At 35.8% G+C, this 144179-nt stretch overlaps 9 protein-coding genes and 1 pseudogene across 11 annotated transcripts; 6 read left to right on the plus strand and 4 right to left on the minus strand.

The window, feature by feature from the left end:
- Window positions 1-10411: 10411 nt before the first annotated feature.
- On the minus strand, window positions 10412-13718 carry LOC143636928 (rac-like GTP-binding protein ARAC8). The gene is made up of 8 exons (XM_077104406.1): window positions 13522-13718; window positions 12710-12797; window positions 12490-12599; window positions 12349-12412; window positions 12196-12260; window positions 11434-11499; window positions 11245-11351; window positions 10412-10642 (listed from the first exon to the last, which is right to left on the minus strand). Exons 1-8 carry the CDS (start codon window positions 13624-13626, stop codon window positions 10603-10605), a joined length of 645 nt encoding a protein of 214 aa, XP_076960521.1. The 5' UTR covers window positions 13627-13718; the 3' UTR covers window positions 10412-10602.
- Window positions 13719-22521: 8803 nt separating this feature from the next.
- Window positions 22522-25340, plus strand: LOC143636929 (putative inactive receptor kinase At2g26730; annotated as a pseudogene). The gene is made up of 2 exons (XR_013154338.1): window positions 22522-23832; window positions 24654-25340. The product of XR_013154338.1 is annotated as a putative inactive receptor kinase At2g26730 (transcript).
- A 1726-nt stretch (window positions 25341-27066) lies between these two features.
- LOC143636909 (uncharacterized) lies at window positions 27067-27501 on the minus strand. The gene has a single exon (XM_077104390.1). It carries the CDS (start codon window positions 27499-27501, stop codon window positions 27067-27069), a length of 435 nt encoding a protein of 144 aa, XP_076960505.1.
- Window positions 27502-40024: 12523 nt separating this feature from the next.
- Window positions 40025-46607, plus strand: LOC143636910 (benzaldehyde dehydrogenase, mitochondrial-like). Its single transcript, XM_077104391.1, has 13 exons — window positions 40025-40202; window positions 40697-40812; window positions 40858-41012; window positions 44127-44371; window positions 44440-44582; window positions 44676-44829; window positions 44909-45138; window positions 45213-45302; window positions 45393-45566; window positions 45669-45806; window positions 45899-46036; window positions 46116-46177; window positions 46273-46607. Exons 1-13 carry the CDS (start codon window positions 40025-40027, stop codon window positions 46544-46546), a joined length of 2097 nt encoding a protein of 698 aa, XP_076960506.1. The 3' UTR covers window positions 46547-46607.
- A 1096-nt stretch (window positions 46608-47703) lies between these two features.
- LOC143636930 (bidirectional sugar transporter SWEET5-like) lies at window positions 47704-50497 on the plus strand. The gene is made up of 6 exons (XM_077104407.1): window positions 47704-47743; window positions 48192-48228; window positions 48553-48769; window positions 48849-49010; window positions 50036-50155; window positions 50254-50497. The coding sequence occupies exons 1-6, from the start codon at window positions 47704-47706 to the stop codon at window positions 50368-50370; spliced, it is 693 nt and encodes a 230-aa protein (XP_076960522.1). The 3' UTR covers window positions 50371-50497.
- A 4689-nt stretch (window positions 50498-55186) lies between these two features.
- Window positions 55187-57727, plus strand: LOC143636931 (E3 ubiquitin-protein ligase SIS3-like). Its single transcript, XM_077104408.1, has 10 exons — window positions 55187-55232; window positions 55307-55345; window positions 55429-55495; window positions 56084-56157; window positions 56281-56419; window positions 56517-56609; window positions 56705-56770; window positions 56849-56971; window positions 57054-57167; window positions 57236-57727. The coding sequence occupies exons 1-10, from the start codon at window positions 55204-55206 to the stop codon at window positions 57572-57574; spliced, it is 1083 nt and encodes a 360-aa protein (XP_076960523.1). The 5' UTR covers window positions 55187-55203; the 3' UTR covers window positions 57575-57727.
- An 11272-nt stretch (window positions 57728-68999) lies between these two features.
- On the plus strand, window positions 69000-70994 carry LOC143636932 (serine/threonine/tyrosine-protein kinase HT1-like). The gene is made up of 3 exons (XM_077104409.1): window positions 69000-69365; window positions 70104-70559; window positions 70634-70994. Exons 1-3 carry the CDS (start codon window positions 69000-69002, stop codon window positions 70874-70876), a joined length of 1065 nt encoding a protein of 354 aa, XP_076960524.1. The 3' UTR covers window positions 70877-70994.
- Window positions 70995-84237: 13243 nt separating this feature from the next.
- LOC143636911 (uncharacterized) lies at window positions 84238-84711 on the minus strand. The gene has a single exon (XM_077104392.1). The coding sequence runs from the start codon at window positions 84709-84711 to the stop codon at window positions 84238-84240; it is 474 nt and encodes a 157-aa protein (XP_076960507.1).
- A 1732-nt stretch (window positions 84712-86443) lies between these two features.
- On the minus strand, window positions 86444-88330 carry LOC143636933 (carbonic anhydrase 2-like). Its single transcript, XM_077104410.1, has 8 exons — window positions 88281-88330; window positions 88066-88188; window positions 87933-87981; window positions 87730-87846; window positions 87481-87534; window positions 87304-87386; window positions 86697-86802; window positions 86444-86611 (listed from the first exon to the last, which is right to left on the minus strand). The coding sequence occupies exons 1-8, from the start codon at window positions 88328-88330 to the stop codon at window positions 86444-86446; spliced, it is 750 nt and encodes a 249-aa protein (XP_076960525.1).
- An 18647-nt stretch (window positions 88331-106977) lies between these two features.
- On the plus strand, window positions 106978-111126 carry LOC143636946 (1-deoxy-D-xylulose 5-phosphate reductoisomerase, chloroplastic-like). 2 transcript variants are annotated; one of them, XM_077104423.1, is made up of 12 exons: window positions 106978-107123; window positions 107219-107385; window positions 109074-109160; window positions 109272-109460; window positions 109549-109698; window positions 109779-109846; window positions 109951-110062; window positions 110140-110244; window positions 110327-110448; window positions 110527-110673; window positions 110830-111029; window positions 111073-111126. In XM_077104423.1, the coding sequence occupies exons 1-11, from the start codon at window positions 107030-107032 to the stop codon at window positions 111002-111004; spliced, it is 1416 nt and encodes a 471-aa protein (XP_076960538.1). In that variant the 5' UTR covers window positions 106978-107029; the 3' UTR covers window positions 111005-111029; window positions 111073-111126. The 2 variants fall into 2 exon arrangements, with proteins under 2 accessions (XP_076960538.1, XP_076960537.1); XM_077104422.1 differs by having other exon boundaries at window positions 110830-111124.
- The last annotated feature ends 33053 nt before the right edge of the window (window positions 111127-144179 follow it).

Raw genomic sequence — 144179 nt, forward strand, 5'->3', positions numbered from 1 at the left:
TGATGTTGCATCCATGGCTCCACCACCTATTCATCCGAATCATGTACACTTATCTATGTCGATGTCAACTTCACATCCTTATGAATACACTCATAGGCAATGTCACACCCCGACCAAAGGCGACGGAACATGCCGAGGTGTAACGATTGTCCATAAGCACATAACACTAATTAAAGTGACAGTATTTAATAAACTCATTTCATTTCATAATATCGAAAATGTCACATAACAATTATCCATAAAATAACTATAAACAAGATATCACAAAATATGGCAAATTTGATGTTGTTCATTTTTACTAATATCCTAAGGTCTTTGATGTCGTTTTCTTTACAATCATAAATCAACCAAGATGCAAACCTGCAACATTTCATAAAATAAAGTTTGTCAACACAAAGGTTGGTGAGCAATTCATAAGTTTAATCATATTAGTATACAATAAAGATAGCCACAAAACTTGCATACGAAACGATAAATAAAAGTGGTAATTTGGATAAATAGATATCGCTAAACACATTAGCGACATCTAGCTATAAGGGGATGCCAAATAGTCTAGGATTTTATAGTTATCGTTAATTGCATTACGTTAACGACACCTTGCTATAAGGGGATGCTAAATAGTCTAGGATTTTATAGTTCCACCAACCAAAAGCGATAAACACATAGGCATATAAGCATTGAACACCAAATCGAGCAATTATTTAGGTAAAGTATACAACTATGTTTGTGGTTTAAGATTCATATAAAGCATTTTGTTGAATAAGTATGAATGTCACCCCCAAAATAAAAGATGGAAAATAGGGTATGAAGTACTCACCTTTAAGTAGTAAACTTGAAATATGATAATTTGGAGATTTGTCGGAACGACGAGTTTAACGCACAATGCCTAAAAAGAAAAGAAGTCTTGAATTTAGAAAGGTTGTCTTGAAGGTCTTTAAACAAAATAAATGTTGAGAAATGTAAATAATTAAAGTTCAAGGTTTTAAAATGTAACTATTTAATAATTTATAATAATAACCCTTTTAAAATGTAAGTTTGCTCGAAACCGGGTTAAAGTATCTAACCTTAATATTTACTCAACCTATGTTAAATAATAAGGTGGATAAAATGCAAGAATGAAAATCCCTTTGGAATAAAGATACTAAAACGTTTTTTTTATCGAGTGTTCGGGTTGTCGGTTCGGGTCTTGATAATTGGTCAAACCCAAAGTCAACTTTCCAAAATATTGAATTTTATGAGATAACTCAATAAAATTTAATAAGACTTAACCAAGTATGTAGTTCCATTGTTTTAGAACTAACAACGCACAAGCGAGTGTTCGGTTTTGTCGGTCCAAACTTTGTTATGAGATCAAGTTGGATCCAACATTTCCAAGTACTTAAGAAAATATTTAAAAATCAATTTGTAACTATTTTTAAAGAAATATACAAGTCTTGATGGCTAAAAAATCACACTTGTGTGTCTTAAGCGAGTAAGAATCGGTTTGGTTCGGTTTCCATCTCACAACAAGTTCATAGATGGTTTCCACATGTCCAAACACTAAAGAACTTATATAATAATGTACAAATAAAAAATACCAAAAGTTAACAATAAAGTCTTTAAACAAAAGTTCGGTTTTTGATTCGGATCGTGTTTCGGGTTAAGACCAAGGTAAGATTCTACAAACCCATAACCATAGAATTTGTAAAAATGATTTTAGAAACTTAGATATAACAATAAGTATGTTTAAACAATTATTTAACAAAACTAGTAACAAAGTTCGGTTTACGGTTTAGAGCTATTTACGGTTAAACCGAAGCATAGACTCTTGAAAACCCATAACCATGGAACTTGTAAACATGACCAACAAACTAAAATAAGCAAGATTAATATGTATGGACAAGTTATATAGATGTATATATATCAAGGACATGAAGTCCCCCATGAAGCCTTGACTTATGAGGTCCGAAACCTCACCGACCGGAATCGGAGAAGTAACTACCAAAGGTAAACACGGGGTGTATATTATATATATGTTGCACAACCATAAACAAGTATTAATAAGGCTACATAAACTAATTAAGATGAAAGACTAAAAACCTTCAATAACACTTAAGAAGATAACATTGAATCTTTGATGTTTGAGAGAGTTTTTTTTTTTTGGAGTTGTAGCAAGGGAAAATGAAGAGGAAAAGTGGTGTATATATAGGGTAATGTTGATGGTCAAATATGGGTGTGAGACACAAGAGTTTTCATGCAAAATGGATCAAGAGAAAAACACAAAACAACAAAAAAAAATAATAAAATAAATAAATAAATAAATAAAAATAAAAATAAAGGTAGAATGTTTTCAAGACCCAACAAGTGTGAAACAATATTATAACATAAATCCATCATTTTGATTATAACATAAGCTTCGGTTTACATAATAAACAAAAACGAATACAAACAAGACCCGAAATTGACGAATGTCACAGACAAAGTATAGAATGAAACCCACTTGAGTTGTGAAAACCTGTGAAAACCCTATGTAACATCGTTTTCTTTTTGTTACATGTAATATATGTTGTTACATTTAATACAAAACCTCGAAAACATAAAAAAAATGTTTTGCTATTTTTTTACATTTTTTACTAATTTTTATATATGTTTTCAGGAGAGAGAAAATATAAATTAACTTTTACATTTTTTATTAACTTTAATTGTGTACCACAAGATTTAATCTTTAATTAAAAACATGTGGCATGTGGTTGAGAATGATTTTCTAGAGTTTTCACAACTCAAGTGGGTTTTTATTCTAACCTAACCCTCATATATAATAAGGTTAAATATATAGCATTTATATTTTGAATTTAATCCCTTGCATACAATAATGTTAAATCAAAATGTATCTATCATCTATGTGCTGGAAACTTATTTTCTTGGCATAAAATTGCTCTCTTATATTTTGAGGTTATGAATGAACTTTAAAACCTTCAAAGGAGTCTTAACAAATAAAAAGTTTAAAACATAATACTGTTGAATAAATGATGCTGCATAAATGAGTGGTACTTATAAACACTGTTTACAGATGTAATATAATAAAAACTCGTGATGAAAAAATTTAATTGTCATAACCTAAGGATAACGACGTCATGAACATAAGCACATGCACTTGATGCACGGTGTAAAGGTAGTCACTACATAGATTACTAAGTAGAGAAAGAGAAGATCACTTTCTTAAAAATGAAAAGTTAGCTAGTAGTGTGAATTGAAAAATGGACAACGTTAATGTGTTGGGTTGAAATGGCAAACAAATGGACAAGGTTGAAATGGCAAAGTGTTAGCAATTTTAGCCAAATCCTAGGGACGAAAACAAAACAAAACTTAGCCCTATTTTATTTTATGTTGCGATGGATACAGAACACATATACGTGGAAAAGGGGTGTCGGTTTGGGGAGAATGAGGTTGTCAGTGATGTGCCCGTATTTGGTGTTTGAATCCTTTGATGATCTTTTTCACCTTTGTCTTTGGTTTTCCTATTTGTTTGTAGATCAAGGGTTTAATTGGCTAATATGCATGTTTAGAGGTTAGGGTTTAAAGGGGGATTTGATGGTTGGTTGAGGTAATGAGGGATGTGTTGCAATAGGGTGTGACATAAATTTCATTAAGATAGTGATTGAACGCCAATTATGTTGTGGACACTATGTCTGATTTGTATGAACGATGGTTTAAGATTGATTTGAGGAACGAGGAAGTGAAAATGATGATAACCTCAACTAGCATTTGTCATTTGTATCGTATGATTGTACAACACAAGATAATACCATGTACACTTTGATGATACAAATCCATGGCCTAGGGACAGCGAAATGAATTTAGGACTTTAGGCTCCTACTTTCTAAGGAATTCAATTTTCAAAACAATATTAATAATTAAATATTTGTAATTTGGGATTTGTATTAATATGTGTGATCAGGGCCGGCTCAACCACTTTGGTTAAGGGTGAGCAAGATAACGGCCGGACCTTTGAAACGGGTTACCCCACTCGCAAAACCCTTAGTTAGACCCGAGTATATAATATGGGTCAGGTTAAGGGTCTTTAAATTTCACCTCAAAGGGTAAACTAGGGTTTCAAGGGTTTAACACTTATTCAAACCCTTGACCCGTTTACTAGTTTCTAGATATACATCAGATTTGCGATTCATCTGAAATCTAGGAGCTAGAGATTTGTATTTTATATATAGTTCATCCGAATTTCCAAACTACTAAGAAAAATAAAAATAAAGGGCCATAAAACTGATCGGAAACAGATATATAGGAAACACTTAATTTTTATTCTACATATAACTTGTGAATGTGAATATTATATGCAGAAGTTCAAATGGTTGATAAACTTTCAAAGTTAGACTTTACTATTTATAAAATGAAAGTATAGTTGTTCTGGGATTCATATATTAAAGACCTAATTCAGTTTAAGAATCACACACATTAATCAAAATCCTGAATTATAAATGTAAAATTATTAATTGTGTCTTTGGAAATTGGAGGCATTAGAAAGTGGGGGCTTAAAGAGCTAACTTTATTCTGCTGCCCCCAGAGACGGCCTTGTGTGTGACTTAAACAACGTTTACACTGAACTAGATATGGAAAGGTGTAAGAAACTACGTTACTTATGTATTTGCAAAAAAATGATAACAAAATCTTGATTTATTTGGAGTGAAAACAAGAATTTTTTATTTTTTTTACAAGGCTTCGTTTTTAAAAATCGTTTTAGGTCACCAGAGTAGTTGAGGCGGCCCTATACAAATCTACAATAGATGTGTACAAATTAAAATTAAAGATGTGATCATAAAAAGATATACGTATAAAATAAGATAAATAATGGAGTATTCACAAGCAAACATAAAGCCATGCGTGTATAACTTATGTATAAGACGTGGTTTCCTAAAATAGAAACATGTATTTTGAGGTCTCCAAAATTTAATCATCAATATTGATATATTTTAGTAAGTGTTGAAATATTGTCGTTAAAATATTTAATTTTTTCCATTAATATCTGCAATTTTAACCCTCGATTTGATATATTTAATAAGTGTTGACCGTTCCTATGAATATTACTCATTATTTCCTTATCTAATAACATAATGTGTATTTGTTTATTTTTAGTCATGATTTTTAAGTTTTAGTTTGCAGACTTGTAAAAACAAAAATAACTAAACGCTCAAATGTGTTAATAACCCACTGTTGTATTTTATAGCACGTCAAAATTGTCAACAAAAACATCAATTTAAACTATTTGTTATCGAGATTTAAAACTTAAAAGGATTTTAATTTTGTGCGCCACTCCAAAGCATCTATTGATGAGAAAAATTCTTTTGATTCATTAGGAATCATGTTTTATTTGATGGCGATTACACCACATCAATGAGGTTGTGCATGGGTCGGTTTTAGATAAAAACCGAACCAAACTAACAACCAAAATATTTGTTTTTAATTGAGTTTTTAAAAACTGTTTGGTTTTGTTTTTTTCGACGAATGTTTCGCCATTTAGGTCTGAAATTTTTGGGTCGAGAAAAAATTGGCTCAAAACAATAAACTTCGCCCTAAATGTTTTTGTTAATTAATAGTTAATCGATTTTTATACATGGACAAAAATATGAGTTACACCATCTAATAAATTGTTATAAATTACTTATACATGCAAAGCCGAACCAGAACCGAATGTTTTGTTTTACGAAAACATAAAACCAAACCATCGGTTTTTGTTTGCATCAAATTTTTTCGATTTCATCCCACCCATAACCTATTCACAACTAAATAAAATAGTTTCTGACTATTTAGTGTGTGCATATATATAAATCAATTTATTACATTACATTATAATATAATATAATAATAGGCAGTGAAATGCCAATGAGTTTATGGTGGAGTCGTAAGAAAAACACTTGGTGTTTCTTGTGACCTAGATTAATTCATGCCCTCATCATTTAGTTTCAGTTGCAACAAGTGATGATGAGAGACTAGGCGAATATGTGTCGTTCACTAGTTGGATCCTTGAAATGAACGGATTTTATCCCATTGCACTATCATGCCTTCGGGCAAACGTTCACGAGCATTGGTGTTAGGTGAGGCTTTTCCCCAGATTGGAAGGCAAATGCATCCTAATGTGGTAAATTAAGCCAATAGCCCATTTAAATGTTTCGTTAGCCATTTAAAAAATAGGCAGACAAATAGCCAGCAAAAGTTCCATTGTTATTAGCATGTGTTCCTATGTGGAGGACCATGACCAGAAAGCATGCCAATGAGTTTCATTTCATGTAAATCCTAAATCCTTTCAGGGGCCTTGACCTATATTTCAGTGCCTTCCATGTGTTTATGTTCTTGACTCTGACCTTCGCCCTTCATGTGTTTCATGACCAAAATTCACATCATCAGTCTTTGCATTTTAAACTATGTTTTCATGTGGTTGCTAATTGCCTTTTAAACTATGTTTTCATGTGGTTACTATTATTAGCAACCCCTAGTGATGTTTGCTCATATGTATTTATAAACAAGTATTGTTCATAAAAGTTTGTATATTTTTGTGTATTTTAACCAACATTGAAATATAACTGATATAAATAGATTAGGTAACCATTGGTGGTTTCAGAACTTCTCGTTAACACAAGGTCCTTTTCTTTTTTGATTACAACTAAAGGGTCTAAACTCGTGTTTTTTTATTGAAAAAAAAAAAGAAAATTCGACTTTAACTTAATATATAAATGTTGACAAATTGTGGTGACTGAAGAGTCAATGGACCCTCTTGACCCTCCCCTGGTTCTCCCCATGAAGGTAACCCTGAGTGGTTAATATTGGTCAATTGTAATGATACATTGTTACGTGGTGGTTGTTATGATCGCTCGTCGAATATAACTTATCAAGAAGTACAAATGTTAAATACTTGAATACAAATGAGTCAAAACTGAAAAGCATGATAGACAAAACCAATTATAAAACGCTTGCAAGAAATATGCTAAAACTTTTAAATTTTTATGAGCGGTGAATTTCTATCATTTGCTAGTTTGAAACCAAAACTTCTAAATTTTGATGTCTTAAAGGTTTTTCCTTTACCAACGGTTTGCTATAACTATCAAATAAAGTTTAAAAAAAATGAAGAAGATATATGGTTTTTTATATATTTAAAAGAAGGGAATGTTATAATTACTTAGACTATTCTCATTCATAAACCAATCCAACCCAATCTTTATTATAAAACTAATTTCTCTCTCTTTCACCTACCAACCCAACCAAGCCCAACTTTTCACACTCATTAACAACTCAATCTTCATTATTTTCGATTAAATAAATATAATTTATAATTGTTTTTTATTATTAAAAGTGACTAGAAATTAAAAAAAATATATTTTTATAAAGAAAACAAACAAAATATTTAAATTAATAATATTCTTTTAAAATATTTATATTTGTCAAACGTATTTATCAAAGTAGTTAAACAAAATTAGCAATTATGAAATATAAAACTACACCTACAAATGATATATATATATATATTCAAAATAAACTATGTTTTTTAATAAAATTTATGTCGGCGTGTTAAAAAACACTTGAACAAGATACAATCGTAATATGAATTATAAACTACACTTACAAATGATAATTTCTTTTTTCAAAACAAACTATATTTTTAATAAAATTTATACCGGTATGTTCACAAAATAAACTGAACGAGATTGTGTTTTTAGATTTAAAAAAAAAAAATTTAGTTATTAAAAGTTATTAGAAAAAATAAAAAGGAAATTAAAATTACAATCATTCATTAGTTGACATGTGGCAAGAGAAGTGGTTTGCAACCCTTGCAACCTGGATTGCTTGGACGAACCGTTTGCTTGCAATTTGGGGTTTTTTAATTTTGTTTTTTATTAAATAGTGAACAACCCAAACATCAATTTGCTAATGGGAGTGGTCTTAATACTTAGTCATAGTCTATCACAAAAGACTGGTGATGATTGAGTCAACTTTCCACCTATGCATATAAGGTTTTTAAAAGGAAGTAATACCTTGACCAGTTGTTGACTTTTAAACTAATGGCAAAGCTGGGAAGCGATACTAAAAATTAAACATATTTAAACAAACTCATTATCGGTTTGCTTTTTCTAATGACACGCTTAAGTTAATAATAGCCTTTTAAGACTTAATGTTGGATTTGTTGCTTTCTAGACTAATCAAGTGCATTACTAACATGCTCATGTTCATGCTCATGCTCATGAGTTGACTAATTGATTGCCTGTTTTCTAGTTCTAAATGCATTTTATAACACTCATATTTCTTGATATAATATGGCTAACAATATCTTATAGGTTACTAATAATGATATGCAACATCTTCAGTTACAAGAAATTAAAATGTTATGGTGGCCTTTAGTTTTTCGGTAGCTTTCTGATTCATGCTAACGTGTTTGGATTCCATGTTGAAAACGCACACGCTCGCGATTGTAAACAATCAAATAACATAAGATTGAAACTTGAAATTGATAAAATGGATTAACATACTTGTTTGACTCATTCCAATCTACCGTATATAAACGAACTGCATAGACTCGACGTTTAGATGACAGTTGTGGAAAACCGTCACATAAGGTTAGGGGTAGTTACCGACAACAATTAATCCTACAGTCGTGGAGTTGAAAATCGTCTAAACCTTAAAACAGTTAAAACAGACCAAAAAGAAACCAAAAAACTTAAAACATAATATTCTAGAGCTTGACCCAACATAAACATTACATAAATAGAAACAAACGAGCCCAATGACTCTAACAAGTAGCAACCCATTAATGAATTAAACTGGTCAGAAAATGAAGGTGCCACTTGACCTCTAAGGTCAAAATGTCAAACTTAAGAAATTTCAAGTTCATAATTAATATTGGTTCGTTAAATCTATAGCAATCCAACAATTCGTTTATGGTGGTTTTCAGGATCGGCCCTGGGAGGGGCAGGGAGGCTGACCGTCCCCAGTCCAATCACCCAGGTAGACCCAAAACTTTTAAAATTATATGTTTCAAAAAACTTGTTATTCTTAATGTTTAAACCTAATTATCCAATTCATTTAAACTCATTTTATATAAAAAAAAAATTGCACAACCCAAACCATTACATAATAATCATATTTAAATATTAAATTTTAAACCAAATTAAGGCCCAAATTTCTTTCCCTTGGCCCAAATCTTTTTAACGATTCGCATGGACGGATCTGGTAGTTTTATAACGTTGTGAGGGGCATCCCATTTTCTCCGAATTGTGAATATTTTTCAATACGAAAAACCAGCACTCCATATAAATATGTTTGACCTCAAAAGTCAAAAAGTTGAACTGACGAAGCTTTTGGCTCACGTAGATAATGAAGATCAGTGGAGGATTTAGAAGCTTTCGTAAGAGGACGGGTCAGGTTAAAGAAAACAGTAAGCGGCATCAAAGTAGCATGAACCGATTTCGGTGATCACTTTAAATCACAGTTATCTTTACTTAAATGGGTAAGGCCAATTCCCTACAAAATAAAAACACTTACTTGAGTTTGTTTGGACATGTCGCGAGTCAATTAATACGCAATCTTGACTCTTGAGTATTTCAAGTGTAACAGATCATGTATTTTATTAAAACAGGTGACATATAACCGAAAATATTACTATTCCCATTCCCATTACAAATAAAATAAGAAGTGATAACGACCATTGACCAGCCAGCCCACAAGTAGTTCCACTTGCATACTTTGAAACCTATGAAGCCGCCAGTTGACTGATTATATTTTTGGTAGGTTTTGTATATTACACTTTCACATTAAATTATTTCGTATGTATATAAAATTACTAATCAAATAAAACATAAAGTGCCCTGTAAGAACAAAATGTTATGTTAAAAACAAAGGATTAATTTCAGGTGTATAAAATTGACCAAACAGTGTTTTTTTTATATAGGTGTCCAAGCATCACAACGTTTCAACTAGTAGTTAATAGTGACCAGCTATAACTGTTTGACAGTCATACAGTTATTGCAGCAGACACTAGTCAGTAGACAGCACTAGGCGCAAAGTTCCCCTAGCAGTACCCGACGGCTACTCACAATCAGTTTCTGTTGATGGTCATTTGTCGTTGCCATGTTATCGTTGATTATATGTTGCCGTACCAAGTAACCAGGTGGTGCCTTCTTGAGCCCCCAGGTATGTTGGTGCATGAAATAAGAACAGTCAAGAACGAGCGGGTACTTCGCACTTTCTAAGTCATCAATCTATATTCTCATTAGCCATTTAGTCTTATACTAGATTCACCAACAAAATCAAATACAAGTTGACGCATAAATTATTGTTTCAAGAATTAACATATGCCACCTAAATAAACATTTATTCAACATGTTTAAATTATATGATGTTTCAGAGCTCTAACAAAACAAATGCATAGGAACTGAATTACAAGTAGCTATTGATATTATACAAAAGGGTTATAGTTAAAACACGCACAAATCGAAATATTTATATATTTCAACAAATATACTTTCTCTGCTTGCCTATATACCAACACTTGCACCCGATTCTATCAAATCTTTAAGCGTTAAGTTACACCCGAACTCAATACAAACAAATCCCGTGTCGGTTTTATCCGAGGCAAGCGAGTTTCTTTGTGCATAACAAGTTCCTGCAATCCCATTAAAACTAGTCAGTTACCTACTAATTATAATTCTAACTGCAGCAAATAGAGGTGTAAACGAGCCAAGCCGCCATTGAGCTACTCGAGATTGGTTAGCTAAAGGTGACTCCTGTTTAAATATTTTTTTAATTTATTAAAGATATATTTCTATAATCACTGTTATTATATATATATATATATATATATATATATAAGATAACTAAAAATGTATATAGATTAATTAAAAATTGTAAACGAGCCAAGCCCGAGCCGAGCTTAAAAAACTACTCACGAGCTGAGCTCGAGCTTTAGAAATAGAGGTCGGAACAATCCGAGCTCGTGTTCAGGCTCTCATTAGCTAAACGGGCCGAGCTTGGCATAGTCTAGATTGTGCTCGGCTCGGAAGTCGGCTCATTTACACCCTTAGCAGCAAATTATAAAAATTATAAAAGGCTTCAATAATTTGCTTATTAATATGTACAAGTTTCTCATGGGTATATTTTTTTAGCTAAAAAAATTAATTTTTACAATTTCATAAAAAAAAATTACTCAGAGCTGTTATATATGGCAAATTATGATAAATTTGGCGGATAAAAGTTTAAGAAACTAACACAAAACATCCTTGGTTTTGCTTCTTTGTCTTCTTCTTCTTCTCTTTCGGTGGTTGTTGTGGTTTGATAACCACCCGAATTGCAGCATCAAAAACTGCTTTTACATTCTGTCATCAAGAAAAGATAAATTAAAAAGTTAATAAATAATTACTGAAATAAGAAACTTGATCAGATTAATAATATTCACACCTGTTGAGTTTTAGAGCTGCATTCAATGTAATATGCAGCGCCCATCTGTTTTCGTAGCTCCTCTCCCTAATAACATTGTTAACCAACATCCAAAATCTGAATATTAATTTGTAGAGGCGATGAGGTGGCAGGTCAAACTGGTTGATACAGGTCATTTTTATCTACTTTTTATTTTTATTTTTTTATAAATAATTATTGCATTGACTATGAATACAATATTAATATTATTACTATTAACAATCAAAATCTTGTATAAGCTGGAAATAAATCAATTGGCCCGTTCCCATTATAGTTAAATGTTGTTTGAGATAGAACACAACCCGTATAGATCCAGTCATGAGTAAACGGATCGGTATCCTTACAACTACAATTGGGGAGCGAAACAATAGGGGTTTGCATGGGTCGGTTTTGGGCTTAAACTGAACCAAAATCCGAAAAATCGGTTTCAGTTTTATCATTTGGGCTTGAAAATTTTGGGTCGAAAAAAGTGGTCTAAAATAATGAACTTGGGCCAGAGACTTTGGGTCTAATCTTTTTTAATTAATATTTATTTATTTGTACACATTTGGACCTAAATATTTGGGCTACGCCAATTATTAATTTCTAATAGATTACTTAAATTCGGTTTTTTCGATTATACCGAAACTGAAACTGAACCAAAAAATTTTTTTTTTTCAAAAGACATAAAACCAACCCGTCGATTTTTTTGGGTTCAGTTATCTCGGTTTCGTGCACACTCCTAAAAATCAGTAGAAAACCAACCTGTGCAGTGGTCACAGGTACTAGTCCTGGATGGTCAGCTAAGTAACGTTTATCCTCACGAAGATCTATACAATCAACCAATCATACATGAAGTCAGATTTCAGATAACGGGTCAAAATGGAGCATTCAACTTAATTTTTAAAAGCAACATACCAAGTTTGGTTCCAGCAAGAACAACCGGGACTCCAGGAGCAAAATGTTGAAGCTCAGGTATCCACTGCTCAAGTATTAATTAATTATCACACAACAAATATTAATAAATCATAAAACAATTATTTGTTTTTTATTTGTTACCTTTTTAAGTACATTTTCATAGCTAGCTCGACTAACCAACGAAAAAGCTAGAACAAACACATCAGCTCCCCGATAACTTAACGGTCTTAACCTGTTGTAATCTTCTTGCCCTTTAGCATTAACAAAATGTTACCAACAATTAGAACTGCCATAAATAGCAAGTACTGAATTTTTATTATAAATGGAAATATATGACTTGTGATTGTGGATAAGATCTTACCAGCAGTATCCCAGAGGCCTAAATTGACAGTGGTGCCTTCAACTACCACATTTGCACTGAAGTTATCAAATACAGTTGGTACATAGTCCTGGATTTAACAACATTATATTATTAAAATTACACCTCATAAACACATGAATGTGTGTCTTGAAATAAAACATCATTAACAAGTAGCAGCCTTTCTAAAAAAACATTTTTATTTTTTTTTTGAAAGGCGACTTTCTTTATGTGTTAAGCCACCGGCCACCGCACTCCCCAATTTTGGAGACCCCCCCCCCCGGTTGCCCCACTATAGCCAAATTATGTTGTTTTAACCGAGCCCACGCTAGCTTCAGAGTTTGGCTTGGGCGTGGGAAACCATGTTGTCACGTTGTGTCACCACAAGATAAGAACTCTCCAGCGTAACACACTGTGGGAGTAAATGAACATTTTAATTGGTTCCAATTCTGAACAATAGTATTCTTTGAACAAAAAAAATGCAAAATTGAAACATTATATATTTGGCAGAATTTGAAAGCTTTAAACCCATCTATAAGGTAATTTGTGCTAATTTAATAATAAACCAGTTAAGATTTAGTTGCAATAGCCTAGTCTATTAATTAATCTAGGTTCAAATCTGGATTAATAAGATAACATATACCATAAAATGGTGTCACGATTCAACCTTTTTAAAAAAGAAAGATGCCCAGATGACAAAATGGCCAATACACAAGATTTCAAAGATGAAACCAAAGAAGATAGACCCAGAACCCTAGGTCCAAGAATCTTGAAAACAACAATTATGAGAAACCCAGATGCAAAATGAGACTTACAGTAGGGAATTTGTTGCTGGTGTAACAAATAAGCATACAAGTCTTGCCAACAGCACCATCACCAACAGTGACACATTTGATGAACCTAGAGGCACTTGAAGCCATTGAACATGAACCAATCAAGAACACAGTATTATTATTATTATTGTAAAAATAAGAAAGGATCCTATGAGGGTAGGAGAATAAAGAAATGAATATACAGAGAAGGTTGTGTTTACTTTAATGGTGGACTGTATGTATGTGTTATATTTTTGGTGAGGTGAAAGAAAGACAAAAGATGGAGAGCCTAAATAGGATCACATGATTCCACACCGCTTTCCTCTCTAATTACAATTATAATAATAATAATAATTATTATTATTATATATAAACTAGACATATAAACTAAATGTTTTAAACCCGAGCGTTACGACGAGAATCTAATAGGAATTCGGTATCAGTTTCGATTTGAGACGTATGAGGTTATTGATTGTTTGTAACAGCTGGTAGATAAGGACGACTGTCACCTGGAGTGCAGTGTTGGCGTCCGCTGATTAGCCAATCGTGCATTTGTGGTCCTTTTTGTACTGGTTGTCGCTTAAAGGAATCTTGCAACATGATTGGCTTAGGGACCAGCCGTTTTGTACTGTTTGTTTCTCACGTGGGTGACAGATGTTGTGTCCACGGACGGTGCCCGTGAGTTTCTTGTGATGTGTTCAAGGATTGTTCCACGAATGGTGGGGGAAGACCCGCGTGTGACTAGGGTTGTCTCGCGCACCTTGTCCAGGACTAATGTTGTACTTTTCTTGGTGGTGCGAGCGGGTCCTATCTCTACATGTTTGTTATGATATCAGTTCGTATTAAAAACTTGCTAGGTGGTTTATGTAACTTTATGCAACTTGAGGGATACATATTAAAATGGCGTGGTGTTAATTGTATGACTATAAGAAAGTTATGGAATACTCTATGTGAATATGTATGTGAGGTTAATCGTGTGCCTAAATGAAAGTTGTAGGGTGCCATATATAAATTATGTGCATGGATTTCAAAACTAAGGATTTGATATACACTATATTAGGAAATATGTAAAAAAAAAATGTTATCGTAAGAAGCTATCAAAATGCAACGTATGTATTATAGTGCAAGTGATAGATGCGACCAACGTAAAATGTAAAAATCTGACAACGACAACACTTGATTTGCATGGTTCCTAACGAGCCATTTTATACACTGCTTCGGTCATATTTAAAGAAAAAATAGGCTATGGTTGAAAAAAATAAATCTTAATTAACAATGTATTATGTATTTAATGGTAATTAAACAGACTTTGGTGTGGTTATGGTTAAATAAGTTTTTTTTTATAAAGGTGGTTGTTATTTATTGTTTTTTTAGTTATATTTTAATGGTATAACTAAGACTTAAGTAAAAAGGCTAGTGTTTGTTAAGAACCAAAACAAAATGTTAGTGGACATATGACCCTTATCCATTTGACTTGTTGTCAAAACAGGTTCACATTCTTTTGTTCGTAAAGTAATACAAATAAAAAAATTTTAGTTTAAATACAATACATAATAAAAGGAAAGCAGTAAAATAATTCTATCATTTATGATAAAAGTATAACAAATAAAATGGAAAAAGAATATGAAAACAAAAGCTGATGGCTAAGGTTTCACACTCCTTTGTTGGTAAAATAATACAAATAAAAACATTATAGTTTAAATACAATACACCTGGTATCTTTTATTTAACGGCGAATTTCTTTTTACTTTTGTTCTCAATGAGCCTTGAATCCAGAACCTCCTAAACCAAAATGTTTAAATACTTTATCTTTGTCTATGAACCATCAACCTATTAGTAACACTTCATTTTTATTCAATCATAAAAATATATTAAAATTATTTATAGGTTTATACCATGACATCCTGATAAGAACGTTTAATATGTCATGTATGTGGGGACACAGATGACGTTGGACTTTTCATTAAACTATCATAAATTTACATCTCATTTTTTTACCCAAATTACTTGAAAGTTTACGAAATCATACCAAATTTATTGATTCACTTTGCCACAAAAATCAATAGTGTTCTAGCCTTTCACAATCGGGTTCGCATACCCGATTTCCTTCGTCAAATGAGTTTGGCAGTGTTGCAGTGTTGGACCGTCGGAGAACTATCAATGAACTGAATTGGGTTGCTTATGAGGCCCCTTACAACCTTATAAAAAAAGGATTTTTACATATTTTAATGCTTTTAAAATATATGCATCGGTTAGATTTATTTATTAACTGATAAAATGATGTCACATATTTGATTTTAGTAAGGAAAATAAGTGCATTTTAAATATTAGTAAAAACATAGTAAGATATTTTAAACACAAGCATATGTGATGGCATTTATTGCTTTAATTTATCGGTGTCTAGAGCCAGAATAGTATTTGACTAGCCAGCCAACTAACCATGGGACGGTTAACCCGTGACAAACACCGGTGAACCAACTCCAACTTTTATTTCTGGTAATTGTCTTTCAAAAATTTAATTCGTATTTCTTTTAAGAGTAACATTAGGATGGTAACGAGCCGAGTTGCTCTTGAATCGATATAAACCTCGAAATTAGCTATCCTTTTCTTTTCTTTTCTTTTCTTTTTTTTTTTGGCTTAAGCTCAAGCCCAGGCCTCAAAATAAACTTGTTTAGTTATCGAAGTCAATCTCAAGCTTTGTATGTGAAGTTCGTTTAGGCTTTACCTGTGTGTTTTTAAGTTTTACTTTTTTTTGGTTTCTATGTATTAATTTCACATTGCACAGTTGAGCTCAAGCTGAGCTTTGGCACGTTTAAGGTACTACATGAGCTCGAGCCAAGCTTATGCTCATTTAAGGTTGTTCTCAAAAAATATATAAATAGCTATAAACATATGTAAGTTATTAATAAATAGTAAACGAACCAAGCCCGAACTTGAAAAAACAATTCATGAGCCAATTAGTTCGAAATTTAGAAAAAAGAGGTTGAAACCAGCTGAGCTCATGCACTCATTAGGGGTGTTCTTCGGGTTAGTTTTTTGAGTTTTTCGGGTTCAAAGTTTTAAAACAAGACCCGAAACCCACATCTCTCACGGTTTCTTCGGGTTTGGATTTTTTCGGGTTGGGTTAATCGGGTTTCGAATATTCTAGGAAAAAAATACATTGCTAAATTTAAATGTAACATATTCTTCTTTACTCGTAAAGTAAATAAAGCAATAACAAAACAAAAATAAACCGATTAAACAACCTAAAAAGAGTAAAACTTAGCAAAGATCAACTATAATAAACAAGACTGACATAATCATCTTTAGTATGCCGTGACTAGGGTGTTGGATTATAGTCGCCTTTAGTCATAAACTGACAGATTAATAACAATAAACAATCGATTCATAATAGGTGGAATGAGAACAGTCGATTTGGACTACATTTAGATAACGTCAGCGGTTAAGGCTTGCATCTAATACCTAAAAATATATATGGTTTTAAAACTAAAAGGTTTATTTGGGTTTTTCAGGTTGACCCGAAACCTAGAATTCAGACCCAAGAACCAACCTAAATTACTTCGGTCCGGGTTCGTGTTTCTCAGGTCAGGTTAGTTCGGATACGGGTTTTCTCGGGTTGGGTTTCGAATAAAAGTGACAGCTCTAGCACTCATATATCAAACAAGCCAAGCTTGGGCTTAGTCGAGGTTGGGCTCGGCTCCGCTCATTTACACCCATGAGTAACATACATAAAGACATTTTAAGTATTCGGCCTTTTATGTTAAAATCATACATACATAAATAAAGTATAAGGGTCAAAAGAATTCAGCTAAAAAGAATTCGGTCTGGGTTTGGGTCCCTGTGGTTTGCTACTTTTGCCATTTCAGTCCAAAGTTTGAAATTTTGTCAATTTAGTCCTTATAGTTTTAAATATTAACCAATTACGTCCCCCGTCTAACGGCATCCAATTATGCCGTTAGTTTAAGGGGTATTTTTGTCTTTCTCCTGTTTATTTTAGTTAATGGTCATTTTCGTCCCTGTGATTTGATACTTTTGCTACTTAAGTCCAAAGTTTGAAATTTTGTGAATTTTATTTTTAATTTAATTCATTTTTTTGTCTATAACCCTAAGAGCATAATCCAAGCCCAAAACCATCTAGCATCGACCAAAATAGGTTTGCATTTTCTCTGTCGACAACAATAATCATAGTCCCCCCCCCCCCCCAATCGTATTTAGTTTCTAGATATTTTCTAAACTCTCCCCCATGGAGGAATTCATTGGTAAAATGGTCAAGGTAATTCCCTAAAACCATACTATACCGATAAAACTAAAATCGTTGTTTTTGTTAATGCATAATAGTTAAGGTTTAGAGATTAACATATCGTAGCTAATATCTTGGTCGAAATCAACATCAGGAGGTCGAATATCCCGCATTTTCATGTTTGCTAAAGAAATCGATACACTAGATCGCATATGTGTTCTTCAAATCGTGGTGTTGTTCTTGAATTCTTCAAATCGACAACTCTAGGGTTTAATTCGACAAATTAAAGAACAATACCACGATTTGAAGAACACCCATGTGATTTAGTGCATCGATTTCTTGAGCAAAAATGAAAATGCGAGATATTCGACCTCCCGATGTTGATTTCGACCCAGATGTTTGCTACGATATGTTAATCTCTAAACCCTAACTATTATGCATTAATCAAAGAAACGATTTTAGTTTTTTTGGTATAGTTTGGTTTTAGAGAATACCCTGACTACTTTACCAATGAATTCCATCATGGACTGAAGTGGCAAAAAAAAATTAAATTAAATTAAACATAAAATTGATAAAATTTCAAACTTTGGACTGAAGTAGCAAAAGTATCAAACCACAGGGACAAAAATGACCGTTAACTAAAAATAAACAGTAGAAAGACAAAAATACCCCTTAAACTAACGACACAGTTGGATGTCGTTAGATGGGGAGGGACGTAATTGGTTAATGTTTAAAACTATAAGGACTAAACTGACAAAATTTCAAACTTTGGACTGAAGTGGAGAAATTAGCAGACCACATGAACGAAAATAGCCATTAACTCAATACTTATTTAGTTGTAAATCGATAAAATGGTGGTTATTTGCTTTGTTTTTCTTAAATATGTTTAAAAGAGTGGACATAAAAAAATAAAACAATAATAAAAAAAAGAAATCATTTTTGGACATTTAATAAACATCACAAATGAAAAGAGTTTGTTGGGGCTTTTGGTATGACTTTGTTTTCAAAGTTCTAAACTAACACATTTTTTAAAACTAATTGCAATTTTCATAATACATTCAAACATCATGGATGACGTGTAAAGTGTAATAAGGGGAAATTACTTGTAAATTTCTATAAATTAAATAGAATATTGTTTAAGACGATTTCTATCTATTTCTAAGGAGAAGTGTGCAAAAATAACTCTTGGTTGAACATCAACAATGGATGTAAAGTTATATTCAACACTAGGATATAGCTCGTGTAATACATTGGTGGTTAAAAATATATAGCAAAAAAGTTAAATTTAATAATATACATAATAATATACCTTATGGATTCATATGATATAAATAATGATAAATAAAATTTTATAATTCAAAAATATTTTAAACACACATTTAATACAACATTTAAAGTTATATTTGTAATAGCACGGTTGGCTTCACCAGGGTGATCGGTGTGTATAACCCTACCAAGTAAAATATATTTGATATTAAAAACCTAGACAGGTAGGGCTTTCCGGACCACCTCTCGTTCCAAAATGTTTTTACTTTCTTTTAAAATGACTTAAACTACACATTATTTTGTCACACGTTATTTACATACCGTGACGTACATCATTAACTACTAATAAATAGTATTTATTGTTATTTATGGAGGAACATGGTTGTATAATAACTTACACTAAGTTGCCATAAAGCTATTTATTGTCACCTTATAATGCTAGATTAGTTCTTTATAAAATAAATAAATACAAATTTGTATAAAAGTTTCTTTACACTCTGCTATTGATAGCTAATAATACATACTTCAGGATTATCACTACCAAGTTGTGACTGATTTCAGTGATTTGCGAATAAATGTTTCATTAAATCACAAATTGTTGGACTTAATTCCAGTCCTTAAGTCAATGAGACGGGTGGGGCCGATCACGAGTAATGGGGTGGTTCAAGTTGAGCCGGTTTCAAGTTATGGAACTGGGCATTTAATTAAATTAACTATAGATGAATTGTATTTAATTATGATAGCTAACTAGATTAGTAGATAAATATAGAGGTTTTATTTATTATTTAATTAGAAGTTTGAGTCTTATCTTTAACTTTACCGATTCAATATAACTTAATCAAAGTTTTGATTATGGTTATGAGTTTGTTATAAGTTTCTTAGTTATATTTTTCTTCGTTTACGATTTGGTGAGCTCTCTCTCTCTCTCTCTCTCTCTCTCTCTCTCTCTCTCTATATATATATATATATATATATATATATATATATAAGGAGAGGGATATTTTAAAAACCATGTTGAGTTTTAAGAAATTAAGAACTCAATTCTTGGTCACATATTTAATTAAATGGATTGAAATATTTGGTTGAGACTAAATCTGATCAAAAAGTCAAAGTAGGAGAGAGAATAAATATGTAAGTGATTACATAAACTTTTACGTCCGTTACACATGTATAAAAAGTCGACTCGGTGCGTAAAAAATTATGTAATTTTTTTACGTATATGTAACCTACATATATTACGCATGTGTAAAAAAAATTTCGAAAAAAAAATCGTTACGTTGAGTTCTTTCGAGTTCTTAAAACTCAAAAGAGTTTTCATTTGAAATCTCCCATATATATATATATATATATATATATATATATATATATATATATATATATATATATATATATATCAATTCATTCTTGACAAATACCCTATACATCATGATTGATTTGGAATTAGAACTTCTTATAATATATAAAATCTTTTTAAAGAAAACAAGTTTTAAAACGTTTTTTTAGAACGACAAAATAACATAAAACTTTACATTTCATACTTTTGTTTCGCGTGAGTACGTGAGATTTATCCAACCACTTGATTGAAAGACGTATCTGATACAATTTAGGAGTATATATATGATCGCAAACTCGTTGGACACCTCCTCCAAACGATATGTGTAAATCGAGAATCCATGTAAAGCTCCATCTAGCTTCATGTAATAGTTTTTATATAAATTAAAGTTGTATTTACTTGAAAACATCTTATATAAACATAAATATATGTTTTAAACTTTCACACATATATCAACATCAAAATAACTTCATTGCATTATTGAATCAAATAATGTAATTTCTTAGTAGATGATAATATCATCACTATACCTATAAGGTCAAAAGTAGCTCTAAAGCAAAGAATAAAACCACGTACAATGATTTTGACACCTTGATTAAACATGAAGCATGCATAAATATTACACAAAATCAAATAAAATTAAACATAGTTTTTTTAATGTTTTTTTCTTATTTATTTGTATAATTTCCCTATGAATTTGATAAATCCAGATATTTGATGGTTAATCTTTTAAGTTTTAGTTCACAAAGGATGAAAATCATTTTAATAAAGAGTAGATGATGTATCAACTTTTAACAATGAAATAATCATGTCATGTTAATTACATTGTGTTCTTTCTTGGTGGATGGACCGCGCCAATAATTTCTATTATTGAGACGGAAGAGCGATCTATTTGGCAGGGTGATCCTGAGTGTCCAAGTCGTTGTTGTTCAAAAAAAATAAAATAGCATGCATCATGCATAATGTTTTTAAAACCGGTTTTTGACCATTACCAGATTGGACTTAGAAATTGTACAGTCGGTTGTATTAGGCAGTTCAACCGGGTTAGCTAGGTAATTCTATTATTCCATAAAAATACAGTTTCAACTCAAAAAATAATCCAAACATACATGATTTTATGGTATATAAAAAGGCTTCTTGGTTAAAAATGATCGATTCAATGGTATAGGAAAGGCCAACAGGTTAAAACTTTTGATCATATGTAACTATGGGCCGCCAAAAATATTAAACCTAAAGTCGACAATAAAATTTACTTTGGCCTTAAACCGGTATTGTGGTAAACCATTATTACCGGCTGTTAATTTACCTGGCTAAAATGTGCATGCCACTTGTTCGGCATCCGGTTTAACTTGTATAAACCAGTTTTTAAAACACTGATGGTGCATAAATTAGAGGTGCACAAACTTGGTATTCTCAGGAACCGGAACCGGGTATAGTCAACAAAGTCAAAATTGGGTCCGGGTAGGAACCGGTCCCGGGTATAGTCGGGTATTTGACTGGTTCCATCGGGTTTTTTTGGGTTTCGGGTAGGGTACGGTCGGGTTTTGACCGGGTATTGGCGGAACCGGTTCCACCGGGTCCGGGTCGGTTCCGGGTACAATTTTAGAGGAAAACCCAAAACGCGGTCCATACCCGCGGGTAGGGTAGGGTCGGGTCCGGTTCCGGGTAGGAACCGCCAGGTCGGGTCCGAAACCGGTTGTTTTGTGCACCAGTAGCATAAATTATGAAGAATTCATAACCAAACTTTTAACAAGAATTCATAACCAAACTTTTAACAAGACAGCCTTTGGGCTTACACCAGACAAAACCATAAGCCCAAAAGTCCACCTGTCCAAAGCCCAAACTCAAAAACCAGACGGCAATTACAAACGAAATATTTACTGCTAGATTAAACAGCATCAGTTAAAACTTAAAAGCCGGCAACAATAATACTATTGACCAATTTCAGCCGGCCCAACATTAACATATATATTTTGTACTTTCTGTTAGACTTTTATTTCAACGATCTTTAATCTTACTCCATTGGGCATTGTTCACAGCTTTTAGTTGTTAACATCTCATCTTTGTAAAATCAGCCAACTTTTATTTGCATAATATTATTAATATAACTTCATCAACTCAACCAATACAACATAATAATCTGTACACTACTAAGCTTGTACCCAGCTTCAAGATAAATTTTGTAATAATAATGGGTTGGATTAAACTTCAATCTGTTATTATGGTTTCTTTTGTTCTTGTTTCTCTTTTTCAAGTAGGAAAACCGGAGTCCGAAGATGTAATCGAAGCGTTAGTCGATTTCATGGACAAACTTGTACCCGGAACCATGCAAAACATACCAAACTGGGGTTGGAACATTTCATCTGATCCTTGCAAGAGTAGTGGTATGGAGTTTCTTGTGACACAAGCAACACGACCGTGAAGAACATCGTTCTCGAGCAGCTTAATTTGTCAGGAACCGTTGATTTCGAATCGGTTTGTGAAGAAACATCTCTTCTTTTATTGAGCTTGAAAAATAATAATCTTTCAGGAAGCTTACCACAAGAAATATCTAACTGCAAAGGTATTAGGCTTTTGTATCTAAATGGGAATCGTTTTTCAGGTAATTTGCCTGATTCGTTGAGCCAGTTGACGGATTTGGTGAGAATCGATATATCCAACAACGGGCTTAATGGCAGCTTGTTAGATATGTCGAGAAACACGGGTTTGTTAAGTTTTTTGGCTCAGAATAATCATTTCACTGGGGAGTTGCCTAACTTTAACTATGGGCTACTTGAAGACTTTGATGTGTCGAATAATGATTTGACCGGTCAAATCCCTGACGATACGGGTCGTTTTGGCGCTAGAAGCTTTGCGGGTAACCCTCATTTATGCGGGAAAGTGTTGCCAAATGCGTGCCCAGTGGAAAAGAAAAAGAAAAGGAAAAACTTGCATGATTATATTATTGTTGCGGGCTTTGCGGTTCTCGGGTTGATAGTTCTTGTGTTGGTTGGTCTTTTGATTCTCAAGAAAAAAGGGAATCTTGAAGATACCAATATTGCTGAAAGAGGAGTTGAAAGTGCAAAAGAAAGTGGTGTTTCAAGTGAGTCAAAGGCGGGCCAAACGAGGTCAGAGTTCTCGATAACTTCAGCTGAGAACGGCGGGGTGTCGGCTTCTCTTGTGGTTCTTTCGAGCCCGGTGGAGGCTGTTAACGGGCTGAGATTTGAAGACTTGCTTAGAGCACCGGCCGAGTTGATTGGGAGATGAAAACATGGAAGTCTTTATAAAGTGCTTCCGGATGGCGGGGTTCCACTCGTCGTTAAAAGGATTAAAGATTGGGAGATTTCACGAGTTGAGTTCAAGAAAAGAATGCAAAGAGTTGATGAAGTGAAACACCCTAAAGTGTTGCCAGTGGTTGCTTATTATTGTTCTAAGCAAGAAAAACTTTTAGTTTATGAGTTCCAACAGAATGGCAGTCTCTCCAAGCTTCTTCATGGTAACCTTTTTATTCATTTAATTATTTTACAATGATTTTGAGAATATCTTGCTACTTATTTGAAGGGGACAATTTCTGCCAATCTTTTGGGTTTGTTTGGGCCAAAAATGGGCCTAAATGTGTCCAAATGGTAACTAAAAAAAAAGCTTAACAATTTGCCCATGAACACCTTTTGTCTTAAGTTTCATAAATTATTATAGATTTAAATATATGATTGCAAACCTATGTTATGATAATAATTAATCTTATTGGCATAAAACTATTTTGGATGGCTGCATACAATTGACAGTCTTCCACCCATGAAGACATAAAGTCACTGGTAAGGCTATGTGTAGTGGACGGGCTACAAATTGGGAGGGATTTTTGACAGCGACCAAGGGGCAGTGTTGTAGCCCAAAAATCCCCCCCCCCCCCGCAGCGCTTGTCGCCCCTTTGTCGCGTAAGGTTGCTGTGTTTTCGCTCCTTGTCGCCCACTACACTTAGCCTAACATGTTTAATACTTATGAATTATGTTGCTATATTTTATCATTTGACTATTTCCTGTATATGAAGTGTTGCTATGAGTAAGATTTTACTAGGTACGCAGTATGTTCATTTTTTATGTTTTTGTATATAAATTATAAAGTTTTATTTAATATGCTGGTTATAATGAAACATATAAGATTATGGAAAATTAGTAGGTCAACTTGACTTGACCCGGGCCTGATTGACCTGTTTTGTTTTGTTTAAAATGGCCCATTTCGACCGGTTACCCGACATTGTCCATTTGACACAAATACTTATAATCATAAGTTAGTTATTAATATTTTGTTAGTTTACAGGTTCACAAAATGGACAAATTTTCGACTGGGGAAGCAGACTTAACATAGCATGTAACACAGCCGAGGCACTCGCGTTCATGCACAAGGAGCTTAAAGAAGATGGAATAGCTCATGGAAACTTAATATCATCAAACATTTTGCTAACAAAGGACATGGATTCTTGCGTGAGTGAATACGGGTTAATGGTGGTAGACAATGGTTCAAAGAATAGTGACGCCTTTAATATCGATGTGTATGGATTTGGCGTGGTTCTACTTGAGTTGGTGACAGGGAAGGCGGTTCAGAGCAACGGGTGCGATTTGGCCAAGTGGGTTAACTCAGTGGTCAAGGAAGAGTGGACCGGTGAGGTGTTTGATAAGGCGTTGGTGGTTGAAGGTGCAAGTGAAGAACGGACGGTGCGCTTGTTGCAAATAGCTTTGACGTGCATTAATGATGCACCTAGTATGGATGAAGTGGTTACAATGGTGGTTAGCTTGAAGGAAGAAGAGGAAAGATCAATGGCTTCTTCTGATCCATGATTTAATTTTTAAAAGTAAGTTACAAGAATCTTGGGATATAAGATGTTAATTTACATGGTGTAATACACTTAACACACACATAATATGTAACAATGGTGCATTGGATTTTTTATTATTTGTATTGGAGAATAAGGGCATGCATGGTGCTCATTAGTCATTAGTATTTTGAGCATTGACATAATTATTTTCAGATTATTCTTCTTGGTTATTTTATGCAATTTACTAGCAAAGGCCAACAGTTAAGTAACATAAAGGTTGATTAACACCAATTTCTTTTTATAGAAGTGTAAAATGACTGTTTTATATCAACTTAGCACTTGTTTTTAGCATTTGTTAGTGCATTAAAGTAATGGGCGTCTGGTTCGTTGAAATTTTATGAAATGGAAATATTAACAATAAAATAAATCTAGAATTGAATAATGCAAATTTATTTTCGGTCTAATATCCAAGCTCAATAAACATAGTGGGTTTAATGTCCAAGTAGAGTGAATATTACAGTGTGTCTGGACCAGCCCATAATTCTCAAACAAGCCCATTAGCTTTTAGTGCTCTACTCACTACACTCTCCTTGAAGGGACTCCACCCCATATCAAACAAGCCCATTAAGGTTCTAGACTTTTGAAACAAAGAACGCCCTTACAGTCCGGTTCCGATTCGGGTACACCTAGGTTAGGTTAGGTTGAAACCGAGTTTTATGCCCACCTCTAGTTTGCACATCTAATCTCTGAATAAACCATTTTCTCTCAGCCACCTACTTTCCAATTACTCATTTCACTAGCACGACCTAGTAAGACTATCCGGTATCCACAATGCTATGGAGCCTCTTAGGTTAGAGGTGTACAAAAAAACTGGTTTCACCAAACCGGTTTCTAAACCGACCCAAACCGCCAATTTCAGGACCGGTTCCCTTAAGATCTACCAAACCAGTTTTAAAACCTAACCGGTTAAACCGGACCGAACCGGCGTGACCAGGCCGATCTATCTTGCTTCGAAACCGGTTTATAAACCAAACCGGTTTGAGTCAAACTGATTTTGACCAAATGTTGACCAAACTAGTTCGGTTTGGGTTTAAAAACCAGTTTGGCAATTTTGTACACCTCTACCTTAGGTGCCACTTCATAACCTTATAAATCTTTAAAAACCTTCATTTCATCTCCCAATCCCATAAATATTCATATCATATTTAGTTTCCATCCTACCACTTACACACAATATTTAAATAAAACATTTTTTAACCTAATTTGGGCCTACCTCTATGCAAAAGTCAACAAAAACCAAGGCACTTGTGGAAGTGCTTGGACCTAGCTTGTCAAAACCCGACGGGTATTCTTAATAAACTAATGGGTATACCCGAAATCCGACGGGTTTCCTCGATACCCACTAAATGCCCGATTGGTTTGAGACGGGCTTTAAAAGATGGTATGGGTTTGGAAATACCTAAACTCGACCCGCTGCCATCCCTAAGATTATGATGTAAAAATCACTAATACGAGAATCAAGGGAACTTTTATCTTATATCATTATATGTTTGGTGATTACTTATATACTGAAATACTAAACACATGATTATCCTGTATAATTGTATAAATCACTAATACAAGAAATCAAGGGAACTTTTATCTTTATATATTTCACTAGGGTCGTTTATCGAATTGGATTTCTGGTTACTAAAATCAGGTTATTCTGGTTGGGCATTTTCGAGTCACATTCGAATCGTATTCTTCCCTGGAGAACGATTTCATCATCACACTTTCAAATAATGTAACACAATATATATTCAACAAATTAATTAAAAAAATAAAAATAAGTACATTTTGGCTTTAAAATCCAATAAAAACATAAAACAAGATTTAATTATAATCTGTAACAAACCCTATATCATATCAAATTATCAATCACACAAAACCCGGCCCATATTCATTTTTATAACCATCCACCGCCGGTTTACCATTACCACTAACCGGAACCACCGCCGGCGGCGGCAAAACGTACCGTGAAGAAAAATTCCGAACCATATATTCATTCTCCGATTCCGGATCTCCATTTTCCAACGGACCCTGATCGAAATTAAGCGCATAACTAATCGGGTCGTACTGAAACTTGGAGCTTTTGCTTCTATTGAACCGCCGGATGAACGTCTTCCACCGTGGACCGGCGACAATCTCCGACCACTCGCGAATCTTCTTCAAGACGGTGATTCCACGTGTCCACAGGCCTCCGGTTGGTGGGTCTTCGTCGGATTCTGATGTGGGTACTTTACGCCACCGGTGGGGTATGCAGAAACAGCAGTTCCGGTGGTTGGGGTAGAGTGTTTCCGATGATGACGTCATGTTTCCGTTGGAATGTGATGAGGGGTTTTGGGAATTGGGAGTGGGATTATTATTATGTTTATATAATGTGAAAATGAAAATAAAAAATTTTGTATAAAAATATTATTTAAGGAAGAAAACAAGGAAATTTGGTGGAATTAAAGGTAGTTATGTTGTTATCATAATAAGACAACTGTTACAGCGAAAAGGGTTGTTAATCTTTTTATGTGTGTTAAGATATTATTATTATTTGAACAGCAAGATATTATTTTTTTGAATGGAGTGTGATGATATTATTATTACTTAAGTCAATGTTCCTAAAATTTGGAATAGTTTTGTCGAAATTGCAAGTTTGCAATTGCAATTTGTATTTTGCAACAACTACGTTTCCTTGTTTTGAAACGCTAACAGCTAATATTGTTTGTTAATGATAAAAGTTTGTTTTTCTTTTTTTTTTGTTTAGTGGCAAACCAATATATTTATAAATTCTCTTTTAAATCACATATATGTCTCATCGTGCATGATTTGAATTCTTAATATATAAACTTTATTGAGATAGGTATGATCCACCTTCATTCGGTATACTCTAAAGACGCCCTCGGTACAATATTGACGATCTCACAAAGATTTTTTTTCAGTGAATTTCTAAATTAGAAAAGAACCGTTTACCATTACCCTATATCTATTAAGGACCTTAATGATAAAAGTTATTAGTTGTTTGCGTTTCTTAATGATAAAAGTGAATACTTAATACCTATTTACAAGTATTTTTCTTGTTATTTTATGTGAACATAACGGGGGTATATATTATTGAAATGGGTTGGTAAAATAATACATAGTTTGACTAAAACAAACGGTTTGCTATTCAATGCTATGATTGAAAAATCTCATAAAAATTCAATGTATTTTTTCAAAAGAAATATAATAATTATATTTGTTAATGACAATCAGGTGTCTAAAAGTCCATTTATAAAGAAATGTGGGAAAACGAACGATTGTGTAGTAGTCGCTTATCTATTACTATTCAAACAATATGTATTTTTTAAAAATGGTTAACTCACCCTTTTTAATACTACTTTTAAATATACATCTTTATGTCACTCACGAGACTTAACCTCATCATTTATAAATGACACCAGGGGCGGTTCTTTTCTTGGGCCAAACCGGGGGGTCATCTTTTTCATTTAGTAGTGTATTTTTACCGGAAAAATCCTAAAAAAAATATATTTATTAAGTCTGGCTTAACCATGTTATTTGAGTCCGGCCCATCCATGTTATTTGAGTTTGGCCCATCCATATTATTTGAGTCCGGGCCAGCCACGAAATGTTAAAAAATAAAGCCCGGTACAGAAAATAAGCCCAGATTTTGTTGGATGTAACCATCTTAATAGGCCTGTCACGTGTAGATGACTGGGTTGGACCTATTGGGCCCGTGAGATTCATTAATATGTAATTGGTTTATGAGGTTGTAATTGAAGTTTTATTATATTTGATAATGTCTTGGCTAGCAAGTTAGGTTAATATATATAAACCGAGTTGTGGTTAGACATTAGAAACACACACGAGATGCAACCGAGTTAGGATTCATCTAAAGAAACACGAGTTACGTGAAATAGGGGTTTTAGAATTTATTTTCTTTATATAATATTGAGAGTTATTCAATATTAGTTATTGTGTGTTTATATTTTGATGAGTTATATCAATTCGTCATTGAGATTTGAGTCCGGCCCATTCATATTATTTGTGTAAGAACGGTGGTAATTTGAATGATTGAATTTAAATTTAAATTATTGAATTAGTATTTACGTTGATTGATTGAATATAGTACGTTTTTATTGTTTGACTCAACCCGAAACACATGAGTAGGGGAAAACAAAATTTTTTTGGCTCTCGTGAATTTCAGGTCATCCATACTAAATGTTCAAAATCCGCGACACCTTTATCTAACATCTTGATGCTACTAGGCCAAAGACCATTTGGTATTACGTACCTTCAACTAATTCATTTAGCCTAAACCTTCAAAACTTTAAAGTTGAGTTATTATTCAATAAAGAAAATCAAGTTAAAGCGTTTAAAAGTAATAGCCATAATGAGTCAAAGTTTACGTTACTAAACATTTAAGGTGTATTTGTTTCGTATAAAAATATTATTTGATACATCAGTTGTGAAACATTTTGGACTAAAGCGGGTTGAAACAGCTAAGAACCTTCATTGACTTGGTCCACTGGACCTAACAACAAAATGATTGGGTGGCGTATAACGGTTGATACAACTTCCGGTCCCACACACCCTTTGCCAGCGATAATGTCATCAATTACCTTTAACAATTTTTTATTAATCTAATTTATATTCGTAACATATCATGTATAGTCACAATTAGGGCTGCAAACGGGACGAACAAACATGAACAACGCCTCTTCGTTCATTAAGAAAACAATGTGTTCGCGAACACTTACCAAACGACATTTTGTGCTCATGTTCGTTCATAAGGAAATTAATGTGTTCACGAATATAAACGGACACAAATAAAATTGGTAGGGTCTAGAGATTGAGACCGGTGTATTCATCAATGCGAATAGTTAAAACTTGTAAACAAATCGAATGAACATGAATAATGACATGTTCGTGTTCGTTCATTTAACCTTAAAAGAACACGAACACTTAATCGAACATAATTTATGTTCATGTTCGTTTATTTAAAAATGGACATTTGTGTTCGTTTTTTTTAAATCTAAACGAATATAACTGAACAAAGATAATCGAACATATATGAACAAATGTAAATGAACATAAACAAACATAAACGAACTTAAATGAACACGAATTAACAAATATAAAGGCTTTAAGCAGATGACATATCCAGATAATATTTAATTACTTTCTATTAATACATAAATGGACATAAATAAACAAACATAAATGAACATAAATAAACGAACATAAACAAACGTTCATGAATATAAAGCGCAACATGTGTTTATGTTCGTTCATTTAATTAAACGAACACAAATTTTTTATTTATGTTCGTTCGCTTATTAAATAGGGGCATTTACATATCTCCCCTTCCTAAACTTTGAAATTACATATTTCCCCAAACCATGCTTAAAGAGCATTGCACATTGTGCATTAAAAACTTGTATTTTGGGGAAATATGTAATTTCAAAGGTTTAGGAAGGGGAAATATGTAAAAATCCCTATTACATAAACAAACATAAACGAACTTCCCGCCGAACGGCTTACGAATAGTTTACCGAACGTTCGGTTCGTTTACAGGCCCAGTCACAATCATATGATAAACATCTTAGTGTTCGAGAGACTTCTCAAGATCTAGGCTCATATGACAAGTAACTCTGATGCTTTTGTAAGCATTTGTGTTAAGACTAGGAGTGGCAAATATGAACCATGGGTTATAATAAAATGTATATAATGGGTCAGAATAGATCAAACTAAAAAAAGAAAACGATTAAAGCGGGTCAAAATGGGTTGACATTTCTTGAGTTTTTTTTAATGGAATGAGAAAAACGGAGGAAACATTTTAGTTTTTTACTTTTTTAGTTTTTTATTAATATTTCAAGTTATTATTTTTGAATTTTTTAATGAGGGGTTTTTGAAATGGGTCAAAATTGGTTAAGATTTAAGAAACCTCTCACTAAAATATTCAAAAAAAATAATTAAAAAATCATAACTCGAAATATAAATCAAAAACTAAAAAAGTAAAAAAAAAAAACTAAAAAGTTTCCTCCATTTTCTCGTTCCATTAAAAAAAACTCAAGAAATGTCAACCCGTTTTGACACGTTTCAATCATTTTCTTTTTTTAGTTTGACCCATTCTGACCCATTATATACATTTTATACAACTCATTTAACCCATGAGTCACATTTGTCACTCCTAGTTAAGACTAATGAATTAGAACACGTGTAAACTTTCGTTGTCGATCGATGAAGTTAGTCAAAGTTAGCTTGTCATTATCAAAGACTAATAGTCTAATAGTAAAGATAACGTATTTATGGTGTTTAAAAGGGTTGCACCTAAAAAAGATCTTGTAACACTATTTCAAAATGGGATATTTTCGGTCAAAGGCTACTCTAACCAACAATGCTATATATAAATTCATAAATTACAGCATTTTTAAAAATGGATGTATTATACTTATCATGAGTGACCTAAAAATAGTAATAGAGGTTATACAAACTTTACCAGTCTAGAGCTTTACGAGCCCTGGCCTAAACTGGTCACGGGTTCTACAAGGATTTACAAGCATACAACTTTACAATGGTTTACTGCCTCAAGCTTTGCAGATTGTGTGAACCTAGGCTTTACAAGGATTTATTGTCCTAATGTTCTATTGTCTTGGCGTTTGTGGACTTTCCAGTCTTGATCTTTACAAGTCTTGGGTTTTACGAGGATTTACAAACCTCTTTACGAGGATTTGGGGGGGGGGGGGGGGGGGAGGGGCTAAAACTATACAGGTCTTAGGCTTTCCGGCCTGAGCATTTACATGAATTTACGTGCCTCAGACTATACAAAGATTTGTCTTTACGGGCCTCGGGCTTTACAAACTGGGAATTTTTCTTTACGATCATTATGAGTCTTGAGCTTTAGGGGCCTTCATCATCTTCAACCTTTACTATTTGCTTCTCATTTTATTCGGTGTTGATTCACATATAAATTTATATGTTTGAAAGCATTAGTTCACATGTGAACTAATGTTTGTTCACATTATGGCCCTTTTTGTTAAATTCAAAAATCAGTTTTGTAGTCACCAACAATGTAGCTAGCTTTTTTGTATTTCTATTTGCTTGTACTCAGTGAACATCTTGACTAATAGTTTATCATCATTTTAATCAATACTTATTTATATATGAAGCTATGTACTCAATGAACATTAGTCCATATGTAAACACTCTTAAAAGTCATTTTATCAAACGTTAAGCATGGGTGAATAAAATTAATTATTGTATCTTCATTAGAAATGCAACGAAATGTAAAACGAAATGAATTGTTGAATCATTTGAATAACAAAACTAAATTAAATCTAACCTAGATAAATATTACAACTAAAAGAAACCAAAGGAAAATCAAAATATGGCTATTGTATTTTATAAGAAATCAATATTAAGTGGGTATATAAATATCACTTGTGTGGTTTGCCTACATGTATTATGTATATGTATTAGAAATTTATAAGAATAGGGGGTATTGGGTAAGAAACCCTGAATTTAATGGATCGGGGTCTACCTAAGTTAATGGATCGGAGTCTGTGGCTGAAATGAAAACTGGGCCACGGTAGGCTCAAGACCTTTGTGGACTATGGTTGAGTGGCACAGAGGCTGTGGGCAAAAGCTTGGCCCACTCAGACTTGTAAGAGTCAAAAGTAGAGGTGCAAAATCGGGTATGGAATCAGGTTCAGGTATGACCGGGTATTGGAAAATCAGGTATTGCCAATACCCGGGTCCCGGGTCCAGGTATTGTCTCTAAAAATATACCCTATGTATCGGGTTCGGGTCGGGTATAGAACCGGGTATTCTAAAACCGGGTATTTAAATACCCTATTTCCAGGTATTGAAAAAACCTCATTTTTGGGTTTTTCAGGGTATTTTTCGAGTATAGATTGGATTTTTCAAGGGAGTTGCACTTTTTAGGGGTACTTATTAGGTATTTTTCGGGTATAGATCGGGTATTTGAAAAATCCGGTTTCGAGTATTGGAAATACCCGGCTCCGGTTTTCGGATATTACCAGGTACAAATCGGGTCCGGTTCAGGTACGGGTTTTGGTACTGAAATGCATACTCTATCCGTACCCTACTGGGACGGCTCGGGTACGGGTTCGAGTATTAAAAACCCGGGTATAAGAAAAACCGGTTCTGGGTTTTTTTTTTCAGGTCCGGTTCCGGGTTCAAGTTTTTTGTGCACCTCTGGTCAAAAGAATTGTGTGGAGGTGGAAAATCCCATTTTGAAATCCAACTCGATATTAGAAACCCTTTTGAAACCGAACCTAACCCCAAGTTTTGGGATCGGTTAAGATATTTTTTTTGTCCGGATTTAACTCACATTTTCTTCGGAACATTCAACATTTTCGTCCTAAACATCTTTATAACTTTGGATCGAACCTTTAGGAACATTTTTCTCGTAAAACACGAATTATTGAGGTCGCCGGAGTCCTAAAACCATCGTTGAAATCGGTTGGTCGTGCTTAGGTAGTGGTGGTTGGTTGGTGGCGAGTCAATTGGCGGTGGCAATGCTCAGATAGTGTTTTACGACAAAAAAATATAAGTTTTCGGCTAAAAGTGTTTTTCCGGTGACTTGCAATTAACATGTTAGGATTCTGTTAGTCGCCGACTGTTGGGAACATATACATTTAAAAAAGAGACTGTCAGCAAATAATTCGTTAGTTAAAACCAACAGTAATCAAAAAAAGATAATTAGGATTAATAAAATCAATATTATATCTTTTAAATTTGTATCCCATTACTCTTCTTCTTTGACTTCTAGCTCCTCGCGTTTAAAAAGATACACATAAAAATAAAAAAAAAATCAACAAAATTATATATTGATGTAAAAAACAAAATTATATATTATTGTTGACTATTATATTAAATATTAAATTATTAATACAAGTGGGCGAAACATCCCAATCCACTTTTACGTTGGGAAATTCGTGTAAAACAATCTTACTTATTTTGTTAACGTTTCCTCTTAAAGAATTTAATAAATAAATATAAAATAGTCAAGTAAAAAAATAATTTAAAAAAGTATGATATAAGAACTTTACGTGACGGTGAAGTACGGTCATGAGATCGGGGTTTGGTAAGGGTGACATCGAGTGATTTTCGCCGATCACATCTATATAGAACATGTGTGTTTTGTACAACGAAAATATCATCATGTCACTGTCATGTGACGAAGGACATTAACTAACCAACTAAAAAACAAGTGTTAGTAGAGGGTTAAGTTAATGAATGTATTAAAAGAAAAAAAAGCGACTGGTTGAAACAGGGGTGGACCTAACATCTTTGTGCCCTCTTGGGCGTGAATGAAGGCGAGAGAAAAAAAAAGGGGGGGGGGGGAGTGGCGCCATGCATGCATTGTTTACAAACCAATTTTGTCTTGAGATGGTAAATAGGTGGCGCTCCTATAACTCACAATGTGTATCAATATTGATAACTTAATAAGATCGTTGTTCTTCTACAATAGATAAAAACATATTTTCATACAGTTAAAATGGTATAGCAAAAGTTAGTATATTATTTATTTTCTATTATATCACGCATTTAATAACTTTTACGTATAAACAAAGAGAAAATGACTTATGCAGTTAAGTGTATGGAAAATGTACATCAAAGATAAAACAAAGGACTAAAAATATTAAAATAATTAAAAAGACTACATTTTTGTCACGTGATACATTGCATCATTATGAAAATCAGGCCCGACCCAAGGGAAGGGCGAGGAGGGTGACCGACTCAGGCTCACTCTTCCGAGAGGCCCATAATTATTAAAAAAATAAAATTTATATTTTATATATAATTTTATTTTAACACAAAAGATTGAAAAATGATTCTTTGTTTGAATTGAAAGTGTTTTATACTATGGAAACAAATGTCAAGTGTTCAATTCCCGCAATTAGTGTTTAATTTTTATAGAGAAAAACTTTCATTTATGTTTTATATGAGTCATTTTAGTAACATGTTTATCATTATTTGTTTCTTTTGAGCTTTTAAAAGACAACCTTATTAGTAAAATTGTCAAATTATCTATTACATAATTGAGAACGCAATTTTTGGGGCCTTTTTTTTACTCGTCACAGGCCTCAAAATTTTAAGGAATTCTCATAGACGATCCTAATAAAAGTAACAGCACACTAGTAAAAAGTTGACGTGGTTATAATATTTATATATCGCATGGCTTTAATCAAGCACAAATAGAGATATAAGACACTGCTATGATAAAACATGACCATAAGAAAAAAATCCGGCGCCCAGTCTCGTCACCGTTGCCATCCTTGATGCCCACTTACACTACAATAGCACATGGCCATAATCCCTTTGATTTATTTGATAATCCACAAGCATAGACGGATTCATGAATTATCGTTATCGTGGAGGGTTGCATAGAATTTTGAGTAAAAAAAAGGGGTTGGCTCAAAGAGGATAGGGCCAACCGCATCATTCTTGAGCTTGGGATTTTTTAGGCAAGCACTTGAACTAAAATAAGAAAATCGGGCATTCACTAAACTATGAATATGTGTTAGCCGCCAATGAAGTGTTGAACACTTGAACTGCAATAAAAAAAAATTTGGTCTTTTAGCATGGAGTTTTGTAGGGTGGACAGGGGACACTTGAACTAAAATAAAAGAATTAGACTTTTAACTACACTATGAATATGGGCTAGATGTCAGTAAACAGTGGGAATTAAAGCTACTCTTGAAAAATTCAGTTAAAACGAATCTTATTTGCTTAAAAATCTAAAGAAGTAATAGCTGACTTATCCACTTTGTATCAAAATTTAAATTTAAACATCTTTTTTTTTTCCGAAAAGTATACTTTTATAAACAACCGACAAGAACGCTGAACAAGCACCCTCCACAAGCCAGGGGACTGCCAGACTCAAGTAACAACACAACTACATGAAATAAAATTACATCAATTTGACCAAATGATTTGGTCCTTGTATGATCTATGGTTATACCAAAGAAATCCTAACGATTTAATCTCCCCAATTATCGATTCGATCTTGATCTCCTTATTTTCAAAAAGTTTTTCATTCCTTGCCTTACAAATGCTCCAACAAGCCATTAACACAATCCCGTAAAACACCTCATTCTCCTTATCCCGAAGCCCCACCGACTTGAACAACTCCAAGAAATCTCTAACCGAAAAACCAAAGATAGGCGAGACCTTACACCAACGAGTAGCATGATCCCACACCACCGTGGCCACCAGAGCCGGCCCATGGGTGTGGCTGGGTGGTCGACGACCACAAGCCCGACACCACGCTAGACCCGAAAAATTTTATCTGAAAAAAATTATATGTATTTTTATTAAAAACAATATGTATATTTAATTTCTAAGCACAATTACATAACCACTTGCTTGGTCTAGTGACAAATGGGTATTACTTATAATGAAGAGGTTGTTGGTTCTACCCCCACTTAAGACATGCTTAATCTTTCTTTTTATACAAAAGTTTTTTACATAACCCCAATTTTAACCAAGTAAACCCATATACAAATTAGACTGTTTAAACCCAACAAAATACTTCTTTTACTTAAGGCCCAAAAAAATTTTCACCTTTGCCCAAAAGTTTTTTTGCTTTCTCGGAGCCGGCCCTGGCGGCCACCATACAACCTGTCGTTATATGGTCAATTGTGTCTAGCCCAAACTCAAAAGGAGGACATAAACTCCTCACACCCTGGATTTTTTTCTGTTTAAGGTCTACCAAGTTGCGACTCGGTTCAGTTCCGCCATCCAAGTATTGATATTATATTTATCTGGGACCTACTTACACCATTTTATAACGTAATTATTGTTAAAATCTTTGTCTTTCACTAAAAGCTTCTTAACCGAATTAACCGTGAAATTTCCTGACTTATCTCCAAGCCACTCCCACGAGTCTACGCCCTCCGACTGGACAACAACAATCATAAGTTGAAAACACCGCTCCCATTAATTTTCATTACTCAACCCAACCAATTAATTAATTTTGGAAAATATATAATTAATGACAAAATATTTTTGTGCATCCCGGCTAACTGCCTAGCTCATGTAGTTGTCACAAGACTCACAACTCACAAGTGTGTAGTACGACTCACAACTCACAAGTGTGTAGTACTTGTTTGATCTATGGTTATACTAAAGAATTGTGGATTAAATAATCACCTTAAATACACCTAGTGACTGCTAATCCAAAGTAAACATATAAAATATGTTTCAAACTAGTAATCTCCGCGCATTAAAATATTTAAAGAGTAATAAATATAATGCCTTAAAATATGTATAAATAAAAGACAGAATTACAAAAATTGTCCTTTATCTTTCACCCAAATTTCACTCGTTGTCCATCATCTTCAAAATTGATTCTTTTTATCCTTTACGTTTCAAAATCCTTCAGTGTTTATCCTTTTCGCCTAACCTGGTTAGATTATCTCGTTAAGTCATGTCAGCTGCTACTCACGTGAGGGCAATAAGGTCTTTTCAGCTATACTTCAAATTTCCCCCTATATATACCCACCCTAACCCTCTGACCAGATCAATAATCCATCTTCTTCATCCTCGCTATTCGATAACTTAGGGTTCAGCCACAAAAAGACCTATCATCAACTCCGAAGATTATGACCTCGATGATCTATTCGGTAATGTTGCGTCTTTCGCTACAATTTGTAACCCTAGGTACGATTAACCGTTGATTAACTTAATTTTTTTTTGCAGGCTTATATCCTAGTTATTTCAGTTTGTGCTTGCATACTGGTGGTAGGTTAACAACACCTCCAAACCGTGCCTATGTTGGAGGTAAGGTAACGTTTGTGGACTTGATAGACATAGACAAGTTTTCAATTCATGAGCTTGATCTGATGTTGGAAATGTTAGGCTACAATGGGACAATGCCAATGTACTACCAGTTCTTGCATCCTGAAAAGAACTTAGACAATGGCCTTGAACACCTAAGTAGTGACAAAGATTGTTTGGAGTTAGCTAGACATGTGGAAGAGCATAAGCTCATCCATGTTTATACCACTCATGGTGTTAAAAACATAAAGGAATTGTTTACCTCACCAACTAAGTCTAAGTCCATCACTATTGAAGAGATTGATGAACCTGGACCATTTGCTATTGTGCCTTTAAAGTTAAATGAAGATGTTGGGCAATCTAGTGGGGCTGGGCTGGATGCTAGGCAATCTAGTGTGGGGTGGACATGATGTTGAGCAATCTAGTGGGGCTGACAATGAGGACATCGATGTTGGTCATTTTAGTGGGTTTGGAAATGACAATCAGGATATAGATATTGGTCATTCTAGTGGGTTTGGGAATTATCAAGAGGATGTAGACATTAGTGAGCAAAGTAGGCTTAGGAACGAGAAATAGGATATACAGGAGAATAGGGATGACAATGAGGATGATGATGATACGTATATTGTGGATGAGGAGAATAACATGACAGACCCTGAAGTGGACATGATGATGATACATATATTGTGGATGTAGAATGAATATTGATACAGATGTTGAAGATGGGGATGATTTAGAACAACTAGACTTTGGTGAGGATGTAATAGACAATGACAAGTTTCTTAGTGGGTCAGAATCAGATGAGAATGAGATCGGCAATAGGAAAAACATTCTTCATAGTATAAGAAGTTCGAATGAAAACATCTCAAACTTTTATCTTGGCTGGGTATTTGGAAGAAAAGAAGAGGCTAAGAAGTTGATTAGACAACATGCAGTTGAAAGCAGAAGGTTAATTAAAATTAAACAAAATGATCACATAAGAGTAAGGGCAGTTTGCACTGGTTCTAAGCCAGACTTTGAGGTTGATGACTGTGGGGTGCATGTTGCTAGCCAACAGAAATCAAATACAAAAAACACAAAGGCAAAGGAGCTGAAAAGGAAAAAAGGAAAAAAGTAAAGGGGCTAATGGGAACAAAAAGAGAAAGGGGAATGGGCTAGTGGGAACAAGAGCCGAACTAAATGATAGTGGTAGGGGCAAAAGGACAAATTCACATGCTTATCAATGTCCATGGGTCTTGTTTCTTTCCAAGGTAAAAGATTCTCAAAGTTGGGTTGTTAGGACATTAAATACCAACCACACATGCATTCAATCAAGGAATATATATGCTTACACATCTACTTTTCTATCTAAACAGATGTTAGAACAGATTGAAGAAAACCCTAACATCCCTGTTAAAGCAGTTCAAAATCAATTTAGAAGGAAGTATGGTGTTAGTGTTCATAAGATGAAAGCATACAGGGCCAAGATGAAAGCAAAGAAAAAAGTTGAAGGGGACTACAAGCAACAGTATTCTTTGCTTAGGGATTATACTGCTGAGTTGGTTGATAAAAATCTAGGTAGCACTGTTAAGATTGAGGTTGAAGTACCATCATCTCATGAAGCTACAACCAGACAGTTCAAAAGGATATATGTTTGTTTGGCTGCTTTAAAACAGGGGTTTAAAGCATTAGACAGGAATTTTATTGGTCTAGATGGTGATTTATGAAAGACATCTTTCCAGGTCAGATGCTTACTGCAGTGGGTCTTGATAGCAACAATGGAATCTACCCTGTTTGCTATGCAATTGTGGAGTCAGAAAGTTTTAGCTCATGGACTTGGTTCTTAGAGCTTATGGCAAAAGATCTGGAAATAGGAAGCAATTCAAGGTTTACTTTCATGAGTGACATGCAAAAAGTAAGGAATTAAAGGTTCACTTGCTATTTGTCATTATGTTCTTTGTTAACCTTTTTTTATGTTGAACAGGGGATTCTTTAAGCCATTCAAACTTTGTTTCCTTGTGCTGAGCACAGATACTGTCTTAGGCACATCCATGAGAATATGAAGCTTGCAGGATATAGAGGTGTGCTGTACAAAAACATGTTATACAAATATGCTACCTCAACAACCAAACCTGAGTTTCTTACTGCAATGAATGAGTTAAAGGAGTTCAACAAGGAAGCACACTTGTGGTTGTCAAAAATAGCACCTCAATCCTGGTCCAGGTCACACTACTCTGGTTAGTTTTTAAAGACTTTAGCAATAATTTGTATGCTTGTGATAACTTAGGAGACTGTCTGCTTATTATCTTGTGTAATCCTTTAACATGATTGGCAATTTCTGATGTAATGATTAACAACATGTGTGAGGTATACAATAGCAAGATTATGGAAGCCAGGGACAGACCCATCATATCTGCACTTGAGTATGTTAGGGAGTATTTAATGATTGTGACCGTGTTTGGGATTATTAATAAATATGAAGGCCTGCTTACACCTAGGGCCACACAACTATTTGAAGCAATCCAGAAACAAGCAAATCATTACAGTATGTAGTGGAATGGAGGGGATCTATATGAGGTGAGTGGAAAACCTACTGATCCACGTGTTGTCAATTTGGCAATGAGGACTTGTAGTTGCAGGGGCTGAGAAATTATAGGTATGTTGATTATATTTGGTTTGAATTAATTGTATCAAGTTACCTTGTTTATATGAAGACTTGTAATTGGTACAGGTATGCCCTGCAGACATGCTGTGGTTGCACTTTGGTTCATGGCTGCTAATGGAGGAAGGGTGGGCGCATTAGAAAATTGGGTTCACCCGGTGCACACAATGGATAGGTGGAAGTTGGTTTATTCCTTTAAAGTAAATCCAATAAATGGGATGACTTTGTAGACAAAATGTGAGGCTCCTATAACCATTGTAGCACCCAAGCATCATACCATGGCAGGCAGACCCAAGAAGGCAAGAAAGAGGCCAGTTGTGGAAAAGGATGATATACCAGCAACTGGCAAATTGATAAGGAAGAACACTTTTGGAGCATGTAGCAGGTGTGGGAGCATTGGCCATAATGTGAGGACTTGCACAGGCCCACTAAAAAAGAAGGAAAAGAAGGCAGCTTAATGAGATCCTGCTTCATTAAATCTTCATTTGGTTATGTTGCTTTAGTAATGTCTTTTGGTTATGTGCTTTGAACCCTCTAATGATTTTGTCCCTTTTGAACTTTGTGGGAGCACTTGACTTTATTAGGTATTGTAACTGGTTATGGTTATGTATTGTGAACAACTTATGTTATGTGAATTATGAAGTTTATGTTGATTTGGTTATGTTTGAGGTTGTGTTAAACACTTTGATCGACTTGATTAAGTTTGACATGAATAATTTTGACTTTTAAGTTTGTGTATTGCAATTGTGCACTAGAGACAAATGGTTGTGTAACAAAGTAGTTAAACACTTTGACTTGATTAAGTTTGACATGAATAATTTTGACTTTTGAGTTTGTGTATTGCAATTGTGCACCAGAGTATGCCAAATGGTTGTGTAACACAGTATGAGTGTCAGGTACAAACTTGTGCATTGTAGCACTTTCATTAAACTACAAACTGTACATCATGTTGCTTGGAGATACAAAAGAGTTACAAAAGACGTGCACTTTGCACCTAAAACCAACCTAAACCAACCCCAAAAGATGATAACATCCGAAAGACAACTTAAACCAACCCCAAATCCAAAATACTACCTATCAAAAGCCAAACCCACAACATTACTTGTCCGCACCTTGAACCAAAAGAAGATACAAAATAAACCCTATCCAGCTAACAATCAGGAACTTCTTCATCTTCTTTGCGTCGGATTCACTTGCTTTCAGTTTCTCGACAAGCCTTTCATATTCACAACTTCAAGGTTGTCCTTCACCCTAAGCAAGCCCGGAATGATGTTAGCACATCTTTGACACTTACGATCGTACCAACCAACGAAACCACATCTTGAATTCTGGATTTTCACATTAAAACAAGATTTTAGACAAAGAATGTAAAAAACGCTAATTATCGTCAATTACCTGGCCAGGACACGAATAGAAACGCCGACCAGGATTCCTGTTGGTCCATGATGTGAGGATGATCGCCGTTTTCCCACAATTGCAGAGAACCATGGTCGGAACGTTTCTGGATTGCAGAGAACCTAAAGATTGTTGAAGGTGAGTAAATGATTGGTCAGGGGGTTAGGGTGGGTATATATTGGGGGAAATTTAAAGGATAGCTGAAAAGACCTTATTGCCCTCACATGAGTAGCAGCTGACATCACTTAACGAGAAAATCTAATCAGGTTAGGCGAAAAGGACAAACACTGAAGGATTTTGAAACGTAAAGGACAAAAAGGATCAATTTTGAAGATGATGGACAACGAGTGAAATTTGGATGAAAGATAAAAGACAATTTCTGTAATTCTGTCTAAATAGAAACCAAGGTGTATAAATCAATCTACTCATAGAATATAAAATACAGTAGTAATAAATGTCATTATGATTAATATAAAAAAGCAACCTTGTTTCATTAGTTATATTACTTATACTTATTACGTGTTTGGATCAAATTCAAACGAATTTTATCGTATGAACATACATAGTGCAAAAAAGGACGCGATGGCATTTTTGTAGTTAGAGTACTCTTAATAGAGTAATTATGCTACAACCAAATACAAGTTAAGTATTAGTAATCCTTGTGATATTTGTAAACTGCAACGCAAGTATTATTATTATTATTATTATTATTATTATTATTATTCTATTTACATTTTGTTGTATCGTAACAATAATTACTCTATTTTTGTTGTAGCTTTATTATTCTATTTAGAGTAATTATGAATTTGCAACCGCACAACCTTTTCTTTTCACTTCATACGATTTATATATTAAATCTTATGTGTACTCGATCTGATCTCTCTTCTAAATTTCTTTTAAGAAAAACATAACTATGCTTTATATAATTATATAATGATATATTTAGTGTTTAGTAACATGTAAAACGATTTTTAAGTAGTTTTTAAATTTCCTTAAACATAACTATATTTTATATAATGATATATTTACTGTTTAGTAACGTGTAAAACAACTTTTAAGCAGTGTGATAGACTGAGTGTGATATTTAACCATTAACTAAAACTTTAAAAAACTAAAACTTTTTAAAGTCAAAATATATTAAAACATCAAACACCAATAAATCAATAATAACAAAGAGTAGACTAATGGTGTGACACACCAATATAAGGTGGTTGAGATTGAGGTAACGTTTCAACCATTTCCTAAAATATAAAATTCATGAAACAAAACAAAACTCATGCACATGATCATCTGTAGCTAATACATACATACACACACATATATATATATATAACCATAATAACAGAAGTGAAAGAAGCAAGTAATCCACAACAATGGCAGCTAGAAGAATCTCTGGCGTTATATCCCGTTCACTTTCGTCTACAATTGTTTCTGCTGGTTAAAACTCTTTGTTAATTCATTATTAATATCATGGTTTTAAGTTTGCAGTCCAAGTGTTTGATGAAATGCCTCAGAGAGAAGATTAGTTTGTATACGTTGTCGTTTTCGATGGTTTTAAATTATAATGTGTGGTCACATGTTGATAATGAAAGTTACAGGATGATTGATTGCTGACTTGTACATTGATGAGTTTGAAAAAAGATAAAAAAATTTATTGGTTTCTTGATGGGTTTGAAGAAAGATACAAACTTTTATTGGTTTCTTGATGATTTGTTTATGAGTTTGAAAGAATATGCATATTTTTATTGGTTTCTTGTTAATCTGTTGATGGGCTTGAAAGAAGATGAATATTTTTATTGGTTTCTTGATGATTTGTTGATGGGTTTGAAAGAAGATGCATATTTTTATTGGTTTCTTGATAATTTGTTGATGAGTTTGAAAATAAAATATAAATTTTTACTGGTTTCTTGTTAATTTATTGTTGGGCTTGAAAAAAGATACAAACTTTTATTGGTTTCTTGATGATTTGTTGATGGATTTGAAAAAAAGATGCATATTTTTATTGGTTTCTTGTTAGTTTGTTGATGGATTTGAAAAAAGATACAAACTTTTATTGGTGGGAACTATTTTGTTTTTTTGACTATGATTGTTTCCTAATTAAAAGGTTAAAAGTAGCTCTTTTAGTAACAGAATCTAGAATTTTGAATTTGGGATCATGCTTTTTTGTGTTGACTAATGACTATTTCCTAATTAATTGTTTTTTATTTTTTACAGGAAACAGGTTTAATTTGGGAAGAGAAGTTGGAAGATTCAGTACTGCTGCTGCACTTGAGGAACCGATCACTCCACCGGTTCGGATTAACTACACTCAGCTTCTAATTGATGGGAAATTTGTTGATTCAGCATCTGGTAAAACTTGATTTTCTTAGTTAATAATCTTGATAAAAAAAATTAATTTTTTTGTTTATTTATTTCAGGAAAGACATTTCCAACCTTGGATCCTCGTACAGGGGAAGTGATAGCCAATGTAGCTGAAGGTGATGCAGAGGATATCAACCGTGCGGTTTCTGCTGCTCGCACGGCGTTTGATGAAGGCCTGTGGCCTAAAATGACTGCTTATGTAAATAACATTTCACAATCTTGTTTTAGATTCTTTTAAGACTTAAAGTTGTAAGGTATTAATTTTATGTAACTTTCTTTCCAACTGTTGCAGGAGAGATCGCGTATATTATTAAGATTTGCTGATCTGATAGATAAGCACAATGATGACCTGGCAGCACTCGAGACATGGAACAACGGTAAGCCATATGAACAGGCTGCCAAAATCGAAGTACCATCTGTTTCACGACTATTTCGTTATTATGCTGGTAAGTAATCATTATACTGTTGACTAAATTGTATAATTTGTCATGCATAAGTTACATATTAGGTATTGTGAACTTGCAGGTTGGGCGGACAAGATCCACGGGCTAACGGTTCCTGCAGACGGGCCTTACCATCTGCAAACATTGCATGAGCCAATTGGGGTTGCGGGCCAGATCATTCCTTGGAACTTTCCTCTTATTATGTTTGCTTGGAAAGTCGGGCCCGCCCTTGCTACCGGCAATACTATTGTTTTGAAATCAGCTGAACAAACTCCATTAACCGCTATTTATGCTGCAAAATTGCTCCATGAGGTAATTAATACAAAATCCGTTTATTGACTTCAGGGTTAGATTTACTCATTATTACATATATGTTTTGTGGGTAGGCTGGTCTTCCTCCTGGTGTTCTTAATATAGTTTCGGGCTACGGGCCGACTGCTGGCGCAGCTCTTGCTAGTCATATGGATGTGGATAAGGTAAATAGTTAATATCTAATTCTCTTATTATTATACTTGATAGAATCTAATTTAGTAGTGGATTTGATGATTTAATGTTTAATTTTGCAGATAGCTTTTACAGGATCAACTGCAACTGGCAAAATTGTGCAAGAGTTGGCTGCAAAAAGCAATCTTAAACCTGTGACTTTAGAGCTCGGTGGGAAATCGCCTTTTATCGTGTGTGAAGATGCTAACATTGATAGAGCTGTAGAACAAGCACACTTTGCTCTCTTCTTCAATCAAGTGCGCATTTTATGTTTTACACTTTCACATATATTTGTGTTTTTTTTTTGCTCGCAAAATTTGTAAAACGCACACTAATTTAAAGTAATTGGACAACTCTAGGGTCAATGTTGTGCTGCGGGCTCTCGTACATTCGTTCATGAGCGTGTTTATGATGAGTTTTTGGAGAAAGCAAAAGCACGGGCTCAAAGACGAACCGTTGGTGATCCTTTCCGAAAGGGCATTGAACAAGGCCCTCAGGTACATGATCTACACGGGCTCGGGTCAACACACGTTTGACCTCTATTTATTTTTAAATTATATATGATTATGAACTTTGTAAAAAATTTCAGATCGACTCCGAGCAATTTGAGAAAATCCTACGGTACATAAAATCCGGAATTGAAAGCGATGCCACACTCGAATGTGGAGGTGACAAAATCGGGTCCAAAGGTTACTATATCCAACCGACAGTTTTCTCAAATGTTAAGGTACTAACAAACTATGGTTATCCATTTTATGGTCAAAATGTTAATATTGTTGTTGTTATTATTATTATTATTTAAACAGGATGATATGTTGATAGCTCAAGATGAGATATTCGGTCCTGTACAAACCATCTTGAAATTCAAGTAAATCCCACATAATCAATTAATCATCATAACATGTTATAACATTGCTAACAAACTCCAAGATTAATTATTTAATCTCATGATTTTGATGACAGGGAGATTGATGAAGTGATAAAACGGGCTAACACGACAAGATATGGACTTGCAGCTGGTGTTTTCACCAAAAACATTGATACTGCAAATAGGTTGACCCGTGGATTGAGGGCTGGGACCGTTTGGGTGAACTGTTATGATGTGTTTGATGCTGCAATCCCTTTTGGAGGGTATAAAATGAGTGGGATTGGAAGGGAAAAGGGTATATATGGTCTTCATAATTATTTACAGGTGAAGGCTGTTGTTACCGCGTTGAAAGATCCGGCTTGGTTGTAATTTGACCTGGTACTACATGTTATATTGGTACTTCTGGTATGTAGCCAGAACAAGAATAATGCAATTTCGACACGTCTTTATCTAAAGTCTTGGTGGATTTTCTTGTTTGATTGAAATGGGTTGGTTTCGCACTTCCGTTTTCTACTCTTTTAGTACTACTTTCATCAACTTAAAGGGTGTCTTGCCATGCGTTTTGACGATGATTATGTGATTCACAATAATCAGAACCAAGTGATCAATTGTAATAAAACAAGTATGAAATTAGGGTCGTTTAAAAAACTTGTAGCTCACATAAAACTGCTTTAGATTGGTTCGTTTGTAAACTAACCGAGCCGAACTCAATCCAAGGTAAGTTCACGTGTTTAAGTTAAACTTAAGTTTTAATATTTGTAAGTCACAACCCAACTCCTTTTGTAACAGGTACATATAATATGAACTTGTTAAGCGGACGTGCGTTTGGTGTGATTGATCCCCAACTATTAAGGATCGTCCATGGGTCTTACTGCTCGTCGCCGCTCGCCATTTTAGGGTCTTATACGAGACATTTGGTTATCACCTTTACATGTACATACGCTATTTTGTTGTATCTTGGGAGGCAATTACCCGATCGCTTAGCCCCGTTTATATTTGGTGCAAGAGCGCTTGATAGCTATGACACACTCTTTCAAGGGTGGGTGCTTCTAGGCAAACCTCTTGGCTGTCTCTGCACCCCTACCTCCTTTATCACCGAGTGGTCATTTAGGGGCCTTAGCTAGTGATCCGGGCTGTTTCCCTGCGACACGCTTGCCTTGAAACAATTTGTATCTATTATGCGCATGAGTAAGAAACATGAATGTAAATGCATAAATAGATGCAAATATTAATCTGTGAACAAAATTCAGCAAAGGGTTTTTTTTTTTTACTTTCTAATTCTAGACTCAAAATTTAATAACATATCATTATTATTATTATAATTTATAAGTACCAAGTGACCTATAATATATTCAACTTTTTTTCAAAGTTTTCTATATTCTTCTATAAATCATTTGTGGTTTCCGCATTGGGTTGCACATGTTTAGGATCTAATATTTTGAACATTTATTTGCCCAACTTGTTGATCATTAATCTTTTTTGCTCTTAGTGTTTTCTCTCCGTTTTGTTGCCTGAAACGCGATAAAATGGACGAGGAGGCTTTAAGAACCCTCGTTGGAATACTTGGTTCGTTTCGTCACTCTATTTTCAAAAACCTAGAGATTTCGATCATGTAATTAATTTTATGTTTATTTTGCGCGTCTATAGTACCATCATGCTTGAGATTTTTCAAATGTGGATAATTGATTTATAAAGAAAACTTATTGTTTGATGTGTGAAATTGTTTCAAGCTTTGATGGTTGTAGTTTGCCACCCAGTGAGTCACCGAGTCATTTATGACAAACTTGGAGTACCATTTCAAAAATCCTACTATAATACACTTGTTGTATAATACTTTGAATTCACAAAAAACTTTTAAATTTAGATTATAACTTTATGGTTCTTTTGTAGATTTTATAGTTATAACATTTTGTATAAATCCAAATACATTGTTATGTCTAATCTGTGTTTATCTATATTTCAATATAAATTTCCACTAGTTTTTCGTCTAACTTGTTTTATTTTGGACATGCAGGGAACATTATAGCGCTCATCCTCTTTCTATCGTCTGCGTAATTTCACTAATTTTTTTGTATTTTAGTTCAATTTCTTTGGTCATTGAGTTAGAGACCAAGAGTAATCAAAGAATCCACCAATTTAAGTTTTTATGATTCGAATTTCTTAAAAAAATTATATAAAAATTAAAACAGTACCATATATATTTGGATAATCCAATGGGCAATTTTTAACGAATTGACATACATGTCTAATATGAGACATGGTTTTACAATTAAATATGGGAGTGGAGTTGCAATGCCGGTCCCACTGATATCTCTACTCTTTTAATTATCTTACAATAAACATCTAGACGTTTATGAAGATTACGAAAACCGCAGGCCAACATTTATAAAGATCATGAAAGCTAAATCAGTTCAAGCTTTCAGGCCAGATCCATATGTTGCCACAATTCTAAATTGTGCAATGTGGATGTTCTATAGTCTTCCAACTGTACATCCAGATAGTCTTTTGCTTTTCACCATCAATTGTGCTGGATTCTCTATTGAAGTAGTCTTCATCATAATCTTCCTAGCCTATTCTACTTGGAGTGATCGCGTATGGTCCGGCCTCTATATCTTATACTAATGTGCTTTTTAATCATTTCGGTCTACACTAAAATGTTACGAAAATGCAGAAAAAGATCATTATTGTTCTGATTATCGAAGCCGTGTTCGTAGCTGTGGTTGTTGTAGTTACATTGATGTGCTTTCACACACATGCCTCAAGATCTATGATTGTTGGAATGATTTGCCTTGTCTTCAACACACTCATGTATGCCTCTCCATTGACAGTCATGGTAATTTACCTCTTTTTATAATTTATTGCTATTGTTTTATTAGGTTATAATATCATAATAAGGCAATAAGTTTTCTTATTTTCATGAGAAAAATAGTCAACCTAAGGTTAGATTATTAAAGTCACCCTATATGTAAAAAATACATCAAAGAGTCATAACTTTTATATTAAAGTTTTCTAAAATAACATGTTACTACAAGAAATTCAGGCAATAACGGGGACACAATTAGCAGCGACATGTTCATGAGCCAATGTTTCTAATTGTAGATCAAGTCTGGCCGTTGATTATCATTTTAGTCCAAGGGTTGGGGTTTTATAGGGAATAGCGGCGACAACTAAGGGTTGTCACCACTAAAGAGCCTATTCTTTGTCTATCTCGCTGAAAAATCTATACTTTGTCAATTTGATGAAACATCTCAAAAAAAAAAAATTATTATATTTCCTTATTTGACCAACTTGAAAAAACTAATTGAAAAAGAATCAAAAGTATTCGAATTTTGGACAAGTTCTCAAAGACTCTAAGAGCATTCACGTTTTACCTACCAAATTCTGTGTGTAAGGTTTTTATAATTTAGGGAGAGGTTTAGGGTGTTATGAGAGAAAGATAGAGAAAACGTAATGATTATTTTATATATTTGAAAAGTTCATGAAACACACTATAATTTTTTTTAATATATTTTTTAAAGTGGTTGTGAGTAGTGGAAAAAGAAAATATAATGACAAAAAAAAGTATAAAAAAATATTATTTAATTAAAAATGAAGAAAATTTAGTAATTTTTAATATAACTTTAGGTTTAGAGATAGAAAAATGAATGTGAATGCTCTAATACACATATTATTAAAGGGTCTATTATTAAATAACTTTTTAAGTTACGTACTTTACATTTCGAAGTACTTCCATATATTAAAACTAAGGAAGTTGTAATATGTTTTCATTACAATATTTAAGAAGCAAAGAACATATATTAATATTTTATTTTATTAAGTCCTTTTACTCTATATTAAGATTAATGAAATTGAAAACAGAAAATGGTGATAAAGACAAAAAGTGTTAAATACATGCCGCTTGCCTTATCAGTTGCTTCCTTTGCCTGTGGCATTGTATGGTCTCTTTATGCTCTCATGCCGTTTGATCCTTACTTATTCGTAAGTTGATCTTTTTGATAATGTTTTCAATACATAATAATATTATTTATTTATTTATGTTTGTTTGATTTTTCAACATTTTGTTGTATCATATTTAGGTTCCAAATGCTCTTGGAACATTATCAGCAATAGTTCAGCTAACATTGTATGCAACCTATTATGGTACCACCAATTGGGATGAGGATGACGGAAAAGGCGAGGTCCAAATGTCGTAAACATTAAACGCCTAAGCTTCGATCAAAGACGAATATTTTCTTAGTATGGCATGCCTAAGTGTTTGTGGATTTAAGTCATCAATACATGCATGCATGGGGTGGTACTGAGAGTTGTTGCAAGTGTTGTAACCATACAAGCTGGTGTACATGTATCTCTACATAGTGTTAGGAGGATTCTTTGAAACTATAGATCGACAAGTCGATTTCAAATACTATACAACAAATTTGAAATAAAGAATGTGTTATTTTTGTTACATAAACGGTGTTGGGATTCAAGTATATTCGTTTAAAAGTAACGCAACATAATAAAGACACGAGAACAATTCTTGATCATATCAAGAACTCCAACGGTTCTTGTTTAACATCTAGGAAAAACCCATATTTATTTTAGACTAAAGTTGTCAACTTTAAAAGTTGAAGGATTAAAATAATCTCAAAAACAAGTAATGGGAAAAATGAGATAAAGAAAAATTAAGCATTCTTATGTTAAGGAAATAAAAAAAAATCCCACATGAAAAGATGGAAGAAAATAGAAGCATTCCACATAGGTATAAATAAGGAAAAGATACTTTCATCCCACATGGAAACAAACAAAGAAATAGAAGCTCTTTATAAGAAAGCAAGTTTCCATATAAATGTTTTAATGTGGCTAACCACTCTCCATAGTCCTAGCGGAGGGTGCGAAGCACCCGACGCACACGGACTCGGGCGATGGGCGTAATGTGGCGTTTTGATGGCGCACTTGACACTGGACTGGAAATGAAAATATGAAAAGTTCATTCTTCGCGATACGCGAAGAATCAAGCCTCAACATCTTCGCGATACGCGAAGGACAAAAGACTTGGACCGACTTTGGAGCATCTTCGCGATATGCGAAGAAGCAAGACCAGACATATTCGCGATACGCGAAGTAGCATTTCTGCATGCGTGACACGTGGCGACACGTGGCAACCATACTGATGACTCAGCGAAGCCAGTGCACATTCGCGATACGCGAAGCAGCTTTGCGATACGCGAAGATGCACGATTTCAACTATAAATAGAGGGGTGTTCGGCACATTCCATCACACACCAACCACTTCACTTTTCACACGTTTTGCATCGTTTTGCGTGCCGACCTCGTGTAGCGTGCCAAGCTCCGAAGCTATGACGGTATAAGCTCTGTTACGCAATATAGAGTAGAAGTGCCGCTCGATCAATCATAAGCATTTAGCTCCAAATAACCGTGTGAGGTAGGGGTTCTGTTTAAATATTATTATATTATTATTATTATTATTATTATATAGCTTAGACCATAGTCGGGGGTATAGCCCGAACCTTGATTACTGATAAGCATAATATAACATTTCATAAGCAAGGGTTATAGTTAAATTATTGTTTCTTCACGATTAAGAAACGTAATCATTTACATGCAAAGGTTATAGTTAAATAGTATTTCTTACTGATTAAGAAATATACTATTCATACACGGGTTATAGACAAAGTAATGTTTCTTCTTGAAGAAGAAACCTGGTATAAATGTTTCTTCCTAAAGAAAAAACCTGATACATAATTAATAAATAAACAAAGGAACTAAAGGTTCACATGTTTTATACAAACAGATAATTTATCAAGGTTACAGCTATACAAAACAGACTACGAGGTCTGAAGCTAGATCATAGATCTAGATATTTATACAAATGTTACACTCGTACTATAGGTCCGAGATAACAGCCAATCAATCAATCTGAAAGCCGAAAACAGAAACAGGAATCAGTAACAGAAACTGATTTACATACAGGGGTCAGTACAGAAACTGATCAATATACATGAATCAGTGTCAGAAACTGATTACAATCATATAAGGTGAATACACCTTAAACTTTTACAACTCTTTTAGATTCTGAACTGTTTACATAGGATTTACGAATCCTTAAAACTTTGTGTTGCAATAATGAGAAACGGGCATACTCAAATTAAGAGTATACATGTGTCTGGATCCATACATACATGGTGACTCGGAGTTCCCCGAGGCCATGCATATCATCAAACATGCCTCTGGTAGTCTACAGGACTGATCAGAGAAATGATATTGTGTATATGATTAATTGTACATGTACTCAGGGTAATTATAACCCAATTGAGTTGGGTGCCTAATGAATATTGTCACAAAGGTATTATTATTGTTTACACACTGGTATTATTGAGTCAGCATCATTCACCGGTTGTGTGCTGACGTATTTTTCCCCCATATTTCAGGAAAAACTGTAAAGAATAGAACTGACAGGCAAGACTGATAGAAGATTGGAGACAAAGTCATTAGAGGTGATCTGATGGCTCAGATATTTTATTCAGAATATTATAAAGAATAATATTTTCAAAAGATATGTATTTAAATTATCAAACGAGTGTTAAACTCCCAAAATTTCAATATAATAATGTTTTTCCTGAAAAGACTTCCGCTGATATGATATTTTACAATATCCAAACGGGTATTCTAACCCGACATTTTATAAATGAATAATATATTTTAAAAGACTTCCGCTAATAACCCGCAACTCTGATATATTTTCAAAACAGATACCAACTAACGGGCGTCGCACCCAGGCCCTAAGTCGGGGTGTGACATCTTGACTATATCAAGAATAGTTCCTGGTGATGATGATGGTGGTGAAATTGTTGGTGATTCTGGACCATATTCACAAGTCGGTGAATATGAGATGACCTAAGTTGACAAGTTAATTAAGTTGGTTTAGTTTCATAATTTTATAGGATTATTATGGTAACTAGGATATAGCCCGTGTGATATATGAGTAGTTAAAAAAATACAACAAAAATGTTAAACTGAATAATATGTATAATAACATATATTATGAATTCATAAGATATAAATAATTTTCTAAAATACATAGATTAGTAAGAATAATTTGTATTTATATTAGAAAATAAAAATAAAAGGTTGTGAATCTTTACCAATTAAGAAAAAGAGAAGGTTACCATCAATTCATTTTAGTTGAGTTGGTAAGGCACAAACATTTTAAAAAGCAAGGTAATAAGTTCAATTCCCACCAACAACATATTTTTCATTTTATCATAAAGTGGAAATTGTAAAAATGAAAACTTGTACACTTGGCAGTCTATGTAGATGGTCTAGTTGAATGACATGTGGAAGGATTGTGTTGCTTTAATAATATAGGTAGATGTCTTGATTACTAAGTTAGGGTTAGATCTATAAATATAAGGCTTGAATAGTGGCTTTAGATGAGTGATATATAGAGAATTATTGTAACGAGTTTTGAGTATGTTTTTTCTTGCAATAATAAAGTATTTATCGATCCTATGTCTTGGAAAATCGACTAATGAAGTCTACGAGTCAATGAGTGTCACCTGTTGCTAGCTTGAATCATGCGAACTCCAAACCAAACAAGCTTCGGCGACCAGTATTCGAACCAAATTCATATCATATAAACATGTTATTATATCAAAATCGCATGATACTTGATAAACAAGTCACTTTTAGATCGTAAATAACAAAGACTTTACTATAGACCTCATTCTATATCAACGTGGTAGAACGGGATAACAACTTAGGAGTGTTCATCGAATCTCTTTTTGGGTTATTTGAGTTGGAAATTTTTTTAACTAGAATTCGGATCCAAATAAGTTCGAATTTCCTAACTATAATACTTGGTTTGACTATAAAGAAAGTATTTAAATTTGAGTATTCTTGTTGTTTAGGTCGCATTTGTAGCTTGCAAACACGTTACCTTTTAAAAGCAACCTTATGACTTTACGTTTCTTGTCTTTAAAAACCAATATAAACACAAGTTTTTTTATGAATCAAGTGCGTCGTTTGGATGGAGGAGAGATGACGTAGGCGTGTAAAATCATGATGACAATGGTCTTGGTATTTGTGGAACTTCAAATGATGGATTTTTTCTTATTTAAATTGTTACTAAGATATCATTTAGGAGACCAAACTTTTAGGAGTCTCGTTTGGTCGTGTTCGTAAACAATGCTTAAATCGAGTCGAAAGAGAAAGATGTGCACGCCCCCTTCAAGGGAACAACATACACATAAGAGAATAATAAGATCTTAATCATTCTATACGATCGTGATCTTAATAGATTAACTATGTTAAATTTATCTGAAAAAAAAAACCTTATAGAAAATCAATAAGAAATCATAATCAAAGATAAATAAGATAAATATACATCTTTTGTTGTTGTTGTTTTGTGTGTGTGTGTGTGTGGGGGGGGGGGGGGGTCAATGAAGGAAGACCGGGATTTTTGTGATGTCCATTCGATCCTGGGACGTCTGGATTACCACCAGTGGCCATTCGGACGGGTGGTTCCCACCGTATGACTAAGTTGTGCCTGCTGGTAGTGACCTTTTGTCATTGGGTCACCTCATACAAAATACATAGACAATTCTCGATTTGTTAGCCTTTAAAAAAAATACATCATAACATATCTTTGAACTCGAGTAATTAACTACAAACATCTAAACGGTCAACCAACATCAAAACACTAAGTCAATCAACTAAAAGTAACCAAACCGAATATAACCAATTAACCAAAACTAATCGGTTTTCAAAACCCTTCAACCAAAAGTTTCAATTTCGCTCAAACCTCCAAACCAAACCAAACCAAACCAAACCAAACCGATCCATGCAACACTAAACTAAACTTTACCATCTAAAATGGAATCCACAACATTTTATCAAACACATAAACTACGCAATGACTCCCCATTACTCCTCACTTTGCTTCACTCAATTCCTCAAAATTTAACCTTAATCATTACTCAATCAGTACTGGAGTGAAAGCAAGCTAGGGTTTTCTTGCTTAATTCATGCCGATCAAAGGCCTAGATTTTAAATGGTCTGCAGTTCATCACTCTTTATTCAATTCCCAATTATTATTATTATTATGGATTCTAACCCACAGTTTTGCAGGTACGATGGGTTTTTCCTCTCGATGCTTGCCACTAGCATGTATCCTTAGCTTTGTAATATTATTTCTTAATTTGAATAATAATCTTTTGAATTTGTTGATTCTTGACGAGGGTTTTTAATAGAATAATTATCGGGATTAACTGGAAGCATTACCGTCTCTGTGAGCACCCGTTGCATATATGGATCGTGGTGAGTCGAGTGATTAAGTTTTGAATTTTAGGCTCTGAGATGTTGCACACCAAGTGTTCGATGAAATGTTGGGCTTTTTAAATGTTATTAAACTGAATTTTCGTGAACTGTTTGGCGGGAAGTTCGTTTTTTTTAATAAACAAACGGACATGAACAATGTTTTTTTGTTGGTTTTTTGTCGGTTAAATTCTAATTAATATGTAAGTAGTTATATTTATATGAATATAAACATAAAAAAGGGGCTCGTTTAAATTATATGTATACATGTGTGTGTGTTTGTACATACTTGGTTATGTTTGGTCAATTATGTTAATTTGCGTTCGTTTATGTTTGTTCCATTATGTTCATTTAAGTTTGTTTGTTTCTGTTCGTGAACTGTTTGTTTAGGTTTTAAACGAACAAAAACGAACATGCTCGTTTTCTTAATGAACGAACATGAGCACAAATATTTGTTCGATTATATGTTCAGTTAAAGCTGAATGAACGTACACAAGCATGCCTCCACTCGTGTTCGTTTGGTTCGTTTACGGGTCTAATTCCTTGTGTTCTAAATACTCCACATAATTCTCGTTGTTCTTGAATAAATAGGTTGACTACGCGACGGTTTTCGTGTTCAGACTCTTGATGTTTTTGGACAATGGACTTGCTGCAGGAATGGGATTGTAAGTCCTCCATTCATTTATATTAGTAGTTGATTGCAACAACTTAGTGTTGTTCTTTTATTTGTTAATAAAGGTATTTGTAGTTCTCAAAGTCTTATTTATGAAGTTTCCTAATTGACATAGGGATTTTGGCCCGCAGCAGAGGCATGCTCGTTTTTGTGGAAGATTGGCGGTTTTAACAATCCTTTGTGTGTTTCTCTATCCTTTTCTATGGGCATGGACTGTTATTGGCTCATTATGGTTTATTAACTCAAGAGACTGTGTTCGTGCCACTCTTGTGTTCTTCATTTATTGGTGTATTTACAATTTGATTGTACATAATTTTATGATCAAGATATTAAAAACTTAAACCGTTGCAGTTACCTGAACAAGGTCAAAAATGGGGATTCCTTATATGGTTGCTTTTCAGCTACTGCGGACTCTTTTGCCTTGCTGGATGGTCTGTTAAAACAGTATGATATATATAGTACCTCAAAGCTTTTTACTTACGTAATTGTTAGGGATAATATTAAGTTATTAACATCGTGTTTTGACCTATCTTTTGCAGTGGTTAAGAAGACGACAAGCTCATTTACTACGCGCTCAACAAGGGATTCCTATTTCAGAATACGGGGTACTTTTGTAAATATTTCAATTTCATTTGCATATACGAATCAACCATATAAAGTTGAAAACTGGTTTATGTTTTCAGGTCTTGGTTGACATGATCCGTGTACCAGATTGGGCATTTGAAAATGCTGCTGGTCAAGAGATGAGAGGCATGGGCCAAGACGCTCATTCGTATCATCCGGGCCTTTATTTGACTGAAGCTGAGGTAATTACATAGCTTAGGTTACTATTGTTCTCTATTGTTTTATTTAAATATGGTTGTTAAAGGTTCTAATTTGTGACAATAGAGAGAAGCAGTGGAGGCGTTGATCCAAGAGCTTCCAAAGTTCATGTTGATTGCGGTTCCTACTGATTGTAGCGAGTGTCCAATTTGTTTGGAAGAATTCAATGTTGGAACTGAGGTATTGTGTTCTTATTTTAATATAATTAGTTAATGATCGTTTGTTGGTTAATTGAAGTGATATACCAGGTGCGTGGGCTTCCGTGTGCTCATAATTTCCACGTGGGATGCATCGATGAATGGCTTAAGTTGAATGTGAAATGCCCTAGATGCAGGTCGTCTGTGTTTCCAGATCTCGACCTTAGTGCACTTTCAACTATTCCTGCTGTTATTAACCAGTCAACTCTTGCAACGACTCGTTACGTGAGAAGTCAACCGTCTAGTCAAAGTTATCTGATGCGGATGCAGGGTTTTCTCCGTCCTGTTCAGACTGGTTCGGGGTCTGACAACAGTTTAGAAACTGCAGAAAACGGAGGTCAACCGTCTGAAAGTCAAAATAGGCACACGACTGCAGAGCCTGAACATTGAACATTAAGTCTTGAAATGTGAGTCACTAGTTCTTGCATAAAGCACTACTTTTAACCCACGGTGCGATATTAGAACTTGATAATCTTTATTATACTTTAATCCTCGATACACATAGCAAGAAATCAAGATTGCATGTAAAGAGTAACATCCTGTATGCTTTATATGTATGCATTTGCTTATAAGTCAAACCTACATGGCTACATTACTAGAGCAACCTTTCAAGATGTATACGGTTGACAACAAACAAGTCACATGATAACAAACAAGTCACATGATCAATATATCGATTGTTTTTTCATTCAAGCATTACCTCAAACATTGAACCATGGACGTCTCCGAGAATTGTTAAAAATTTTTGGGCTGAAGGCGAAAATTTTTTTGGGCAAGTAAAAGGTTTTTTTTTTTGTTAGATTTTAAATAATTAAAATTTTAAATTGGCTTACTTGGTTATGATTTGGATTGTGTAAAAAAACTTTGTTTATAATAATAGTCTTAAATAAGCTGAGTAATTAGATTTAAACATACATATTTTTTTTTTGAGAACTCATACATATATACTAATCCTATATATATATATATATATATATATATAGGGTTAGGTTAGAATAAAAACCCACTTGACTTGTGAAAACTCTAGAAATCCATTTTCAACAACATGTTTTTAATTAAAGATTAAATCTTGTGGTCCACAATTAAAGTTAATAAAAAAATGTAAACACTTTCTCTCTTTTAAAAACATATATAAAAATTAGTAAAAAATGTAAAAAAATAGTAAAACATTTTTTTTATGTTTTTGATATTTTGTATTAAATGTAACAACATATATTACATGTTACAAAAAAAAAAAAAACGATGTTACATAGGGTTTTCACAATTCAAGTGGGTTTTCATTCTATACTTTGCCTATATACATATATATAAAATATTTGGGCCTAGCGGGGTGATCAGGTCGAGGGTCATGGACCACCCTACCCCTCCTATCCAAGTTGGCCTTGCATTGAACATATGTTCGTCGTCAAACAAACATACCTTAAGGATTAACCATTGTATCAAGTGTCTCTAAGTCAACTTAAGAATATGATTTAAATCATCATAATCCTAAACAAAACAATCATAACACGTAAAAAAGTAGAAAATGCGAAGGTACAAAGCTAATGTTTGTGAAGTCTAATCAAACTGAATCGTCATCTTTACTAAATTTCTTTTCGCCCTTAACCTGATTTTGACAGAACTAGCAATCTTTAGATTCTAGGAATTCGGGGTCATTTATTTTACGAGCCTCCAGTCTTTGCTTCACTTGTTTTATGATAAAGCCACGTGGTGTAATTGTTGTCAAATGTCTTAAAACATTCATATCGTCACATTTACTTTAAAGTGACTTGGCACTATTTGAAGCAATGAGATATATTTACAATGATTCTTGCAATGGTTGATAAAAGAATGCCAATCATGTTATACAAAACTTTTTCAGTATTAAAAGAGGAAAACCAACGATGCATGGCGACCCCATCTCATCACTCATGTTTTTGCAATGAGCATCACTTGGCCATACTTGGAACAAATATTCATCGTTTTTTTTTAAATTTTAATTATTATTTTTTTAACTGAATATTTATCAAACTAATTTAATGGTTAACATTAATAAGGTGACAAATTCGTAATCAGTTGGAAGTTAGTAACGAAATAGACTTCTCTTTAATATGAATATGTTATAGTTATTTAAAAAAATTATATTTTTGATATGTGTATTGCATTGTACGATATAACTTTGCCGTTAAACCATTTACAAAATGTAATTATATCATTTTACACGATGTGATATATTGTAACAAATTTATACGGTGCATATGTGTGTCCAGGTCTAAAATATATTTTAGTTGCACAATAACAAGGTGCACTGTTGACTGTTGTACGTGGTGATGCTATGCGAGCAATAAAACCTTTGTAAGTAAATGAATGCAAGTATACCCTGGCCGTTAAATTCATCCATGTACACGGTCAGTCTCTCATTGTTTCCTATGCTTCTTTGGCAAGATACGTCTTTGATACATATTTTGGGCCACATCCCATCATTCATTTGGCAAAGATACCGGGCCTAAAACATATAGCATTGCTTAAGCGTTTTAACATTTTTTTTAATTTCTAAATTTTACATATAATTAAACAGATTTCATAGTATTTCGTATTTCCCTTATTATTATATATAATAAATATGAAGTTTGGTGTCGCTAAGTGCCGATTGGGTCACTTGACAGCACCATATTGGTTATTATCATTTTGTTCATTTAGTTTCGGCACTGTAACGAACATAACAGACCGAATTCGTGTAGACTCACAACTTTAACGACCGTGATCGACAACGTTCGGGTTTTACCGGCGTCCAAGTTTACCGACTGACCACCCATTGCTCCACCTCAATTTTTATATTTTTGCCGTTTTTAGCTTCGGTACCGTAACGAAAGTAACCCAAACCGACCGAATTCATGTCAAGTTACCGCCTCAAGACCCTGAACCGACAATGTTGGGTTTTACCCTTGCCCGGGTTTACCAACCAAATAAATATCGAATATATTTTTTTTTATAGGCTAATTTGACAAAATTATTTTTTGGGGTTAACGCTTAGGTTTTATCAACATTGTCTATACCTTAACGAGCATAACCGATAATATATGAATTCACGTCGACTTACCATCATAACACTAGGGGTATTACAACACCCAGGTTTCAACGCTAAGGTTTTACCAGCTGTCCCAAATAAACACTAGTTATTTATATTTTAAAAATAAAATATTGTAGTGGCCAATACTAAATAGGTTTTCTTATAGGTAATTTACAGAACCGTGGGTTTTATTTAATGTATTATTTAATAAGGGGTAGTGTTGATTCTAAATGCATCCAAAACTATTAAAGCGATTGGTTGTATTCGTGTGGGTCCTTTGTGTAGTCTTCTTTCGAAAACATTTATGCAAAGAAAGCCAAGGATGTGATGTTTTTTTTCAGTTTTCACTCCTAATTTGTAGTTCATATATTATTTTATTTTATTTTGATAAAGATAATAAGAATGGTGATAAACAATAGTTTATTAAAGATAATAACATATAGTAGAAGTTAAAATTAATCTAAAAAGAGTGGTGATAAAAATATATATCATTAATGGTACTCATAAGTTAAATGCTCGCTATGCAAATAATAAAATATAGTAGAAGTTAAAATTACGGGAAGGACTTCTTTGAAGTCACAAATAACTAGGTACCCGTAACGAATAAAAGAAGCAAGTCAACGCTATGATCATCTGGCTAACAGGTTACGAAAACAAGTTACGTTTAAGGAGAGGGTGATTAATTTGGTATAGGTTCATCTGAGCCGATGGTTCTTTCAAGTTCTATAGAAGATAAATGACAATGCATGTACATATACATTTTACATATAAGAAAAAATCTTAATCGTGATTTATTTAATAATAAAGCATTAAAATTTATCATCACGTGATAAATTGGTTAACTTGCTGATGGTCGTTTAATATTTTGTAACATAAAAAATGTGGATCATCATAATATGATCCTGCACAAATTAAATCCAATAGTTCATCCAACATAGGGTGGTCAACTACATGTGCTTGGTAGTGCATTGTTTGGCCTTCAATGCGTTTTCATTTTTGTAATTAATGCAGTTCTTTTACAATTATACAATACAGATATGATATATATCTGTTACTGTTGGCATGTTTTTTTAATGTTGTGGAATTGTGGAAACAAAAATGGTCTTTTATGTTTGCATTATTTGTATATTTAGTAGCATTTGTCAAGAGTTAAAAGAGTTAATCGCCTTTCTGTTATTGTTTTAGCACTACCTAGAGTTCATGGTTGTTTGTTTATTCCGTGAACCGAACACCCCCTTACTCATGGTAATGTTAAAGAGTTGAAAGTAGGTATCCATAGACAATAAACAAATATCGTTTGTTTGGATAACTCATAAACTATAGGTAAAATATATTATCTATAATAATAAAAATATTTCCGCAACACTTGTAAATGGGGGCACCAGGCCTCTTCTATGTTAATGTAACCTAATGTTTCAAATTTCAAGACCTGGGTTCGAGTCTATGCAACTGATACAATTTTTGATTTTGTATGTTTTTTGACACAAAATTTGACCGGGCAGAAAAAATCCAGGAGTATTTAACGGTCCAATGACACAACTTTGGTATGCGATAAAAAGATTGTCGAGTCGTCGGATATATATGAAAAATACATGATCTAGTGAAAATAGTTTGTTTTTTATGAAGTTGATGTGTGTGATTTTTTAAAGTGAAAAAAATGTTATACAAGTGTATACTTATAAAAAATTTAAAATTAATTATTTATGTCAAGCAATGATATAAGTATATAACTGCTGGTTTCAGTATTTAGCAAAAAAGAAACAATTTTCTATAAATTACGAGCAGTAACAATTTGATGACACGACAAGGTTAACATGGGGCGGTGTTTGCCGATTATGTCGTTGTCACCTCAGCGACAACGCGGTATCTATACCATAGTCTTATTATTGTACCGTATCGTACATCACGTAGTTGCATGTGATTTCAGTTATGGTTTTGACAGTTACTCCTACGATCCCATCCCCGGGCCCTTCTCTCTCGCTATCGCATAATGGCTATAGCTAATGTCTAATAGGTTAAAAACCGTCTATTCTCTCCAGATATGCAAATTTTCCTTTTACATGACTCATGAAAGATTTTACCGATCACCATTCACTTTTTATATTGTTATTTAATCACATGCTTCTTAATTTATTGTGTATATTGTACAAACTTTTTCATTCAAATACATAATTTGAGTATGTTTTAACGAACCAAAGATTATAACTTTAATTTTATACAACTTTATGAAATATATCTTATTTTATGTATATATGGGAACTATTACATATACCTTATTATTTTCTACCATCTGTTTATCAATTTACAACATAGAATGTAATCTCAGATTGTGTGAATGATATTCTTAATGCTTAAAAAAAAAAGGAAGTATCTATGAATTTCTTGACCCATATCCGTTGGCATAAGGATTTAACGCTCAGATCTTGACCCATATCCGTTGGCATAAGGATTTAACGCTCAGATCAGTTGACATTTAGTTTTTTGCATGTATAGGAGGCAAACAAACGTGTGTGAATCTAAAGGGTTTTCCGTCTTATGGGCATCATGAGTAGTGCTTTCACGAGGGTTCTGGCAATTTTAAAAGTTGCTTACTGCAAATTGTCTAAACATGAGAAAACGCGCTTTGATAACCAACACATGTTCATACCATTTGCATTTAATACTTTTGTTTTCGTCGGGTGTAAGGCCAACTTAAGTGACTTGCGATATCAAATGACAAAACCCGTTATATATTTATGGTCAAGATAATATTTTAATGTCGGTGAGCAAATCCGGACACGAGACGAGAACTTCGACACGCGTTTAAGTTTAACAGGAAAGCTTCTAGATTATGTTTTTTTGTTTAGCTATAAATAGGGACATATGTTGTATTTTATTTGTGTGTGTTTTCTATGGTGTAAGTCATCCACCCAAGGGGAGCTCACCTTGGGTGGGTCGGTTCGTGTTTAATATATTAAATCTTTCAAATCGATAACGAGATCGTTCCTATACTTTATATTATCTTTATATTATGTTCGGTCGTTTGATTTACCGCACCCATCTCGAGAGTTTATCAAGAACAAAGCCGTTCGTTGTCGGATCCATTTTCGGGACCTACATTGGGCCTAAGATTTTAGAACTACTTAGGCGAGCCTCACATGCATCCAAAAGGGGCTAGTTGCATAGCTTGCTGCCCGTTTGCCGTCTATTTCGATGTGAAATAAAATACTAATATATATGTTCTTCATGTTCCATTGCAGTTTGAAAATGATTCGAAACGAGTAGAAAGAACCAAAAATTATATTTGCGAGTTACCTACTACAACTGCCATCACTACCACCATTAGGTTGTATGCTATGGTGGGAGGGCATCGAAGCCGCTCCACCGTGCTACGTCAACGCCATGTCATCGCCTCGTAAAAAATGGGGCATCGAAACCCGCCCCATTATGGTTAATGCCCCTTGGGCGCCCCCAATATATATATATGCATATATATGTATGTGTGTATGTGAGAAATGAAGAAAGAGAGGGCCCACCCTTCTCCCTTCCGCGCCCATCATCCCCTCCACCGTTCCCTCCTCCGCGCCCCACCCATCAGCGCCCCTCGGCGGTGTTTGGAGCCCACCGCGCCCCTCTCCCTCTCCCTTCCGCGTCCATAGTGCATAGTCTTACCACTACCACTACGACTTCCACCATTACTACCAGTCTACCACAACCACTGTCACGCCTATATTAGTTTTTTTTTCTAAAATCTCTGATCTTTATAAATAATTAAGTTAAATCCTTAAACGGCATTCGTATGCACTATTGAAAGAAATAAAATGAAGAAATAATAGACGTGACGGTTTTAAAAAATGCAGTAAATATGTTGAATCGGTTGAAAACTTATTTCTAATGGTCCTTGCTACTTGACAACTCACAAATAGAGAAGAGAGATCGAGTCATAGACCGTATACGGAAGGTGTCCGACACACCCACGACTACAGGACACAATGCGGGTCCGAATGTTTCTGTCTTTTATTTCATTTTAATTTCTTTGTTGTCTAGTCAACATTGATTACCCTATCGATTATCATATCTAGGGTCCTAGTTTTATACTTTAAAATAGGGGTGTAGTGGTGTGTACGGTTTGACTTTGGGCTAAAACCAAACTAAAAACCAAAATTTTGGTTTATGATTTTTTTTAAACCGTTCAGTTTTGTTTTTTCGATTTTTTGATTTTGATGTATGAGCTTGAAAATTGTGTTCCGATAAGAAAATTTTAGCCCAAAACAATGACTTTATGTCTAAATCATTTGCTAATTAATAACTAACTGATTATCATATATTTGGGCAAACATATTTGAGTTATGTGTTTATTAAATTCATAAAAACTACTCAATACAAAAAATAAAAGTATGTAAATTTGGTTTGGTTTGGCTTTTTTAGTTTTATTAAATGCATGACCAAACAATGTGTTTCTGTTTCGGTTTGGTTCTTTCGGTATTGAGTCAGTTTTTTCAGTTTCATGCACTCATACTTTAAATTTTCGCTTAATTTCAGAAAACATGCAACTTGGAGCTTTTTTTTGGATCATATGCTTATTTAGATAATGTGCTAACAATAATATTTAGGGGTTACGTACAACTCCACATATAATTACAAGAAATATATGTCAATATATATCAACATTATAATTATCAATTACGAGAAGACATATAGGTCGATTTCAACTCAATATCGGTTTTTTGTTCTCTGATACATACTGTTACTAGAAAACACAAAGATTAATGTCAATGGCTATATCGCTACGTGTCAACAGCTCACAGTTTGAAGTAGTTACAATAAAAGTACTTTATATGTCACTTAAATATACGTTAATTAAACTTTGTTTATAGCAAACGTGCATGACATCATATGCCAAGAGTACAGATTTTTTAGATATGTAAAAGAAGTTAAAGCAGATCTCTAAATTTAGTGTACGTGGTAAACTTAAATGAATGTCACAGGTATTATATAATAATAATGATAACTAAAGCTATAACAAACAATTAATGCATGCTTCAGTAACATTATTTTGGAACCTAGTGACATGGAAATAGATGTTGCATTTCTTTTGTGAGGGCCAAGACTTAATTTTGAGCAGGAACAGACCTGCAATTGTTAGGTATGCTCCTAATCGAAACATACAATTGAGAATTATAAATTTACGTTTACAGCCGAATAAAATATTTATATCATTTATATAAAATCTAGATCGTTAAAAGCTTGAATCGAATCAAACTTAAAACGAGTTGAGTCTAAATTGAAACTCATGTAATAAACTAGCTAGCCTGATCGAGTTCAAGCTTCTTATACTTAGGTTTTAGTATATTTATGGTATACAAATATGACAACTTTATAGGGAAAATGATCACAAAAATGACCCGTATGATCACACAAATTCTTTGACTAACCCTTCAAACTAAATAATACTTAGAAAGGTCATTTTCTAAATGGAAAGATCAACCATAATTAGAACTGACACCCGACAGATCTATTTGACACCCTTCCGATTTTGAACCAACCACATCTTGACATGTATACACTTAAACGGTCGGGCCCGACCGTTTTTAAAAAAACCGACCGTTTAATTTTGGCTCCGACCGTTTATTAAACAGTCGGTCTGATGGTTTAATAAACGGTCACCCAGCGGATCTATTCCGTTAGGCCTTCTTATCTATTTCTTTAGGCCCTTATACATATTATGTCAGATATTCATATCTACTCTGTCGACCAACAGATCTATTCTGGCGGCTTTCGTATCTACTCCGTCGACCAACATATCTATTCTGCCAGCCTTCACATCTATTCCGTCGGGGCCAAAACTAAGCGGTCAGTTTTTTAAACGGTCGGCGCCAAAACTAAATGATCGGCACAAAAACTAAACAGTCGGTTTTTTGAAAAAAGGTCGAGCTCGACCGTTTAAGTGTATACGTGCCAAGATTTGGTTGGGTCAAAAACGGAAGAGTGCCAGATAGATATGTCAGATGTCAGTTCTATTATGGTGGATCCTTCCATTTATACAAAGGTCCATTTTAGGTATTATTTATTTTGGGGGGTTAGTTAAGGAATTTGTATAGTTAAATGGGTCATTTTAGTCATTTTCCCTTTTATTTAGTAGACAGAATTACAAATTTTGTCCTTTAAACATAGCTGATTTACGGATTAGGTCCTTTAAAAAGTTTACTTTCCGGCGGCGTCTTTTATATGATAAGTTGCATCATCTTTTGTCCTTTAACTTAACTCCATCCAAAAACTCAGTTAAATCCTAATACATGTGCTAGGCATTTGAGAGCAAAACAGTAATTTTCATGCACTTTGCTATTATAATACCAAAAATACCCTGAATACTAAAAAAATAACAAAAATTCTTATATATTAAAAATGAAATAAAAAAGGACCCACCACCCCTCCTCCATCTTCACCACCAGACCATCATCGTCTACGCCACCCAAAAATACCCTTCACTTCACCTTCATATTCAACTTCAATTCCTCTCCCAAATATAAAATAAAAAATAAAAAAATTCAAGAATCAATTTTGACCACAAATCCTTCAATCATGACTCACCAACCTTTATAACCCCAATTTTCGACCAGAATTCATCTGGGTTTTGTAAAATTAACATCAAGAACATGGCAGTGTGGCACCAAGCTCGGTGGTCGACACCATCGACAAAACAAGGAACATCCCATTACTAATGATTCCGGCATGTTTATAACGTTCGTCGATCTAAACCACAGATGGCATGAGTCGAGATATTGTGGCGTAAATTGAGATGTTGGCGGTGGCTAGCGGCGATGGCGACGGTTGCATATTCCCTTTTCCGGTTAGATCTGGCAAGTATGGTGGCTAGAGGCGGTGGTCAGCGATGTTTTTTGACTGCCTGTATCGTTTTCAAGAGCAATAACGGGGTGGGCGTGGTTGTTTACGGTGGTCAAAATGACCTTCCAGTGGCTAAATTTCATTTTTTAGTATTTTAATATTGAAGGTGTTAGAAATTACTTATGTGCCCCTCACATGCTACCACTTAACAAAAGAAATGGATGTTAGTTAACCTAAAGGACGAAAATGTTATAAATTATATCATATAAATGATACCGTCTGAAAGTAAACATTTTAAAGGACATAATTCATAAATTTATTATGTTTAAAAGACAAAATTTGTATTTCTATCTATTTAGTATAATGTATATGGCATAATGAATAATGTCATATACTTAGGTTAGTAGATTTATGGGATACAAATATGATATTTTTATTTAGTATAATGTATATGTTTCCTAACAAATATATTAGATAATGAACATGTTGTCATGTAGATAATTTATGCTACATAATTAACAAATATATTACATGCATAATTAATAGGAAAATTCCTAAAATAAGTATTTATAAAAACAAATTTCAAGTTTTAAGTATCATTTGTAAGCAATTTCAGAAATATGTATTACAAACTAGTCGTGCCGAGTAGTTTGTAAAACCAATTAAAACTTGTTGCGTGTCTTTAAACTAACCGTAACGAGCATGTTCACTAATCATTTACTCGTCACGACTAAATAAGTTTTATGCCTCGTAATCAACGCCCACGAGTAACTAGTAAGTCCTTTAGTCGCGACGAGTAGATTATAAGGTTAAACTAGTCACGACGAGTTAACTACTAATAAACTACTCGTGTAGAGAATGCAAACCAGGTAAACTAGTCGTCGCGACTAAAGGACTTACGAGTTACTCGTGGGCGTTGATTACGAGGCATAAAACTTATTTAGTCGTGACGAGCAAATGATTAGTGAACATGCTCATTACGGTTAGTTTAAGGACACGCAACAAGTTTTAATTGGTTCTACAAACTACCACCATGACTAGTTTATAATACCTATTTCTGAATTTTTTTGCAAATATACCTAAAACTTGAAATTTGTATTCATAAATACTTATTTTAGGAATTTTTTCTTAAATATTGTCATCTGAATACTATATTAGGCTGTATATGTAACATTATAATTATGAAATAAACTAGAAAATTATGAAATATTTTCAAATGAAAGATAAAACCCAATAACTTTAACAAAATACTATTAACTATTCAATAACCATATAATTTATTTGATCACTTTAAAGCTAAAATTTGTTATATCAAGAAAATGTTTAAATGGCAGCTTGAGTTGACATTTATTAATCCAGTTATCTTGTTAACATAACACATTGTAATAACTATAACATGATATAATGTAACAGGCCCTAATAGGGATGCAAAAATGGGACAGCGTCACTATCACCTCCAATACCCCTCTGGTCTCCTTTTAAGTGGTTCTTCGCACGTTACGGTTGTCCTAGGACAATACGTGTGGTATGTGTGGGTGAAAGCCTCCAGCTTCTCCTAGAGAGAGAAACAACCGCAACCGTATGTCACCACCGCCACCGGACGAACATCTCCGTTGTCTCATAACATTTTTTTAAGAGTATTCACATCTCACACTCTATATTACTCTTAAAGATATCTTTAAGATATGAAAACATATCGGTCTAGCTTCCCATCGGAGTGTGTGCATTCACCTTTTTTCAAAGTTCATGTTTTTTTTAACAGCTAATATTCTACTTTAAATCCATCTAACAAGTCTCCTGCAGTATTTGAACTCCCATTATACCACCGAATACAAAGTTTACGTGATTTTGTAGAAATTGATGGTTGTTCCTTTGGGAAGAATCAATCAAAGAATTTCTTTAAATCCCTTCTAAGCGTTCTATTTCGTATGGTATTTCACGATGATGAAATTAAACTGGTCTAAGCCAAATTCAAACAATGAGAGGATGGAGAGGAGGTTGTCACTCGGGGAGTACAAGAGATCGGTGTCGTGGTCGAAGTATTTGGTGTCGTCAGGAGGTGCGATAAAGTCAAACGGAGAAGAAGAGGAAGAATGGAGTGCGGATATGTCGCAGTTATACGTTGGTAATAAGTTTGCTAGTGGGAGACACAGTAGGGTTTACAGAGGGGTTTACAAAGAGAAAGTTGTTGCTATTAAGATCGTTAGTCAGCCTGAGGAAGATCGAGAACTGGCCGCAATGCTGGAACGACAGTTTACCTCCGAGGTTGTCTTGCTCTTTCGGCTTCAACATCCCAACATCATCAGTGTAAGTATTCATTCACATGTTCTGTGTTCAATAGTTGTTTATTATGAGTGTATGGATGATAATATTGGGAATATTAGAGGGTACTATAACTACAAGCAGTTGTTATTATTATTATTATTATTATTATTATTATAGTACTTGTACTTTTAGGTTAGTTTAGAAAAGCTTCGAAAACTCAAAGTTCGTTAGGCCTTAAGTGAATCCATGATTAGATTCGCTTGTATGAGAGCGAATCAAAAGAAAACAAAATTGTTACTTAAAATCGCAATGTTGAAATGATTTTTTTTTTCTTTTAAATTCGCTCACATGCAAGCAAATCGGGTGGATTCATTTGTCACTTAATCTTAAATTTTTTGTACGAAAAGTCATGAATTTGCTCCCCCCTTAGTGAATAGACTGTTTTTACAACCTTTTTTTGTAGCTTATCAAGAAGTATAATAGGTTAATTAATTTTTCTAATGTTTTCACCGCTATGAGTACTTCAAATGTTATGGTTTTTATAATGTGTACATAATCAATGTTAATGTGAAATTGCAATAAAAATATAAAATGCTACATAAGTTTTCACTTTTCAGACAATCCAGGCCTTATATTGTAAGAAAAAATGGACCACATTACATTTGTTTTATATCTAGCTTGGTATCATACATTACTTGTCATCTCTTGTTTTTGCTTTCAGAGGTATGGTTACATTTGATTTTCTGTTTATAACAAAAATCGTTTCTTGATTTCATACAGTTAGTCGCGGCTTGTAAAAAACCTCCGGTATTTTGTATAATCACCGAGTATTTGGCGGGTGGGTCTCTCAGGGCATATCTTCATCAACAGGAACCATATTCAGTGCCACCCAATCTAGTTTTAAAGTTGGCTCTTGACATTGCATGGGGAATGCAATATCTTCATTCTCAAGGCATACTTCACCGAGATCTAAAATCCGAAAATTTACTACTTGGTGAAAATATGTGTGTAAAAGTAGCGGATTTTGGTATCTCGTGTTTAGAGTCTCAATGTGGTAGTGCAAAAGGATTTACTGGTACTTATCGTTGGATGGCGCCCGAAATGATTAAAGAGAAAAAACACACTAAAAAAGTTGATGTTTACAGTTTTGCAATTGTTCTTTGGGAGCTTTTAACTGCCTTGATACCTTTTGAAAACATGACTCCGGAACAAGCAGCATTTGCTGTTTGTCAGAAGGTAAAATTTTAAGGTTTATATATATTATGTTATGATGTTTACTTACATATGTATAATTCTGTTTATATATGCAGAATGCTAGACCTCCCTTAGATGATTCATGTCCAATGGCGTTTCGCCACCTCATCAACCGATGTTGGTTAAGCAAACCGGAGAAACGACCAGGATTTGATGAAATTGTGAAGATACTTGAGGGATATGTAGCATGTGTGGAGGAAAATCCAGATTTCTTGACTACATATGAACCCGATAATGGTAGTTTATTCGGTTGTGATCGTGGATGTTTCGGTCCCTGTAAAACTGCTTACGGGAACTAATCATGGATTATGCCAAAAGTGTGTGATCCTGATGTACTTTCATTATAATAGGTATTGAAATATTTATATTGAATGATTATGAATTGTAATATTGTAACTCTGATTAACATTACTTTTAACCTTGCGATTATTGTTTGCTTTTACTCCTACCCCCCCCCCCCCCCCCCCAAAAAAAAAAAAACAAAAACACACACACACGCTTAATCTATTTCAAGTTCACACAAGATCATGGTGTCATGATATTTTTGTAAGTAAATACAAAGAAGTTTATGATATGTTTTACAATGAAATATTCATATGAAAATGATGCTTTTCTAATGATAATACCAACTCAAAATTAACCATACACATTTATTGTTTATGCAACTAAAAAACCTAAGTACAAAGTTGGCACAATCTTGCTGATTTGTATAATAAAATTGGCAAAATACGAGACTCAAAATCGTACCGATGCCCATGTGGTTTCCAACAATATTCTGATTTGATGACAGAGCGAACCAGAAAGACCGGATCAATAGTCACAACGGCCTGATGCTAGTATTATTGTTACTGTTACTGTTTAATGAAGATTAAGGTAATTATCTTACTATAAGAGTTTAATAAACACAATTACATATATATGAAAAAAAATCACAAAAACATTGGGAAAAGTTTATGAAATTGCATTGTACATTTTAAGTTATGTAAGTTTATTACTGTGGGACAATAATTCATTCTACATTATCATACTCAGGTGTCTCTTACAGCTTTTATTGGGGACCCTTCATTGAAATCATATTATCTGGATGTGGGTCTTTCTTACTTTGTAAATCACAACAATTCTAATTTTAGATATCTACTAAAGTTTCAATATTTCTTTGTTTTAGCTGAATCTTGGACCATTTTCGTATTGTTGCCGTTACCAATTCTCGTTAGTTGTTTTCTACTTAAACTGTTAGGTTTTTTGTGGTTGTTAAATTGAAAGGTATTTTAGATATATTAGAAGATTTCATTGTGGTGGTGGCCAACAGTACTTGGCAATCATTGATGGGTGGTGGTGGTTGTTTGGTACAGGGTTAGTTGTCTTGTGTACCATGTGTGTGTATTTCTTGTTAGTTATTACAAACAAGTTATTGCTTCTGTCTTTACACCATTTTATTATTTATTATTTTTGTTATTGTAAGTGAATGAAGATAAGATACTGATTTTGGACCATTATTTGATGGAAACTGGAGAGTAGTAGACAAGTATAGTTGCGTTCATATTCGGGCTCCACGATGCCGATGACGTTTGTACTCGTTTAAATGTATCACGATGCTGTTAGAAGTGTTAAATTTTGTAATGTAGTTTAGAAGATTTGATTGTGGTGGTGGCTGGACAATGATACTCGCCCGACAGCAGTTGATGGGTGACGATGACATGGTGCAGTTGATGCTAGTTGTCAGATTTGTGCATCATATGTATCAGTTTACAAGCAAATTATTAAATCTGTTAAATGTTTTTGATATATTCTATCAAGAGAAAAGTGTTAAAATCGGTCATGAGGTTTGGTCAAATATACGATTTTCGTCCAAAAAATTTTGTTTTTGCAACTAGACCATTGAAGTTTTTCATTTATTACCAATTACGTCCGAATCACCAACTCCGTTTATTTCTATCGTTAACTCATGGGCAATTCAGTAAATCTACCAACACATTTTAATTTAATCCAAACAAAAACAGATGTGGCCCCACAACCACCATCTTCCTTCATCCTCTTTCATAAAACCAAATTCAAACAATATAAGCAATCCCAAACATCCAATTAGTTTTTAAAAAGTTAATTAGTTATAAGTTGGTGAAAATAAGCAATCCCAAACACCATCTTAACCTCCATGCCTCATCTCGCTGCCACACTAAGTCGTCGGTATCTTTACATCGCCATGGTTTCCGACAACTCCATCGTCGCCCCTAGACCTTCCGTTTGGCCTTCTTGTTACTTTCATAGATCTCTAAAAAACCCATCGAAAATTTGAGATGCTTGTCAAGTCAAGGGAGAATGGTTGCCGGCAGTTATTGGACCATTAGGTTAAACGAAGAGACGAGGGGGATGGTGTTAACCTCTGAAATCCAGATGATGGTTGTCGGCCAGATCTGCATCTCCGGTGACCCTCATCACATTTAAATCTAGGTTTTAGTTCATGAACATAGATTTAGGGGTTTTATTGGGGTTTCATCTTCAGTTACGTTTGATCCATCTGCATCTTCGTTTTAATCTCCGGCCAAACCCTACCATGTTCGCTATGATTTTCAACTTGGTAGTTTGTTTGGTTTTCGTTAGTAAACATAAACGGGAGAGAGAGAGAGAGAGATGGAGTAGATGGAGATGCGTTCTTGCTCGTCACCGGCCGCCGCCAAAGTGAACGGAATTTCAAAGGTTCTGGATATTAGAGATGGAGAGTAAGGTTAAGTCGGTGAATAAAAATGTAAAGTTTGTTTTACTTTGTAATTTTATATTTTACCCTTTGAAAATTAAGAACATGTTGGGTATTAAATAATTGGATAAAATAATAAGTAAACAGAAAAGATCAAAATATCCTTGTCTTACCGTTTAAAAATTAACATAGTTAACGGTTTGGACGAAATTGGCAGTAAATGAAAAACCTTAAGGATCCAGTTGCAAAAAAGAAACTATTTGGACGAAAGTCGCACAATTAATCAAACCCCAGGGACGATTTTAGCACTTTACTCTTTTATCAATTATTTTTTTGTGGGTCTTTTTCTATATAAAAGTAAATGAACATAAGAATAATAGGTAAACTCTTATGCTCAAATTCATACTCCATGATGCAAAGTATGTTTGTACAATTATCATTGCGGCGTAACTGAGTTGAAATGCACGCATCCTATATATGCGCTATTTAATGATCTTCTATCGTGATGAATAAAGTCCGAAACACCTAATATGTACTCGTCAAAAGATCCTAATATATGTGTATATACTGTAGAATATGATAATCACTTTAATGGGATTCCTTGCCTCCTTCTCATTCATGAATCAATATATATAATTACAATGCAAGTCGTTAAGTATGGAAACCATATCAACTATAACTATTACAATATTTGCACAAATCAAATCAAATCAAATCAAATCAAATCAAATCATTGCTGTACATAGGCTCATGCCATTACACCCCCGCAGTCGAAGCAGGAGGTGACCGAATGCTTAGGCTGGATCGAAAGTCTTCAAAAAGAACACGAGGTAAACCTTTCGTGAATATGTACGGGATTTGGTGTCGAGTCGGCACGTGGAGAACTCGGATACGACCCCGCTGAACTTGTTCGCGCACAAAGTGTATATCGAGCTCAATGTGTTTTGTTATTTGATGCTGAACGGGGTTACCAGACAAGTAGATAGCGCTTACGTTGTCACAATAAACGAGGGTGGCCTGTGACATAGGGCGCCGAAGCTCGAGGAGGAGATTAAGCAACCAACATATTTCAGCTACGACATTGGCCACCCCACGATACTCTGCTTTGGCACTGGAGCGGGAGATTGTGGGTTGGCGCTTGGAGGACCAGGATAGAATATTATTCCCATAATATACACAATATCCTGAGGTGGAGCGGCGGGTGTTTGGACACCTGGCCCAGTCTGCATCCGTATAGGCAAGAAGGCTGAGATCCGCGCTATTGGATAGGGTGAGGCCATGATTTGTTGTACCCTGAATGTGAATCTTGTTTGTCATTCTTAAAGGTATGTTTTTTTAAAGATTTTTTGGCTTGAATGTCTTAAAGATTTATGCTTTGACAAAACAATTAAAGTTGAATTAAAATTGCTTAGTAGTTATTATTTGCTACAAAAATTTTTCTAGGAGTTTTGCAAAAAATTAAGTTTGGACAAACAAAATTCATAAAATTCCCTCCCCACACTTGAATTGTGCAACGCCCTCGTTGCACAACAAAAAACTATAAAAATGAAATGTATAAGAGAGAGAACAGAAAACTCCCCTGATCCAGAAAACTGCCAGAAGTGCCTCCAAAGACCTGACAACGCGTGAAAGCATCCAAAACCAAAGAAACCATAACATGCCACTGACATACTAACAAACACTTTATAAACCCATCATATATAATAAAAACATCCAACAAACATAATCCCAAAACCAACACAATCCAAACCATCAAAATATAGTTTGCAACAAAACAAAATACTTAAAAGAAACACACAAATGGGTTGCACCAACGAGGGAAAACGGTGCAACCCTACATACTATCATAGGCGAATACACTTATAAACGGGTGGCTCTATGATATTGAAAATTATTATACGACTCGTTTAGATAAAAAGTGTTTTGGAAAAAAAAATCAATAAACGGGTCATGCCACCAACACTTAAATTTTCCCGGACCAAACCTGATACAATTAATGTAGTGAAGAAGGCGATCATCTGGGCATTTTATTATACTTTTGATGTGTTCATATAACCATTGACACGCCTTGAACTTTGGTTGGTCCGGCTTTCTCCATGCCCTCTCCAGTGGTGTTTTTGATTTGGGTGGCGATCCACCATCATGCTCATCCATGGGCGGACATTCTTTGGTGCAAGGAAGTGAATCGGATGTCACCATAGTCATTGGTTTGTTGGTGAACCCATTCACTTGTAACTTTTCTTCTTGGTGCGGCTCTTTCATGACTTCCACGGTTGGTTTTCCAAATAATAAGGCTTCCAATTCATTAAGATCGCCAACCGGATCGAACTCTTCTTCATTCACTTCCATGAGTGGTATACCTAATAACTCATCCCCAAACTCGTCTTCCCACGATGGAATAATATGAACCGGATGTGGGACTTTTGCGGTACTTTGTGGGCTTGAGAATTGCACTTTGTCCATTATGGTCCCCGGTTCTTGAGTTTGCTCCAACACAACAATGGATAAGGGTTTTGGTGATTTAATTTCATCCTCATCATCCCAATATATGTTGTGATTCGTGTAGCAAGGCAAACTCTCCCGTCGATAGTTAGCACAAAGTTCATTGATCACAATACTTTGGGCCTCTATTCTACGGAGTTGTTCATCAGATTCACGAGTATCGATCATCGGTAGTGGTATCCCAACATCTTGTATCCCCTTGTCGAGCATCGCGTCCCAACATTTCATTCTTTGTTCCCAATACTCTAGAAATCCCGGGCTAAGCTCGAGTTGGAAAGGTGGTGTGTTGGGACCCTCAAATGGTTGTGAATAAGGGTAAGGTTCTTCATTTAAATATGTGGGGCACCCACTTGAATAATAACAATCATGTGTGTGATGGGGTTCTCCACATATCTCGCACCAAACCTCCATATGATAATTCCCGTTATCATAATGGTATCCTTCACAATAATCTCTATAGTAGTGCTGCTCCATAGGAATTACTGCAAGGAACACTCAAACAAAAGAATCACGGGCACCACATATACATGAAATGAAAATGAACTAAATAATGAATAAACCAAAAAATATAAAAAATAACACACATACACAAAGTGGCTACAAAAAAAATAACTAAACAAGTAAAAGACACTAAAAAATAAATAAAAATAAGATGAATAAAAATGAAATAAAGTAAAATAAAATAGATCGTAAATATAAACAAGGCTAAATCAAAGACTCGGATCGTCCTCGAAAAATCACCGTATCCCCGGCAACGGCGCCAAAAACTTGACGTGTGTGAATATATATATAAATTTGGATAAAAGTTCCACACAAATCGGGTTTTAAAAATAGGTTTTCACCTACAACTAAACCACACACGAAAGGCAAGTGTACCTATCGTTTGTAATAAAGTGTCGGCAAGAACCGAGTGTCAATCCATGGATACGGTAATTTTCTAGTACTAAATCTTTGTAAATGACTTACCGAACAAAGAAATCTTAATTTGAGTTTTTAACTAACTAAACTAGCATACAATGAAAACAAAGCAAGTAAAAATACAAGAAACAATCAATCCAACAAGACTACCTAGACACGCATCCACTCTACTAATGTGATAAAATAGCAATGATATGGTAAACATCATGAATCTAAACATAAATACTAGATTACAATCAAGCAACCTAATACTAACAAATAATCATCATGATGGGCTTCCAATCAAGAATTAAACATAGACTAACTTGTTTGTCAAAACAACAAAGTCTCATAATCAAAGGAAAGCTAGCATGAAAAACATTCTAACCACCTAAGATTACACTAAATTAGCTAAACTCATGAATTAAACATCAACTTATGACACTTTAACTAGCAAGTCATCACCAAGTCAAGAATCATAACAACACTCATCAATTTTCCAATATCAAGTGTAGGGTTTCATGCTCATCAATAATATTATAACTAAACTAATCTTTACTAGTCATTCCTAACCTAGCAATGTAAACAAAAAAAACATGAACATTCAAAGTTTACAAACAAACATCTAGAACATAGTTTTCCAACATGAATGCCTAAACATTTGTAAGACTAACAAGGTATGCAATTCTAACAAGCATGAACACCATCAATATCAACTCATAACTTCAACATTTCCTTGAAAGAAAACCAAATTACCATAACCATACATAGATAAAAATCACAATAGTAAAAACTTCAACAATGTCTAGATAGTAAAGGTCTTAGCCCATAAGGCTTAATACAACTACAATCAATCTAAAAATAAGCTTACAAAACATGCTCTTAACCATAGAAATGCAAACCAAAATCAAGAAAGGATTGAAGGATGGAATGATGAATCTTATGTTGGTGGAAGCCTCCAAGAATCCCCTAAAATTGCTGCACTTGATTGAGAGAAAATCCCCAAGACTCCACACCCAAAAATGAGGATAATGGATGTGTATATATGCTGTCTGGACGTCTGGCACGGGCACTTGCACGGGCTTGCACGACCGTGCCTATTTGTGGAAAGTTAACCATTGGCTTTAATCTGACCAAAAAGTCAGATTTCTCTGTTCTGGCACGGTCATCGGCACAGGCCCGCATGGCCGTGCAGGTCATGCACGGGCATCCGCACGACCATGCACGGCCGTGCACTTTTGAATTCTTGCGGCACTGGCTCCGGCACTGGCAAGCATGGTCGTGCGGGGTCGGCACTGGCTCCGGCACTGGAAAGCATGGTCGTGTAGGTCTGGCACTGGCAAGTGCACTGGCAAGCATGGTCATGCAGGTCTGGCAGAATGCTTATTTTGTCCCCGAAACGCCCCCTTTTCATGTTTTCTTTGTCGGGCGGGCAACCGGACCTGCAAATTCACAAATAACTCAAATAAGTACCTAAAACAATGAATTTGCATGAAGTTCGGGATAAATATGAAGGTAATTTGATGCAATAAGATATACACTTTGTGTTACATCACATACGCATGTTGAGATAAGAACATAGTGTCTCTAGATCGAGAGACATGAATACCTAGAAAGTAATTTACCGGACCGAGGTCTTTCATGGCAAATTCTTTTGCGAGACCCGCCATTAGGTGTTCCCGAAGACTATCAGTAGAGGTGACTAGGAGAATATCATCCACGTACAGGAGAAGATACGCCGTATGAGTGTGATGATGTTAGGTGAATACAGAGTTGTCACACTTGCTTTGAGTAAAACCCAAAGTTAGCACATAATCTGTGAACCATTGGTACCAAGCCCGCAGTGCCTATTTTAAGCCATATAATGATTTCTTTAGCCGACAAACGTGATTGGGAAAATTTTTGTTTCGAAACCCCATAGGTTGGTACATGTTAACAGTCTCATGAAGGTTGCTATGTAAAAATGCGTTGGTAACATTGTCACACCCCGACTAGCACAATGCGGAAGCGTAAAACGGGAATGTAACAGACACCTCTGGTATCAACACATTGTTTATAAAGAAACATTACACACTAATTTACAATATATTACATTTCTTTATTCTATTATTGTTTTACAGTCTAGGTGATACAAACAAAACTAGTTCGTTAACTATACATTCTTAGTACTAACGCCCTTGCTTCTATTCACATAGCATCAACCACACACCTTGGGAAAGTAACAGATCACCAAATCATTTCGATTTAGGTATACCTGAAAAGCAGTTTAAAACGGGTCAACTACTAGAGTTGGTGAGTTTCACGAATTTCAAGAAAACAGTAATGAGTATTCACAAGTCAACACTTGTAATCATGAAATAAGTATGTATGTATGTAAATGATGTATGTGATGTAATTATGCTAAGCTACAGTGAAGCCTGGACTGTTCGTGCTGCGTGCCTCCATTTCTCACGCTCAATCAACCACTATGGCCCCTTTTTGCCCACAACATGCCCCGGTAGCTATGTCTAACACTACATAGCTGGTTCGTAAAAAAAATATGGACATGTGCAAACGGGATAATGTCTCAGCAACTGTGCTGGCCCCGCCTGGGTTTGTCAAACCAATAGTACTATTCACAAGCCACCGGCTCGAAGTTAATCACTGTGTTAGTGGGGACTTTCATGTGTTAGCACTTAGATAATTCACATCATCACATGTTTCAGATAAGTATATAGATATAAGCAAACATGCTTTTCACCCCAAAAGTTCGTAAAACAGTTTAGAAGTGGGGTCATGAAACTCACGGTTTAGTAGATAATCAGTACTGTATCAGCTCGTGGTTTGTTCGGTCTGCTATCAGTAGTTCCTACAATCAATATTATAATAATATTAATATTTTAATATTATTATAATCTCAATACTAAACTGGGCTGTATAACTAATATGGGTGTAGCTGGAACGCCCAGAAAGTGGCAATAGGCTTAGGTTGTAATGTTGTTCAATGTCTAATACTTAAAACCGAACTTGGCTCAGATTCCCGTTTTCCCAGCTGGGCCAAGTTGTTCGTTTACGCGTTCAAAAAATAGTTATAGGAAAATAAGCTTGGGTAAATGTATTGGTTAGCCAACGGGCCCGTTTCCGTTTATTCAGTTTGATTTAAGAAGAAACGCGCACAATCCATCCGGGTTGTCCAGGTTTTTCATAGAAAAATTCATTTTCACTTAATTAGTCCAAAAATATGATTTTTGATCACTCTTGGTGTTTTGATATTCCCGCAGATTCACTAGTCGCGAACTTGCCGGTTTTTATAAAAATTGAATTTGTTTAATATTCAAATTAGCATAACTAATTAACCGTAAATCATTAAATTATGAAAATTTAAAAAATTATCAATTAAAATATGTAGATTTTTATAAAAAGATTTCTGGAATTAATTACTGATTTATTAATTTATAAAAATTCATTTTATCAGCTATATTTCGCCTGAAAATCGTCCGTTTACCCCAAACAATTTTCAAAACTTCCAAAAAAATTCCTGAATGCTCAAATCATATCCCAAATCAACCCGTATCAATTTCAAAATGTTAAAAGTTCGTGCGATATTCTTTTCAGCCCAAATTCGGCTATAAAAATTCACACGAACGCATGTAAAAAACACCTTTAAACTTCACCAAATGATCCCAAAATTCATATGTGTTCAAAGTACATCAAATCTGAGTTCCCAGAAAAATTTCATAATTTTTGAAGTATTTTAGCTATTTTTCCCAAATAAACGTCCCAATTTGGTAATAAATTCGCCAAATATTCTCGGATGGTCGAAAAATTACCAAATTTGAACAGGGACTCATTGACATGGTTCCTTGATGTTCCTGAAAAATTTCAAGTCCTAAAAATATGCACATCACAACCTTAACCTAAATAGCCCGTAAGCGAGTGTTTCGGCATTACCTTAGCAGGTTTGGCTCGTTTCCGACTTTTTAATCAAGTTTTCAGGTTCTTGTGCTTCTAAGAAAGCTAGGTACAAGTCCTATATCACAAACCAAGCAATTTTTCATCAACATAACAGCCCTTAACTTAGGGTTTCGGCTAGTGCACAAAAACGAACTTTCGAGCCGTAAAAACGTCGTTTCAACCCTTTAATCCGTGTTTATGGCCAAAAAAAACTATCAAAACAGGTTCCTTACCATGTGTATGATCAAAACATGTTTATGGACCATTTTTAGGATTTTTACACGGTTAGGAATGATTTTAGTAACCAAGACATGTTTTTATGGTATTAATCAAGGTTAAACAAGTACAAAAGCTACTTATTTAAGCTCCTTAACTTAGGGTTTGAAGGTTTTCTGGAAATCAGCTTGCAGCTGCTTGGACCTCAACTTTTATAAACCAAAATGAATAAACAAGCTTCCAAAACAAGTTTTATAAAAAGAATGGGGGGTGGGTTGGGCTGTCCGATCGGGATTCCTTAAGGGCCCCCTTTGGGCTGTTTTGGCCCAACATTCTGATTTCTTAAGCCCAAATATAAAAATCCCGGTCCAAATTTAGTTCGGGTTCGGTTTTTAGCGCGAAAAACTTATCGGGTGCGTTAAACAGCGTCAAAACGAGTGTTTTTCGGCTAGTTTTGTGTAAAATTATAAAAACATACTGTATGTTTGTAAAAATCAAAAATATTTTCACGGATCGCTTAAAACATTTCAAATAAGTGTTTGGTAAGTCTTTTTCGGCTTAACGGATGATACAATGCTTGGTTTGTAACTATCTTTCGCGTTTAAATCTATAGCGGGTAGTTAAACGAGCATATTTTCGTTTAACTTGTTTACTATCAAACTAAGACCATATTTCTAATATTTTAGCTTGTATAGATTGTATATAACTTATAGATGCCCCCCCCCCCCCCCGAGATATCTGGGTCATAACCCGACCCGTTCGGTTAATCGTGCGTTTGTTACGCAAAAGGCATTTTTTTGCTTAATCGGTAAATACGTACTAAGGTGTACCTTGTTTTGGCTCAAATGCCACAAAAATCCAACTGATGAATAGGCCAAGACTGTGCGAGTGCCAAAGTTAACACAGTTCGAATAGTAGCTGGCTTAACAACTGGACAGAATGTTTCGCCACATCCACACCGACCTGTTGTAATCGTCCATCACACACGAGACGAGCTTTATAGCGTTCTAGTGTACCGTCTGATTTAAATTTGTGCTTAAATAACCACATGCTTCGAATGACATTCATGGTCGGGTGTCTCGGAACTAATTCCCAAGTCTCATTTTTAATGAGGGCATTATATTCATTGGTCATGTTAAATAGTATTTTAGGTTTCGAGATACCGTCCATGGCTCGAGTTCGCATCGTTCGAGCGGGTTGCGAAGGTGGTTGGGAGTTGTGTGTATCGGCTGTGGGTGTGGGAGGGGGTGAAGGCGTAGTGGGTTGCAAGTTTGAGGTATTTGAGGTGGGTTGAGAGGTATTTGAGGATTGTGAGTTTACTGTTGAGTGGGCCGAGGTGGTTGGGGTGAGAGTTTGTGCCGAGATGGTTGGGGAAGTAGGTGGGGTTTGGACCGTGGGTTGGAGAGATATATTTTGGTGTGGGATTTGTTGGGTAGATGGGTGTTGGATGTGGGGCCAGTTTAAGGGATGTATTGAGTGATCTAGAAAGTCATATGTGGAAGTAGGTGAAGATAAATGGGCAAAAGGAAAGATTGTCTCGTCGAACACAACGTGTCGAGAGATTATGAGTTGATTCGTTTGGAGATTGAGACATTTATAGCCTCGATGGTTGGATGGGTAGCCAAGGAAAACACACGGAGTGGAGCGGTTAGCGAGTTTGTGGATTGTAGTGGGGGGGGGGGGGAAGAGTGGGTAGCAGAGACATCCGAACACGCGAAGGTGGTCGTATGTGGGAGAGCGGTTATAAAGAAGTTTGGTAGGGGTTTGATATTTATGGAGTTTATTCGGTAGGATGTTGAGTATGTAGGTAGCCATGTTAAGGGCATGGTGCCATAGATTTGGAGGGAGTGAAGCATGGGCTAGAAGGGTGCGAATGGTGTTATTTATAGTGCGGATTTTGCGTTCCGCCTTGCAGTTCTGGGACGACGTGTGCGGACAAGATAGACGAAACAACATGCCATTCTCATTACAAAATTGTTTAAAATTGTTGTTGATATATTCGGTGCCATTATCACATTGTAAGGATTTAATCCTTCTTTCAAATTAAGTTTGAATTTGTTTATAGAATGTTGTAAAGGTGGTGAAAACTTGTGATTTGTGAGCTATTGGGTAGGTCCATAAATAATTTGTATAGTCATCTAAAAATAAAAGATAATATCTATGACCAGCAGTGCTAATAATTGGTGAAGTCCATACATCACTGTGAACAATATCAAATGGATAATAAGTACATGAAGTGGAATCATAAAATGGTAATCGAGTACCTTTGCCAAACACACATGACTGACAAACATTTTTGTTGTTCTTAACATAAGAAATAGAAATAGAGTTCTTAAGTTTATTCAATATATCGTGCCCCGGGTGACCGAGATGCCAAAGATCTTGAGACACGGAAACAAAAGTAGATGGCTTAGGGAGGCTTGAGAGCATAGACGGAAGAAGGTGATAGAGGTCACCGCTGCTGTTGCACCGGATGATAGGAACCCGGGTCTTGTAATCCTTCTCAAGAAAACCAAACGGATCAAATTCAATTGAAACCCAATTATCAATCGTAAAGCGACGAACAGAAATTAAATTTTGTATAAGTTTAGGCGCGTATAAGACGTTGTTGAGTTTTAGGGGAGGGAAAGGTTTGGGTAAGGTTTGAGTGCCATATCCGGCGACCGGAATTGTCATGCCAATTATATTATGAGAATTGCCACTATTAAAAAAGGGTTGAAAATTACCTGGATTGTTTGTCATATGTTGAGTGGCTCCGGTATCCATATCCCAAGTCTGATCCGGAGGGTAGAGCGACATAGTGTATAGAGCCTGCTCGATGTTTGTTGGTGCATACGCCGAATAATGAGCCTGTGTGGGCCTAGGCCCAAGAAAACCATTTGCGGTAGGGTTGTTTTGGGCTGTTGTAGTTGGGTGAGGACAAGGGGGACTGGGCCATGTGGGCTGATTTAAGGCAGATTGGTTACACCAAGGAGATGGACCATTGTTGGGCCACTGTGGGCTGAAATTATTTTGTGCACCAGATTGCCAAGGATGTCCGTACCCTGTGGGGTTTTGATTGTAGCCCGAATTACGTCCCCTTCTATTATATCCACGGCCGCGACCGTGACTATGTCCCCCGGAGCCTCGTCCACGTCCACGAGGAGGATCATTGGAGGATGTGGGATTGTAATCGACTGTAGAGGGGTTGTGTTTTATTGCTGTAGCATGTAAAGCGGCTCCAGCGGCGGTGGAAGCCGCCATGGCGGTGGCGGGTTTTGTTGTTTCTTCAAGGATTAGTTGAGAGCGAGCAGCATAGAACGTGGGTAAGGGTTTTGTGTGTTTAAGAACTGTTGCGAGCGGAGCATAACTTTCGTTGAGACCGGTGATTAGTTGGATGACAAGGTCGGGGTCGGCTATTGGTTTTCCCAAATTCGCGAGTTAGTCGGATATACTCTTGAGTTCTTGGCAGTAGGCGGAGGCATTAGGAAAGTTGTCAATGCGAGTTTGGGATAGCTTGCTAGTTAGTTGTAAGGCCCGAGTGGTTTGATTGTCGTGAAAGATATCGGTGAGGGTTTGCCATGCTGCATGAGCGGTATTGTTAGGCTGCATGATGGTATGTAGGAGGTCACTTGAAATCGTTCCGTATATCCATTGTAACACAATGGAGTCGAGCCGTTCCCACTCATCAACGGCATGGGGTCCGGGTTTGGGTGTATCGGAGTTTTCTGGTTTGTCGGGTTTAGGGTCGGGAATGACACGTGGGAGCAAGTGATCATAGACAAGGAAAGCTTTGCAATGAATCTTGAAAAGTTCGGACCACGAAGAAAAGTGTACCGACTCCATCTCAAGGGTAACCGGGATGAAGTTTTTGATATTAGAGACGGTTACGGCTGGGTGGATTTTTGATTCCATGGATTCAAGGGGAAAGAAAATATGTATAGTAGGGTAGTAGAGAAGGAGGTTTGTGAGAATGGCAGCAGAAGAAGAAATCGGCCGGAATATTTGTTTTTTAAGAGGTGGGCTAGGTTTCTCGTGATACCATGTAGAATATGATAATCACTTTAATGGGATTCCTTGCCTTCTTCTCATTCATGAATCAATATATATAATTACAATGCAGGTCGTTAAGCATGGAAACCATATCAACTATAACTATTACAATATTTGCACAGATCAAATCAAATTATTGTTGTACATTGGCTCATGCTATTATATACAATAATGTTTTATACGAGTTCTTAGAAATATAGATAGAAACGAGTCGAGCTCAAGTTAAATTAAACATATTGAGCTCAAGCTTTGTTAGATAATGGTTTTTGTTGGTCTTGTTTGTTAATTGTTAATACTCTTTTATTTGTGGAATTTTCTGTTTAATATTTGTAATGAACCAGAGCCCAACAACCCATACATAAGTAAATAACTAGTGATTTTTTTGGTTGTCTAAGCCCACAAACGAATGTGGACCTTAGCCCAAAAGTAACAAGACGTTAACCCAAAGACTTTCTAAAAACAACGTGCCCAAGCGTGATTGGTTTACAAATCATAAACCTCTGAATCGGTCAAAGTTATAAATGTGTTGAACGAAGCTTCTGAACCTTGTAGTAGCTCAGGAGATGGGTTCATAAAATCCCTTAGACTACACGTTATGGGCGGCTTTAGGGGCGGTAAAGGAGGGGAACACCGCATAGGGGCGGTAGGGGGGGAGGGGGAGGGGGGCTTCGGGCGATAGGCAGTAAAGGAGTGGATTGTGTGGGCCCTCGTGCTTTTCACTCTCTCTCACTCATACGCACACATACATATATGTGTGTGTGTGTATATATATATATATATATATTGTGACGGCAAAGGGGCTTTAAATCACAACGGAACGTTATAGCGAAGGGCTTCGAAACCCCATTTCCTATACGATAACGTGTAGGGGCTCTAAAGCCCCTCCATAGTGAATAGCCTTAATGAGGTAAAAGTCTTGTATCTTTTAACAAGATTTCCAAAGCTTTCATATATAACACTCAATGATCAATCCAAAAGTTTCTTTAAGCATCCACAATAAGGACCCCCTAAAAACACCAAAAAAACATGTCTAGTCGGATGCCACATCGTAAAAACACCATTTTTTAAAACACCAATAACTCATCCAATAAGGGATCCTAAAAACACAAAAAAACATTGTCATGCTATCGATCACCACCTTTAACGAAAAAAAAAATTCAGACGACCCCCCCCCCCAGCATGGCCCCACCACCTGCAACAACTGGGTTTTTGGTAGTTCTTGTGAAAAAACTCAACTCAAAAGCACATGATAAAAACTATATTCACAATAAAAAAAATGATAGATATGGACAAACACTCAAAAACACCCCCTAAAAATGCCTTATTCGGGATGTGCTTAGTTATAACTAACACACGATCCTCACATATAATAAAGATGGCACATACACGATTAGACTTTACGTTCTATAGCCTAACAAGACAAACCATTGAACATAATCTTCAAATTAACATGAATATTTAAAAATTAATACAAGAGAAAACACCATAACTTATTGAGCTTATTCAAGTGCACATGCATTGTGCTTATTCATGAAACAGAAAGTAGAGATAACCGGACAGAAAGACAATAGCATTGTGAATTCCATGAACTTGATCATTCTTTTATGTCGGTTTTTGGTTCGATATCATCAGCTTTAATTATATGAAATTTCCCACACACGAAATCGTAGTATCCTCCCAATAGTTTAAGCTTTTTATCTGCTAGTCCAGATTGAACATAAGGGTAGGATAGCAAGTTTCCTAGCGAGTTCTTCACCGACTCCTGCGTAGATATATACAAAGCACATAATTGAAACATAATATCATTTGTTAATTAAGTTGTTTAACCATGTTTGAAGAGATGTTACCTTTTCAACCAGTGTTTGAAGTTCTTCGCCTGTTGCGTCTGGATGCTCGGCCAGCACCTTTGCTTTCGCAGGTTCACCTATGCTAACCCAATCGTCTATGAAGTCACTATAGATCATGAATAGATACAACAGTTAGAACGTTATATGTTTCACTAATGATAAACGTCATTCATTAACTAAGGCAAATTAGATTTTAATAATCAAAACCATGACCGTCAAAAATAATCTATATTCACGATGTGATTCATGACATTGGTGACTTTCATTTTTGTTGCTAAGGGCATGGCCACTTTAATGAAAAAGCTATGTGTCTCTAATGAACAATTGACTACTTTTTTGTAAATTGTTTTCTAGCGATATAAATAAAAGTTTGGAGCATCCGAAGTTACTGCTCATTAAGGTGTGGTTGCCCAGAGCAATGAAATTGAAAGTTAGGAGTTTCATTGGTCACGTTATGATTTATGAATATAGATTGTTAACGGTTAATAAGACAGTTAGAGTTTAAATTATTAAAATCTAATTTGCTAAATAATGATCAGTTATCAAATTAAGTAGTTATTTGGTTCATTATTTTGTGACAAACAACGTAATAAATGTATACACTTACTAAGATGTTTCATCGTCAGGAAGTGATATTAGTCGTTGGATTCCACCACATCGACTGTGTCCAATAACGACAATAACTTCAACCTATAGCAATCGTCGACATGAGTACGTGTCACATGTTTTAAGAGCGTTACAATATTTTAAGAACTGTTTTAAGAAGCAAGTTCATGAAAATAACCTTGAGAGCTAAGATTGCATATTCAATGATTGCACCAACTCCTGAGTTGTTAGGCTGCACACGAAACAAAGCATTACTAAGAAAAACCAAAGTTACAAATTTATAAAACGGATAATTACTCTAAATATCAGTTTTTGACGTGTTGTACGTTAAGTTTAACTTCAAAATAATTTATTAGAAATTAAATTGCAGGACATATATATGTATTACAAGCACTTGACTTTTAACTCGAAGGACTGTATTTTTAACCTGATCAAACGTAGGGACCAGGTTTGCGATATTACGAGCCATGAAAGCTTCCCCGGGTCGTAGGTTCAGGATGTTAGTTGGGCTAACTCGGGAATCCGAACAAGCAAATATTAGAAACTGCACCATTTCAAATATGTATTAGAAAAACATCTCAAAACCACAAATAAAGGGTTTATTATTTGCATATATGATACTATGATTACCTTAGGTTCTTGTTTCTCAGCCAGTTGACGGTAATAATCAGGATACTTGCTGCGAATGTAAGAATAACCGGTGTAAGTAAATTACTAAATACGATCACGATATTAAATATGACATAATTCTCTATCCATTTACTTGAATTCATAAATCTTGAAATGCTTAAATCCGTCGTTGATCCTTTTTATCGGGTCAAATATCGTGCATGATAGTTCAGATTCTTGTGCCTCTGTGATTTTCTCAACTAGTTCATCTTCTTTTCTACAATTTGAAACCATATTTTTTTTTATAAATCTAGAGATATTAATAGAACAGAAAAACAAACACAAATACTAAACAGTATGGTAAATCACCTTGGTGTTTTTGCCGGTGCAATCGCTTCTTTAATCAAGTTCGTTGACATGTTGATGTGTTCTTGATGTTCCTGCAAAGATTTAGGTACGTGCATGAAAACTTGCTTAGAAAGTAAGATAAAATGGTTTAATTAGTCATGTAAAACAAATGAATAATATGCATTATTGCATAATGATAATGGAATATTGTAAAGTATCTAATTTGGTGTGATCAATAATCTCATTTTATACTTTCTAAGATCACTACCCGTGTTCAGCGGGTCATGCATAGTAATGTTATGACTCCAAGATCAGCAAATATAGTTTTTAAAAGATTGGGTTTTGTGATTCAAAAAGGAGTAGCGGCGCAGCTTGTTGCCCGCTTGCCTTCTGTTTCGATGTAATCCAATATTTGCAAATATAAATTAAAATCAAAGAGAGTCATTGCCACTACCACCCTATTAGCAGCAATTTAAAAGGTCAAACTACAAGAAAACTCATCCGCTCCGCATGGAGGGAATTAACTATATACCTCAATCTATGGGGAATATTTGAAATATGAACTTGGGTGTGTGATTTTGAGACCAAGCTAAATGGGATGTATATTTATAGGGCTCTTTGTTAACTTAAAGTCAAAAACAATTGTCTAATCCCCATAAACAAAATGTATGAAAGTCGATTTTCACATGTTTATCAATTCAAATACGTAATTTATATATTTATTTTCTTAGGAGTAGTTATAGCCGTAAGCTATGAGATATTTTTAATTTACCTTAGAAAATTAAGTTTTAAGTTTTTTAGTTCAATGAATTACTCCAAGTCACAATCAATCAAGTAATTTCCCTTAACAAACGGACATGAATACTATATTACAATGTGCATATATTGATAGAGTTAGTAACGAGTCAAGACAACGTGGGCTTAGGTTTAGCTCGTCAAGAGCTCGAGCCAACTTATTTAAAGCTTGATCAGGCAGCTCATGCATGGCTCGTCGAACTAGCTCGCTCATATTTAGAGCTTTTAATTTGTTATTTTGTATTGTTTAACATATTGATGCATAAAAAACAAAACAAAGAGAGAAAATAACATGTTTAACATGCATATAACGTAGAACTTATAAACTATACAACTTATAATCTATTATATATAATAAAATTTGGATTATAGTTTATATATATTAAAATTTGGACTTTAATTTAAGCAAGCGAGCAACATGCCTTTTAACAAGCGAGTTATTGCCTTAGCTTGTTTGCAAACCAAGCTAAGCTGGCTCGTGAGCATATTTTAATAGAACATCTTTTAATTAACATTTATTTATATGCAAAGCTTCCAAAAAAAATAATAACTTTTTACGTCCAAAGATAAGTCTTTTACATGTAAAGCTTATTTTACGTCCAAAATAATTAGGTGGACATACAAGCCTTTGCACATGACAAGACAATGGGCAATTGATAGCTTAACGTTTGCAACAGATGATCTATTTTAAGCATTTAAGGTAATGAACCAAGCGATTCGGTTTGGGTAATACACTAATACTTCAACTAATTCTTTCAATGTACCCATTTTTCCAAAGCTTCATTTACCTATGGCATAACTTATTATGTCGGCTTAGATCCAACCGCTTTAATATCAAGAAACGTGTTTTTCAGTTCATTATTCAGTTTCAAATAATCAAAGGGAAGATGAATATGAAGTAGAAGCTTCCATCTTAGGGAGCAAAGACACCGTTTTCGAAGGTACTAGAAAAAGGTTCATGGATCTTCTTTATCCGATTTATGAAAAAGATGCAAAAAAAAGGTTTTAAATTTTGTAGTTTCTGCAAGCTTTTTTTATACCATTAAGTATTGAGTCATATGTAAAGCAGTGTTTAACTATGTCATATCAGCTTTTAGTAGTAGCTTTACACAAGATTATTTTAAATTTTATCTTATATCAGCAGAACTTAAATTTGACAATTAAAGAAACAGTGGGGCATAGGAAAAGCATGGTTGGGCATATAAAATGGATTAGATGAGAGTGGTAAAAATAGTAAATTATAAGGGGAGCTTTGCTAGAGAGAACAGTTCTTGCATCCTAAAAATTTGGTGTGCATTGATATGTTGTATATTTACTTCATGCATTTTAAACACTGATTTTTTATACTTTTTTATAGGTTATGGGAAGAGATTGGGTTGATAGCTACATGGATAATAAGTGAAGGTGTGGCTATTGAGTATACACTAAAGTGTGTGCATTGGGCTGGATTGGAATCCAAGATAAAGTCGAATTCTGCCATGAGTAATCATGGAACATGGGTAAAGGGAGTGATAGCAATTTGGGATACGGTGTATGGGCTGCTCTTGGGATGTTGATAGTCAAAGTTATCCGTGTAAACATATAGACTAATGGAACGATGGAGAAAAAAAGGTATTGCAGTGTTGGTTGGATTGCAACACATTGCTATGATTTGTTCCTATGTGTTTGAATAGCATTAGTTGATCAGTGGTGTTGCTGCACCAAACTGCTTAACGGGCCAGGAGAGTAAGCAGGAGCATGCATGCTTCACGGTGGAGCGGAGCTCGATGTGGTGGAGTTTTGATGTTAATTCCATAGTTGTTGCAGAGGTGGTTTCAATCAGTGATGGTGATAGGAAGGACTATGAAGAAGATAAAAGGAGCTTGTAGAAATGTTCTAAGTGAGTTTTATTTCTGATCGTTATTATATTGGTATAAATCTTCTTTTCACTTTTTTTCTGTTTTGTATTACAGGCATGTTTTATATTACATATATGATATAACTTATAATATAATATTATTATATTGACATCAAAATATCAACATGTAGATTGACCCACAAGGCCACAATATACAAATGACCAAGTTTTCAAATAAATTACTAACGGAATTTGTTATGCAAACCATTTATTATTTCAAACTAAACGATGCATAAAGGCTCTCAAAACTATTAGAAGACAACTTTTAGACCTTCTATTTAACATACAGATAATAAATGAACATAATAAATGGTCATTTGAGATGACCATCTTTCCTTTATTTATTTATATTTATTTATTACAAAAAAACAATCATCCATTCAATAAAAGTTATTGTTGGCCAACGGATGAAAATTTGAATTATTTAAGTAATTTTCAGTTGAAAAAGATTATAAATTAAGTTATATTAAAGTTTTTTAGAAAATTTTAACATCACCCATTTATTCTTTTTTATAAACGTCTTACAAGATCAATAAGAGTTCATTTTTTTTATCTAATATATGGTCTCGATATTCTTTAACTTATCAATCAAAATATTGATAAAATCGACTTTGTTAACTAGGGAAGATATCCATTTACCAAAACATATATAGAAGTAGTGATATGAGCGATGGTCTAATTAACTGTTTATATAATGTATTTTCCTTTTCATTTTGGTTTTGAATTGGTTAATTTCGCATGCAGATAGTATTAGCCATGGTGTCATTTTTACCGCAATGTCTATTTTGCTCCCACGTCTATTTTGTACTGGCGATGGGCATATTTGCATTTTGCTAATTTCAAGTTTTTTGATTGTTTGTTTTTGCCAATGTATTTTAAACATAATTGGTGTTGTTAAGTTAAGCTTTTTTGTACCCAATCTCATGTATCGCACGGGTTTATAACCTAGTATTTATATATATTAGATGGTTTTAGTCTTTAACTACTTATATTAGCCATAAAATTAATTTGCATAACATAAACGTGCAAAACATTTGTATTTCGTATATTTATTTTTTACTTATTTTAACAAGTGGAATAATAGAAAATGAATACGTCCACCTACAAATATGGTTTCGGGATATGTTTTACACGTTAATAATGCCAATCTTCATTTTTGTTACTTCAACACAATATTTTTTGAAAACCGGTACGTACCGGCCGGTTGAACTGGTTATACAGGATTTTCATAAGGTGGTCAGTATTTAGAGCCCGATATTTTCGGGTGGTTTGCTAGAACATTATACCACCGGTTTTTTAAGAATTGCCGGTTTAAACCAACAAACCAGTTTTAAATCCAAGAAATTTTTTATATTTTTTGCGGCCCATATTTTTTAAAATGACTTTTAACATAGTGGATAAAATTGAAATGAGTAAACACGGTAAACGAGGATTCGTTAATCAACCAATTTTGTATCATGCACGTCCATTATTGATTTATTTACATATTTTGTAATTGACTAATTTCGAATACAACATAAAAACTTTCTATCTGACCCAGGGGTCGAATCTTTGATGGAGCAAAAATTGGTTAATTTTTTCCAAGTGTGTTGCTTATGTTTTTGGTTATTTTTTTTCCAAGTGTGTTACTTATGTTTATGTATACATGAGAATTGTTATCTATCAACGTTAACTTTGGTGTGGGCCGGATGGTTGTGTTGTTAAGTGAAAACGACCAAATTTGCGTTGAATCACCGCGAGTTGTTTTAGTTCCGGTACCATAATTAGCTTAACGAAAAAGAATGCCAATTTTTGTTTTAGTTTCGATGCCGTAACGAACGTGACAGAGACCGCCCAAATTTGTGAAGACTCATCACCTCAACGCTCGGGATCGACAACACTTGAGTTTTATTAACGCTCGAGTTTCAGTGACTGGCGCACCACATTGATCCACCTTATTTTTTTTATTGTTTTGTTTTATTTTTTGTTTCAGTTCCAATATCATAATGCACGTAACCAAAACTGACGAATTCGCATGGACTTACCACATGCTTTGGTGTTACCACCGTCTGGGTGGTAAAACTCATTTATATATAAAGTATGTTATAATCTTGAAATATAGTAATCAATTATATATCTATGTGACAATATGAATTTGAACATCGAAGCAATAGGTGTTTCAAATTTCTATAGCCTGGCTATCTTTCCTTTTCGTAATAAGTAATAACAAATAGTGAATTACAATTTTCAAATCCCGTTAGTTTCTCACGTTCACATCTGACTTTGGCAGCATTTCTAGAATCCATAGTTTCATACCTCACCTCCACAAATCACCTCTCATCTAGTTCATCTTCTCCCTAACCAGCGCCGACGGATAAAGATTCCCTAATTAGCTCGACCTGATAGAAACCCAACGGGTCTTGAAGTTGGGTATGCCAACGGGTATTTTGTCAAAACCTGATAGAAACCTGAACTCGATGGTTAATTACCCAATAAAAACCCTATGGGTTCGGGACAGGCTTTATGGTTTGGGATTACCTAAACCCATACCCGATTATTAAAGCCCGTTCCAAACCCGACCTATTGCCATCCCTAGAGAAAGGAGGTTTATTGGGAAAAAAATAATAAATAAATAAAACAGTAAGGAATCATGGATTAAACTAACTCTGAGCGGTACCAAAACCGGCTCGTCAAAATTCGAACCTTGATTTATATATTTACCACTTATCACGTAAAACCCACCAATCATATCTTGACACGTCATTTCATCACTTAAACTCATTTCCACCCATTTTTCACACAAGCCATTCATCATTTGATCACTTAGAATCCAAGATTTCTTATTATCTAGATTTAAATCCTTATAATTAAATATGAAACTAAAATACATAATAAAAAAACAAAATAAATTTAATACTAGATATGTTCAAATTTAAAAAACCAAAGGGTTCAACTAGATCGTATCGTAATCTAAGTTGGGTTTCTTCATTCCACAATAAAATAATATCATCCAGAACGGCTATCTCGGTCGAAGGGTCCACCACAATGTCTAGTAGTGTGCAATATGAGATACGCATACACCATACTCTTTATTTTCTCTTATTTCAATTCATTGCATGTGTCGGTCGATTAAATATAGCACATCTACCTTTCAAAACACCAATGGCTCGATCAACATCTTTTCTCGTCGATTCCTGTAACTTCTTGAACATTTTTTCTTTGTCGGAAATTGGATATGCAAAAGATTTTATAAAAACAAACCAAGACGGTTAAATGCCATCAACAAGATAATAATCGCTTCGTATATGTCTAACGTTGACAACAAATGGACACCGCGGTGCGGTTCCATGCATTTTATAATTGAATTTTGGGGATTGATGTAGACCAATGACGTCGTTTTTTGAACAGCGAGCACCAAAGTACGCATGCCAAATCCATAAAACATTCGACACCACCACTTCAAGCATGATAGTTGGTTTTTTATGATTGCATCTCATAAACTGGTCTCGCAAACTTGTCGCACATTCTCCTAACAAAACGTGTACAGTCGACGCTACCGAGCATCTCTAGATGGCTTCATCTAGCTTCATGTGTGAGTGTGGCGTATAAACGTGCAATGTCCTGGTTAGTAGGCGCATTACCGGTTTCAAGTTGGCGAATCATGGATGTGTATTTCGTAGCTGCGTGAAACTCTTTTTGTTCCTCCCGTCTTAACCTAAACTGAAATAACTGCTCTAGTAACAACATGAATTGGTTTTTAACTTTTTATTAAGTGACATGAAATTATTGTTTTACTCCATGATCAGTGTTCTTGTGTAATTATTAAAAGTAAAAACAATAAACAAGCGCTTCATCTAGTGTTTTGGGCTTTACCAAATTTTGGGTTTTAGATTGCTATTTGTTTGATTGTTTCCTTGTTTTTGTTCATATGAAAATGGTTTTCTTAACACACATAATAATGGGCCTGGGCCGGAATCAGGCCCAACGGGCAAGATGGGTCAACAAAAGAATATCCTAGCGAAGAGAAGGGCCACTGTCACATCACATATGTTTGTTAGTGACATGCACAAAAAATGTTTTTTTTTTTTGTTTTCATATGTATGTTTTGACCAACTTTGGTCTTTTTGTTGAGAGTTTTAAACACAACTTAAAACAAATACAAATAAGAACACATATCGGGAAGACAATAAGACGAGTGGTCAGGTGAGAGCGAAAGAGTTCTCAAATGAGCCCTCGGTCTTCTCACAACCAGTTAACCTAGTCGCAGTTAATAATTCTAAGCAACAGTTTCGTTGAGATAATACTATATTTAGATGGTAAGACTTCAATTCGAAAAAATATATTTACTCAACCATATAATGATTTGTTTAGTTTTTCATTTTACTTTTAGAAAAGCATGATTCGGATAATAACAATTAACATAGATAACGTATTTCATCACTCGTAACATCAACCTAGCTTTTATCAATAAACGCTTCTTTAGAAGACTTGGGTTCTATACTTTTATTCAACACATAAATGAAGCACATATTTTCTTTCTCTTTCGAAAGTTTAGAATAGTTCCAAAACTTTCTCCAACTCATAACTTTTCCCTCGAATCACATAATTCTATAATTTTTTTGGTATCTAATTATCTTTCTTTTTTCTTTTCTATTTTATTTAGCAATGTGATCATGAGGATGAAACAAGCAATTAAAAATAGGAGAATAAATCATTAGGAAACAATACCGATCTATAAAAAATGAGAACGTAGAAAACAATATCAACTACAATAATAATATATATAAGCAATGTATTATAATAATAAGGAAAAAATCTAATAATAACAACAAAAGAATCAAAATTAGCAATAAAATAATATCAAATACTTATAACAACATAAGAAAAAACCTTAACAAAATGTAAATCAGCAAATACTTATAACGTCTCACAATCGGAAATCAGCAAATACGAACAAAAAAATTGCAGCAAACACTTATAAAAACAAACCTAATAATAACAGCAAGTTGGTTCTCACTGTTTTCATGTTAAAAATACTTTGTATTTGGTCCTAAAACATAAAAACCAAAACAGCAATATCAAAATTAAACATGACACGAGAAAGACCGAAAGACACAGGGTCAAATAGGGGCAACAATTTGTTACCACGAATATTATAAAAGGAGCCATGGTGGTGCTACTTCACAACTCAATTGTATACTAGGATTTAAGTTGGTCAAAGTGAGGCTTCTTTTAAATAATTATTTATGTGATCAAGTTGACAAAAACGTTTTCCACTTCTTTGTTAACATTTTAGTAGGTACTAGTGAACATAAGCGGCTACGAAATCATAGTGTTTAGTGGGTAAAACATTGGGGAATATTGGATGGGTAGATCGGGAATCATGGTGTTCGCTTTTCCTTAAAAAAATATTGTAAAAGGGTGACGAAGAAATTTGGTGTGTTTGTCCTTTCTTGACTAGCTACTTGCTACTCTAGATTTTGTTTCGCTCTTAATTTATATCGGCCACTAAAAAAAAGATTATAAAAGGTTTATTTATCATACATAAAATTTAGTTAAAGGCATCAAAGTGATATTTTAGTTTGCATTCTAAATTGTTTGTCGAGTTTTTCTTTGTTTTATATCTTTCTAAAGTAATATTCAGAACACTCGTTTTGAATAATTGCAACATAAATATAAGGTTGTGTTCCTTTGACTTGAATGAAAGGTGTTTATATTGCTAGGTGAAGTATAAATGGTCAATTATATAGATTATATATAAAATGATATTATATGGTATCAAGGTGTGTGTATATATATAGGGAGAGGATCAAGAGAAAACTCACTTTTAGAGAGAAAACTTAAAAACTCCTAAAAATTCCTAAAGAATTATTTGTAATTAAAAATAAAAAATATTTTCAAAATTCTGTTTAAGCCATTATTCTTATATGTTCTTATATTTCACTCGAAAAATATAAAAAAAATAAAAATATAAAAAAAACCCCGCTATAATGCATATTCGTATTACTGTGCGATACCGTTGTATTACACATATGTATTACTATGTATTTTTGAGTTTAATAGTGTTTTATTGCATATATTCAATATTTGTGTATTGTATATATATGTAGTAGTGTTGTATTATATGGAAAAAAATAATAATAAAATAAAAGTCGATGTGGTGCACATATGCATTAATGTTGTATTACACATACGTACTAATGTGTATTCGATGTGTGTATTAATCTTATATTGTATATATACAATAGTGTGTATCAAATATGTGCAATAGTGTTGTATTCTATGTAATACAAACGCTTTTGTATATATGCAATGCGTGTATTCGATGTAATACAAACGCTTTTGTATATATACAAACGCTTTTGTATTCGATGTGTTTATTAATCTTATATTACACATGCGCACTATACCGACGAGGTTACCGACAAGTTTTTTTTTTAACCAATAACAACATATAAGAATAATGGAAAAAAAAAGAAACTTCAAAAAAAAATTTAAAAGTTAAAAATAGTTTTTTTAGGAGTTTTTAAGTTTTCTCTTTGAGATGAGTTTTCACTAGAACCCACCCATATATATATATAGGGGTGGATTAAAATAAAAAGAGATAGTTTTCTAGAAAGAGTAAGAATAGATCTAGGCCTTTGGATCTAGGAACTAGTGGTTGAGATTAGTAGTTTTCAAAATACCAAATAGTTTCCTAAATAGGCTCAAATAGTTTCTTAGCTTCAAATTTTGTGCTCTTCTTACCATTCCTAGGAAATTATTTATTTTTATTTGAACCCTACTCTATATATATATATATATATATATATATGGTTAGATTATAATAGGAAGTATAGTTTTTATAAGAAGGATAATAAGTAATCTTGTCCATTGATTTTGAATATGGAGGGTTGAGATTAGTTTAGGGGGAAATCAAGTGTGAAAGAAGGGGGATGGCATAATAACACATTTGTTGACGTTTTCTCTCCACATGCAAGGCACATGTCAAATTCGCCCATCATTTTAAAACGTCAATAACTTTTTTTTTACGACGTTTTTATTGAAAAATAAATTCACCATAACAACGAGTGTCTTTTTATCTTTTATATGAGTACCATATTGGAATATAAAAATTTTAAAAAAATAGTGGGTTTTTTACAAATTGTGTTATACAATAGTATTTTTCATTGTGTTTTTCCATTGTGTTTTTTACATTGTGTCATACAATTATGTTTTTATCATTGTGTTTTTTTTCATAGTGTTTTTTTCCATTGTGTTTTTTACATTGTGTTTTTCATAGTGTTTTCCATTGTGTTTTTTCGGACTTTTCCGGCGAGGTGGTGCGGTGGGTGACGGTTGTGGTGGCGGTGGGCGGTGGAGTGGTGGTGGTTGTAGGAGATGAGTGAAGATGTAATCGGGTTTTATGTAAGTGTGTTTTTGAAATTAATGTAAGTGGATTTTGATATTAAAGTGTGACTGAAATACCCTCATTCCTAGCCTTCTTAATAAAATCAAGCTTCTTATTTGAACCTAACCCAATATGTATATATATATGGGAGATTTCAAATGATAACCCTTTTGAGTTTTAAGAACTCGAAAGAACTCAACGTAACGATTTTTTTTTTCAAAATTTTTTTTACACATGCGTAATATATGTAGGTTACATATACGTAAAACAATTACATAATTTTTTACGCACCGAGTCGACTTTTTACACATGTGTAACGGAAATAAAAGTTTGTGTAATCACTTACATATTTATTCTCTCTCATACTTTGACTTTTTGGTCAGATTTAATTTCAATCACATATTCCAATCCATTTAATTAAATGTGTGGCCAAGAATTGAGTTCTTAAGTTCTTAAAACTCAACATGGTTCTCAAAATATCCCTCCCCTATATATATATATATATATATATATATATATGCTAAGTATAAAATGAAACCCACTTGAGTATGAAAACTCTAGAAACTCATTCTCAAACACATGTTTTTAATTAATGTTTAAATCTTGTGGTCCACAATTAAAATTAATAAAAAATGTAAATATAAATATAACTTTTTTTCTCTTTTGAAAACATATATAAAAAATTAGTAAAAAAATGTTAAAAAATAGCAAAACATTTTTTTTAATGTTTCGGTGTTTTGTATTAAATGTTACAACATATATTACATGTAAAAAAAAAAAACGATGTTACCTAGGGTTTTCGCGAATTTTCACAACTCAAGTGGGATTTCATTTTAACCTTACCCTATATATATATATATATATATATATATATATATATATATATATATATATATATATATATTGTCACACCCCGACTAGCACAATGCGGAAGCGTAAAACGGGAATGTAATAGACACCTCTGGTATCAACACATTGTTTATAAAGAAACATTACAAACTAATTTACATTATATTACATTCTTCGTTCTATCATTGTTTTACAGTCTAGGTGGTACAAACAAAACTAGTTCGTTAACTACACGTTCTTACTACTAACGCCTTTGCTTCTATTCACATAGCATCAACCACACACTTCAGGCAAGTGACAAATCACCCAATCATTCCAATTTAGGTATACCTGAAAAGCAGTTTAAAATGGGTCAACTACTAGAGCTGGTGAGTTTCACGAGTTTCAAGAAAACAGAAATGAGTATTCACAAGTCAACACTTGTAATCATGAAATAAGTATGTATGTATGTAAATGATGTATGTGATGTAATTATGCTAAGCTACAGTGAAGCCTTGACTGTTCGTGCTGCGTGCCTTCATTTCCCACGCTCAATTAACCACTGTGGCCCCTTTCCGCCCACAACATGCCACGGTAGCTATGTCTAACACCACATAGCTGGTTCATAAAAATTTATGGTCATGTGCAAACGGTTTTGGTGTCTCGGCAAACCGTGCCGGCTCCGTTTGGGTTTGTCAAACCAATAGTACTATTCACAAGCCACCGGCTCGACGTTAATCACTGTGATCGTGAGGACTTTCATGTGTTAGCACTTAGATAATTCACATCAGTACATGTTTCAGGTATGTATATGTAATCAAACATGCTTTTCACCCCAAAAGTTTGTAAAACTGTTTAAAAGTGGGGTCATGAAACTCACGGTTTAGTAGATATTCGGTACTGTATCAGCTCGTGGTTTGTTCGGTCCGCTATCAGTAGTTCCTATAATCAATATTATAATAATATTAATATTTTAATATTATTATAATCTCAATATTAAACTGGGCTATATAACTAATCTGGGTGTAGCTGGAACGCCCAGAAAGTGGCAATAGGCTTAGTTTGTGATTTTGTTCAATGTCTAATACTTAGAACTGAACTTGGCTCAGATTTCCGTTTTCCCAGCTGGGCCAAGTTGTTCGTTTACGCATTCAGAAAACAGTTATGGGAAAATAAGCTTGGGTAAATGTATTGGTTAACAAAATGATTAAGTTATAAAGAAAGATCACCTATTAGGGTCCCGGATTAGCCACGGGGCCCGTTTCCGTTTATTCAGTTTGATTTGAGAAGAAACGCGCACAATCCACCCGGATTGTCCAGGTTTCTCATAGAAAAGTTCATTTTTACTTAATTAACCCAAAAATATGATTTTTGATCACTCTTGGTGTTTTGATATTCCCGCAGATTCACTAGTCGTGAACTTGCCGGTTGTTATAAAAACTGAATTTGTTTAATATTCAGATTAGCATAATTAATTAACCGTTAATCATAAAATTATGAAAATTTAACCACTTATCAATTAAAATATGTATATTTTTTATAAAAATATTTCTGGAATTTATTTACTGATTTATTAATTTATAAAAATTCATTTTATCAGCTATATTTCGCCTGAAAATCGTCCGTTTACCCCAAACAATTTTTAAAACTTCCACAAAAATTCCTGAATGCTCAAATCATATCCCAAATCAACCCGTATCAATTTCAAAATGTTAAAAGTTCGTGCGATATTATTTTCAGCCCAAATTCGGCTATAAAAATTCACACGAACGCATATAAAAAAAACATCTTTAAACTTCTCCAAATGATCCCAAAATTCATATGTGTTCAAAGCACATCAAATATGAGTTCCCAGAAAAATTTCATAATTTTTGAAGTATTTTAGCTATTTTTCCCAAATAAACGTCCCAATTTGGTAATAAATTCGCCAAATATTCTCGGATGGTCGAAAAATTACCAAATTTGAACATGGACTCATTGACATGGTCCCTGATGTCCCTGAAAAGTTTCAAGTCCTAAAAATATGCACATCACAACCTTAACCTAAATAGCCCGTAAGCGAGTGTTTTGGCATTACCTTAGCAGGTTTGGCTCGTTTCCGACTTTTTAATCAAGTTTTCAGGTTCTTGTGCTTCTAAGAAAGCTAGGTACAAGTCCTATATCACAAACCAAGCAATTTTTCATCAACATAACAACCCTTAACTTAGGGTTTCGGCTAGTGCACAAAAACGAACTTTCGACCCGTAAAAACGTCGTTTCAATCCTTTAATCCGTGTTTATGGCCAAAAAACTATCAAAACAGGTTCCTTACCGTGTTTATGATCAAAACATATTTATGGGCTATTTTTAGGATTTTTACACGGTTAGGAATGATTTTTAGTAATCAAGACATGTTTTTATGGTATTAAACAAGTTTAAACAAGTTCAAAAGCTACTTATTTAAGCTCCTTACCTTAGGGTTTCTTGAGTTTTTCGCTGGAGAAGAAGTGGTGTCCAGAATTTTCAAGAAATGAGGTTGAAATATGGCTTGAATCTAGTTTATATGTGAAAAGAAAATGAAGGGGGGTGGGGTGGCGGCTGCGGCCGGAACTCTATGGGCCCATTTTGGCCCAAGTTTCTGATTTCTCAAGCCCAAATACGAAAATCCCGGTCCAAATTTAGTTCGGGTTCGGTTTTTTTGCGCGAAAAACTTATCGGGTGCGTTAAACAGCGCGAAAACGAGTGTTTTTTGGCTAGTTTTGTGTAAAATTATAAAAGCATACTATATGTTTGTAAAAATCAAAAATATTTTCACGGATCGCTTAAAACATTTCAAATAAGTGTTTGGTATGTCTTTTTCGGCTTAACGGATGATACAATGCTCGGTTTGTAACTATCTTTCGCGTTTAAATCTATAGCGGTAGTTAAACGAGCATGTTTTCGTTTAACTTGTTTTCTATCAAACTAAGACCATATTTCTAATATTTTAGCTTGTATAGATCGTATATCACTTATAGATGGCCCTCCCGAGATATCTGGGTCATAACCCGACCCGTTCGGTTGATTGTTCGTTTGTTACGCAAAAGGCGTTTATTTGCTTAATCGGTAAATACATACTGAGGTGTACCTTATTTTGGCTCAAATGTCACACACACACACAGATATATATATATATATATATATATATATATATATATATATATATATATATATATATATATATATATATATATATAGAATCAAGAGTTCAAGCCTTGTGATTGACAACTATCTAGTTAGTAATAAAATCAAAGGGTGTGTGTTAACTGTTACAGAAAAAAATAAATAAATTATTCTGATTTGATAATTTTCAAACATGTCACCGGATTACAATGTGTAGTCAAACAAGCTAATATAACTTGTTGATCCCTTTTATACAGATGTACGTGTAATAAGTATTGTTAGTTATATGATATAAATTATCTGTAATGTTATATACTTCGATTAAGCTATGTGTTGTAGGTTAACGTCCACCACCACATCAACACATAAGGGGGCCAAAGACTCAGACTAAGCGGGTTAGCAAGAAAGGGAGATGAGGGGCGACAGTGGTGTCCACCAGTCAGAACCCTCCATATGGAGTTGGCGCCAAGGGGCGCCAACCTACAATGACTAGCCTTAGGGATGTCAAAAGGTTTGGTTTAAGATATGTTTAGTTAATCTCAACCCCATGGTCAATTATAGGGAAAATCAAGTTCTGTACCCCACCAAAAACCGTCGGTTATATAATCAAACATATATACAGTATACAAACTCAAGTTAAAGAGAAGAAAATGTGGGATGTATAATTGGATTAACATGTATATGTTATAAGGTAAATGGAGTTATCACCATATCCCATACATGTCACATACCATGAAAAATTTCAAAAGTAATTTATACATGGTCCATACCCGATTACCTGACCCTATACCCATCTTGGATGTTTCGAGTATTCCCATTGGGTGTGGGTTTTAGTGCCATCCCTAAGTCCAATCTCATATCGGAAGTAGTGTCTAATGTTAGATACTACCGAAACATTTTGTACGCACTTAGTTATGATGAAAGAACTTCACACTTAATCGTGATAAGGTGGGGTAATTACAAGACGGTGAGATATTTAAAAGTCATAACTCAACAACAAAGACAAATATACAAGCTCTTTATGTATAAAACAAACAATATTGGTTGATATAAACACATAACACAAAAGAAATACGTTTATAAATAATTGGTATTGTGGACATGACCGTTCACTTAACCTTGATATATAATATGACAAAACAAATAACATGCTATACTAGTTTTTACAGGATTAAAAATTTATTACTCATGACGTGGCCTAAATTTAAGAAAGCAGTGTCATATAAACAATAAGGCCGTTCCAGTAAGTTAGCTAAACGTTGTTTTACTCAAAACTTGCGTTGTTTACGAATTTTCTTATAATCATCTATGGTGGCTTTCTCCTGAGAATAAAATGAAGATGATCGGACAGGACAGTGACCCGTTAATGATTCAAATGATAAAAAAAAATAGTTGATTTTCATTTACAAGTTAATAATTCACAAAAGTTATTTGTAACATTAATTTAGTTTCAAGAAAAAAACACAATTATATAATGTGATACAAATATATATATATATTTTATTTATGAGTAGATCTTCACGTTACATTACTTTTATGTTAACCATTGTGTTTCTTTCAAAATTGTATTTTATATATTAACATAACTAGGATAGTGCCTATGTTACACACGGGTAAAACATATTTAAAATATAATATATGTGTATATTATAAATTTAGTAAAATGCAAATGTCATATTTATATAAAAAGGATACCTTTACATAAATTATGAGACATTAAATTGTTAGTTTAATTCAAATACAAAACCATACAAAATACTAATAAAGATAAATAAAAAGTTAAAACATCTCTATAACTTATAACATGAGAACAAAAAACATATATTAATTGAAAGTTAATTGTCTAATTAAATCAAAATCCAAAATGTCATGCCTCATACACAATAACTGAAATATAACAAAAATAAACATTAGGTAAATTTCAACACAGATATATTAGAAAAAAAATAAGCAATTAGTAATAAGGAAATTAATTAATGAAAAGAAAAACTTTACATAGACATAATTGAAGATCCCGTGTTTCACACTGGTGGAAATTATAATAAAAATAAAAATTATTATATGTAATACGTAAATTCAGTTATTTCATATAATAATATTTATTTACGAATTCTATTTTATATTCATTTAAATCAAATTATAACTTAAAGTTTTGTTATTGATTTTAGAATGGTAATTAAATGAAAAATAATGGATATATGATTTTATGCATTTAATGAATTGTTATACATTTTAATGAATGTTAATTAGGTGGAAAATGTAATTAAAAGAATTGATTATGTGGAATCCAATGTAAACACTCTATAATGATACCATGTGAAAAAATCATTTTGCTTTAATAGTATAATTAGATTAAATCAGATGTATATTCCAAATCCAAATGCCGTTAATAATGCGCCAAAATTGGAACGTGAAGGTATCTTCTGAAATACGTTCAGATATATGCTCCTAATATTCCCCTTACCCAAACATTTATTTTGTTCTTATAAAAATACTTAATTATTTCCCAATCTTACATTTCCAAATGATTTGTTATTAAATTGATAACTATTTTTTATTTCCGAGAAAGTATTTTTAAAAAATAACAATTGTGTCCACTACTTATAAATTATGCATTGCTATTCAATAGAAGTGACCTTGTTCAACCTTTTGATCATTTATCATAAAATGAAACCTACTCAAATTATATAAAAATACGCTTCAAATAGACTAGAAAAAAATGAGCAAGGTAAAAATATTTGAAAAAGACGGGGCATGTTTTATTCAGGCTTCCAAATTACTAGGTGTAGTATTTTAAATATTGGTAGACAACAAGGTTTGGAACATAGGTAACTTTAAGACTGTTATTGTTTAGTTAGTTAAAACGTCACGTCAATGTTACATAGATAATTGAGTTTAACTAACCCATCATTTAACAATGGTGTTCCAAACTTCTATTATGTTCTAAACAATATTTTTAGATTGATTTTTTATAACTAATAAAACACTTAACTTCTCGTATAAAACAATTTAAACCTATAATTTTGATATAAAAAAATAAAATATAATTTTGATGCTACAAGATAAGTTTTATACAACTATCAAAAATGCATTTTTCTTTGAAATGGGCTTCTTTTTATTAAAAGTCAATTGTGTGTTTAACGTGGAGATCCCATAAATTTGAAGAGCATACAAAAATGACTTTGTCGTATTATAGATTATTATTGTTTTTATTTCCTTAATTAATATGGAGATCCCATCAGCAGTCCTTGTTTCCGGTCGCCACACGTCTTGTCGATTCCGGTGAACTTTCATTTCAACCCTTGTATGTCTTGATCCATTCCAATTGCCCCCTCTAGTTTTGGATTTCACACTTGGTTGACTTGTGTTTCACTATGCTTGCATAGCTTCTTAAAACTTTTGAAGAAAGTTGATAATATATGCTATTGTACGTATATACTATATAATACAAATATATTTAAATAAAATTTATATAATAATGAATTAAAACAATAAACGAGTCAACCCTGGGCAAAGATCAATTGTAAAACTACTAACGAGTTTTTTACATAGGGTTTTGAGAAAAGACGCAATAGCTTTTATTAAACAAACATAATTTGATTGTAGTTGAACGTAGAGTTGGCTTAATTTGTTTACGCCCCCAACTTTCAGGAAGTAACATAAGAGAAACCCAATTCTATAGCGTTATACTTTTGAAGTCTTTATTTTTAAATGCTATTTAATTGTAGCTATTACTAGTCAAAGTGTCCATTTTTAACCCCCCAATGCCTATAAAAATTAAGTCTTCTCTTAGCTAGACAAATTACTCAAAGCAAGCATAGTTTAAAAGTCTTGTAGTATATATGTTTTATAAATAAAAATTCACAAATATCATGGTTTTCTATCTAATAATTATGATATAAAAAAATAATATTGTTTTTTAAATTCTGTTTTTATAAAAGCAGTCCTTGTTTACTAACATTCTTGAAAGTAAATATGCCGACAAATCTATTAGCACTCATCATCACCTGTGACTACCCACCATCACCATGGCTTGTAATTATAATCTCCTCCCATCACCACCGCACCTCCTTAGCTTTATGTATCTCTCTTTAGATCTTTAGCAGCAACACTTTATATATAAGATTTCTTTTTCAATGACTCTATCAATAGCTCTGCTATAAGTGAGACTTATGCATGATACATTTGTCAATATTGTATTTTCTCTCTTAATGTGTTTATAAATTTAAGTTTTAACTGCTTTAATTCACAAGAAAAAGTGTTTCATATCACAATAAGACCATGTGTATGTAGTAGTAACTATGTATATATGGGCATTTTCCGACACGTGGTGTCTCAGTTAGTAATAGAGAGTTTTGCAAAAACCGCTGTCGTGTACCCAACGAACCTCGCCCAAAATGAGCCAGGGGCGGTGTGTCCGAAGTTTTGACCCGTTTTCGACCTCCATAACGTGGCCACTACGGGTGGTCTAACACACAATTGATGCACATTTTGAAAAAGAGGCAAATCGTAAAACAAAGCCCAACCTCAAGGGCTAATAAATGTAACATTAACCCCTTGATAACATCCTCACCACTCAACACACACCAAGTCCACCGCCAATCACCATTCCATTCCATTCTCTTCAAACAGTTATTACACCCTTTTCCACAACTAAATAAACTATCACCTTTTGGGCTGCATTTAAATCAAGATTTTCTTCAACTTTATAATAACAATCTATCAAATTATCAATAAAAGATGATATCTTTGAACACCCTTTACCCAGCAGAAACCAGGGTCACCACTTTCTTGGACACCACCAAATCCAATACCCACATTCCCAAGGCTCAAGGTTTTGCCATCTGTGTCTTTTACACTAAAAATCCAAACTTTGTGATAATCTGTTGATGGGTATGATTCATTTGTGTGTTTTGGGTGTTTTGCCAGGTGGGTTTTCTATAAAGACTAAGTTAGCATTCAGAAATGGAATCAAGTGTTCGGTGGCTCCGCCGCCGGCGTGGCCAGGAAAGGCGGTTGTTCAGCCGGGAACCAAGAACTGGGATGGGCCTAAGCCTATTTCGATAATTGGATCCACTGGTTCCATTGGGACTCAGGTAAACGAGCTGAGCTATTCAAGAGTTATTGAGCTCGGATCAATAAAAGCTAGAAATGAGTTGAGCTTTTTTCGAGCCCGAGCCTTGTATGGGAAGCTCGTTTTTGGACTTGTAAACATTAATTTCACACTGCATAGTCAAGCTTAGGCTTGTTTAAGGTTTTACTCAAAATATATAAAAATATTTAAAAACGTATATAAAATTAATTTATAAAACAAGCGGAGCCTGAGCTTTAAGAAACAACTCATGAGCTGAGCTCGAGTTCTCGTTTAAGTTAAAACGAGTTTTTCGAGCTCAAGCTGAACGAGCCGAGTCTCGCGAGCTACTCAAACTCGGATCGATAAAAGCTTCAAATGAGCCGAGCGTTTTTGAACTCGATCCCGGAATTGCTTAGGCTTGTCGAGCCTCGTGTAGTTTTAAGTTTGGCCTGTTTTGGACTTGTTGATATTAATTCAACACTGCACATACGAGCTCGACCTGGGCTTAGCTCGAATAATGTTTTTCTCAAAATATATAAAGATAAATTAAAAACATATATAAAATTATTTAATAAAATGAGCTAAGCCCGAGCTTCAAAAAACAATTCAGGAGTCAGAGTTCGAGTGCTTGTAAGTCAAAACGAGCCGGGCTTGGCTCGTTTACACCCTAGGTAAATTTCGAATTCTTTAGCTTATGCAATTCTGTTATTAGAATCGTTGATAAAAGCTCGAAATGAGCCGAATTTTTTTGAGCTCGAGCCGAGCTGATCGTGAGCTACTCGAGCTCGGATCGATAAAAGCTTGAAATGAACCGAGCTTTTTCGAGCTCGAGCCTTGTATGGGAAGCTCGTTTAGGCTAGTTTTACCTATTTTGGACTTGTAGATATTAATTTCACACTGCACAGCCAAGCTTAGGCTCGTTTAAGGTTTTTCTCAAAATATATAAACATAGTTTAAAGGAAAATTGGATTTTAATAATCCCAACTTTCTGTTATTGGCCGATAATAATCCCAACTTTGTTTATTCCCACCGGTTGTCCCAAATTTAAAAAAGTTGGCTCTCAATGGTCCCCCGTTAAAAAAAAACCTAACGGCGTTAAGTTTTTTCCGAATTTCAAACTGATTTTTTAGGGCTTTTGATCGGAAGAATGATACGAGTCGATTGATGTAAAACTTAGCTCGAAACGATACTCCAAACAACTTAATTTTTGTTAATTTTAAATTAAAACAACCGATTTGAAGCACTAATCAAGCCATTTGAAGCATCGTTTTGAGCTAAGTTTGTACTCGTATCCTCCTTCCGATCAAAAGCCCTAAAAAATCAGTTTGAAATTCGGAAAAAACTTAACGCTGTTAGGTTTTTTTTAACGGGGGACCATTGAGAGCCAACTTTTTTAAATTTGGGACCACTGGTGGGAATAAACAAAGTTGGGATTATTATCGGCCAATAACAGAAAGTTGGGATTATTAAAATCCAATTTTCCTAATTTAAAACGTATATAAAATTAATTTATAAAACAAGTCAAGCCCGAGCTTCATAAAACAACTCCCGAGCCGAGCTTGAGTGCTCGTAAGTCAAAACGAGCCGAGCTTGGGCCCAGTCAAGCTCGGGTTTGGCTCGTTTACACCCCTAGGTAAGTTTCGAATTCTTCTGATTCTGTAATTCTGTTATTAGAATCGTTTAATTATTTGATTTTTTATTCGTGTGTAGACACTGGACGTTGTTGCCGAGAATCGAGATAAATTCAAAGTTGTAGCACTTGCTGCGGGCTCAAATGTCACACTTCTTGCTGATCAGGTGACTAATATGTAACAAAATAGATTTTGATTATGTGATGATTTGGGGGTTATTTTGCATGTAAATATTTGAATTATTAGTTGATTAATAATGTGTTAACCATTTTTGCAGATCAAGGCATTCAAACCACAGTTAGTTTCTATCAAGAACGAGTCGTTGATTGGTGAACTCAAAGAAGCTTTGGCTGGTGCAGATTACATGCCTGAAATCATTCCTGGTGATGAAGGTGTCGTTGAGGTTGCCCGCCACCCAGACTGTGTTACGGTTGTCACAGGAATAGTTGGTTGTGCTGGTTTAAAGGTATATCATTAAACACTTAATAACATATTATGATATTATCTAATCTTTAAAAATGATGTTTAATATCTGTAATGTTTATGTTTATTAGCCTACAGTTGCTGCTATCGAAGCAGGGAAAAACATTGCACTAGCAAATAAAGAAACCTTAATCGCTGGCGGTCCTTTTGTTCTTCCTCTTGCACATAAGCATAATGTCAGGATTGTTCCTGCGGATTCTGAACATTCTGCTATATTTCAGGTAAAAACCGAAAGAAACTTAATATCCAAACATTGTTCTTATTGTTACATGATTTATATAAGTGTTCTGTTTTAATTTAGTGCATACAAGGCTTCCCTGAAGGTGCGCTAAGGCGTATTATCTTAACCGCATCCGGAGGTGCTTTCAGGTTAATAAATTACTAGTTTTGTGTTTTAGTGTCTAAATATTGGATTATATGTTTTATACTGATGTTAATTATTTTTTTTTATTTTTTTTTTTTTTTGGTGTTAGGGACTGGCCCGTTGAAAAACTAAAAGACGTTAAAGTAGCCGACGCGTTAAAGCATCCAAACTGGAGCATGGGGAAGAAGATCACTGTGGATTCAGCTACACTTTTCAACAAGGTAATCCTGCTTCCTCTTTTTCTTTTTTTAATTAAAACCGTTATTTAACAGTATTATGAAACGGGCTCGTTTTGCAGGGCCTAGAAGTTATTGAAGCCCATTATCTTTACGGGTCGGATTACGACAATATTGATATCGTTATTCACCCTCAATCTATCATACATTCCATGGTTGAGACACAGGTGAAAACTGATTACTGATCTACCTTTGTTGACTAGTCAACATTTTTGATGAACCATGCTGACCTTTTTTGTTGACTTTCAGGATTCATCTGTTCTAGCTCAATTAGGATGGCCCGATATGCGTTTGCCAATTTTGTATACGTTATCATGGCCCGATAGAGTGGCGTGTTCTGAGATCACATGGCCCCGTCTTGATCTCTGCAAGTATGTAACACATTTAGATGGATGTTTACATGTATATTTTTTAAATTACATTTAAATTTTTTATTTTAAACTATACAGGCTGGGATCATTGACATTTAAAGCTCCAGACAATGTGAAATACCCGTCGATGGATTTGGCTTACTCTGCTGGTCGAGCTGGCGGCACGATGACTGGAGTTCTTAGTGCCGCTAACGAGAAAGCGGTTGAAATGTTCATTGATGAAAAGTAAGTCACGTCTAAAGAAATAATAAGGGATACAAAATTGCATACAATTTATCATTGGGCCTAACAATGGGCTTTAGAAGCCCGGCCCAACGATGTTGTGCGCTTTTTGGTTGAACATAAGTGGTGTAACTAATATGATGGTTTGTTGTTGTTTAGGATTAGCTACTTGGACATATTTAAGGTTGTGGAACTAACATGCGAGAAGCATCAAGACGAACTGGTGACGGCGCCTTCTCTTGAGGAAATCATACATTATGATTTGTGGGCCCGGGAGTATGCAGCCAGCCTGAAGCCGTCGGTGTCGGGCGGTGTAACTCCGGCACTCGTATGAAAAGGAAGAGCTTATTGGGATGAAAGTGTTAGTTGAGTGTTGGTTTAGATTAGAAGTATGTGATTAAGTGATGGTTGAATAAGTGCATTTTTGCATGTATGGAAGAGTATTTGAAACTGAAATCGGAATGAAATTCAGGAAATTGTTTGATTAATCTTGAATTGTAAACAAATGGTTGTGTGAAACATGTGTTTCCGCTCTCTAGATGATCGTATGCGTATCAAATTAAGTCACAACGATAGAGGGTATAGCGTATCCATATCAAATTAAGTCAAAACAATAGAGGGTATAACAAGTACACGAGGAGCGCATTTAGCCAATTTATCATATACACATGTACCTTATAACATTATTATAGAAATTTGCGTATACCTTACAACGACTAATATTAGTCACAAATTTCTTCTTTTATAATACACGGTCACCATATAAGTTGTTTAAATAATCGGTCCAAATAACTTATCAACGACTAATATTAGTCACAAGGTTAAACCGCCATGCACTCTAGCGTCGTGTATTTGTGTAATGTCGTAATTTGTAATGGCATGTTCATCCAGTCACTCAATGTGGCATTTGTAGCATTTAAATACATATAAGATAAAATTGCATTTTAAAGCAACATTGACAATCCGAAAAATTCAAAACGGACATAAAATTTTTTTGTATAAAATGACATTTTGTAAGGCATTAATGTATTGAGTTAATGTTAGATTGTTAGCTACCGAAACAGAAAACAATAATTGAAGGCTTCAACTCTTTGAAGACTCTCAACACTCACATTTTATAACAAACTGTATTAGGTGGTTGCTAAATAATTTTGATTTTCCAAATATATAAACTACAAATGACAATAAAGCCTCATACCACTTTAAAATACACCATTAATCATGAATAAGATTGGTATCTTAGCCGTATTGAATATCAATAAAACTGAATACTGAGTATTTTACCGGATTTGTCGGTACGAGTACAAGTATTGGTACGGTACCCGATTTAGAATCACCTTACTTTGTTTTTTTCAAATCTCTAATGATCTTGGTACCGATGCCGGTACGAGTAACAAATTAGCTGAATCGGTCCAAAAACCGGTATGTGACAGGTACCAAACTAGCTAATTAGTACTAGTAGCGGTACTGATATTCAATAAACCATAATACCAAAACTGTAATACGGCAATCAAAGCATAATACCAAAACCAGATATAAAACCGATAAACCATAATAACAAATGCATTCGTAACAAAGTATCATAATAAAACATACAAAAAACCTAAAAACCTTATCAAAATGATTAAACAAAATAAATCAAACTAAAGAAAGTTATATTCGTTTAATCTTCGCTAATCACCTTTCCATTTCCCCCCTTTTCTTTTCCTGTTTCATGATTGATTTGAAAAGGCAATTACAATATTCTTGGATGGAACTTTTTTTTAGATATTAAAATCATGGTTGTAAAAGTCGTTAGGTGGTCCTAGGTGGTCGACTAGGGAGTCGCGAGTACTCGGGTGTAGTCGGGGATTACTCGGAAAATACCTACGGAGTACTCGGCCAAGACGGGGAGTAATCGGGGAGTACTCGGCCGCCTACTCGGGAGTTTTACAACATTGATTAAAATATGGAGTTCATATTTTAAACGGATACAAAATATTGAAAAAAAAATACCGGAATACCCGCACTCATACACGTAAGTACAGAACTAGGTATGATAGATTAGTACTGGTATGAGTATTCGGAAAAATAATCATCCCAACCTGTAAAACTCTAATTAAAAGAAACTCTAATCATCAAGTATGAGCTCCGCCACCACTAATTATTTCTTGAATGATGAGGAAGTGAAAGCGGAGTTGGCTATGTTTGGTACTTCAATTCATTTTCTCAATTCACTTGACATCAAATTCTATTTAAGGTTTTACACTTAATTGTAATCACAAACTGCTTAAATAGAAATCTTGTAATGAATTAATGACAAAACGTGTCATATTTTGTTACCTCTTGTTCATGTTCATTGAGAAAAAGGAAAACCGAATCTAAAGCCACCCGAATTATAGAATACCTGAAAACCCAAATCATAAATGGGTCGTTTATCGGGTTACTTACTTTAAAAAAAACCCGAACAACCTCAACCGAAAATTTATTGTCTATTTCTTATCGATGTATTTCTTTGAAGTGTTTAGTATCTGGATTAAGTTTTGGCACTTTTGAACATTATTATATCATATCGCCAAATGATCTTTGAATTTTGGTGAATTTTTTTTATGTGCGTGCTGAATTTTGATGATATTTTGTGTAAAAAACATTTTTTCATTTTACAACAAAACCCGAAAACCAAACAACTTGAATCCAACCAACCCAAACTTTATATGGGTAGTTTGGCGGGTCGCTTTTTTCTAGTCAAGAACCTTAGCAACCCAACCCAAAATTCGAAAAACACTGCTACTCTCTCCCTCCCTTTCTCCCCTTTTATTACAATTTACAACCATAGCCTTATGTCACATCATCTTTACAAGCTTTCACACGACATTTTCAAAACAAAATTTCGCGGTTACATCACGAAGTTTCAAAAGCATAATCATGAAAATAATCCACATGAATGTTAAGGTACCAATGACTCCGTGATAACGAAAAGCATGTTCCAATGAAAAACAAATACATGCTTGAACCATCACAATTCACAAATTAGATGTAATTAAATGATACATCTAATTTGTGTTCAAATAATTCAAATAATTACGTGAGATGTATAACCTATTTAATAATTACTCATACTTATGCATCTTCATTTTGAGGATGCTTTTAGGTGTCAATATTCCTCACGTGAGTAACGTAGTACTTAACAGAACCGTTATGATAGTTAACGTTAAGGGACAAAAACCCCTAAAAATGGAAACGTTGGTGACCCAAAGGGTTAGAAGTTTGAAAGTTTGACGAATGTTATATTTGAAGCAAACCTAGTAAAGAAAGTCAAAGTTAAAAAAAGCATATAAAATAAGTTCATAATACAAGTTAAAACACAAGTTCTAAAAACTCAAATATTAAGAATTCTCATTTTTAGAAGAATAAAGGCTAATTGTTTATTTGCGTGCATATTGGACCAGTGTTTTCATAATATTGATACCTAGAGGCCACCCCATAGTCACATAAATGCGCGGTACGCTCCGGTACGGGTACGCGGTTGGGGTACGTGGTTCGCTAAGCTAGACGAATTCGGTACGGAGGGATAGGTTCGTTTCGGTGCGAACTGGTACAGTGTGCCAAGTAGTCCGGTTCGAGAGAATTAAATAATTAATATATAAGTTATATATCTATTAAAAAATAAAAGTTATTTATTTAAAAATATTTCCAGTTTATTATATATACATAGATATTCAAATGTAATTTTATGAAATAAATTAGATATTCAAATGTAATTTTATGAAATAAATTTGAGTAGTAAAGTTGTCACACCCCGACCAAAGGCGGCGGAACATGCCGAGGTGTAACGATTGTCCATAAGCACATGACACTAATTAAAGTGACATTATTTAATAAACTCATTTCATTTCACAACATCGAAAATGTCACATAACAATTATCCATAAAATAACCATAAACAAGATATCACAAAATATGGCAAATTTGATATTGTTCATTTTTACTAATATTCTAAGGTCTTTGATGTCGTTTTCTTCACAATCATAAATCAACCAAGATGCAAACCTGCAACATTTCATAAAATAAAGTTTGTCAACACAAAGGTTGGTGAGCAATTCATAAGTTTAATCATATTAGTATATAATAAAGATAGTCACAAAACTTGCATAGGAAACGATAAATAAAAGTGGTAATTTGGATAAATAGATATCGCTAAACACATTAGCGACACCTAGCTATAAGGGGATGCCAAATAGTCTAGGATTTTATAGTTATCGTTAATTGCATTACGTTAACGACACCTTGCTATAAGGGGATGCTAAATAGTCTAGGATTTTATAGTTCCACCAACCAAAAGCGATAAACACATAGACATATAAGCATAGAACACCAAATAGAGAAATTATTTAGGTAAAGTATACAACTACGTTTGTGGTTTAAGATTCAAATATAAAGCATTTTGTTGAATAAGTATGAAATGTCACCCCCAAAATAAAAGATGGAAAATGGGGTATGAAGTACTCACTTTCAAGTAGTAAACTTGAAAGATGATAATTTGGAGATTTGTCGGAACGACGAGTTTAACGCACAATGCCTAAAATGAAAAGAAGTCTTGAATTTAGAAAGGTTGTCTTGAAGGTCTTTAAACAAAATAAATGTTGAGAAATGTAAATAAATTTTTTTTTTTTGATTATTTAAAGTTCAAGGTTTAAAATGTAACTATTTAATAATTTATAATAATAACCATTTAAAAATGTAAGTTTGCTCGAAACCGGGTTAAAGTATCTAACCTTAATATTTACACAGCCTATGTTAAGTAATAAGGTGGGTAAAATGCAAGAATGCAAATCCCTTTGGAATAAAGATACTAAACGGTTTTTTTTATCGAGTGTTCGGGTTGTCGGTTCGGGGTCTTGATAATTGGTCAAACCCAAAGTCAACTTTCCAAAATATTGAATGTTATGAGATAACTCAATAAAATTTAATAAGACTTAACCAAGTATGTAGTTCCATTGTTTTAGAACTAACAACGCACGTTAAGCGAGTGTTTGGTTTTGTCGGTCCAAACTTTGTTATGAGATCAAGTTTGATCCAACATTTCCAAGTACTTAAGAAAATATTTAAAAATCAATTTGTAACTATTTTTAAAGAAATATACAAGTCTTGATGGCTAAAAAAAACACACTTGTGTGTCTTAAGCGAGTAAGAATCGGTTTGGTTCGGTTTCCATCTCACAACAAGTTCATAGATGGTTTCCACATGTCCAAACACTAAGGAACTTGTATAATAATGTACAAATAAAAATACTTTAAGTTTTACAACCAAAAGTTAACAATAAGGTCTTTAAACAAAAGTTCGGTTTTCGGTTTGGATCGTGTTTCGGGTTAAGACCGTGGTAAGATTCTACAAACCCATAACCATAGAATTTGTAAAAATGATTTTAGAAACTTAGATTTAACAATAAGTATGTTTAAACAATTATTTAACAAAACTAGTAACAAAGTTCGGTTTACGGTTTAGAGCTATTTACGGTTAAACCGAAGCATAGACTCTTAAAAACCCATAACCATGGAACTTGTAAACATGACCAACAAACTAAAATAAGCAAGATTAATATGTATGAACAAGTTATATAGATGTATATATATCAAGGACACGAAGTCCTCCATGAAGCCTTGCCTTATGAGGTCCGAAACCTCACCGATCGGAATCGGAGAAGTAACTACCAAAGGTAAACAAGGGGTGTATATTATATATATTTTGCACAACCATAAACAAGTATTAATAAGGCTACATAAACTAATTAAGATGAAAGACTAAAAACCTTCAAGAACACTTAAGAAGATAACCTTGAATCTTTGATGTTTGAGAGAGTTTTTTTTTTTTGGAGTTGTAGCAAGGGAAAATGAAGAGGAAAGGTTGTGTATATATATGGTAATGTTGGTGGTCAAATATGGGTGTGAGACACAAGAGTTTTCATGCAAAATGGATCAAGACAAAAACACAAAACAAAAAAAAAAATAATAATAATAAATAAATAAATAAAAATAAAAATAGGATGTTTTCAAGACCCAACAAGTGTAAAACAATATTGTAACATAAATCTAACATTTTGATTATAACATAAGCTTCGGTTTACAAATTGGGTCGGTTTACATAATAAACAAATACAAAAACGAATACAAACAAGACCCGAAATTGACGAATGTCACAAAAGTATAGGGTTAAATTTAATAAAAATATAAACTTGAGGGTGAAAAATGAAGTTTTATGGAAGAAAAAACCGAAAAAACACAGCGACCCAATTCACTACCGATTTCAGAAAACCCTCAATCGAATTGGAGTGTTGTACAATCAATTCATAATGTGCGAATTAGCACTAAATTTAATTGACGCACCAACAATTCCAATTAGCATTTTAGGGTTCAATTGGATTGACGACTGCTGTTCTTGGTTTGTGAATTGAACCCACGATCGGAACGAAAACGAATTCCGACCCAGTACGAAATGTACTAATACGAAATTCACGGGTAACTGAGGATTTCTATGACTATGGGGCAGACCATATAGTAACACACGCCGCACGCGTAATTGTATATAAATGTGTGTTTATGCATATATTTAAAAATACTTCATGCGCAACAACAAAGCTTACCATTTGCTCCCGTTGGGCTCGTTTACAAACCAAACCGAGCCATTCGACATGTTTTATAATCGAGTTGAAATCCAACGAACAATTTTTAAGCTTTTTTCAATCAAGCATTAAACGAGTTTTGAGCATCGAGCAATTTGAACAGTCGTACCATGGCACCACTTTTTAATAAAGGTGTTTTAAATTTATTTTAACTTTAATATAACTAAGAATTTACCAACAATTTGGCAGTTTTAACAACATTGTCATGGCAAGTATACATTGGCAAGCTGTCTCAATCCGCCCGCGAGACACCCCCTCTCCTCCCCTCTCACAATACATGTCCATTACCGTCCTTCGGGAAAGATGTCTTCGATCCTTCTCACCCCTCCCTCTCTAGTCTGTCTCTCTTTCACCTCAAACGGGTTCTCTTTATGATTTTCAATGTTGAAGATGTCTAAGTTGTTCTAATTATCATTAATATTAGACAGAATTACAAATTTTGTCCTTTAAAAAAAGCCAAATTACGGTTCGTGTCCTTTTTTTAGTTTCCTTGCAGGTAGTGTACTTTAAACTTTTTTTTCCTACAAGTTTTGTCCTTTACGCTAACTGGGTTAGAAAAACTCAGTTAAATACCCTCACGTGAGGCGCATGTGAGGGTATTTTGGTATTTTCAACGAAGTGGTTAAAATATATTTAATATATATTTAATAATTAATATTTATAAAATAAACTCTCTCTCTCTCCAAGCCATCTCCATCTCATCTCAGATTCATCATCACCACTCTCCCGGCCACCATCACCACCGCCACCACCTGCAAGGCTGCAAGTCTGCAACACCCAACATCACCACCGCTTATCCCCACCAACAAGTGTCACCATCTCTGTGACCACCATTAGATCCGACCACCACTTATCCCGACCACCCTGCAACACCAAACTGCTTAGAACCCACAAACCCAGATCTAACTCGCCGGAGAACCCATAAACCCAGATTCCGGTCAAACTCGCCGGAGAAGACACAAACCCAGATCCAACTCGCCGGAGAACCCACAAACCCAGATCCATCTTCACCGCCGCCACCAACCACTCCGGCCACCACCACAGCTCCGCCACCACCGCTCCATCTCCGTCACTGCTTATTCGCCACCACCGCTCCAGCTCCGACCACTCCTATATTTTTGTTCATGACATCTAGTAGAGATCCCGGTATAGTCCCGAGAAACGCGTCACCACCCGACCCTGATGAAGTTTATGATATGCACACCCCTTCAATGGAGTGGATTCATGGAACAACTCCTCATTTAAGATTACCGAGAACAAAAGACGTTATTGTCAAACATCTGGTGTGCATTCCGATTTGTTATTTTAACAAATTCACTCAGACGAAATGAGGCGATTTCAGAGGGGATTGGTTTTTAAGGGTGGTTGCCCTCCTCTGTGTCAACTCCGATTTTGAATTTTTTTAAAGTCAAACATCACGCCAATGATTTTCTTCACAAACCAACAACCCTTAATATTTTATGACAATGGCTGCTACTACTGTCTACATTATTATTATTATTATTATTATTATTATTATTATTATTATAACCCGTGTACTAACAGGCTATGATGATGATATTATTTCAATGTGCCTGAGTGAAATCGAACAAAGTTGAGATTACCTGTATCTTGGCGGGGCAACCCGGATGGTCATGTGATTGACTTTGCGCTTTCACATGGCAACCGGTAAGTAACTATGCAGCCATGGCGGATTTATCCTCTTTGCTAGATTGTTTACAGATCTAAGCCTCGTAATTGTTTTGTCCCAATTTTTAGTCACTCCATGGGCGGAGTGGTTGTGGTATGGTGATGGTGGTGGCGTAGAGAGAGAAATAAGAGAGAAAGGAGGGGAATGTAAAGATCTGCAAAATGAAGAAGAAGAAGAAGAAGAAGTTGCAGGGTAGGCAAAAAGACCAATATGCCCTCACATGCACCTCACGTGAGGGGATTTAACTGACTTTTTCTAACCCAGTTAGCGTAAAGGACAAAACTTGTAGAAAAAAAAAGTTTAAAGTACACCGCCTGCAAGGAAACTAAAAAAAGGACACGAACCGTAATTCGTCTTATTTTAAAGGACAAAATTTGTAATTGGATCTTAATATTAATCAAAATCTTCTATATCAGTTTTTTATTTAAAAAAATACGACATATAAGTTGTTATTTTATGAAAGTTTGTTAAATTAAAGTTCAAAGTTTAATTGCGAGTGTAATTGAAGATAACCTTTATACATTTTTAAAACTTACAGTATTTAGATTTCGGTACAATGAGCGAGCATTTAATACTGCAACTTTTCTTGTTTTAAATAGGAGTTAACACGTGACGAGCCACTCACAAGTTACATTAGATTGGCTTGTTCGAATTAATCCGGGCTTACATGAGCTCATTCTCAACTCGCAAGTCTAAATAACATATTATTTTGTATAATTGAAAGTGCATGTATAATATATTAATACATAATAATTAATATTTATAAACTTATGATAAAAATAAGTAAAACAAATATTTGAAGTTATATATTTGTATATATACCTTAATATATATTTTTATATATAAATATATTAAAAGACTATTATAAACATGTATGTATATACTACAATGATTAAATAAATAAGATACGGGGAGAGCCGAACAAAACCTCTAGCTTAAGAAATATAGAGTGAAACGAGACTAACTCGAGCTTTTATAAGTTAAGTGATTTAAGCTCGAGTTTAGACAAGCCTATATTCGACTCGACTCTAAGGGGGTATTTGGCCTAGCTTTTATTTTTTGGCTTATGCTTATATTTTAAATTAGCTTATAGCTTATTTTCTATTATTTGATAAGCTCTTTTTAAGTGTTTGGATTAGCTTATATTTTACAAGTTGATAATAAGTTGTTAAATCCACCATTCTTAAATTTGTTAGAGTAATAAGTTGCTTCTATAAGTATTAATCCACCACCATTTGTGACAAATGAGTAACTTACACCCTTACACAAATAAGATTCATTAAATAAGCTAAAAAACCATCTTCAAATAAGCTTTTTCAAATTAGCTTATATAAGCTTATAAGCATAAGCTTAAAAAGCTAAACCAAACACCAAGTTAAGCTTATTTTGTACAAAATAAGCTAAAAAAGCTATAAGCTCTATTAAATAAGTTAGGCCAAACACTCCCTATATGTAAAAAATAAATGTAAAATTTAGTATAAAAATTTTATTTTGATAATTTAAAATTGGATGGGACTAATATACCCTGCCTAGCTTAAATGAGATGTCAGTTAACGTATGAACCCCTTTGACAGCTGAAATGAGATAAGTCGATAACAAGCTCCCAACTAAAATATTCCCTTTTTCTTTAACGGACTAAAGTGTTCCTTTAATCTGCTTAGACTGTGACCGTGTTAAATTATCGGCCATGGCTTATATTTACTTATTAATAAACGACAATAATAATATTTGGTAACTAGATAATGTGGAAATATAATTTGTTGAGAATGACTCATGATTATTCAAAATAATAATAATAAGTTTTATTACATTTGATTTAAAGTATTAATTGGCATGGGTTTCGTATTCTTTGGTTTAGTTATTTTTTTCGGCTGAGTCAAAATACGAATTCTAACTTAGTTTAGGTCTCAAACAGAAAAGTTTTGATGTTAACAAGAATGGGGATTTATCTGTTAGATTTTAGGTTTTCGGCTTTGTAATGGCTAAATGCTTAAAGAGCAATTCACATAGGAAAATTAGTTGCCTAGTTTATGTAATTCATGTTCCGTAGGCTTAACATTTAAACCTCATTTAGTTTTCTAAAATCGAAGACCAATTATTAGCTTGATTTTGATTTTTTCTTTAATTGTTTTGAAACCAAATATTTAATAAGCATAGATGTTTTGTATAAAAAAATTATAGCTTCTACATTCAACTCTTGCTTAGACTTTGTATGGTGGTGCTTATGTTCTTATGTAGTTATGTATGTCTTTTTAGAAATTAAGTGAAGGGTTAGACACTTAGACGACCATAACTAGTTGGTGATAGATGTTTAAGTCGTAAAGCTCAACTTACCTTACAATATCTTTTAAGCAATCATTATAAACATGATTTTAATAAGAAACACACTGACCTTTAATTTATTTACATAAAATTTAAACTTTCTAGCACAATAAAACCAAATGGATACCTTTTAATATTAATTTTTTCATCGTTTTTTTTTTCTTCCTAACAAGCTAGTCCTGAAAATACATTTGCTTTTGTTTTCCAATGAAATCACAATTACATCCACATTACTAAACAAACAAAATATAAATGCCATACAATAAAGATTTTGATATGCTTAACAACTTGTTTTTACAATAACTAGTAGTGAGCCCGCGTGTTGCGGCGGGGACACAATGGAGATTCAATCGGTGTAAGTTTGGTTTGCGATTCGGCGTTAATACGATGATTCAGTCTGTAACTGCTTAGTTCCTTATGGTACCATAGCAATAGATTTACATATAATTCAACGGAATTCCAAAATCTAAATTTACTTCATCTCTTGTCCTTTGTTTCCTTAAAAGCAAACACCAAATTTATTGACATATGTTAAAATTATATTTATTGTCATACATACTATAGGAACATGTTGCAATTGGTAGATGCTTGTTTTTCTCAAATATGGATTACACTTCATGTAATAATTTAATCGTGAGTCACAACTATCATGTAACGTAATAAAGTAAATAAATTTTTATAAAACTTTATTTTTAACAAAAAGATATATGAAGAGGTAGGTCCCAGCAGAGCCCATTTGGACCCACAGGACTCACATTGAAAAGAGACGTCTGCGCAGAAACCAACTGGATCCGCAGGACCCACCATGCTCAGAGACGTGACGTCCTTACGCGCAGTACGCAAGCTGTTCCCGCAGGAAATGCCTCCCAATGGTGAAGTACTCCGCCTGTTCCCGCAGCTGCGGATACAAGCCATCAGGGAAGGCCACCCGCGCAGCAAGGCTACACGCACAAGGCACTTAGCTCTCAATAATTCAGTAGTCACCTGAAGGAATGAGCAAAGCCGGGAACAATCCCGCACAAAGGCGGGAGGGGGAATACTCCCGCCCAAATGAGCCAGTCCGTACGATACTGGAAGATCTTTTGTACTGTACCTGACGAGGTATGGGCAAAAGATCTGACCAGAGATACGACAGCCCATTGACAACAGTATGGCGAGCAGCATGCTCTTGTACTGTATGTCACTATTAGCCGCTACCTACTCACCAACTCCTGTCATACCACGTGCATAGCCTGCAGTTGGTGGAAAAGGAATAGTACACAGCAGGCCTGGTCACTGTCAGCCGCTGCCTACCCACCAACTGCCAGCATGGCACGTGCGTAGGCCACAGTTGGTAGAACAGGAATACTATTCAACCGGCTATACCCTCTTGGAAACCTATCTTCGGCTATAAATACCCCAAATGGTATGATCATCTGATCTTATCTTGTATCTTACATCTTATACCTGATATCTACTCTAGCAATCTCTTAATATACACTTATATTCAAAAGCAATCTAGTCTGATTCTCACGCCGGAGGGTGGTCACAAGGAGGTACCCCCCCCTTCTCAGTGACGAGCTCACGGTGTCTGTTTTGCAGGTTATCAAAAGAACCATCTTTGCCGGATCTAACCCCTCGTGGGAAACATCTATTTAACCCCCAGATTATCCGTAATCTGCCCGGGGTCCATTAGTGTTTCTTCATTGGCGCCATCCGTGCATAAAAGCTAGAAATTCATTTCTTTTCGGTTTTTTTTTAAACTTCTGGAAAGATGGTTAAAGAAACTCCAGTAACCACAACCCCAGCTACTCAGGGGAATACCGGCGACTACACAGTTTTTACGAACACTACCCCGGTTACCCAAGCTGGGGCAAGTGCAGTAAATAATCGCTCACTGGAATTCACCGATACCCAGTTAGAGAGACAACGAACGAGGCTCCCCCGCCAAACACTCAATGAAGTTAAAGCGTGGGCGGAAGCACGTCAAAAAGAATTCCAAGCCGAGTTGGATGAACGCTTACGTTCACTCCAACAGCCTGAGGAATTCGGAGAGTACTGGGACAATGATTCGGAGGAATCCGATAGTGACGCAAACCCTCGTCATAGGGCGAAAGGGAAGCGTAAGGAAACGGACTCCCAACCGAGGCGTTTTGGAGAAACCTTCAAACCAAAAAACGCAGGTGGAAACCCACGTGACTTCTCCAAAACATTTACACCAACTGCTGCAAAGGCGGGAACGTCCAAATTTGCAAGGGACATTGCGGAAGCAATCGTCCCGAAAAGTGCCAAACAGATGTCCAACATCGGCACTTACGATGGTATATCTGATCCAGACGATCATTTGAACAGGTTCATAGCAGGGGCAACCGTCAGTAGTTGGACGGAACCTACGTGGTGTTACATGTTCCAAATGACGCTTGTTGGGGCAGCTAGAGCGTGGTTCGATCGTCTACCGGTCCACCACATCTACGATTGGGAAGACTTCCAGCAACAATTTAGCCAACACTTCAGCCAACAAAGAAATATACCGAAGAGCAATGGACAATCCTCAAATGCATTCGAGAGGAAGATGAATCTTTGCCAGACTTCATCACTCGCTTCAACTCAAAGAAGCTAAGTCTGGGTAATATTAGCGAAGATCTTGTTCGCGCTGCTTTCATCCAGGGCGCAAACGACCCAGAGCTCATCCGCACCTTAACGGGTAAAGATGGCATGCCATCCACATGGGATGCCATCATGACAGCAGCTAAACGCTTTGCGGAAACGGAGAAGCAACTGGGTAGAGATCTCCCCCAGAGCACAAACATCTACACCCAGAAAACAAGAGAAGACAACGTCCTTACCGCCCAACTAAACAAAAAGCGGAAGCTGGGCATTTGGCAGTCAAGGGTAAACTTTGACACCTCATCCGGCTTGCAACATCGGTTAGGCGGAAGGGATAACGTACAGTCGAACCAGAACTCCAGATGGACGCCACTCACCAAAAGCGTCACCGAGATATTCGCCACTGAGGAGCTCCCATGGCCAAAGGCTCCAATAATCCGACATCGTCACAATGCTGATCGGAGCAAATACTGTGACTTTCACAGGACAAAAGGCCACAACACTGAAGAATGCACAGACGTAAAGGACATCGTCGAAGCATTTGTCAGAGATGGGACGCTCGCACACCTCGTGGAGTAACGAACGCTGAGCAGGCTGATGCGTGTAGAACCCCAGCTGGGGAAAACACGAATAAAATTGCAGCTTCAATGCCGGAGACTACATACTGCGTAAACAACGAGATCCCGAACCAGGTGCATATCGGCTCGATGGCACTCCCATCCCAACAACATAGAAGGGAGCTCAATTACACAGTTTGCATGTAGATCAATTCCAAATTTGTAAAGAAAAGGCCCAGAGCCACTTCTAATGGAAATGAATCTCCTTAAAATATCGATGCTGATGATTTTACATTTATACTTATGAACTTTCCACACGAATATGCCGGTTTTCACCGCATAATTACGGGGAAAGTCGTTGCGTGGGGAACGCGGCAAAACCCGCATAAACCCAAAAAACGGCAAACCTTTACGCAGGTCAGTTAAAGGTAAAGTTCAGTCATCCCACTAAATGAAAGTGCCGGTCTATCCGCACAAATCATGATAGAGGAAACTGAACACTAACCTAACAACCGCGCGTCGAACGGTTAATTTATTCAACACCGATGCCGGTACTCATCGCATAATTACGTGGAAAGTCGTTGCGTGGGGAAGGCGGCAAAACCCGCATAAACCCAAAAAACGGTAAACCTTCACGCAGGTCAGTCATAGGTAAACTTTGGTCATCCCACTAAATGAAAGTGCCGGTCCTAACCGCACAAATCATGAGAGGAAACCGAACCTATTGACAACCGCGCGTCGAGCGGTTAACTTATTCAAAATACTTTAGAAAATTTCTAACAAAAGGATGAGGAAAACCTCCACGCAGGTCGGATATAGGTAAAGTTTAGCCATCCTACTAAGTACAAGTGACGGTCTTACCCGCACAATCACGAACGAGGAAGCAAAACTTCAACCTATTATCCACCACGTTCAAAGGTTAACTTATTCTAAATACTTAGAAAATTTCAAAGGAAAAGATGAGGAAAACCTCCACGCAGGTCAGATATTGGTAAAGTTTAGCCATCCTACTAAGTGCAAGTGACGGTCTTATCCGCACAATCATGAAAGAGGACGCAAAACTTTAACTTATTATCTACCACGTTGAAAAGTTAAATTATCTAAGTACTAAAAAATTGCTAAGTTAAATCAGAATATGCGTGAAATAAACAAGGCAAGGGATTGGCAAATAATCTTTATTCCATCGAAATTCAAATATTACAAAGATTGCTGGGTACATACCCGCATACAAAAGAAGCTATACAAAAATAAAAATCTACTCTAATGGTGGAAAGGGATCTTCAAGATCAAGCCTCAGGACCACTTCCACTTGGACCCGCACCATCAGTAGAGTGTGGCGGTTCAAGGAAAGTGTCACACCCTCAAAATCCACTAACGGAGTTTTACCGTCAGAGGGTGTGAACTGGCAGGATCGGAATCATTAGTTATAACCAAACCAAAGAAAAACGTTTAAATGAAAGTAAATGCGGAAGCGTAAAACCTTAATTCAAAAGTTGCGTCACGCAGGACGACTTAAAAACCAAAAGTAACTGTTTAAGTTTAAATTTGCAGAATAAAAGTGTTTTCAATAATGCATGCTCCTAAACCGCGCGCCCGCCTCGGCTACCTGAGAATAACATACTAAAAGTGTCAACACAAGGTTGGTGAGTTCACAAGTAAGATAAGATAAATTGTTTAGCGTTTTGCGTAACCTCGTTACGACGTTTAAATGTTGCGTAACCTCGTTACGGCGTTTGAGTGTGTAACCACGTTACAACGTTTAAGTATTGCGTAACCTCGTTACGACGTTTGAGCGTGTAACCATGTTACAACGTTTAAGTGTTGCATTACCAGATAGTGTTATGTTAAATTATATATCGATAGGTAGCTAATCTATACAACAAGTATTGCTAAGTGGTTCGCGACCGAAGCTGACTGTTTATCAAGTGCCCGTCACCAGGTCATCCAGACCATGGTATGTGTTAGCCCAAATTTACACCCACTCAACCTCCAGTTGAGCTATAACGTCGGGTGGGGTTTGTCAAACCCAGTAGTACTACCCAAAAGTGACTCGCTATTCCAAATATTAACCGGTCCGATGTGTGGGACTTCAAGTTGTTACAAATGCCGCTTAGCCTTTACAAGTGATATATAATTTATAACAAAATCTTTCATATGCGTTTATCTCAGAAAATATGTTTATCGGAGTATGTTATCTCCCCCAAGTGGAAAAACATTTGAAAGCAGTTTAAGAGTGGGGTAAGTGAACTCACTGTTTGCGAAGAATATCCGATCTAGATCACCGAGTGATGCGCGTCGTAGAAAACTCTCTAGCGTTCTAAAACAACAAGGAGATTTTCTAAGTATCGGAACGTTTAACGAGTCTCTAGACTCGGCACATAATACCTATGCACGTAACATGTTTCGTGTTTCGTTTGTGTATTGTGTATGACTCTACAAGTACAATCGTGATACGACATATGAGTGAGCAATTACTTCCGTGTCATGTGTTAATAACCTACTTACTAGCAATAATTCCCGTAAGGGCAATTTGGTCAACAAACAAAGACTAACTAACCAATATTTCCCGCAAGGGTAATTTGGTCAATTCATGGCAATCAACTAGCAACTATTTCCCCGCAAGGGTATTTTGGTCAAAATTACAACAATTATATAGAAACTATCATATTTCATGCATTCCTATACAACTCAGCAGCTAGTTTCGTTATGACAGAATTTCTACTCGAAAGATTGTACTAGTTCACCGATTATAACGTCCCACTTAATTCACCAAAAATTACCACAGAAACATACATGTCTTAGGTTTCCATAACATATTTTATCTTATTTTTATTCCATATAGATTGTTCACAATGATCAAAACATTACAGCTAACTTTTATCAGCCAGATTCATGCACATCAGAATGTTATTTGCAATTCCCGTTAAACGAAAAATCCAATAAATGCAAGACCACTTGGGTTTGGTTCCTAACTCAGTGAGTCAACTTCCAGAAGTGGAACCAACCCAATTGGTCTCGTGGTTCATGAGATATAACATTTACAACATAACCTAACAGCAGATCTAACAGCTCAGCTTTGCATCACGTTTTTGTAAAATCATAAAAGTATACTTCCACTTATCCAAAAATTACGAATTTATACTTCATAGAAACTAGACTCAACCTAGTTTACTGCAGTACCCACAATCTCAATCAATTTCCACGTTTACACTTCGTTACAGTCAGTTAAACATCGTATATACATTCTGTCCAGAATCTGTTCACATCAAAACTCAACATAATCACAACCTATGAACTATCATGCATCCATATAACCCCCTAGACCCTATAACTACTATCCATGCATATCAATCCCACATACATGCAAGCTTAGGGTTTTATTTACACTCTCAATCAAGGACACAACAATTAACATGCAATACTATCAAACTAGTTATCAATCTATCATCCAATTAACAAGAATCATCACAATCATATACATGCAAGAATCGGCTGACTTAGGGTTTTCACATAACCCATTAAACATAAAAATTACACAACAAGGAGGTAAGAGGTGATCAAGTATACCTTCCTAGCACCTAGTTCTTGGATCAAGGACTTGAATTGATGTGTGTGTGTGTGATCTATGTGGACGGCAGCCGTGGATAGGGGAGCAAGGGGAGAGCCGATCGTAGGGTTAATAATAATAATAATAGTTAGGGTTTAGAGTTTAAGTTATATTTATAAGCAAACAAGTTACATTCTAGTCCCTAAACTTCCAATTGTTGTTTTTCTCTAGAATATTCCATCATACTTGAACAATAAGATAACATGACCATACCATTATCACATAGCACATAATCCTAACACATATTAATCATATAATTAGTGTCTTGACGTTTGTCGTTTATTTGTCAATCGTTTGCGTTAACTCGTTTGCGTTTCGGTGCAAATCCCGAAAGACTACACATGTAGTAAGTGTTAAGCGTCATTTAAACCCTAGTTTAAATGTAATGAAGTGTGCGTTAAAGATTCAACGATCTTAAAGTTTGAATTGACGGAGTTGAGTTAACGAGGTTAACCTGAAATTGACGATTGTCACATCATTCCCATGTTAAAGAATTTTCGTCCCGAAAATTGAGTCAAGTCGTGATGAGAGCCTGAAAAAGTAAGAAAAATTTTCAGTTTGTCATATCATCCCCTAGTAGAAAGAAATTTCGTCCCGAAATTTAGTTCATACCTCCGGTGATGTTTGACGGTTTGCCGGGTTTCGCGGTTTCCGGTGTTTGGTTAGCCCTTCAAAAAGGTGAGGATACTTTTTCATCATTTGATCCTCGCGTTCCCACGTGAACTCCGGTCCACGTCTCGAGTTCCAACGAACCTTAACGATTGGAATTTTGCCGTGTTTGAGCGTTTTGGTTTCCCAATCCAAAACCTCGACTGGTTCCTCAATGAACCGTAACTGTTCATCAACTTGTAGTTCCTCCAAAGGGACTACTTGGGTTTCATCAGATAGGCATTTCTTCAAATTTGATACGTGGAATACATCGTGTACGCCACCGAGTTCTGTTGGTAGATCCAGTCGGTACGCCACCGGACCAATGCGCTCAGTTATCCGGTACGGACCAACATATCGCGGGTTAAGTTTGTTTCGCTTACCAAAGCGAACCACACCTTTCCAAGGTGAGACTTTGAGTAACACTCGATCGTTTACTTGAAATTCGAGAGGTTTTCGGCGCTTGTCGGCGTAACTCTTTTGTCGATCTCGTGCTGCTGCCATGCGATTTCGGATTTGAACAATCTTTTCCGAAGTTTCGAGTACCAGTTCCGGACCAGTGATTTGGCTATCACCCACCTCTGCCCAGCAGAGTGGTGATCGACACTTCCGTCCGTACAGCGCTTCAAACGGCGCTGCCTTAATGCTTGCGTGGTAGCTGTTATTATACGAAAACTCTACCAAGGGTAAATGGGGTTCCCAACTTTTTCCGAAATCTAAGACGCATGCACGCAACATATCCTCCAGGGTCTGGATAGTCCGTTCACTCTGCCCATCTGTCTGAGGATGGTATGCGGTACTCATATCGAGACGTGTGCCCAGTGCGCTTTGCAGCGACTTCCAAAAGTGTGAGGTAAAACGAGAATCTCGGTCGGAAATGATGGAGACAGGCACTCCGTGTCTTGACACTACTTCCTTCATGTAGACACGAGTCAGTCTTTCCATTTTGTCTGTTTCCTTAATCGCTAGAAAATGTGCCGATTTAGTCAACCGGTCAACGATCACCCAGATGGTATCGCATCCCGTCGGTGTCTTAGGCAAACCCGTAATAAAGTCCATTGAGATTTGTTCCCATTTCCACATTGGGAGTTCCGGCTGTTGCAGTAGACCAGATGGTTTCTGGTATTCTATCTTGACTCTGGCACAAGTCAAACATTTGCTCACGTAGGTTGCAATGTCGGCTTTCATGTTCGGCCACCAGTAAAGTTCCTTTAAATCATGATACATTTTATCTGAGCCGGGGTGGATAGAATATCGGGACTTGTGAGCTTCGTCCATCACTAGAGTTCTCAACTCTCCGTATCGTGGAACCCAAATCCGGTTCTCAAAATATCGGACCCCGTCCGACCTGGTTTCAAGTTGCTTGCTCATGCCCCGCATGAGTTCCGATGGGAGATTATCATCTTTCAAAGCTTCCAGTTGCGCATCGCGAATCTGATCGGGTAAGCTGGCATGAATCGTGAGTTGCAATGCTCTCACCCGTCTGGGTTTATCTGTTTCTTTTCTGCTAAGGGCGTCGGCCACCACATTGGCCTTGCCAGGGTGGTACTTGATGGCACAATCATAGTCTTTAAGCAGCTCGACCCAACGACGCTGTCGCATGTTCAGCTCTTTCTGATCGTAGATATGTTGGAGACTCTTGTGGTCGGTGTAAATGGTAAACTTGGTACCGTACAAGTAATGCCTCCATATCTTAAGAGCAAACACTACAGCTCCGAGTTCCAAATCATGGGTCGTGTAGTTCTTCTCGTGAACCCGTAGTTGTCTAGAGGCGTAGGCTATAACTTTCTCAAGTTGCATCAGCACACAACCGAGACCTTGTATAGATGCGTCACAGTGTACCTCAAAATTTTCCGTTCCCTCGGGGAGGGCTAAAATAGGGGCGCTACAAAGCTTGGTTTTCAACAGTTGAAAAGCGGATTCTTGCGCGTCACCCCAGTTGTACTTAGTGCCCTTGTGAGTCAAAGCGGTTAGGGGTTGAGCAATCTTTGAAAATCCCTCGATGAAACGCCGGTAGTAGCCGGCCAGTCCTAGGAATTGTCGCACCTCAGTCGGAGTCTTAGGTGCTTCCCAGTTTTTGATGGCCTCTACCTTACCGGGATCGACATGGATACCATTCTCGTTTATCACATGTCCTAAAAAGTGAACCTCTCGAAGCCAAAATTCACATTTCGAGAGTTTAGCATACAGTTGTTCCTTCTTCAGCAGTTCCAGAATTATCCTTAAGTGTTCGTCGTGGTCAGTCTCGTTCTTGGAGTAGACGAGAATATCATCGATGAAAACAATCACGAACTTGTCGAGGTACGCCTTGCATACTCGATTCATGAGATCCATAAATACGGCTGGTGCGTTGGTTAGGCCAAAAGGCATAACCGAAAACTCGTAGTGACCATACCGTGTTCTGAAAGCCGTCTTTGAAATATCTTCTTCGCGCACTCTCAGCTGGTGATAACCGGATCGTAAATCGATCTTCGAGTAGTAACTCGATCCCTGAAGCTGGTCGAACAAATCATCAATTCGGGGTAAAGGATAACGGTTCTTGACCGTCACCTTGTTCAATTCCCGGTAGTCGATGCACATCCGGAAAGTCCCGTCTTTCTTTCGGACAAACAAGACAGGGGCTCCCCATGGCGATGAGCTAGGTCGGATAAAACCCTTATCCAACAAATCTTGCAACTGAGTGGACAACTCCTGAAGTTCCGCCGGTGCGAGCCGATACGGGGCTCGTGCTATGGGTGCTGCACCGGGTGTCAACTCGATTTGAAATTCGACTTGACGAATAGGAGGGAGTCCGGGCAAATCCTCCGGGAAGACTTCTGGAAAATCTCGCACAACCGGAATGTCTTCAATTCGTTTCTCCTCCACAGGTTTCTCAACAATCTGCGCCAGAATTGCCGGATGACCCTTTCTTAAATACTTCTGTGCCTTCATAATGGTAATGATGCTGGTGGTCATGTCGCTTCTCTCGCCTCGGACCGAAATGATCTCGCCTGAAGGGGTGGTAATATGGACGATCTTATCATGACATATAATCTCCGCTCGGTTCTCAGATAACCAGTCCATGCCGACAACGACATCGAAACTACTAAGCGTAAAAGGAATAAGGTCGATGTCAAAGACATGACCTGACAATTTCAACTTACATCCCGCAAGTATATGAGTTGTTATTACAGTTTTACCGTTAGCTAATTCAACAGGAAACTTAGCGTCTAACGGGGTTGGAGTAAGGTTTAAAAGTTGGCTAAAGGCCTTTGACACAAAACTCCTATCAGCTCCAGTGTCAAACAAAACAGAAGCAAAACAATCGTTTACAGGGAACTTACCAGACACCACATGCGGATCTCTGCGGGCTTGACCTGATCCAATCACAAACGCTCTTCCTTTGCCATTTCCTCCACCGTTACTGCCACTCCCATTACCCCCGTTATTGTCGTTCTGTTTCAGCTTGGGGCAGTCCTTCCGGAAATGACCTTCCTGTCCACATTCATAACATCCCTTAGTCATCATCGGTGGCTTAGGAGCACCCTTCGCCACAAGGTCAACTCTACAATCCTTCGCTTGGTGACCTATCTTTCCGCATCTTTGACACTTGACACGGTCACACTGCCCAACATGGTGAAAGTTGCACCTATTGCACTTTGGATGTTTCCCAGCATACCCGCTCGAAACCTGCCCGTTACCGTTGTTGTTGTTGTTGTGATTCTGAGTGTTGAAACTCCGAGTAAATTCGGGCTTCCGGTAGTGTTGCGGTGGGAGGTTTGAGGATGAAGATCTGGTGTTGTCAAACTTTCTTTTCCCGCTGTTCGGGTTGCTGTTGTTGCTGTTGCTGGCATGGTCATTATTCGGGTTGTCACGGGCTTTTACAGTCGAACCCCTTGGTGGTAACGCACCCTGGGTCACAGCCTGATCCGTTAGTTTGTGAGCCAAACGGATCGCTTGTTGGATCGTGGCTGGTCTGGAAGACGTCACCATACCCTGAATCTGTGGTGCCAACCCATCAATGTACATCTCTATTCTTTTGCTCGGCGGATCCACCATCCGCGGACACATCACTGCCAACTCGTGCGAACGAGTGGTGTAGGCTTCAATCTCTGAACCCACCATTTTCAATGACCAAAACTCCGACTCTAACTTCGAAATTTCTTCCCTCGGACAGTATTCCTCTCGCATCATGTTTTTGAACTCCTCCCAGTTCATCGCGTTTGCCAGTTCCAAGCCAAGGATCTGGACGTTCGAATTCCACCAAGTGAGGGCGGAATCCTCGAGTGTCCCAGCAGCAAACTTGACCCTATTGGCATGGGGACAGTTACACATCTCAAAGGCCGACTCGGCCTTCTCAGCCCAACGCAGGAAGCCTATAGCTCCCTCAGTGCCCTTAAACGTACTGGGCTTGCAGTCTAAGTAGTTCTTGAAGGTACACGTTCCATTTGGACCTCCTGTTTGATTCTGATTGTGTGCAGCTAAAGCGGCAGCAACATGGTCATTCAGCAAGGTTTGGAGTTCAGCTGCAGTCATGCTGATGTTACCTCGTCCTCGTCCAGCGTTTCTTCCGGCCATTTCCTAGAATCACAGTATAAAATGTTAAACATGAATTTTTCTTTCATATACAACACACCATACATGTAATAAAAGGTAGGTAAGAAAAAAAAAATCACATCACAACCACATATTAGTCTAAATAAAAATTTTTGATTAAAACCATTGTATTCGCTACAAAGTATTTCCAATCAATCCTTAAAATCGTAGAAAAATAATAGTTTGGATGGAGACAACCCCTCCATCTAAGTGTCATCATCACTAGATGTCGTCATCTGAGGACACCTCTGAATGTGCCTCCTCCTCAGCCGGTTCCTCCTCCGGTTCTTCTTCGGGTTCCTCCTCGGGATCTTCCTCGGGATCTTCCTCGGGATCTTCCTCAGGTTCTACTTCGGGTTCTACTTCAGGTTCTACTTCAGGCTCGGCCTCGGGCTCGGCCTCAGGTTCTGCTGCGTTCTGATCGAGTTGCGTTTGTAGGATATCGCAACGTTCTAACGCTATTTCCGTTCGGGTCCTTGCTTCTTGGAGTTGTTCTTGCAAGTCTATCATCTCGGCTTGCATCTTCATCATAACCTTGGTTCGTTGTTCACTAGTCTCTTGCATTTCTTTCATTGCCGTTGTCATGCGGGCAATCTCCTCTTGAGTCTCGGTTCCATCTTTAAACAGTCTAGCAACATTTTCTCTAGTGTAGCGCATGTAACCCACATCACGCTCCAAACAAGAAACGACAGCTGCGAGGACTCGTTCCACAGGTTCGGTTATGGGTGGTAAAGTGTTAGGGTAACCAGGGTGGTTCGGGTGAGGCAATGGGGGAACTTGTTCACGGTAGACCATACGTCTGATCATGTTGGGATACCATTCCCAGCTAACGTCGTTATCATACAGGCCTCCGGATGGGCGGTACCTCTTTGGTGCGGGAGCTTCGAGTTCCGGGACTACACGGGGTGGCGAGGCAGTAGGTAACTGCGGTTCCTTCCCGTGAGCATGCGTCATCGAATCGGATGATGATGAGGGTGGCGTCGACATTCCTACAGGTAAGCCGTGTATGTGCGCGCGTATGAGCGAAAGAGGTAAAGAGATAAGATTTCAAGACTACACAAACCTATGCAGTGCGTATTATTATAACTAATGGGTCGTCGCGGTTATAGTCTAGTATGCATGCGGCTTCTAGTTCGCTATAACCAATGGCTCTGATACCAATCTGTCACACCCTCAAAATCCACTAACGGAGTTTTACCGTCAGAGGGTGTGAACTGGCAGGATCGGAATCATTAGTTATAACCAAACCAAAGAAAAACGTTTAAATGAAAGTAAATGCGGAAGCGTAAAACCTTAATTCAAAAGTTGCGTCACGCAGGACGACTTAAAAACCAAAAGTAACTGTTTAAGTTTAAATTTGCAGAATAAAAGTGTTTTCAATAATGCATGCTCCTAAACCGCGCGCCCGCCTCGGCTACCTGAGAATAACATACTAAAAGTGTCAACACAAGGTTGGTGAGTTCACAAGTAAGATAAGATAAATTGTTTAGCGTTTTGCGTAACCTCGTTACGACGTTTAAATGTTGCGTAACCTCGTTACGGCGTTTGAGTGTGTAACCACGTTACAACGTTTAAGTATTGCGTAACCTCGTTACGACGTTTGAGCGTGTAACCATGTTACAACGTTTAAGTGTTGCATTACCAGATAGTGTTATGTTAAATTATATATCGATAGGTAGCTAATCTATACAACAAGTATTGCTAAGTGGTTCGCGACCGAAGCTGACTGTTTATCAAGTGCCCGTCACCAGGTCATCCAGACCATGGTATGTGTTAGCCCAAATTTACACCCACTCAACCTCCAGTTGAGCTATAACGTCGGGTGGGGTTTGTCAAACCCAGTAGTACTACCCAAAAGTGACTCGCTATTCCAAATATTAACCGGTCCGATGTGTGGGACTTCAAGTTGTTACAAATGCCGCTTAGCCTTTACAAGTGATATATAATTTATAACAAAATCTTTCATATGCGTTTATCTCAGAAAATATGTTTATCGGAGTATGTTATCTCCCCCAAGTGGAAAAACATTTGAAAGCAGTTTAAGAGTGGGGTAAGTGAACTCACTGTTTGCGAAGAATATCCGATCTAGATCACCGAGTGATGCGCGTCGTAGAAAACTCTCTAGCGTTCTAAAACAACAAGGAGATTTTCTAAGTATCGGAACGTTTAACGAGTCTCTAGACTCGGCACATAATACCTATGCACGTAACATGTTTCGTGTTTCGTTTGTGTATTGTGTATGACTCTACAAGTACAATCGTGATACGACATATGAGTGAGCAATTACTTCCGTGTCATGTGTTAATAACCTACTTACTAGCAATAATTCCCGTAAGGGCAATTTGGTCAACAAACAAAGACTAACTAACCAATATTTCCCGCAAGGGTAATTTGGTCAATTCATGGCAATCAACTAGCAACTATTTCCCCGCAAGGGTATTTTGGTCAAAATTACAACAATTATATAGAAACTATCATATTTCATGCATTCCTATACAACTCAGCAGCTAGTTTCGTTATGACAGAATTTCTACTCGAAAGATTGTACTAGTTCACCGATTATAACGTCCCACTTAATTCACCAAAAATTACCACAGAAACATACATGTCTTAGGTTTCCAGAACATATTTTATCTTATTTTTATTCCATATAGATTGTTCACAATGATCAAAACATTACAGCTAACTTTTATCAGCCAGATTCATGCACATCAGAATGTTATTTGCAATTCCCGTTAAACGAAAAATCCAATAAATGCAAGACCACTTGGGTTTGGTTCCTAACTCAGTGAGTCAACTTCCAGAAGTGGAACCAACCCAATTGGTCTCGTGGTTCATGAGATATAACATTTACAACATAACCTAACAGCAGATCTAACAGCTCAGCTTTGCATCACGTTTTTGTAAAATCATAAAAGTATACTTCCACTTATCCAAAAATTACGAATTTATACTTCATAGAAACTAGACTCAACCTAGTTTACTGCAGTACCCACAATCTCAATCAATTTCCACGTTTACACTTCGTTACAGTCAGTTAAACATCGTATATACATTCTGTCCAGAATCTGTTCACATCAAAACTCAACATAATCACAACCTATGAACTATCATGCATCCATATAACCCCCTAGACCCTATAACTACTATCCATGCATATCAATCCCACATACATGCAAGCTTAGGGTTTTATTTACACTCTCAATCAAGGACACAACAATTAACATGCAATACTATCAAACTAGTTATCAATCTATCATCCAATTAACAAGAATCATCACAATCATATACATGCAAGAATCGGCTGACTTAGGGTTTTCACATAACCCATTAAACATAAAAATTACACAACAAGGAGGTAAGAGGTGATCAAGTATACCTTCCTAGCACCTAGTTCTTGGATCAAGGACTTGAATTGATGTGTGTGTGTGTGATCTATGTGGACGGCAGCCGTGGATAGGGGAGCAAGGGGAGAGCCGATCGTAGGGTTAATAATAATAATAATAGTTAGGGTTTAGAGTTTAAGTTATATTTATAAGCAAACAAGTTACATTCTAGTCCCTAAACTTCCAATTGTTGTTTTTCTCTAGAATATTCCATCATACTTGAACAATAAGATAACATGACCATACCATTATCACATAGCACATAATCCTAACACATATTAATCATATAATTAGTGTCTTGACGTTTGTCGTTTATTTGTCAATCGTTTGCGTTAACTCGTTTGCGTTTCGGTGCAAATCCCGAAAGACTACACATGTAGTAAGTGTTAAGCGTCATTTAAACCCTAGTTTAAATGTAATGAAGTGTGCGTTAAAGATTCAACGATCTTAAAGTTTGAATTGACGGAGTTGAGTTAACGAGGTTAACCTGAAATTGACGATTGTCACAGAAAGCCTTAAGGATAGCTAGCCCATCATCAGCAGCGGCAACTTCGTTTACCTTCTCCACCACCGGATGCGGGAAGGCGGCATACTGATTCACTGCTTGGTCATATACAGCTTCAGTATCCACATCAAATAAAGGGAAGTTGGAAGGCGGGATGCCTTTCTCAACGAACCCTAGACCAAGCAGGAAGCCGGCCTTTTCCCCATCCTCATGAGAAGCGTTGAGGGCTGCGCTCATAGCATCGTCATAAGACGTATCCGTGAAGACCCGATGCACAACCTACAAAAAGAAAAAATACAAGTATCAAAACCTTTTCTATTTACAAAGAAAAGCGTAAAGACATTATGAAGATAAGCTTACCTGAGACAACGCTTCTCGAAGAAGCCATTCCTTGGCAACCAGAGCCTCTTGGAGGGCGGTTTGAGCTTGGTTACGGGCGCGTTCGGCTTCACTTTTATTGAGGTTGGCAAGCAACACTTCCTTTGCAGCAGCCTCTTCAACGCCCTTTAGCTTCCGCTCAGTGTGGTCAAGCACGCCCCTCTGGTCCAAGATCTCTTGGAGCTTCTTGGCGTCTTCCATCGCCAAGGCATCATGAGCCTGTTGGAGCGCCTCTAGTTTGGCTTTGAGTTCCTCATTCTCGAGGCGTAAAGGCTCAGCAACAGCTTCAGCCTTGGTGGCCCTCTCGGTTGCGTTCCGTGCAGTTTCCTTAGCCAGCCGAAGCTGTTCGTTAACAGCTTGGGCAGCCTTGGAACGGGCCTCGAGCCGGGCCTGAACTTCAACCTCGAGGGCCTTGAAGGCCTTCTCCTTTTCCGCAGCCACTGCGGTAAGCCTCCTATTCTCCTCCCGGACAGCCCGCGCCTGAGCTACTTCTTGGATACGAGCTGCTTTTAACTTGTCGTTTTCACGACAAAGCAGCTCGACGCGCGGCTGCATCCGGGCCAGGAGAACCCGAAGCTCATTGGTTAGCCTACCCTCTTGGTAGCTAGCCATGGCTTCCCCCAACGCACCACTGGGAGCTGCGTGACGAGCCCACTCCACGCACTCCACAGGGGTGCGAAGGGTTGTTCCTTGGCGGATGTTCCATCGTGGAACATACACTTCATTGGAATCCGACACTGCAAAAAACAAAAAGCAGTTAGGAAAAGATGATATGAAAAAAAAAGAGAGGCCAAAAGAACCCTACGCACCTGTAGGGTCAACAACAGGCCGATAGCCGCCAAACCCATCACCTGAACCCAAGGGAAATCCGTCCAAGAGGTCAGGTAGATGGGAAGGAGGCAGAGGTTGGCGAGAAGCCCCATGCATACCTGAAGGATCGGCCGTCGTTGCCGATGACGGAGGAGGCATGGTGAAGGCCGCCGCGGTAGTAGAAACCAACGGAGGTGAACTCACCGTAGGTGAACTCACAACCGTGGTCGCCGCTGCGGAGGAGTCCGCAGAAAAAGTCACCGCCGGCTCAGTGAAAGATTCAGTAAATATGGCACTGACAGCCGGCGGTGATGTCATCACAGTTGGAACAGTTGGCTCAACGGGGTGAGCAACTGAACCAACGGAAGCAGGCGCAGCCGCCTGGGTCGTCGCCTCAGGTAGGCTGACCAAGCCTACCGTCATGGGTCCGGAGGTACTCCTCCCCGCTCCACCCTGGAATGCGGTAGCATCCACGCCTGCACAAAGGAGATAACTATTAATGATGGAAAGCTATGAAGTTAAAAATAAAGGAAGTTTGTACTTACGGGTTTTCTTGAGCCTAAAAGTGCGGACAGGCGGGGACGAACCCGATGGAGCCAGCCTCTTTGCGCCGCTCACCGTCGTCATCCTGGGCTCTCCGGAGGTGACAGTCGTCACAGCCTCCGGAACAGTGGTCTTATCACCACCAGGGTTCCCCGCCACCTCCTCGCTCTCGGTCTCTGAATCAGACCGAGGCACCGGATCGGCAGTGGAGGCCACCTTCGCCTTCCCCTTCCCCTTCCCGCCGGCAGCCTTCTTCTTCCGCACCAACGGAGGACCATCTGCGGATTTCTCATCAGAACACAAGATTAGAGGAATTCCAGCAGAGGTTTCAGCATTGAGGGGTCGAGGGTTGAATAACGCCTTACCTGGCCGCCTGGCGCTCAGGATCTCGTGGCCTGGCGGGTAGACCTCCACGAACCGATCCGCCGTCTGTTCAAGGATGGGCAACTCGTTCTCATCTAGAGCACGAGTACCCATCCGAGCGGGACTATCAGCCTCCCACGGATACAGGAGCGACTGCAAGTCGTTCCCCTCTGAAATAAAAGAAAAACAGTTAGAAGACAAACCTATATAAACAAGGAAGATAGAGCATACCGTAAGGAACAGAGTTCAAACCGTATTCAAGGACGATCGGGATCTTTTGCGCCTCCGCATCCTTCCACACCCGGCTCATCCCGAGCATCACCATCCCGGACTCCGCAAAGCTGTAAACCGGAGATTGGACTCGGGATATCTTTGAGAACCATTCCGCCTCCTGGTAGTTGGAGGCGTGAAGGCTGGGGAGTGCTTGCCCATTCTTGAACTTCATGGCAAGGGGATGGCGCGAGCGGAGATATAAAAGAACTCCCGCTTCCATGAACGAAGACTGCGCTCGGTTGCGCAAATCTTCAAACCCTTGATCCGGGTTATCAGAGTATACCACCCCTGGATGCACCTCCAAGAGTAGAAGGTCATCAGGCGGTCGACGAAGGGCTCAACGCCCAGAATCCGGTACACCCACTCGAAGTGGCGAATCTTCGCGATCGCCATCGGGTGTACCTCGGTCAGGTGTACACCGTGCCTCTCCAGAACACGGTACACAAACTTCGTCAAGGGGAACCTAAGATTCCCATAGACAAAGAATGCGGCATATACCCCGATCTTGCCTCTGGGGGCATCATACACCGTCTGATGAGGTTCAGGAAACTCAGGCTCGAGAGACTCGAGCATGAACTTCCTGACGATGTACTGATATAGATCGACAGGCAGAGCACACTGGCACTCGCCAGCAGTACTCTTGTCATCCTTGTCGGACGTGGATGACGGGTTCTCGGCGTACACCCCAGCCTCCTGGGCTGTAGCCTCAAGATCGTAAGCAGAAGACATCTTGCAGGTATGAAAAAGAGAACGATTTCAAGAGAATGCTCGACTGAAAAGGTGAGTATTCGCCGGAAATCGTTTTGGAGATGAAGAGAAAAGTGAAAGTGTGGATTGCAAAGGACCCTCTCCCCCTTTATATACTAATCGCAATTAATGCGATGAATTTAATGCGGAAGAGAGAGAAATCGCAGGTGCAATGAAACTATGACACGTGGCAATAAGCAAGCTGGCAACAGCTGTTGAAAGACGCGTGCCATTAATTTCGCGGCCACGTGCCCGAAAATTCGCGCCCACGCGCCTGAAAAAGCGCCTGGAATGACCATATACTGTCACGTCGCCATAACTTCCTGCACGTCCTGACACAGTCAGAAGAAACCGTCGGACGACGTTTCAATAGTTTGGACTGTTCTTATCCTTTCACCAACTCTTCGAATTTTAAAATTTCAAAAAGATTCAAAAGCGGGAAAATACCCCTTACCTTGGCAACCAAGTAACTGTAAGACAGGTGCGAGTACAGTGTTAAGGCAAAACCCTTCACATACTTAGCACCTGCAGGTAATTGAAGTCAAGAATACCTCGACGACCAAGTAACTATAAGACGGGTGCGGGTACAGTGTTAAGGCAAAACCCTTCACATACTTAGCACCCGCAGGGAATTGACGCCAGGAATACCTTGGAAGTAAAGTAACCGTAAGACGAGTGCGGGTACAGTGTCAAGGCAAAACCCTTCACATACCTAGCGCTCCGCAGGGAATTGAAACCAAGAAGGATCTTCAAGGCAATGCTTGCGGAAACGGGAATAACATCCCCGCATAGCGGGAACGTCGAGAACTACATTGTTTGAAGCTTCAAGATGGAATTGGTGGTTTTAACATAATTGATCACTATGTTCAAAACTACCAAAACCTCATGGAGAATCCACACAAGTGTGACTCAACGCTCCTGACTTGCGAGGAGGTTACAGACCTACCCGCATCATACCCAAAGATCAAGCAGGAAAGTCGGGAATTTCTGCAAGTGACATAAGGATTTCCGCGGGAAGAATCCCCATGGAAAACCTTAAAACTAAACCCTTTTCAAAAACCCTTTGCTTAAGTCCAAAAGTTCACCTCACTTATTAAACACTCATGAGAAGAACATTGGACTGGGGGAACTTGAAGAGGTAGGTCCCAGCAGAGCCCAGTTGGACCCACAGGACTCACATTGAAGAGAGACGTCTGCGCAGAAACCAACTGGATCCGCAGGACCCACCATGCTCAGAGACGTGACGTCCTTACGCGCAGTACGCAAGCTGTTCCCGCAGGAAATGCCTCCCAATGGTGAAGTACTCCGCCTGTTCCCGCAGCTGCGGATACAAGCCATCAGGGAAGGCCACCCGCGCAGCAAGGCTACACGCACAAGGCACTTAGCTCTCAATAATTCAGTAGTCACCTGAAGGAATGAGCAAAGCCGGGAACAATCCCGCACAAAGGCGGGAGGGGGAATACTCCCGCCCAAATGAGCCAGTCCGTACGATACTGGAAGATCTTTTGTACTGTACCTGACGAGGTATGGGCAAAAGATCTGACCAGAGATACGACAGCCCATTGACAACAGTATGGCGAGCAGCATGCTCTTGTACTGTATGTCACTATTAGCCGCTACCTACTCACCAACTCCTGTCATACCACGTGCATAGCCTGCAGTTGGTGGAAAAGGAATAGTACACAGCAGGCCTGATCACTGTCAGCCGCTGCCTACCCACCAACTGCCAGCATGGCACGTGCGTAGGCCACAGTTGGTAGAACAGGAATACTATTCAACCGGCTATACCCTCTTGGAAACCTATCTTCGGCTATAAATACCCCAAATGGTATGATCATCTGATCTTATCTTGTATCTTACATCTTATACCTGATATCTACTCTAGCAATCTCTTAATATACACTTATATTCAAGAGCAATCTAGTCTGATTCTCACGCCGGAGGGTGGTCACAAGGAGGTACCCCCCCCCCCTTCTCAGTGACGAGCTCACGGTGTCTGTTTTGCAGGTTATCAGAAGAACCATCTTTGCCGGATCTAACCCCTCGTGGGAAACATCTATTTAACCCCCAGATTATCCGTAATCTGCCCAGGGTCGATTAGTGTTTCTTCAATATAAAATAATATATCATATATAATGGGTTGATATGAGTCTCCTAAACTTTTCCATGATAAACCAAAAACACTGTCAAATCTTTTAGTTACCCAACTTCATCACAATGCAAAAAACAACACATAATGCCATTTTTGTATTAACAACACACAAAAGCACAAAACTACTCGTCAACGTTTAAACATAAGTTTCTTTTCATTATCATCGATAGACCGTTGAGCACGAGAAGACCTTCTAGAAGCTTGAACTGGATTAGTTAATGGATCATACTGTTGTGATGCCAAGTAATAGCAACATTGACCACATCAGCAACTGGAGGCCTCATGTTTTGTCATTCTTGAACACGCGTTGCAGCTAGATGTGCTTAGACAATGGCAATTAATAAAGCTGAAGAAAGAGTAGAGCTCGTGTGTTGCAGCGGGGACGCAACGGGAATTCGGTCGGTAACGTTTCAGTTCATTATGGTATCGGCATACGCTATAGCAAATGGCAAACCCGAACCCCGTCATTCCTGTATAAGTAGTATTGATGTAAAATAAGTAAAAAAATATATTTTTTATGCTTCCCATCATACAAAAGTTGTCACCAAGTGTTGTCTTTTTTTTTGTTTTTTAAAATTGCACGTCATATTTGACCTAAACTTGTATACTGACATACCCGTATAAAAAGCAAGCATTTTTCACCTATTACCCCGACCATCTATTTTGGCATAGATCTTTTAAGCAAGCATTTTTCACCCGGTACCCAACCAACCATTTTGGCACAAATCTTTTGGTTAGACTAATATCATCTCCATTGATTTAATTTGAATATCGTCATTCATGAGGTGATCAGTTGCAACTTGAGATGTTTTAGCCAGCTCGGTGGTCATAATTGGTGGTTTTGGTTCAACCACCCTCTCTTCAAATGCAAACCAGTGTGATTTAGTGAAAGTGGCCCGTTGAAACATACATTTGAAAGGTTAAAACAATAATTTTCTAGTTATTTGAATCTCAACCAGTATGATGAACAAAGCTAAATAGCATACCTTGATTCATCAATCATCATCAACATAAACATCCCGCAAGTGTAAGGTGAAGAGAGGGTGTAAATGGTTTTACTATAAAATATATTTAATGAAATGGGTATAGTTTGAGATCTGAAGTATATAGTAATTAACTTAAACAATGATGACAATCATTAAATAGGATTCAAAACAATAACACTTAACAATAGGTGTATCTCATCGTCTCTTTCTAGTGAGCCATGGGCCTGAACAGAGTAAAAAGAAAAACAAAGTTATACAAAAATATAATCAATGGTCCAAACATAAAACAAAATAACCCTTAAAAGACAAAAAAAAGGTAGAATTATGCAAGAACATGACTAATATGACTAATTCGTTGTAGACGTCATAAGCATCATTGTTTATAAACATACTACAATGAAAAAGGTTTGCTTATTCTTGTACTGATGAGTGTTCAATATCTAAAAGCACGGGTTCGACACATAACTTGTTAATGATACCAACCACTTTCAATATATATGTGCTTTTTTATATCTAGCTGGTAAAAATAAAAGATTAACCTACAAGGAGGCAGTCAAATGGGTCAAAAGCCACAACACAAAATTGGGCTTGTAAACAAATTGAGCGTTCAGTGAACTGTTCGGCTGTAGATTCATTCCCGTTCTTTTATCTAATAAATAAACTAAACACATGTTTAGTCTAGTTTTATTTATTTTTAGCCTAGCAGGTTGATGTTCACGTTCA

The sequence above is a fragment of the Bidens hawaiensis genome, unplaced genomic scaffold (genome assembly GCF_021521415.1).
Source record: "Bidens hawaiensis isolate Kalapana, Puna unplaced genomic scaffold, B.hawaiensis_p1.1 tig00008086_1, whole genome shotgun sequence".
Lineage (NCBI taxonomy): Eukaryota > Viridiplantae > Streptophyta > Magnoliopsida > Asterales > Asteraceae > Bidens > Bidens hawaiensis.

Bases quoted from the DNA above. Each gene is read 5' to 3' on its own strand.
- LOC143636928 (XM_077104406.1), bottom strand. From the start codon at position 13,626: ATGGCTTCAAGTGCCTCTAGGTTCATCAAATGTGTCACTGTTGGTGAT. The intron at 12,798-13,521 runs GTAAGTCTCATT...TGTTAAATCCAG, and splicing joins CCAGCAACAAATTCCCTACT to GACTATGTACCAACTGTATT. The intron at 12,261-12,348 runs GTATGTTGCTTT...TTGATTGTATAG, and splicing joins TCTTGCTGGAACCAAACTTG to ATCTTCGTGAGGATAAACGT.
- LOC143636909 (XM_077104390.1), bottom strand. From the start codon at position 27,501: ATGACGTCATCATCGGAAACACTCTACCCCAACCACCGGAACTGCTGT.
- LOC143636910 (XM_077104391.1), top strand. From the start codon at position 40,025: ATGAAGCTTGCAGGATATAGAGGTGTGCTGTACAAAAACATGTTATAC. The intron at 45,139-45,212 runs GTAATTAATACA...TTTTGTGGGTAG, and splicing joins CTGCAAAATTGCTCCATGAG to GCTGGTCTTCCTCCTGGTGT. The intron at 46,178-46,272 runs GTAAATCCCACA...TTTTGATGACAG, and splicing joins CAAACCATCTTGAAATTCAA to GGAGATTGATGAAGTGATAA.
- LOC143636930 (XM_077104407.1), top strand. From the start codon at position 47,704: ATGGACGAGGAGGCTTTAAGAACCCTCGTTGGAATACTTG. The intron at 48,770-48,848 runs GTATGGTCCGGC...ACGAAAATGCAG, and splicing joins ATTCTACTTGGAGTGATCGC to AAAAAGATCATTATTGTTCT. The intron at 49,011-50,035 runs GTAATTTACCTC...AATTGAAAACAG, and splicing joins CCTCTCCATTGACAGTCATG to AAAATGGTGATAAAGACAAA.
- LOC143636931 (XM_077104408.1), top strand. From the start codon at position 55,204: ATGCCGATCAAAGGCCTAGATTTTAAATG. The intron at 55,346-55,428 runs GTATCCTTAGCT...GGTTTTTAATAG, and splicing joins TCGATGCTTGCCACTAGCAT to AATAATTATCGGGATTAACT. The intron at 56,771-56,848 runs GTACTTTTGTAA...TTATGTTTTCAG, and splicing joins TTCCTATTTCAGAATACGGG to GTCTTGGTTGACATGATCCG.
- LOC143636932 (XM_077104409.1), top strand. From the start codon at position 69,000: ATGATGAAATTAAACTGGTCTAAGCCAAATTCAAACAATGAGAGGATG. The intron at 69,366-70,103 runs GTAAGTATTCAT...GATTTCATACAG, and splicing joins AACATCCCAACATCATCAGT to TTAGTCGCGGCTTGTAAAAA. The intron at 70,560-70,633 runs GTAAAATTTTAA...TTATATATGCAG, and splicing joins CATTTGCTGTTTGTCAGAAG to AATGCTAGACCTCCCTTAGA.
- LOC143636911 (XM_077104392.1), bottom strand. From the start codon at position 84,711: ATGGAATCAAAAATCCACCCAGCCGTAACCGTCTCTAATATCAAAAAC.
- LOC143636933 (XM_077104410.1), bottom strand. From the start codon at position 88,330: ATGTCAACGAACTTGATTAAAGAAGCGATTGCACCGGCAAAAACACCA. The intron at 86,803-87,303 runs GTAAGTGTATAC...CATGATCTATAG, and splicing joins CCTGACGATGAAACATCTTA to TGACTTCATAGACGATTGGG. The intron at 86,612-86,696 runs GTAACATCTCTT...ATATCTACGCAG, and splicing joins TTCAAACACTGGTTGAAAAG to GAGTCGGTGAAGAACTCGCT.
- LOC143636946 (XM_077104423.1), top strand. From the start codon at position 107,030: ATGATATCTTTGAACACCCTTTACCCAGCAGAAACCAGGGTCACCACT. The intron at 107,124-107,218 runs GTTTTGCCATCT...GTGTTTTGCCAG, and splicing joins CCACATTCCCAAGGCTCAAG to GTGGGTTTTCTATAAAGACT. The intron at 110,449-110,526 runs GTATGTAACACA...TAAACTATACAG, and splicing joins CCCCGTCTTGATCTCTGCAA to GCTGGGATCATTGACATTTA.